We start from the raw sequence: 144,179 nt of genomic DNA, 5'->3' as shown, positions 1-144,179 counted from the left end.
CTTGCGCCTCGCTGCAGAAATGAGTTGCTGTTTTAGTGGCACGCTTGCGTCCTTTGTACCGTAAAGGATTAAAAGATATTTGGGGATCAATTTGTAGAGAAACAATGAAACTGGGGAAAGACCTGCACAGCGAAGTCTTTAGAACTTCGAGTGAAATTTATTTTTTATACAACTGCTTCCTTTTAGTGATCAACTTGGCCAAACTTCCTAGATCTTTGACCAATTGTAGCGAAACACTGATATTTATTCCCCCCCCCCCCCCCCCCGTTGTGTTCTGCAGGAAGGCTTCGTGGATTTCTTCCACATGGAAGACCCAGAGTCCAGCGTGAGGAACGCTTCGATGACCTTCGCTGGCCTTGCAGGTATCGACGCTGGCATCGTGCTGCTCATGAGATGAGGGGAGGGGGACTCCCTAAAGATACTGGACTATCGCTACCTGAATGTCTGTCCATTCAAAAAGACTTTGCTTCCAAGCCCCCTGTCAAAAAGTTAAACATGGCTGACGGGTGTGCGGTTTTGAAGAACGCAGACTCTGCCCCGGTGAAAGGGAGGAGGAGGGGCACAGACCAGGGGGTCCAGAGAGAGGGGTTCTCCAGGCACACCATTTTTAAAACTCAGTACAGTTTGGAGATCGCTGGAAGGAGTGGATTCCCAGATGCATGTTTTTTGTTTGTAATTTTGTGCTTTTGAAATGTTGCAGCTAAATTTGAGAGTGAATGTAACACCAGATTTGAGTGTTTCTATAGCTGCTCAGTGACATCACTGGTCTGGTTTCCCTGGTTTAAGGGGAGTGTTTTACGTTTTGGTTGGGGTGAGGGAGATCACACCTGTTTCCTTCACCTGTAATGCAGGCTGTGTCACAGGCTCACCTGGGAGGTGAAACACATTTTATTTTTGTAATAAATTTGAGAGATGTCATGTGTGTTTTTTTTTTTTTGTTTTTTGTTTTTTGTTTTTTGTAAATGTTACAAATACTTTTTGGGGCAACCCCCCCCCCCCCCCAAATCAGTCTGCTTTTTACAAAATGATTTCTGCAATTGAAAATTCATTTTATTGCAGTCGTTGGTAAATCTTACTTCACAGTTAGCCGTAATTGAAGTGTTTAAAATTCTCAAACATTTTGGAAATGGGTGTTTGTTTGTTCTACCGTTCCTGTTCTCTTAAATTTAAAATAGGGTAACGAATATCTAGCCACGTCTTAATTTAACACCCAGGATCATGATCATGTGTGTTGTGTTTTTTTTTTTTTTTTTTTTTGTATAACTCAATCGCTACAGTGTCAATTTTTGGCAAACAGCCTTAATTTTGTTTTTTCAAATCAGTTTCTTCAGTATTTTGATTGATAGCAAGTTAACTCCAATTTATATATGGAGGGGTGCCGATTTAGTTTCTCTTTCTTTGTCCAGCTAAAGAGTGTATTTTTTGTATTGTACACACAGATATATATGCTACAGAAACTGCCAGCTATCGATATGATCCTGTAATTTAGAGATTAGAAACTTGTGTTTCCTTCATAGCCCAACTATTAAACATTTGTCCCTGCGTAGCTCTCTGTGTATGCAAGAACAGACACTTAAATATTACTCCAACTGCAGAATTTCTAATCTCTGAATTAATGTTGTGAATTTTGTAGATTATATATTAAAAAAAATCTAAATTTAAAATGCGTTGGTGTTTTTTTTTGTTGCTATGGGAACGGGTCGGTAATCTTTGGCATGTTTTTAAAGGGATGCTCGATTGGGGGGGCCCCAATATATTAAGGGGTCACGGTGAGGAAGCCAGGGCAACACCATCCCCAGCTCTAGTCTTGTTGCAAATCCAGTGTTTAACTTTGTGTTAATTCTGTGCATTGATTTTAATAACTGTGAACAAATTCTGATCTAAACTACAACGATCCATTCCCAACAGCCTTGCACCTTCCTCCATCCCCTTCCTAATGGAATCTACATTTATTTTAAATTAACAGTTTGTGTGAACTCTAGAGTTCAGGAAATTGCCCCGTCATGACTCGTTTGTTTATTTTTTGGCAGGGGCGGGGTATTCTGCATTCTAAAAGCTGCATACCGCTCAACAGGTTTTTGCATCAGCCTGTAGAATGAACTTGTTTTGCTTCAGGAACTGGAATGAAACCTGTAATGTTAACATTGAATTGCACACTGCTTTGTAGTTTTTTCCACATAAAAAAAACTGCCAACAAATGCTTTCTAATAATTTGGTTTTCTTTGATTACATGATAAAATAAAAATATCTGCAGTATATTTTATATATATTATATATAATTACACAAATTGTCTGAATCGAAAAATTGTAGCTGATGCAAAACTTTTGCCCATAGCTGTAAATGGACAACGTGATACAGTCGTGCACACAGTGACTGAAGTAGATACGAGAAATTTAATTGCTATATATGTTTGAAGCTTGGGAGTTTCCTCCTCCATTTATAATATAAAAAAGGACTGGTATGCAGGCGTTAACGATGCAATTCTATAAGCCATCTATGCTACCTAAATAAATAAAGCGCTTTAACCTCAATTCTAAAATGTTTAGGGGATGCAAAACTGGAATTTAAATGGTGGGTTTGCATGCTCGCACGCCAGTGTCAATTGATGGTTTAGCAACATGGAACTAAACTCTCTCGGTCTTGTGTTGACTTCCTGGAGTTACAAAGTAAACGGAAAACTTCCTGTTGCCCAGGGGAAAGCCAATCAGAGCGAGCTGTCACCCGCCTTCCAATCGCCGAAAGAGTAGTTTCAGGAACCGCCCACCCCTCCAATAAGGCACGGAGTCGCGGGCCCAAGCTGCTTGCAGTGGGCGGGTTTTAATAGGAGACCGACAGCTACTACAAGCAATGGGGTTTTCTAGAGTCTAAGGAGCGTGGCCAATCAGATTCTGACAAACCGAGGCTAAAACTGAAATGTCTCAATTATGTCTTTGCTTTCCAAAGCGGTGGTTATCGTTTTACACAACGGTAACATTTTGGTGGTCAATAAATATCTATGGTGACGGACAAAAAAAATAGCCTAGTAGTTAGATCCAAGGAGTCTGAGTTTTGTAACCACTAGGGGTGGCCTTTAAAAAAACTCTTTTTAAGTGTTACTCGGCCGTGCGACCATGCAAAAGCTTCATTCAAAGGGCTGTAGTATCAGAGTAACAGTCTGTAACTGATTCCAGAGTTTTATGAACGATTCCTGCAAAGATTCTTTAAAAAAAAAAAAAAAACAACAAATGGTCGCAGAAAATGGACGAGCACGTGGACACAGTACATCGCCTGGGAAGGAAGGAGGAGAAGCGGACCCGCCAGGTGATCATCCAGTTTACTAAACGGCAACACAGAGATGGCATATGGAAGACGACCAAGGAGTCCCAGGTCTGCAAGGAGGCGGGTATCCGTTTCACTGAGGACTCGACCAGAGATGACAAACTGGCTGGGGAAGCCCTTTGGCCGCGCATTCAACAAGCAGGAAATGCAGCGGGGAAAAGGATACTGTCGTGGCCCTGTTGGATTCATAAAAGGTTGCCGCATTTATGCAAAGGAGTGACAGGTAGAGTCTAGTGTAGAGACATTTGAGGACTATTTACAAATAAAAGTGAACTGTATCATGTCCTCCCAATCCTTTGACTCTCAGGTTCCTCCGTCGTCCTCTCTGGATCTCTCCTTGAGCTCGTTGACTTCTGTACGTAAGGTAGATTCTTGTTTTTCCAGGGTAGAGACCTTCTGCTTACATTCCTTCACCTCTGCTGCGTTGAACTCCATTGCCTTGGATAAGATTGGCAATCAATACACAGTTCTGTGTCATCTGCGTATCTTTTTTTCTTGTTCAGACTATGTGCAGCCGCTCAGTCCCCCATCGTGCTGGAAGTCAGGTCTAAGGCTGTGTTCATGAATATATCACTGAACAAAAATAAACGCAACATGCAACAATTTCAAAGATTTTACTGATTTACAGTTCATATAAGGAAATCAGTCAATTGAAATAAATTCATTAGGCCCTAATCTATGGATTTCACGACTGGGAATACAGATATGCATCTTTTGGTCACAGATACCTTAAAAAAAAGGTAGGGGGGGCTCCCGAGTGGCGCATCCAGTAAAAGCACTTGCGTGGAGTGCAGGATGTGCCCTATAGTCTGGACGTCGCGGGTTCAAGTCCAGGCTATTCCACAGCCGACCGAGGAAGGGAGCTCCCAGGGGGCGGCGCTCGATTGGCCGAGCGCTGCCCGGGGGGGAGGGAGGGTTAGGTCGGCCAGGGTGTCCTCGGCTCACCGCGCACCAGCGACCCTTGCAGTCTGACCGAGCGACTGCGGGCTTGCCTGTAAGCTGCCACAGAGCTGCGTTGTCCTCCTACGCTGTAGCTCTGGGTGGCTGCACGGTGAGTCTGCAGAGTGTAAAGAAGTTTTGTTGAAGATCTGTGCAGAACTGCGTTAATCTGCGCTACAGGAACGCACCCAGTGTATGTCTCCGTGTCTCCGTGCCAGTTAACATGCTGGGAAAATGTCATGACTTGTTTACAGTCATGATTTATTTAAGGTGGTACGGTCTGGATTATAATTTTAGTTAGTTTTGGTTTATGTTTAGTTTATGTTTGAATACAAATGTAATACATTATACAAAAATCAAATACAACATAATATTATATAATAATAATAATATATTTCAATTTAAAATCAGTCATTCAGCCTATTTAAATGGAGAAAAGTAGTCACTGTGCTGTTTGGTATCATTGTGTGCACCACACTGAACATGGACCAGAGAAAGCAAAGGCGAGAGTTGTCTGAGGAGATCAGAAAGAAAATAATAGACAAGCATGGTAAAGGTAAAGGCTACAAGACCATCTACAAGCAGCTTGATGTTCCTGTGACAACAGTTGCAAATATTATTAAGAAGTTTAAGGTCCTTGGAACTGTAGCCAACCTCCCTGGGCGCGGCCGCAAGAGGAAAATCGACCCCAGATTGAAGAGAAGGATAGTGCGAATGGTAGAAAAAGAACCAAGGATAACTGCCAAAGAGATACAAGCTGAACTCCAAGGTGAAAGTACGTCAGTTTCTGATCGCACCATCCGTCGCTTTTTGAGCGAAAGTGGGCTCCATGGAAGAAGACCCAGGAGGACACCAGTTTTGAAAGAAAAACATAAAAAAGCCAGACTGGAATTTGCTAAAATGCACATTGACAAGCCACAATCCTTCTGGGAGAATGTCCTTTGGACAGATGAGTCAAAACTGGAGCTTTTTGGCAAGTCACATCAGCTCTATGTTCACAGACGAAAAAATGAAGCTTTCAAAGAAAAGAACACCATACCTACAGTGAAACATGGAGGAGGCTCGGTTATGTTTTGGGGCTGCTTTGCTGCACCTGGCACAGGGTGCCTTGAATCTGTGCAGGGCACAATGAAATCTCAAGACTACACAGTGTAACAATTTATTTATTTTTTTTGTTCCTGGGTAGTAAGTGTTATTTCCTAATTGCTTATGCCTGAAAAGTATAGAAAATGGCTATTATTCCCCACAAACTTTGCTTTTGTGACCAGGTAAGTAAAGTTGGAGTAACTTCTAGAACTTTCCAGTAATATAAATAGTAGTATAAATACAGGGGCCTTAAGCCCACCAGTTCAGTTTAGTTCCAGCTGCCTAAGTGGATACATATCTGCATTTTTCTGAGATGGCATCAAGAGGCTGCAAGCATCCGGCAGACGCATTTTGCTATGTCTGCGGCCAATTTATCAAGACAAGAGCGAAAAAGTACTCCGTGGAAGCATCTGCTAAGATGTGTGAGGCCTACAAGGCATATTTCGGCATGCCTGTTGGGGATCAAGACAAACCCTGGGCACCTCATTTCACCTGCGAGCACTGCAAAAAAACTCTGGAAGGTAAGATGGACAATTGTTGCTCGGAATTTTATGTTATAAAATTTGTTAAAATTTTTAAAATTGTAAAAGTTTTTAATTTTAAAATGTTTTACAGTTTTCAATGTTATTGAAAAAATATATCATATATGAAAAATGTTGCAAGAATCTCTTACACATTAGTCATGGGTGAAATAAATGTATTTTTGTAGGATGGTACAGAGGGGAAAAGAGAGCCATGAAGTTCACTATCCCAAGAATTTGGCGGGAACCCACTGCCCACTCAAGCAACTGCTACTTCTGCATGGTGGACCCTTCCAAACTTCGGACTGGCAAGAATGCACCTGCTATCACGTATCCGGACCTTCCTTCATCCATCGCCCCGGTGCCACACTGCCATGAGCTCCCCGTACCCACTCCTCCGGAGATAGAGCAGCCGTCTTTAGAAGAGAGCAGCAAGTCAGAGAGCGAGGAAGACGTTGTAGATCCAGATGACAATTTCAGAGGTGGAGCTGAGGAGAGAAACCTATACTACCCCAACCAAAAAGACCTCAACGACTTGATTAGAGATCTTGGTCTCACCAAGTCCAATGCCGAGCTTTTGACGTCTAGGCTCAAGCAGTGGAACTTGTTGGATGAAAGTGTGCAAGTCGCAGATCAGAGGAAGCGTCACCAACCTTTTTCCAGCTTCTTCACCTGCTTCTGCCACAATGTGACCAGTCTGTTCGAGGCAATCGGAATCGCCTGTAACCAGAATGAGTGGCGCCTCTTCATTGACAGCTCATCCAGGAGCCTCAAAGCCGTGCTGCTCCATAATGGTAACAAGTACCCGTCTCTTCCCCTGGCTCACTCGGTGCACCTCAAAGAGGATTACAACAGCATCAAGACCTTCCTGGACGCCTTGAAGTATGATGAGTACGGCTGGGAGGTCATACGAGACTTCAAAATGGTGGCATTCCTGATGGGTCTCCAAGGCGGTTTTAGTATAAATACATGTTAATTTGGATTCATATGTTGTTTTTTTCTGACTTTATGTGAACGAAAAGACACAAATTCGCCCGTTTTCTCATTGGAAATAGGTAAATTTCAAAATATCACTGTCCTGGTCACAAAAGCAAAGTTTGTGGGGAATAATAGCCATTTTCTATACTTTTGAGGCATAAGCAATTAGGAAATAACACTTACTACCCAGGAACAAAAATTGTGTTACATAGTGTAATTTTGTGTGTTATTTCTAAGCCAAAGATACACAGTCATTAACACTAGAAAACGCAAACCTGAAGGAAGACTTTGGAGGAGTTACTTTGCATAAAAATAATACAATTTATCTTGTTAAGCCCGGGTAACGAGCGCAAAAGGCCAGTTCTCGAGATTGCGGGATCACGTTTAAAAGAGCTGTATCTTTTACTTAGAGAGAATTTCCAGAGAAGCGGGATCTTTACAACACAGTGGCTGTTGTGTTCATGGTTGGCTTTGGGAATTCAAACTTTATCCATACCCTGGCTGAGGAGAACGGTTATCCTGTAAATTGAAGCCTAACCCAACTGAAAGTGTGCCTTTCTGATTCCTCATTTTGGATTATAAAATATTATTGTGAAACCTCCGTCTGTGAAAATAAAACTTGCATTTTATTATTATTATTTATTTCTTAGCAGACGCCCTTATCCAGGGCGACTTACAATTGTTACAAGATATCACATTATACAGATATCACATTATTTTTACATACAATTACCCATTTATACAGTTGGGTTTTTACTGGAACAATCTAGGTAAAGTACCTTGCTCAAGGGTACAACAGCAGTGTACCCCACTGGGGATTGAACCCACAACCCTCCGGTCAAGAGTCCAGAGCCCTAACCACTACTCCACACTGCTGCCCTATTCATCTACTCTTCGCATGGACTGGTGTCACTTAACAAAGAACGCGTGCATGCTTTTGGAATACAAAACAACAGAGTTTGTTATAGTATCTTCACATCAGAACACACAGTCCTCCTCATAGAGAAGTGCGGTATACTGCGTGCAGCCAACAGGGTTTGTATCTTCACATCAGAGCACGCAGTCCTCCTCGAGCACTGACACCAGCAGTATCATACCTGATAGCTCTAACCAAGGCAGTCAAGACTATAAAGTTATTAACATGTACGATTGTTTCTAAACTGTTTCCTAAACCCCACAGTAACTAATGGTTGGTAAATATAAAGAAATGACCCTTGCTCCCCCAGCAGCGACTGTCTTTGTTCTCAGCTCTGGAGACTCCTGAGTCTCTCCCACCTGCAGCATTGAACACCTGGGCAGGTTACTAACTGGGGATTGACTGGCAGGGCCAATACTCCTAGTAGGACAAACTGGTTTATAAACAATATGTAAGAGTAAATTAGACCTGTTATAAATGTATTGTGTAGCCATGCTACAGTCAGTAATTGTATTTGTAATAATAATAAGCGCTGGCATGTACTAGATTCAGAGTTTCTCATCAGTGCTTACCATGGGTATTGTTTTAAGATCACACCATGGAGAAATCGGCAAGTGGCTTCTGATTTATTTATTTATTTTATTTTATTTTTATTTATTTATTGTATTTATGTAGCGCTTTTTATACAAAGGTATCGCAAAGCACTGTACAGTACATCGCAGAAAAAAATACGGGGTCAGTAACTCCTGCAAATAACTAAGTGCTAATTCATTCAGGGCCTTGTAAGTTAACAGCAACATCTTAAAATCAATTCTATACTGCACATGGATCCAGTGTAAAAATAGGGGTAATATGTTCAGTTTTCCTGGTTTTAGTCAGAATTCTAGTGGATGTATTCTGAACAAGCTGCAAGCGGGATACTACATGTTTTGGGACTCCAGAAAAATGCAGTACAATAATCAATTCTAGATGAAACAGAGGCATGCATTAGTCTCTTGGAATCAGATACGGAAATAATTGGTCTAAGTTTGGCTGTATTTCTCAAATGGTAAAAAGATACTTTAGTAACTTCCTTAATATGAATCTGTGGCGGAGTGTCCCGCCCCTATATATATATATATATATATTTGTATTATTATTTGTATTGTTTGCGGCGAGGAAAAGCGCCGCATATTTGTTATTGTTTTTAGATTTTAAAAACCTTGCGAGGATGCGTGACTGATCAGCTAGTGATTGTTTAACTAGCTGACAGTCACGCATCCTTACTAAACTCGTGCAGACTGTGGCCGAGGGGTAATAAAATAATTAACAGCTAGTTAATCCCAGAATATAAAAGCCTCCAGCTGTCCACGCTAAAGCGGAGAGTGTACAGAGGAGAGTACGGGAGAGCGAGCAAGGAGAGCGGAAAACAACTGTCAAAAACAACTGCTATATTTAAATATACTTGTTTCTGTTTATTTGTTTGGCCAACGTGCCCTTTTGTTTTGTGGTGTTTTGTGTTTGTTTAAATCTTTTTGTTTGTTTGTTCGTTTAATAAAATAGCTGAGCGCCGTAGCGTTCAGTTCCACCACCGCCATTCCATCCATTGTTTGGTTTCTGTTACTTCCTGGTCCGTGACGTCACCACTCACACGCCACTCAACAGCACTCGCTCACAGAATCTCAAATGATAGATCAGGATCAAAGATTTCTAGTTTAAGTTTTGATGAGAGACTGCAAGGGTCGAGCTCATGTAATTCCACATTTCCTTTTAGTTGGTTCTGTGATCCCACTAGCATAACCTCTGTTTTATCTGAATTCAACATTAGAAAATTCTGTGACATTCAGTGCTTGATGTCTGTAAGGTAAGTAGCTAATAACACCCAGGCAGAAGAAATTCCTGGCTTTAGGGACAAATATAGCTGGGTATCATCAGCATAGCAATGGAAGTTCACGGTAGCATATATAATGAAAACAACAAGGGGCTAGAATGAAGCCCTGTGGAACACCACAGACAGCTTCCGATAATGCCGATTTTACCTCTTAATGGAGACAAACTGAAACCTATCAGAAAGATAATATTTGAACCAGGATAGGACAAGGCCAGACAGTCCCATTGTGCTTTCAAGACTTTCAGTAGGATGGAATGGTCTACAGCAGCGGTTCCCAAACTTTTAAGATCACACCATGGAGAAATGGGCAAGTGGCTTCAGATTTAGACCAGGTACTTTGAAATATTAGGACAAAAAGTATTGATTTCATATTAGACTGTAGCTACATGGTTTTTAAAGTTCATTTTTTTTTAATCTGGGTATTTCTATTTCAACAGCAAGCTAAAGATAGAGCTGCTCACAGCTGCTTTCCACTTGTCTTAAAGGGACAGCGCAGCTAACAGCTCTGAGAGAGCCGTTCCCTCAGGAGAGCTGGAATGGAATATTTCCCATGTGATGGATAGTGGCTCCTTCAGGGAAGCATTATTGAAATGAACTCCTGATGGGTTTATAAAAATCTCTGCTTCTCTCTCACAGGTGGATGTGTATCCAGTCCACTGAGGAGGATAGGAGGAGCTGGAGTCTCTGGAGGAGGATCCCTTCATTAAAGTGTTCCTGAGACATCTCTCTATAGAAATCCACATCAGACAAGTTATATATGTAATCATATAAGAGTTTTTATAGCAATGTATACTGTTTATATTCGCTTGGCATCAGGGGTGAAATTATTATTATTATTAGTTTATTTAGCAGACGCCTTTATCCAAGGCGACTTACAGAGACTAGGGTGTGTGAACTATGCATCGGCTGCAGAGTCACTTACAACAACGTCTCACCCGAAAGACGGAGCACAAGCAGGTGAAGTGATTTGCTCAGGGTCACACAATGAGTCAGTGGCTGTGGTGGGATTTGAACCGGGGACCTCCTGGTTACAAGCCCTTTTCTTTAACCACTGGACCACACAGCCACCACTCAGCCTATTCCTGAGAGCATCCAAGACAGGCCACCTCCGCCAAGGTCAATTTATCCAAATATCAAAGATAGACTCCCCTCTCTGCACTTACTCTTCTGTAACTAAGTTCATATCCATTAAAAAACCTTTCCGTTCCTTCGACCCCTCTTCATTGATTGTTCCAAAAGCATCATTACTAGACACTAGTTCTCTTCCCACCTCTCCGCTCTTGTCACCAGAGCAGGTCTTTCTCCCCAATTCTACACCACACACTCCTTCAGGATCGGCGCAGCCTCTTCAGCAGCCATCACCTGATGAAGACCATGGGGCGTTGGTCTTCTTCAGCAGTCAACTCCTACGTCCGATTGTTGCCATCCAATATTAAAGCAGCACACCAGTCTATAGCTATCATGCCTGGAGTGGGGGGGCCCTCTCCGCCAGAACCACCAGAGGTGTTCCCCTAATAAAAAAGGTAGTTTTCCTCTCCGCCGAGCAGATGGCCGACACATAGCTTGTTCCACTAATCATCTAATTTAGTTAGTTTGTTTGTCAATGTTCATCTCTTCTTACTTTTTATGTTATACATTGGCACGCAGTCTTCGCTTGTCTTCACAGGTGTGGGTTTAGAGGGGAGCCTGTGGTCCAACTCTCTTTGTCTGTTTTATCACGCACTGCATCACTCCTGCCCCTGTACCCACTTAACCACCTGTTCACAGTCAGTCATTGTTCAATGTATTTTGAGTAGTCAATAACTCAATAAGAACTCAAGAAGTTATTGTGCATTACATAGGTAAGTTATATGGCACCTCATTTGCTTTAGGTCATCAATACAGCTTATCTCATTTTCACGGATCTTTCCATTGATGTGACATGGACAATGATGTGAAAATAAAAGATGTTTATAACACGGAATTACTGTAGAAAGTACTATCTTCTCTTGATCAATAAAACAATGGAACAATCTCCTTGTTCAATCTATTTATTTGAATTGTGTATAATAGAATTTACAGTGTTAATACACTGGGCACAGCCTAGTTAAAAACTAATACAAAGAATATTAGTTACATCAGGGGTTTACAATCCTGTCCTGCTGTCTAGCAGTTTTTCTAGCTATATTTAAATCACTAACACTGTCTGATATAGGAAGAATAGTTAAATTAGTTCTATTAAGACAATAATTAGGATATTAAGTATTCAGGTGGAATGAAAACCTGCAGACACTGTGGCTATGTAGTAAAATATATGGTGTTGCTTTCGCTATATGCGAGCAAAGTCTTCTGTCTAATAGTCTTTTCGCACTGGCACACCCGAGCCAAGCCGGAATCTCAGTGTTGCTAACTTAGTGATTTTGTCACTAGATCTAGCGAAAAATGTCAAAGCGACTAGAAAGAAATCTAGCGACTTTCACTGCCGACCACAGTGATTTACATAGAAAGACGTCACCAAACTGTTTCATCACAAGCAGCTCAATACACCAGGCTTCTCATGTCATGAACTTCAGGTAGTACAGTACAGACCATAGATATCATAATAATGCATTATGGGATATCTATGGTACAGACTTGTAAGCACACAGTACAGGCAGGGACACACTTATTTTACTGAATTACAGCGGCCGCCACCTCCCATTACTGTCTAAAGGTTGTAATCTTATAAATCATTTTGAACATTTTTGAAACAGTATTTTTTAGCAACATTTTTGGTGACTTTAGAATGTTTAAACAGCGACATCTAGCAATTTTTTCCTTTTTTCTGGTGAATTTGCCTTCTGCTTTGTGCAGTTGGCAACACTGCAGATTTGTTTTGAGAATGGATCCTGAGGTCACAGTTCTTTTCTTTTTTGTTTTTATTTTTCACCTGTTTCTGAATGCAAATGAAAATTGATGACACACCGAATATGAAGAGGAGAAGAAATTTACTGAGAACTTTCGAAGCTCATGAGAGATGTTCCGAGCCAATACCACATGGCTTGTGAGGCTGATGTGTCATGGCTTGTGAGGCTGATGTGTCATGGTTTGTGAGGCTGATGTGTCATGGCTTGTGAGCCTGATGTGTCATGGCTTGTGAGGCTGATGTGTCATGGCTTGTGAGGCTGATGTGTCATGGCTTGTGAGGCTGATGTGTCATGGCTTGTGAGGCTGATGTGTCATGGCCTGGAGGCTGATGTGTCATGGCTTGTGAGCCTGATGTGTCATGGCTTGTGAGGCTGATGTGTCATGGCTTGGAGGCTGATGTGTCATGGCTTGTGAGGCTGATGTGTCATGGCTTGTGAAGCTGATGTGTCATGGCTTGTGAGGCTGATGTGTCATGGCCTGGAGGCTGATGTGTCATGGCTTGTGAGGCTGATGTGTCATGGCCTGTGAGGCTGATGTGTCATGGCTTGTGAGGCTGATGTGTCATGGCTTGTGAGGCTGATGTGTCATGGCTTGTGAGGCTGATGTGTCATGGCCTGTGAGGCTGATGTGTCATGGCTTGTGAGGCTGATGTGTCATGGCTTGTGAGGCTGATGTGTCATGGCTTGTGAGGCTGATGTGTCATGGCTTGTGAGGCTGATGTGTCATGGCTTGTGAGGCTGATGTGTCATGGCTTGTGAGGCTGATGTGTCATGGCTTGTGAGCCTGATGTGTCATGGCTTGTGAGGCTGATGTGTCATGGCCTGGAGGCTGATGTGTCATGGCTTTTGAGCCGTACCGTAAGGGCTCAGCTGGGCTTGGGTGTACCAGTGTGAAAAGGCTATTATAAGTGTCAGGTCAATACTAATTTAGAAGTAAATATGCCTAAGTATGATTATTATAACTGAATGATTTTTTTCATTGAAATTAATATTTGGTTAATGCAGGAGCTATTAAAATATAATTTAGTTTAGATGTATGTACATATAGGAGAGCAAACTCGCAAATAGGGGTGTGTAACTCAAATTCAGAAGCAGCCGTTCAAAAAACACCCCCGGCGACTATTCACAAATACTCCTGGCTGGCCCGGCATAGCCTGGAGGGGGCCCAGGATAGAGCCTAAAGCAAGGTCCTCCCAACCCCCCTTTATACATTATATTATGTACATACGATACTATAGAACCAAAACTGCATATTATATAATAATATAGTGGAAATACCTCATGCCACCTGATCTGGATGCCAACTCCATACTTTGGGGTATTCAGTTTTATAAATGTATGGGGCTGCAAACTGATCGAATCAATTCAATACATTGTAGGCACTGTCCTGACAGATAAGAATAATATACTGTATAAGTGAAATTCTATTGTTTTCTACAGTCTCTGGCAGTTCTAGAAGTGTCTACAATTTGTTTTTATTTTTGCGATCCTGCCCTTCAAACGCTGTCACAGTACTTAATACATATGTGGCACCCACACTGTAGGGCTATTGATTTGACTGCGTCATCCCTTAATTATACCAGCAGTAGGGGGAGCTCCGCGTTAACAGATCTCATATATTATGACCCCCACTTAAAGTCCCTTCCAATTAAATGAAAGAATAAAATAATGGAAAAACGTACATATAGTTTAAACCTTACCCCACTTAGGCAAAGTTAATGATATTTATTAAAATACAGAAATAGTTCAATAATAAAATGAATGCTTGCTTTGTAGTACATGTATCTTCTTTGCTAACTAACAGAAGTTGTTATATGCTACAGTAGGTCCAGCCTAATGGAAAGCAAGAGTACGCTTGGTAAAGCACAGGCACGTCAGGGCAGCCTCTCTCAGATACCGCTGCACCTGGAGAGAAAAGTGCTCAGAAAGAAGAAAAAAAGAAAATACAAAATAAGTGTTTCAAATCAAATAAACAAGAAATCCCCACCATAATAATAATAATACAATGCCAACAAATCTTAATTTTGCTCAAAAACCAAATGGTGAATAACTATAACAAAACACAAACACCAGGGGGCAGTGTGATCTGAGAGAGGCTGAATACAGACTTCCAAAGCTTTTGTTTAGATTTTTGTTAACAAACACAATACTGCAGATAGTTAATTAAGCTTTTGTTTTTACAGCAAAGGGTTGCACTCAGATTTGTTAGCAACAATATCTCTTATTGTATTACTTGTATTGTAACGCTTGAAATGTTTTTGCTTACGATTGTAAGTCGCCCTGGATAAGGGCGTCTGCTAAGAAATAAATAATAATAATAATAATAATAATAATAATAACAATATATTAAACGCTAGTACTGAGTACTATAGTTGAGTATTCAGTTTTCTTTTTAATAGCAACTGCAAGATTTAAACACAATTAACTAAAGCAAAACGCCTAGCCAGGTAACATGCAAAAGTTCCCTTGAATGTTAAATAGTGATTCCCCTTTAAGAAGGGTGACATCCCATGATCCTTTGTTTTTTTAAACAGGTAGAGGGGGAAGGGAAGGCAGGTTGTTGTCTCTCCATGTTGTGCTTGGGTGTGTATGAGTGTGCAGGTAGTGCATGGGTTCTGGATGTTGTTTTTGGAAACTAATTGGAAATGAACACTGTCAAACTAACCTGGTTTCCCTGGAGCAAGTTTCTATCTGGCAGCCTGTTGCAACAGTACTTTGCTGCCACCTAGTGATAGGAAAAGTGAAGCTTCCTGAACCACTGAACTCTCTGAACAATTTGCTTCATAAAAGATTCATTGGGCCGAATCACTTGAAGCGCTTCGTGCTCCACAGTGACATCTCCTGGTAGATCTGTGTCAATGATTATACTAAGAGTTAAACAGGCCGCTATATCCTGGTAGAAGACATTTGAAATAATATCTGTACTGTAGTCAATAGACCCTGTAAAAACATGCTTTTTTACAGTGTTACTTACAAAATAAAGTAATTGAATTTAAAATATCATACAGACACATTAGAAACGTGTCCATGGTTAAATAAAGTAAAAGGAGTTTACTAAGATGTGTGTCTCTGTGCAGCACCACACTATGTAGTTTATCATTTGCAGCTTTTCACAATTCAGTTGATTTGTTTGCTTCGTTTCAGACACTAAACCAAACCATCTCCATTTGTATCCGAACAGAAGAACAAGGTACTTGTTTGCTTCACATGAAGCAGTGGTCATTTGAATCACCTGAAGCAGTCAATCACTGAATCACGTGAATAATCCGAAGACTCAGTAAGCTCATGTGAAAGATTCAAAGCCTCATTGACACAATGAACCTAATAAATGGTTTGAAGCCCCAATGAGACACTGAAGCCTGTGAATGATTTGAAGCCTCACAGGCACTAACATTATTGAATCGCCTGAATCCCCTCTCGAAAACTAACAGGCATAGGCATAGCATTGGTTCATTAGTCGTGTCTCTCAGATGGCCAGATTAACATAGATTATTTTTAAGCATACAACAAACTTGAAGTGAACTGAACCACAAGCCAATTAAAGCCTATAAATCATAAAGAAAAAAAAGACATAAAACAGTAAAGTGTTTTTAAAGTGCATAAACACCACCCACACGTAATAAAGGGAAACAGTTAATTTTATTAACATTTCAGTAAAAACATTTAGATTGATATAGAAACAAAAACGTTTCTACGGTACATAAACCATATAGGAATTTATATTTTTACATTTATTTTGTTGGTGTATCACAATGAAATAATATGTAATTCATTCCAAACTTCTTTGACAAGGTTTTGAAAATGTTTTATTAACAATTCCTAAAACTTCTGGATTGTACAGTATTTTTTTTCAGATTTTTTATCAGGGCTACAGGCAATTGAGAATGAAGGGAAAGGGGGTAGAAGGGATTTAGTACAGGAGGTAATGTAGCTAGTGTCAGAATGTGTGTGTTTAGGGTTGGATGTGGTTTTTGTGTGGATTCCAGCACATACAGGAATAGAGAGGAATGAGAGGGCAGATGGGTTAACTAAAATAGCACTGATGAAATTGAATGTGGGTATGGATGTACATTATGGGTTAAATGAGTATTATAAAATAATTGAAAGAATTATAGTGAATGAATGGCAGAATATATGGAATAGGGAAAAAGGCGTGTAAATTATATGTCACAAAGTAAGGTCAGTATGCAGAAAGGATGGTATGGATGGAACAGACAGGAGGAGGTAAACTTAATAAGGATGTTTAAAGGGTATTCAACTTTGAATGAACATTTATATAAAGTTGGAGCGCATGAGAATGGGTTATGTATGGAATGTGGGGTAAAGGAAACTGAGGAGCATCTGATGGTTGAATGTGCTAGATATAGGGAAATGAGATTAGAGATAGGGGAAGACTTGAGGGCTTGTACTATTCAGAACAATTTATTTAGGGACGGTATAGGGGATGGAAATAGAGTAGATAGGGGCATTGTCAGGTATATAGGGAAATTCATAATTATTATTATTATTATTAGTTTATTTAGCAGACGCCTTTATCCAAGGCGACTTACAGAGACTAGGGTGTGTGAACTATGCATCAGCTGCAGATTCACTTACAACTACGTCTCACCCGAAAGACGAAGCACAAGGAGGTTAAGTGACTTGCTCAGGGTCACACAACGAGTCAGTGGCTGTGGTGGGATTTGAACCGGGGACCTCCTGTTTACAAGCCCTTTTCTTTAACCACTGGGCCACTCAGCCTCATAAGGAAAACAGGGAGATTTAATAATTCATAAAATGCAAGTGTTGGACTCATAATAACTGAAAGGGAAAAAAAAAACAACCAGTAAGTGGCTTCGATGGAAGCTTGCTGGCCATTAACAAAACAGAAGAAGAATAACTAATCAAGCCAGCAGGTGAAGGTGTGGCTCACTAACCAGAGGGGAGGGGCGACCCAAGGATAGTGGATCCTGAATAAAGAAAGGTTTGCCATATTATGCTCTGTTTTGTGTTTGTGTGTTGTCTGGCTATAGTAAAAATATGTTTAGTTATTGCTCCTTGACGGAGTTAGGTTTCATTTCATTTCCTTTGTTAATTAAAATAAAATACAGGTGGTGGACTGGTTAAAGCATGTATACTGTTGTTGTGTGTAGCTGTGTCCACAGGATTGTGCAAAGAGAGTCCAAACAGTGGCAAAGTACTATTAACAGAGAGGAAGATTAGGAAATACATTGATCAAGCATGTAGAGCTTTAAAAAAAATAGTGAAAATGGGCACTCATAGAGAGCAGCTTTGTGTAGCATTAGTCATGTGATCGTTCCTGAAAATGCAGAAAAACTACAGCATTCCACATAAATAGTTCAGCATTGTGGGTTGTTGCTGTGTCCCTCTGTAGGAAACAAGTCAAGATTAGAGCAGTTTGGTTATGTAGGATATTTTGTGATCACATAACTTATGCTACCGTGACCCTCACCAGGAGAAGCAGACCAATAATGGATGGATGGATGGATAACTTATGCTGAACAAAATCTGCTCTCCATGACCTGCCATCTTGAAGACGTCTCTGCTGTGGACTTCAAACTTTCAAAGTGTAAAAACTTGTCAGAATGTTAACAATGAAGGAAACAATTACAGGTGTCCAACTCCGGAGTGAATCTTAACCTGTATATTGTAGAGCACGGCAAATGTGAATGCATGCAGGGGTGAATCACCCCAGGGCTGCCCCGTGTCAACAGCCCAGGGTTGGATGGTGTAGTGTGAAAACAGCTTTAAGTCACCAGGAGCTAATTTCAAACCGGACTCCACACTCCCCTTCTCCAAGGCCAATTCTCAGAAAAGCAAGGTTTAAATAAAGGTCTCTGAAGTTCCCCATTGGCCTAGGCTGAAATTTTATTTTTATGCTTTCATTCCTGCTTTCTATAAAACTGCAAAAAACTCTTGTTTTTGCAAATGCATGCTGTTTATTTCCTTTCTTCACCATGTATCTTATATACAATGTTTCTCCCCTCAATGTAAATCTTACAAATTCACATTTACTATTATTTCTTTTATTTTTTTTTTAAACATGCCCAAAGGATAAGTGAAAGTTTCCACCGCGCAGCATTGCACACTGTTCAGTGCACAACATTGATGTTTTTGTGGTGCTTGAAAACAATTGTATCGGGTACTATCTTGTCCACACGTAACAGTGTTTCAGTGGCTTTGTTTCCATTAAGATATCGAAGTGAATAACGTCTTGCGCGCATTTGAAATTCGGCGAAATGCGCATAATCAACCTAAAATTGGGTTTCCATTCAAATCAATTTCTAGCGGATGAACTGGCCGACGTGATGATGTTGTGGGCGGAGCTAAATCAATTTGCATCGAAAATGGTAAAACGCTAGAAAAATAGTGTGACAGACCGTTTCCACTCTTCTACCTGATTTTCCTTTACAAATTCATCTGCAGTTATTATACGATGACGTACAACCTCTAGCGAATAACCCTAGTCCTATATATATTAAATACATGATTAAATAAATAATTAAAAACTACTGAAAGTAGTAGGGTCAAAATAGTAAAACAATCCAATTTAAAATCAATCTGCTCATACACTGGCTTTTTTTTATAAGCTATCAAGTAAAACAAAAACTCTTCTAAATAAAACACGAATTAATGTTTCTCTTTATATGTGCGTCATTGTTGTTTTTTAATCAAAACATATTCGGGACTATTTTCTTAGAACACCGTCACTCAGTGGAAAGGAACTCTTGGAGCGTATTTCAGGTTGGGATCTGTCACGTTTGAGCTGCTTTTTGGAATAAAGGAAGGAAAACAGGAGGACACTGGATTACGTGAACTCCTAGTGTTATTGGTTCGTGCAGTGACCTACAGTCAGAGAAAACAGCAGGTAGCTAAAATAGTCCAGAATAACCACACAGACTATTCAAAGGTTTATGAATAAGAGTAAAATACTTCTCTGTTTTATTAATTGAATTGAGTGATATATAAATCTACTACAAATTGATTAGCTTAATTAAGACAATCCAGGTAGTCTGGTGTCTTTTAGCCAATTGCAAGTATTCCAACACTATTTAAGCAACATATAAGTATGATTACATTACATTTTTGTATATGAATACATTGTTACAAATATGGTTAGTCTAAAGTACCCACTACAAGCATACAATAATATCACATCACTCAGACTTAAAAATCAAACTGAAAACCTATTTTTATAGAAAAGAAAAAAAAAACACTGTATAAATGGGTAATTGTATGTAAAAAATATTGTGATACCTTGTAATATCCTGGATGCTAAGCAGTGTGTCCCCCCTCAGGTCAAGAGCCCTAACCACTACTCTACACTGCGGCCCAAAATAAATCCTGTTTATACATTCAGTTGCTGTATTATTATTATCATTAACAATATGGTTTAAAACAAATATAAAAATACGTGTATTATACAGCAGGTACCAATGCTGTATTTAGTCTACTTACTCAAATATACTGTAGCAGGGTGAAGAAAAAAATAAGAGGTCAACAATCTGTAACACTTCTTGAAACTGATGAAACATGTAAGTAAAAATACTTTTCATAAACTTTGATACTAGAGCTTCTACTCTAGTATAATAGCCACCTAACTGACTGAAAACCCCGTTTGCGTGATTACAGTGTTAGTATGCGTTTGTGTGACTCGTCCACTTTCCATTTGGCAGGTTCGTTACTGAAGGTAAGGACAGCAGGATGAGGGTTATGAGTGGGACTGGACGGTGGTCTCGGAGGCGAATCTAGTTTACTTTTTGCCCCCAGGCCTAGTTCTTCTTCAGCAACGTCGTCGTCAGCACTGTTTTTCACAGTTAAATTGGTAAGATGCACTGTTGCTGTCGTTGCTGCATGATTTAAACTCAACATTAGATAATTTGGGTATTTTACTAAGCAAACGCGACAAACGCTATGGAAAATGGTTAACCGCAACTTTTTACTCGCATGACAAGCTCGCTCGGTAGAGGTGGTTTTAGTCTTTACTCGCAATGACATTTTATTTGACATTATGCATGAAAAACTGTAGAGAGCGTATTTCAAGTCCAAGCGTCTTTTTTAGCATCCAAGTGACGTGAATTGGTTTGATGCGCGTGCTCCTAACACTTGTTACGCGGAATCTCCTGTTAAGTAGCAAAGGTCGTCCGCTGCGTGACCTACTTTAAAATGCGTCTGCTCCAAAACATAATTACGATATTTAAAGTACAGCGCACTGAAATTGCTTTTTAAATACAGTAATTGAATAAAGCACATTTATAATAACATTTAAACTAAAACACTACAGGGAAACTCATTATTATTATTATTATTATTATTATTATTATTATTATTATTATTATTATTATTATTATTATTATTATTATTAAAACACTACGGGGAAACTCATTATTATTATTATTATTATTAAAACACTACGGGGAAACTCATTATTATTATTATTATTATTATTATTATTATTATTATTATTATTATTATTATTATTATTATTATTATTATTAAAACACTACGGGGAAACTCATTATTATTATTATTAGTATTAGTAGTAGTAGTAGTCGTAGTAGTAGTAATAGTAGGTTAGTTGTTAGTATACACAGCAACGCTCTATTGATTAAATCATAATACAGAAAATAAGTGTCATTTCTTATTATTATGCTCCAACATCTTCAATACTATACTGTAAAAACAGCACAGTAGCACACCAACTAAAAGATACCTTAACAAAATACAACTTGAGTTAATTTCAGAAATTAATAGTTGCTTAATATGGTGTGTAGAGGTGCCTCTGAAATGTAATAAATGGGGAATTAACACTGGCCCTATAACAAATACCTATTAATACTAATAATGATTTTAACAATACAGCCAGCATATTTATGTTGGTAGCATGGATGTATATCCATTCTTGCAAGAACACAACTAAATGTTTGTTGTTAGTTTTGTGAAAAGTAAGTATGTAACTGGATCAAGGTTCATTTCTATTTTGTAAGTGCATACTCGGTACAATGTATACTTGCTAGAGTAGCGAGCGAGTTAAAAAAAGTGTATGGAAAATCATCTAGCGTATCATCTATGGGATACTGAATATTTCACAACACCTGGTTAGTATGTGTGCCTCTGGGCTATGGCAGGGGTTCTCAGGCCTGGTGCTGGAGTATCACTGTGTCTGCTGTGTTTTGCTCCGACCGAGCTCTCAGTTACTTAAAGGGGAACCCGGCAGTACATACCAAATTAAAGATAAACTATCTCACATTGCTGTCCAGCTGAATTTGGTTATTGTATAATAATCATATCCTCCAAAAACATCTGCATAATGCCACACTGCCAAGTCCAAAATCACTCTTCTGGAGCATCCCTCCTGAGCCAGGAGACTTGTGTTCTGAGCAGTGAAGCGTACACATTTGCTTTAAAACTTCTGTGCGGAAACAAGTCTTTGCTGTGTTAGTGGTTGTGAAAAAGAAAAAAAAGGATATTGTGGGTTGATTGACAGCATTTCCCACCACTCAGTTCAATGGATTGTCACTGACATTAATTCTCTGTATATATTTCAAGCTGCCAAGTGTTTAACCTGTAGTATTTTGTATTTAATCATATCCTGATGTAACTATCACTATTTAATCATATCCTGATGTAACTATCACTATTATCTGCTGTATTATTGAATTGTGGTTTGTCACACTTGAACAAAAGTTATTGTATTTCTTGCTCTTATTGTATTACTTGTATTGTAACACTTGAAATGTATTTGCTTACGATTGTAAGTCGCCCTGGATAAGGGCGTCTGCTAAGAAATAAATAATAATAATAATAATAATAATAATAATAATAATAATAATAATAATAATAATAATAAGCTCAGTATTTGAAAAAAATGCCACATTTTAAAAATGCTAACAGCAGTATAATACAAACCTGAATGTACTAATATATCGCACCAACAATGCACAGCAAAAAAGTAAGCACCCTGTAGATTTGTCAAAATAATTTAACAGTTAGCAGTAACGGAAGCCGTCAGCCATTCTAGAATATATTAAAAAAATTCAAATGAAAAGATTTAAAGAAAAAGGGTAGGTCCCCAACGGTTATGGAATATTTTAAATTCATTCTGGAATGGTTAATGCCTGTCATTGATAAACAGGCTGCTTTCTTGAAGTGAACTGTTAGGTTATGTTATTTGACAAATCTACAGGGTTTTGATTTTTCAAAACTGTCGTGGATAACTTGAATGGATTTGGATTAGGATTCACAAACTCTTTACCGTATTGAATTAAATTGACTATTGTTATTGCCAGCTACACATATGATTATTATACAATAACCAAATTCAGCTGGACAGCAAGGTGTGATAGTTCATCTTTAATTTGGTATATACTGCCGGGTTCCCCTTTAATTCATGTTTAATTTTACTTTTTTTTTAATTGTGTAGCTTTTAAAAAGTTGGAGAATTCAAGTTCCTTTCTTTTATACTTAACTTGAAATCTCCAACTGTTTAAAATAGCTAAAAAGCTCTGACTAGGCAAATTATTAGTTCAATTGAGGGTTCAATTAAGTAATTGAGACCTCAGTTGGATCAAAAACCGGCAGGGCAGGCAGGGGTACTCCAGGACCCGGGTTAAGAACCACTGGGCTACTACATTCTTTTTCACAAATTATTCCTACGATGCACATATGAAACAATTCATTAATTGGTGTAGTTTAAATTAAAGTCGGTTTCAGAAGTCTAGGGAAAATGGTTGCGATTATCAGATAAATAGCAAACATCATGCCAACTCTGAACACAAGACTGACAGTCACAAGAGCTGACGCCTACGCATAACTACAATGAGATCATAATTTCATAACTCAATCATAACTAAAAAAAATTCCACCGACTATGGTTTGGCTTTAGACCCAAGTATTCTACTGAATACTGGATAAAGGAGGTGTGGTTGGGCCTTTTTGGACCTAAAGAAGACATTTGACAGTTAATCACCACGTTCTCCTCTCTGAATTACAGAAATGTAATTTTTTAGACCTGGCATTAAGATGGATTGAGTCTTATCTAAAGGATAATCTGAAGGATGGTGTGTTTTAATTAACAATGTTAAATCTCATTTTAGAGAATGTGTAGCTGGAATCCCCCAGGGGTCTGTGATGGGACCTTTACTTTTTAGTTTATATATTAATGATCTTCCTGAGGTGTGCCCAGGTGCAGGTTTGCAGATGTAAGCTGATGATACAGTTATATATGAATCAGCAAAAACCAGCTTCTAAACTATTATATGAAGAAAATATCAGATTGGCTTAATTGCTCGTGTTTGACACTAAACGTTAGTATTTGTTTCTCTAAAGTAACTTTAATGTTTAAATTGAAGGAGAAGTTATTGAGGAAGTCCCAGAAGTTAAATCCTTATGACTTATTATTGATTCACACTTGAAATTTGATTAGCAAATTTTCAACATATCAGATCTAATTTAACAACTAATGCTTCTAAAGTATTCATGCAGTCATATATCTTATTGTATACTTCCTGGTCCCAAGCAGGTAAATCTGTAATTAATCCAATATGATGTCTTTATAATCAAGATCTAAAAGTTATGGATAAAAAACCTGGGAGATACCATCATTGTAATGCTTTGACTAAGTACCAACTGCTGAGTTTTGATAATTTTGTCAAATTTTCGTTTGCTAGATTGGTATTTAAGACTTTGCATGTCTTGGGTGCTCCATCATTGCAAGAATTTGTGAAAAAGCTTTCTGAGGTTAACAGTAGAAGGGATGCTGTATGTGGGAACTGTAAAGTAGAAAAGCATAGAACAACATTTGCCCAAACGGCTCTATCAGTAAGAGGCATCACATTTTGGAATTAATTTCCCACAGAAATTAAGGTTTTAAAAGATTTTAAAATATTCTGTATAAACTCAAGACCTGGCTGAAAAATAACCAATTATGCAGTCATTAGTTTATTTGGGATGTTTATCAATTTGAATTGTGAATTGGTTACTTAAGTTGTGGAAGTTGAATTATTATTTGATAACATGAATTGCTAATTGTTTTATATGAAGTATTTGAGATTAGTTGTGTATATTGGTGACATGTATTTATTATATGATTTTAGTTTGTATTGGATTAGTTGTTATTAATGGCTACTAATGGTCATCAATGTCTTCCTGGGGACTGTCAATGAAAATGATCCTTCTGGATAAATTGAAAATACAATGCATCTTGTGCCAGGTAACTGTCATGTCATTATTATATGTGTCCCTAATAAAAAAAATTAAAAAAAACTACAATCATTAGATCATATTGATCCAGTTACTGCCATCACAAATAGCAACGAGAGACATATTTATGCACAAAAGCCACAGCATATGTTGTATGTCTGTGTTTCTGCGGCATTCCAAAGACAAGATCCCTGTTCCTCGTTATTTGGTTTCTCCAGCAGGCTGGCATCCTTTTTTATTACTATTTATGTCCTTCAAACTCCTTCAGTTTAATTTCGATCTCATTCAGGCCCTGCACTGTGTCATTCAGATTGTTCTCCATCTCCTTCAGTTCACTATTTGCCTCTATCAGTATCTGTGCTGTGGCTTTCAGATTTTTATTTGTCTTCTCCAGTCTAGGCACTGTGGCAACCAGATTCTGCTTCAGTTTCTGCAGTGTGACATCCAGATTGCTCCCTGTCTCCACCAGTATCTCCTTTGTCAACTTCATTTTCTGCACATGTTTCATTGTTTTGTCAAGTTCTTTCTGTTTCGCCGTCACATTTTCCAGTTTCTTCTTTGTATCCTTCACAGTGCTGAGTTTCTTCTTTGCATTTTTCAGTAAGTCCTCAATCTCCTTCTTCATTTTCATCTCCATCTCTTTCAGTTCCCTCTCCATGCCGTCCAGTTTATTATTTATGTCCTTCAGTTCTTTACCTGTGTCATTCAGATAACACACAATGGCATTCAGAGTGCTCTCTGCCTCCTTCAGGCACCACTCTGTCTCCTTCACTTCATTATTTGTCTCCACCAGTATATGCAGTGTGCCATTCAGTTTGTTCTTTGCCTTCTCCAGTCTTTTCACTTTGGCTTCCAGATTTTTCTCTGCCTCATTCAGTCTATCCAGATAGTTATCTGTTTCCTCAAGTTTCTGCAAAGTGACATCCAGATTGCTCCTTGAGTCCTCCAGTTTCCACACTCTGGCATTGAGATCCTTCATTGAAGGTTTTAGATTGTTTTCTGACACCTGCAGATTCGGCACTGTGAGATTCAGATCCTGTTTTACCACCTTCATTCTGTCCTTTGTCTTGTGCAGATTATTCTTTGTCTCATCCAGTTTCTTTAATGTATCCTTCACAGTGCTGAGTTTCTTCTTTGCATTGTTCAGTAAGTCCTCAATCTCCTTCTTCATTTTCATCTCCATCTCTTTCAGTTCCCTCTCCATGCCGTCCAGTTTCTTATTTATGTCCTTCAGTTCTTTACCTGTGTCATTCAGATAACACACGATGGCATTCAGAGTGCTCTCTGCCTCCTTCAGGCACCACTCTGTCTCCTTCACTTCATTAATTGTCTCCACCAGTATCTGCAGTGTGCCATTCAGTTTGTTCTTTGCCTTCCCCAGTCTATTCACTTTGGCTTCCAGATTTGTCTCTGCCTCATTCAGTCTAACCAGATAGTTATCTGTTTCCTCAAGTTTCTGCAAAGTGGCATCCAGAATGCTCATTGAATCCTTCAGTTTCTGCACTCTGGCATTCAGATCCTTCATTGAGGGTTTTGCCACCATTCTCTCCTTTGTCTGATTCAGTTTCTTCTTTGTTTCGTCCATTTTCTTCTTTGTGTTGCCAAGTTTCTCCTTTGTTTCCTTGAGTTCCTTGAGTTTGACCACACTCTTCTTCAGTATGTTGTCAATCTCATTCTTCAGTTGGTCCTCTTTCTCCCCCAGTTCCTTCTCCATCTCCTTCAGTTTCTTCTCATCCTTCATCCAACTGTTGAGTCAAACACACACACACACACACACACACACACACACACACACACACACACACACACACACACACACACACACACACACACACACACACACACATCAGTAATCATTATTAAAGACATGTTGCTCTTAATTAAAAAATAAAAACTACCTTGAGAAGTGAAATCTCCTTCTGCATGGTCCTGCTGGTAAACCTGCATTTGAGTCATAGGCACTGACTTCGTGGGGGCCCCTTCCAGAATTTAAAAAAGGGGGCTTAGCTCCCCCTAGGTTTTGGGACGTGCCATCAGTGCATGCTTATACTGAAAGGCACTCATTTTCTGTATTTTCTCTGCAGCAGTGAGTCCAATCATAAGTTAGCTGAGGCAGGACATAAGCAATTCTGTTTCAGTTTTTCAGTTGAAGGTCCTGTGTAAGTTTAACCAATAGCAAACTCAGTATAAACTGATATAGAAGAGACAGGCTGGTAGACAGTGCATATAAACTGATATAGAAGAGACAGGCTGGTAGACAGTGCATATAAACTGATATAGAAGAGACAGGCTGCGGGACTGTGCATATAAACTGATATAGAAGAGACAGGCTGGTAGACAGTGCATATAAACTGATATAGAAGAGACAGGCTGGTAGACAGTGCATATAAACTGATATAGAAGAGACAGACTGGTAGACAGTGCATATAAACTGATATAGAAGAGACAGGCTGCGGGACTGTGCATATAAACTGATATAGAAGAGACAGGCTGGTAGACAGTGCATATAAACTGATATAGAAGAGACAGGCTGGTAGACAGAGCATATAAACTGATATAGAAGAGACAGGCTGGTAGACAGTGCATATAAACTGATATAGAAGAGACAGGCTGTGGGACTGTGCATATAAACTGATATAGAAGAGACAGGCTGGACTGTGCATATAAACTGATATAGAAGAGACAGGCTGCAGGACTGTGCCTATAAACTGATATAGAAGAGACAGGCTGGTAGACAGTGCATATAAACTGATATAGAAGAGACAGGCTGTGGGACTGTGCATATAAACTGATATAGAATAAGAGACAGGCTGGTAGACAGTGCATATAAACTGATATAGAAGAGACAGGCTGGTAGACAGTGCATATAAACTGATATAGAATAAGAGACAGGCTGGTAGACTGTGCATATAAACTGATATAGAAGAGACAGGCTGCGGGGCTGTGCATATAAACTGATATAGAAGAGACAGGCTGGTAGGCAGTGCATATAAACTGATATAGAAGAGACAGGCTGGTAGACAGTGCATATAAACTGATATAGAAGAGACAGGCTGGTAGACAGTGCATATAAACTGATATAGAAGAGACAGGCTGCGGGACTGTGCATATAAACTGATATAGAAGAGACAGGCTGGACTGTGCATATAAACTGATATAGAAGAGACAGGCTGGTAGACAGTGCATATAAACTGATATAGAAGAGACAGGCTGCGGGACTGTGCATATAAACTGATATAGAAGAGACAGGCTGGACTGTGCATATAAACTGATATAGAAGAGACAGGCTGGTAGACTGTGCATATAAACTGATATAGAAGAAGAGACAGGCTGCGGGGCTGTGCATATAAACTGATATAGAAGAGACAGGCTGCGGGACTGTGCATATAAACTGATATAGAAGAAGAGACATGCTGGTAGCTGTGCATATAAACTGATATAGAAGAGACATGCTGGTAGCTGTGCATATAAACTGATATAGAAGAGACAGGCTGCGGGACTGTGCATATAAACTGATATAGAAGAAGAGACATGCTGGTAGCTGTGCATATAAACTGATATAGAAGAGACAGGCTGGTAGACTGTGCATATAAACTGATATAGAAGAGACATGCTGGTAGCTGTGCATATAAACTGATATAGAAGAGACAGGCTGCGGGGCTGTGCATATAAACTGATATAGAAGAGACATGCTGGTAGCTGTGCATATAAACTGATATAGAAGAGACAGGCTGTGGGACTGTGCATATAAACTGATATAGAAGAGACAGGCTGTGGGACTGTGCATATAAACTGATATAGAAGAGTCAGGCTGCGGGGCTGTGCATATAAACTGATATAGAAGAGACAGGCTGGTAGACAGTGCATATAAACTGATATAGAAGAGACAGGCTGGTAGACAGTGCATATAAACTGATATAGAAGAGACAGACTGGTAGACAGTGCATATAAACTGATATAGAAGAGACAGGCTGCGGGACTGTGCATATAAACTGATATAGAAGAGACAGGCTGGTAGACAGTGCATATAAACTGATATAGAAGAGACAGGCTGGTAGACAGAGCATATAAACTGATATAGAAGAGACAGGCTGGTAGACAGTGCATATAAACTGATATAGAAGAGACAGGCTGTGGGACTGTGCATATAAACTGATATAGAAGAGACAGGCTGCGGGACTGTGCATATAAACTGATATAGAAGAGACAGGCTGGTAGACAGTGCATATAAACTGATATAGAAGAGACAGGCTGGTAGACAGTGCATATAAACTGATATAGAAGAGACAGACTGGTAGACAGTGCATATAAACTGATATAGAAGAGACAGGCTGCGGGACTGTGCATATAAACTGATATAGAAGAGACAGACTGGTAGACAGTGCATATAAACTGATATAGAAGAGACAGGCTGGTAGACAGAGCATATAAACTGATATAGAAGAGACAGGCTGGTAGACAGTGCATATAAACTGATATAGAAGAGACAGGCTGTGGGACTGTGCATATAAACTGATATAGAAGAGACAGGCTGGACTGTGCATATAAACTGATATAGAAGAGACAGGCTGCAGGACTGTGCCTATAAACTGATATAGAAGAGACAGGCTGGTAGACAGTGCATATAAACTGATATAGAAGAGACAGGCTGTGGGACTGTGCATATAAACTGATATAGAATAAGAGACAGGCTGGTAGACAGTGCATATAAACTGATATAGAAGAGACAGGCTGGTAGACAGTGCATATAAACTGATATAGAATAAGAGACAGGCTGGTAGACTGTGCATATAAACTGATATAGAAGAGACAGGCTGCGGGGCTGTGCATATAAACTGATATAGAAGAGACAGGCTGGTAGGCAGTGCATATAAACTGATATAGAAGAGACAGGCTGGTAGACAGTGCATATAAACTGATATAGAAGAGACAGGCTGGTAGACAGTGCATATAAACTGATATAGAAGAGACAGGCTGCGGGACTGTGCATATAAACTGATATAGAAGAGACAGGCTGGACTGTGCATATAAACTGATATAGAAGAGACAGGCTGGTAGACAGTGCATATAAACTGATATAGAAGAGACAGGCTGCGGGACTGTGCATATAAACTGATATAGAAGAGACAGGCTGGACTGTGCATATAAACTGATATAGAAGAGACAGGCTGGTAGACTGTGCATATAAACTGATATAGAAGAAGAGACAGGCTGCGGGGCTGTGCATATAAACTGATATAGAAGAGACAGGCTGCGGGACTGTGCATATAAACTGATATAGAAGAAGAGACATGCTGGTAGCTGTGCATATAAACTGATATAGAAGAGACATGCTGGTAGCTGTGCATATAAACTGATATAGAAGAGACAGGCTGCGGGACTGTGCATATAAACTGATATAGAAGAAGAGACATGCTGGTAGCTGTGCATATAAACTGATATAGAAGAGACAGGCTGGTAGACTGTGCATATAAACTGATATAGAAGAGACATGCTGGTAGCTGTGCATATAAACTGATATAGAAGAGACAGGCTGCGGGGCTGTGCATATAAACTGATATAGAAGAGACATGCTGGTAGCTGTGCATATAAACTGATATAGAAGAGACAGGCTGTGGGACTGTGCATATAAACTGATATAGAAGAGACAGGCTGTGGGACTGTGCATATAAACTGATATAGAAGAGTCAGGCTGCGGGGCTGTGCATATAAACTGATATAGAAGAGACAGGCTGGTAGACAGTGCATATAAACTGATATAGAAGAGACAGGCTGGTAGACTGTGCATATAAACTGATATAGAAGAGACATGCTGGTAGCTGTGCATATAAACTGATATAGAAGAGACAGGCTGTGGGACTGTGCATATAAACTGATATAGAAGAGACAGGCTGTGGGACAGTGCATATAAACTGATATAGAAGAGACAGGCTGGTAGACAGTGCATATAAACTGATATAGAAGAGACAGGCTGGTAGACAGTGCATATAAACTGATATAGAAGAGACATGCTGGTAGCTGTGCATATAAACTGATATAGAAGAGACATGCTGGTAGCTGTGCATATAAACTGATATAGAAGAGACAGGCTGGTAGACAGTGCATATAAACTGATATAGAATAAGAGACAGGCTGGTAGACTGTGCATATAAACTGATATAGAAGAGACAGGCTGCGGGGCTGTGCATATAAACTGATATAGAAGAGACAGGCTGGTAGGCAGTGCATATAAACTGATATAGAAGAGACAGGCTGGTAGACAGTGCATATAAACTGATATAGAAGAGACAGGCTGGTAGACAGTGCATATAAACTGATATAGAAGAGACAGGCTGCGGGACTGTGCATATAAACTGATATAGAAGAGACAGGCTGGACTGTGCATATAAACTGATATAGAAGAGACAGGCTGGTAGACAGTGCATATAAACTGATATAGAAGAGACAGGCTGCGGGACTGTGCATATAAACTGATATAGAAGAGACAGGCTGGACTGTGCATATAAACTGATATAGAAGAGACAGGCTGGTAGACTGTGCATATAAACTGATATAGAAGAAGAGACAGGCTGCGGGGTTGTGCATATAAACTGATATAGAAGAGACAGGCTGCGGGACTGTGCATATAAACTGATATAGAAGAAGAGACATGCTGGTAGCTGTGCATATAAACTGATATAGAAGAGACATGCTGGTAGCTGTGCATATAAACTGATATAGAAGAGACAGGCTGCGGGACTGTGCATATAAACTGATATAGAAGAAGAGACATGCTGGTAGCTGTGCATATAAACTGATATAGAAGAGACAGGCTGGTAGACTGTGCATATAAACTGATATAGAAGAGACATGCTGGTAGCTGTGCATATAAACTGATATAGAAGAGACAGGCTGCGGGGCTGTGCATATAAACTGATATAGAAGAGACATGCTGGTAGCTGTGCATATAAACTGATATAGAAGAGACAGGCTGTGGGACTGTGCATATAAACTGATATAGAAGAGACAGGCTGTGGGACTGTGCATATAAACTGATATAGAAGAGTCAGGCTGCGGGGCTGTGCATATAAACTGATATAGAAGAGACAGGCTGGTAGACAGTGCATATAAACTGATATAGAAGAGACAGGCTGGTAGACAGTGCATATAAACTGATATAGAAGAGACAGACTGGTAGACAGTGCATATAAACTGATATAGAAGAGACAGGCTGCGGGACTGTGCATATAAACTGATATAGAAGAGACAGGCTGGTAGACAGTGCATATAAACTGATATAGAAGAGACAGGCTGGTAGACAGAGCATATAAACTGATATAGAAGAGACAGGCTGGTAGACAGTGCATATAAACTGATATAGAAGAGACAGGCTGTGGGACTGTGCATATAAACTGATATAGAAGAGACAGGCTGCGGGACTGTGCATATAAACTGATATAGAAGAGACAGGCTGGTAGACAGTGCATATAAACTGATATAGAAGAGACAGGCTGGTAGACAGTGCATATAAACTGATATAGAAGAGACAGACTGGTAGACAGTGCATATAAACTGATATAGAAGAGACAGGCTGCGGGACTGTGCATATAAACTGATATAGAAGAGACAGGCTGGTAGACAGTGCATATAAACTGATATAGAAGAGACAGGCTGGTAGACAGAGCATATAAACTGATATAGAAGAGACAGGCTGGTAGACAGTGCATATAAACTGATATAGAAGAGACAGGCTGTGGGACTGTGCATATAAACTGATATAGAAGAGACAGGCTGGACTGTGCATATAAACTGATATAGAAGAGACAGGCTGCAGGACTGTGCCTATAAACTGATATAGAAGAGACAGGCTGGTAGACAGTGCATATAAACTGATATAGAAGAGACAGGCTGTGGGACTGTGCATATAAACTGATATAGAATAAGAGACAGGCTGGTAGACAGTGCATATAAACTGATATAGAAGAGACAGGCTGGTAGACAGTGCATATAAACTGATATAGAATAAGAGACAGGCTGGTAGACTGTGCATATAAACTGATATAGAAGAGACAGGCTGCGGGGCTGTGCATATAAACTGATATAGAAGAGACAGGCTGGTAGGCAGTGCATATAAACTGATATAGAAGAGACAGGCTGGTAGACAGTGCATATAAACTGATATAGAAGAGACAGGCTGCGGGACTGTGCATATAAACTGATATAGAAGAGACAGGCTGGACTGTGCATATAAACTGATATAGAAGAGACAGGCTGGTAGACAGTGCATATAAACTGATATAGAAGAGACAGGCTGCGGGACTGTGCATATAAACTGATATAGAAGAGACAGGCTGGACTGTGCATATAAACTGATATAGAAGAGACAGGCTGGTAGACTGTGCATATAAACTGATATAGAAGAAGAGACAGGCTGCGGGGCTGTGCATATAAACTGATATAGAAGAGACAGGCTGCGGGACTGTGCATATAAACTGATATAGAAGAAGAGACATGCTGGTAGCTGTGCATATAAACTGATATAGAAGAGACATGCTGGTAGCTGTGCATATAAACTGATATAGAAGAGACAGGCTGCGGGACTGTGCATATAAACTGATATAGAAGAAGAGACATGCTGGTAGCTGTGCATATAAACTGATATAGAAGAGACAGGCTGGTAGACTGTGCATATAAACTGATATAGAAGAGACATGCTGGTAGCTGTGCATATAAACTGATATAGAAGAGACAGGCTGCGGGGCTGTGCATATAAACTGATATAGAAGAGACATGCTGGTAGCTGTGCATATAAACTGATATAGAAGAGACAGGCTGTGGGACTGTGCATATAAACTGATATAGAAGAGACAGGCTGTGGGACTGTGCATATAAACTGATATAGAAGAGTCAGGCTGCGGGGCTGTGCATATAAACTGATATAGAAGAGACAGGCTGGTAGACAGTGCATATAAACTGATATAGAAGAGACAGGCTGGTAGACTGTGCATATAAACTGATATAGAAGAGACATGCTGGTAGCTGTGCATATAAACTGATATAGAAGAGACAGGCTGTGGGACTGTGCATATAAACTGATATAGAAGAGACAGGCTGTGGGACAGTGCATATAAACTGATATAGAAGAGACAGGCTGGTAGACAGTGCATATAAACTGATATAGAAGAGACAGGCTGGTAGACAGTGCATATAAACTGATATAGAAGAGACATGCTGGTAGCTGTGCATATAAACTGATATAGAAGAGACATGCTGGTAGCTGTGCATATAAACTGATATAGAAGAGACAGGCTGGTAGACAGTGCATATAAACTGATATAGAAGAAGAGACATGCTGGTAGCTGTGCATATAAACTGATATAGAAGAGACAGGCTGGTAGACAGTGCATATAAACTGATATAGAAGAGACAGGCTGGTAGACAGTGCATATAAACTGATATAGAAGAGACAGACTGGTAGACAGTGCATATAAACTGATATAGAAGAGACAGGCTGCGGGACTGTGCATATAAACTGATATAGAAGAGACAGGCTGGTAGACAGAGCATATAAACTGATATAGAAGAGACAGGCTGGTAGACAGTGCATATAAACTGATATAGAAGAGACAGGCTGCGGGACTGTGCATATAAACTGATATAGAAGAGACAGGCTGGACTGTGCATATAAACTGATATAGAAGAGACAGGCTGTAGGACTGTGCATATAAACTGATATAGAAGAGACAGGCTGGTAGCTGTGCATATAAACTGATATAGAAGAGACAGGCTGGTAGACAGTGCATATAAACTGATATAGAAGAGACAGGCTGTGGGACTGTGCATATAAACTGATATAGAATAAGAGACAGGCTGGTAGACAGTGCATATAAACTGGTATAGAAGAGACAGGCTGGTAGACAGTGCATATAAACTGATATAGAATAAGAGACAGGCTGGTAGACTGTGCATATAAACTGATATAGAAGAGACAGGCTGCGGGGCTGTGCATATAAACTGATATAGAAGAGACAGGCTGGTAGGCAGTGCATATAAACTGATATAGAAGAGACAGGCTGGTAGACAGTGCATATAAACTGATATAGAAGAGACAGGCTGGTAGACAGTGCATATAAACTGATATAGAAGAGACAGGCTGCGGGACTGTGCATATAAACTGATATAGAAGAGACAGGCTGGACTGTGCATATAAACTGATATAGAAGAGACAGGCTGGTAGACAGTGCATATAAACTGATATAGAAGAGACAGGCTGCGGGGCTGTGCATATAAACTGATATAGAAGAAGAGACATGCTGGTAGCTGTGCATATAAACTGATATAGAAGAGACAGGCTGGTAGACAGTGCATATAAACTGATATAGAAGAGACAGGCTGCGGGACTGTGCATATAAACTGATATAGAAGAAGAGACATGCTGGTAGCTGTGCATATAAACTGATATAGAAGAGACAGGCTGGTAGGCAGTGCATATAAACTGATATAGAAGAGACAGGCTGGTAGACAGTGCATATAAACTGATATAGAAGAGACAGGCTGCGGGACTGTGCATATAAACTGATATAGAAGAAGAGACATGCTGGTAGCTGTGCATATAAACTGATATAGAAGAGACAGGCTGGTAGGCAGTGCATATAAACTGATATAGAAGAAGAGACATGCTGGTAGGCAGTGCATATAAACTGATATAGAAGAGACAGGCTGGTAGACTGTGCATATAAACTGATATAGAAGAAGAGACATGCTGGTAGCTGTGCATATAAACTGATATAGAATAAACAAAGAGACCTGATTTTTATCTTATTTAATGGCTCAGTCAGTTTGTAATCCAGTTTCTTGTTGAGAAGCTTAGCTCCGCCCATGGATAGGCCTGCGGCAGTTGCTTCAACCACGGCTCTAGCTGCTTTTCCGGCTGAGGCTCCATATTGTTTTTCCACATAGTATTCGACTGCGCTTCCAGCTGCTCCTGCTGCTACACCTATGACAATCCCTGAGATTGCGCCTGCTATTAAGTTTGGGCCATTGATTACGATAGTGTTGACTGTGTTTGTAAATAGGTCTGGTATAATTTCGGTTAATTCTTCAATAACGATTCCGCATGCACCTTCAATTGCACCTGTCCATGCACCCTCTTTTATTGATGCTCCAACATTTTCAGATTTCCTGTAGAGAAAAGAGTTATCAGATCAATCAAACACTTCCTTGGATGTATGTATATATATATATATATATATATATATATATATATATATATATATATATATATATATATATATATATATATATATATATGAATCAGTGCTTGGAAATTCTGGCCTGTGATTGATTCAGAGGTGAGCATATATATATATATATATATATATATATATATATATATATATATATATATATATATTACAGTGGCTCTCAAGTATTCACCCCCCTTGGACTTTTCTACATTTTATTGTGTTACAACATGGAATCAAAATTGATTTAATTAGGAGTTTTTGCCACAGATCAACACAAAAAAAGTCCATAATGTCAAAGTGAAAAATAAAATCTACAAATTGTTCTAAATTAATTACAGATATAAAACAGAAAATAATTGATTGCATAAGTATTCACCCCCTTTGCTATGACACACCTAAATAAGCTCCAGTGCAACCAATTGTCTTTAGAAGTCACATAATTAGTTGAATGGAGTCCACCTGTGTGCAATTAAGGTGTTTCACATGATTTCAGGTTAAATACACCTGTCTCTGGGAGGTACCAGGGTTGGTTAGTACATTTCCTAACAAAAACTACATCATGAAGACGAAGGAACATTCAAAGCAAATCAGGAATAAGGTTCTTCAAAAGCACCAATCAGGGGTAGGATATAGGAACATTTCCAAGGCATTGAATATCCCCCGGAGCACAGTAAAGTCCATTATTAAGAAATGGCCTTTATGGGAGAGTGGCAAAAAGAAAGCCATTGTTGAGAAAAACTCACATCAAATCTCAACTAGAGTTTGCCAGAAGGCATGTGGGAGACTCTGAGACCAAGTGGAAGAAGATTCTATGGTCTGATGAGACCAAAATAGAGCTTTTTGGCCTCAACGCTAAGCGCTATGTTTGGCGCAAGCCTAACACCGCACATCATCCTGAGAACACCATCCCTACCGTGAAGCATGGTGGTGGCAGCATCATGCTATGGGGATGCTTCTCTGCATCAGGGCCTAGAAAGCTCGTGAAGATAGAGGGCAAAATGGATGCAGCAAAGTACAGAGAAATCCTGGGGGAAAACCTGCTGAAGTCTGCAAGAGACCTGGGACTTGGGAGAAGATTCATCTTCCAGCAGGACAATGACCCCAAACATACAGCCAAAACCACACTGGAGTGGCTTAAAAACAAAAAGGTCAATGTTCTGGAGTGGCCCAGTCAAAGCCCGGACCTCAATCCAATTGAGAATATGTGGAAAGAGTTGAAAATTGCTGTTCACCAAAGGTCCCTGTCGCAGGTGATGCTGAACTAGTTATTCCATATAGTAAAACATTAGACTCCATTGCATGGAGGATCTCAGTAAGCTACAGTAAATGGTTCATCAAATGAAACAGATTCAGATATATTAAGTTTGCTACTGTTGATGTGAAAAAAAAACAGTAATTGGATACCAGAAAATATGAATAACAGTGAGTTTTGGCCTCCTTCAGTGTTCTGGATGGAAGGTGTACCTCGCAAAGTGACTCTGTGCGAACAAAAGGAAATATAAAGAAATAATATTTACAGCTAAACGTGTCCAAGTATCTTATAGGAATGAAGTCAGGCCATGGAAATCCACACCTGTGATGGAGAAACATTGGATCAAGGGACTTCTTGTGGAAACAACTAAGAGCGAAACCTGGTACAGAAGCTGAATCCTGCTGGGAACGCTGGGATATGCAGGACATGGACTAGGCAATTTCAAATATGGAATGTATTATAAAACGAAGTGTCAAAGATATTAGGAAGGATAAAGAAAGAGTATCCTTGTACCACTAGTAGGTGGCTCTCTTGCTCCATGAAATAGGTCAGTCTACATATGGTTCTAATTAAACATTTGGCTATCTGAGAATTTTTAATATATATATATATATATATATATATATATATATATATATATATATATATATAATGAACAATTTACCACTTGTATATCTTATCTTCAGAAAGCATGACGCTTGATAAAAAGTACCATTCCGGCAAAAAGTGAACGTTAATAACACCGTCAAATTTATGTTTTCCAAAAACAAGATAAGAAAAGAATTCTATACAACAATAAATTAACATTAAAACTGAACAGCCAAGGTCTTAAGAAAAGAAATCCTGTCTCGGCTGGATTTTGTATGAACAAAGAGAAGGGTCACGCCTAGTTGAATGCAGTTATACTGGCATATATTTGGATTTAAATCCTAAAAGGGATTCACCAAAATAATATTATAGCAATTGATAAACAGAGGTAAATTAATTGAAAGATTATCTTATAATGAAACAGGTTCAGTGCTAATTGACACTGTTTATAGTTCATAACAGTTATTTCATAAGATTAATAATATGTTGTAAGTATTTGCTATAATGAGAAAACATATTATTTAAAACTGACAAGTATTATTGCTTGTTCACGACTTTGCTGTAGTGATAAGAAGATTAAAACCTGGAGCAGTATTCGATTTACTTAAATGGGAAAATGGTACAAGTTTATTCTTCTTTCTATTGAACAATAAGACTTCTAGACATTATGATATCCATTGAATTATAGAAGTTAAAAGGTGTTGTGTTATGTTTTTGTGTTAAGTTTGTAATAATATACTATAATGTACCTTGTTATTAATCCACTATACTATTGTCTAATGATGGTAGATGGATTCCTTATAATGTGGTGATTTGAAACTGCTGCAGTGAAAACAGGGCCTCTCTTCTTATCTAGAAAGAGGGAATGTCCTTGGGTTCCACTTCAGCAGAGCTGCAAGCCTCATGTAGATGGAGTGTTAAGGTTTATGGAATTAGTGGTTTAGCACAGATAAGAATATATCTTGAAATAATATGCAAAAATTATGGCTTAACAGACCTTTATAGGTCATAAATCTAAAAAGCGTTTGCACAGACTCTGACCTTGGAAAAAAACAAGAGACTGTGGAAACTGCTAGCAGTAGCATATTCCCAGAGAGGTACAGGTCAGAGCCTGGTCAGTGCATCTCTTAATGGATAAATAATTGTTATGAAAACTATTACCACTTAAACTTAGTGAAACTAAATGACTTGAATATTGTATGAGACAAACTTGTGTCAAATACTCTGTTAGACAATGGTATATGGAATCAAAACTGACTCATTAACAACATTTTGAAACAATATGAAGTTAAAAGAAACACATACCTTTAATTTAGCATAATATAATCACTTAGAAGATGATGTCACATATTAAGAACATCTCTCATATATAACACATATAAAATTAGTGTTTTGCATGCACTAGTGTTTTTATATTATATTATAAACCAAGATCCTGGGAACCTTGGGTCACTTAACTTTTCAGATAAAGGAGGGGCTCGGAGGAAAGCAAAGAAATGAGATCATAGGTTTGGAGTTAGACAAGAAATGAGATATTGAATTTATTGAGTACATGACACCTATTAATTCTGAAAAGTTAGTCCGGATCTTTTGAAAACTATTATTTGTAAAATGGATAAGCACTGTCCCACCTGATTAATGATTGGATTTAATTGAGGCGTTCCATGTATTCCAATGAGACGAAAAACCTATTTAACTCCAGAGTAATTTCAATGGAGTACCACACTCATCCCAGACAGGGCAAGGTGGTCCATCTTTTGCAGACCGACACAGTTGAGCTGATTGAATTCAGTTTCATTTGCCTGGTGAAGACAGCCATATCCTTTTACGATTTATATTAAAGGGTAAGCATTAAGCAATTATTATTATTATTTTATCTCACATGTATTGCATGTATTGCCATAAGGGACTCACACTATGTTTTAGAAATAAGAGAGAGTTTTGTTGAATGTGCTGAAATAGACCATTGGGTACTTTAGGTGACGTGTTCTTGGCCTGCTTGTCGACCTTGATTAACACATATATACATGTATTAAAGTGTTAACGTTGATATCTGTTAAGACACTGGACTGCCCAGTGTGTCTTTCAGCTGGGGATACGACGTAGCCTGTAGCTACTCTATCCAATATTTAACCGTTAATAAACCGAACGAGTACTGATCATACTCCGATTCGTAAAAACACTTTAGATACATGAGTCTGTCAATTTCTTGAGTTCTATATTAGTCATCTGGATATACTGCGGGTCCAGAGCACGAACTATATCCCACTAGGAGTAATAACATCTCTGTCCTCCTAACGTCTCCCCTGAGGTAAGAGTGTATGCTGAGCAGTTCATAGGAGTACGTAAAGAAATCCGACCACGCGGATTTCGTGACATCCCCATCCAACTTGACGGAGCTTGAGCAATTGGGCAAAAATTGCAGTGTCCAGATGTGCAAAGCTGGTAGAGACTTATCCATATAGACTCATGGCTGTAATTGCTGCCAAAGGTGCCTCTACCAAATATTGACTCAAGGGGGTGAATACTTATGCAATCAATTATTTTCTGTTTTGTATTCGTAATTAATTTAGAACAATTTGTAGATTTTATTTTTCACTTTGACATTATGGACTTTTTTGTGTTGATCAGTGGCAAAAACTCCTAATTAAATCCATTTTGATTCCATGTTGTAACACAATAAAATGTGGAAAAGTCCAAGGGGGGTGAATACTTTTGAAAGTCACTGTATATCTCCAATAGAAGTGTGGAGTAGTGGTTAGGGCTTTGGACTCTTGACCGGAGGGTCGTGGGTTCAATCCCAAGTGGGGGACACTGCTGCTGTACCCTTGAGCAAGGTACTTTACCTAGATTGCTCCAGTAAAAACCCAACTGTATAAATGGGTAATTATGTGTAAAAAATAATGTAATTGTTTGTTTTTTTAAAAAAAGTGATATCTTGTAACAGTTGTAAGTCTCCCTGGATAAGGGTCTCTGCTAAGAAATAAATAATAATAATGCATGTCATTTAGGCGGGACGTTGCCCAGCAGCACTGGGAAATGTATTTATTATTATTTTTGTAATAGGGTTTATTTGTTAATGGGAAAAGGGTAAAGTCAACGTGAATTGATTAACCATTTCCACAGTTTTTCCGGTGTTTATTGACTATCCACCGATTTCATTTTTGTTTTGTATTGGGTTTGATCGGTTAAAACTGAAAATCAGAAGCCCTAAACATATTTAATATACATTAGTAGCAACACCTGGTAAGAGCAACCGCCTCTTACAAGCATCATTTCCCTGGAAACACCTTCCTTACCCAGGGCCGCCGAGAGCCGTCATGGGCCCCGGGGAAGGATTGGTATGTCCCGCTGCCCTTTATCAGAGAATTAAAAAAAAATAATAACAAATGTATTAACACCAGGAGCTAGTTCACTGCGCTCAATTAAGCAGGTGATTTGATAAATTTAAGTAATTTAGAGGTTGTTTGGAACAAAAAAAAATGACCAGTTTCCATAATTGAACGTTATTTGCTTAATTGATGAACAACTTCCATGTGTTCCCAGTCTTTAGAAACGGGTGATTTAGGGAGACCTACAGAACTTACTGGATCGGACCAGGACCAGGACCAGGGTTGGAGACCCCTGAGCTACATGCTACCCAGCCAATATGCTTATAACAAAAAAAAAAAGTGACTGATACAATACCTTACCCGATTTGCTCATTTTTGTACAAATGGATTATTTGGCCTGCAATAGGCTATACAGTCGGCTATATGCAGTATAGTTACTCCTAGTTATTATTACCTGTGAATTTCTTGCAATACCCCATGGCACCTAGTCTGAATACCAACTCCATTCTTAGTTGTACTCACAGTTTCATTCATGTAGGGGCTGCAGACTGATCTAATCAATTCAATGCATCGCAGGCACTGTCCTATCGTATAAATACCCCTATGAAAATGAAATATATTTTAAAATATTTTGTTGTGTTTTTCCAGCCCGAGTAGGCGGGCTGAAACAAGCCGGTGTAAGCATCTCAACAGCAGGGCACAGCATAGCGGTGTCCCGATGGATGAATCGCGCTTGTATTATTGTTTTATTTCTAAACTGCAAGGCAGTGAAATAAAACCACACATACACGCACACAACAGCAAAACTGTGAGAGTAATACAGCAGACACCACGGCAATGCGGGTGAACTGGAATATTTAAGCGCACCGAGAGCGCGGTCTGAGGCAAACCATCAGAGTCAACTCCACAGTGGGGTGCGGCAGAGCCAGGGTCCGGTGAAGGATCATGCGTCTCTTTTTATTTTTATCTATTTATTAATTAATTAATTTATTTTTTAAACTGCAATAGCAGAGTTAAACACAAAACAGCGAGCTTAAAACAGACTGCAATCACAATGTAGGCTGTTAAACAGAAAAAAGAGAAAACACAGGTAGTAGCTGGACAGGGGTGTCTAGCCTGGACTATGTGCAGTCACACGACCGGGGCAGCGCGTAGCCTACAGCGGAGTGGAGCACCGTCTACAGGTAGAGGGCAATGAGGCACCGCGTGCACCGAGCACCTGAGGGTGCTATGCGCACTGATGTACTAGACACCTGCCTACCGAGCACTGTGCGCACAGAGTACCGTAAGCACTACATGCACCGTGTACTGTGCATCACCATGAGCTCTTGCACTAGCTCTGTAGCAGTGGGCATCACCGTGCTCACCGTGTACCGTTCAGCACCATGAGCTCTTGCACTAGCTCTGTAGCAGTGGGCACCACTGTGCGCACCGTGTACTGTGCAGCACCATGAGCTCTTGCACTAGCTCTGTAGCAGTGGGCATCAGCGTGCTCACTGTGTACCGTGCAGCACCATGATCTCTTGCACTAGCTCTGTAGCAGTGGGAATCAGCGTGCTCACTGTGTACCGTGCAGCACCACGAGCTCTTGCACTAGCTCTGTAGCAGTGGGCATCACCGTGCTCACTGTGTACCGTGCAGCACCATGAGCTCTTGCACTAGCTCTGTAGCAGTGGGCATCACCGTGCTCACTGTGTACCGTGCAGCACCATGAGCTCTTGCACTAGCTCTGTAGCAGTGGGCACCATTGTGCGCACCGTGTACGGTGCAGCAGCCGCAGCCACATCAGCCATTCAGCTGGGTCTGCTTCACATGCGCCCACTACAAGTGTGGCTCAATGCGACAGACACCGTCGGCTGACTGTGTGTCACGCGTGCTCGGCAGCCCTACTCTGGTGGAGGACGACCTCTCACCTGCACGAAGGTGTGTGAATAGGAGTAGTGTTAAACCACCAAGGGGTGACGACAGACACCTCCAACTTGGGTTGGGGAGTGGTCTGGGAAGGCAGAGGAGTACATGGATCCTGGCCGGACCGCTGGACATCCCTGCACATAAACATGCTGGAGTTGCAAGCGGTATCCCTTGCTCTCCACCACTTTCTCCCAGTGCTGAGCGGTACACATGTGTTGATCCGGACAGACAACACAACAGTGGTGGCGTATGTTAACCACCAGGGTACTCCCTCCCTAGGTGGTCCACTCGGCGTAGACGCCCTAGCGCACGAATGGCCCAAAGCATTTTTGTATGCTTTCCCGCCTATACCGCTGCTCCTGGCTTTTCTCTCACCGCACACCAGCGACTCCTGTGTGGCAGGGCGCCTATGAGCTGCCTGTGTTGTAACCAGAACTGCGTTTCCTCCGACGCGACAGGTCTGGTTGGCTTCACTGTCGACTTGCAGAGTGAAAGAAAGTGGGCGGCCTGACAGCACACATTTCAGAGGACACATGCGCTTGTCTTTGCCTCTCCTGAGTTACGGCGGGGGTCGCAACGGTGAGTCTGGGTCTTAAAAATTCTAAATTGGGGAGAAAGTGGGGTAAAATAATTGTTGATTCCAAATTAAAAACGAAATAAAAAAAATAGTCCTTCACGGACAAAAGTCGTTGGGGCTTAATAGCACCTGTGACCTGTCCATTATTAATAGCAACTGTCGTCCAGTAAGTGGCTATGGACGAAATCTGTTTATGTACTCCAGTTTTCTACAAACGACAGCCATTTATGAATAGACCCGACTGACTCATAACTTATGAGGTGATCAGGAGGGACATGTAGAAACATAACGAAAATTGAAATCTGCTCATTCTCTACTGGAAATCTAAGCTCTCTGGTATTTGTTAAATAAAAAAAACAAACCTCTGTTTTGTCAACCCCTCCGCCTGGTTTTTCTTCACCTTTTCACTCTTCATCTCTTTCCTGTGTTTCACCCTCATCTTTTTATCCTGTTCCTTTACTTCCTTCTCCAGTTCCTCCTCCATCTCCTTCCCCAGTTCATTCTTCATATTCTCCAGTTCCTGCCCTATCTTCTTCAGTTTCTCTTCCATCTTCTTCAGTTCATCCATCAGCTTGTTCATCACTTCTTCTCCTATCTTCCTTATTTTATCCTCCTGGCTGTGCATCTGTTTTGGAGAAGAAACACACCCTTAGAAATAATCATCAGTCAAGACACTATGCTGTTAATGAAAAACAAAAAAAACCTACATCCTGATTTTGTCAGACCGCCAAGGTGAACCCATATGCAAGTTTCCCATGGCAGTACCCTGGGAAATCATGGTGAACAACAAGCTGAAATTATAGTGTAGTTATTAAATTAAGGTAAAATATGGTAAATCAGGTTAAGTAAGAAAATATCTCCAAACAAACTCTTACTTGTGTGTGTGAAAACGTGCACTTTGACCACGGTCCCTGAGCGGCGCACATTGGCTGCATTGAGGGTTGCTTAGAAGATGTGCTTGTACCACAGGTAATTTGTATTAATAAGTTTATGAACTTCAAAAGTTACTTTCATTAAAACATTTTATAGATGTGTGAAGAATACATTGATTGTTCTGTGAGCAAAATAAAATTGTGTTTGTTTTGTTTACAGATTACCAGAGTCGTACTCATTCATACATGGGGTTTCCATGCGGGTCAATTTACACGTGAAGTGGTGATGCGCGTGCACGTTTGGGAGAATTACTCGTGTAAATCAGGTTTGTGTCCGAAAAAAACAGCCAAAGAGAGAGATAGGGTAAATCTCATTTACTCGTGTAAATGATGAAAGACACGGGAAAACCACGCCCAGTTTCACATGGAAACCCGCATTTCACGTGTAAATGTTAATGAGCGTGTTTATCCTGAACTATAAATATTGTAAGGGATCAGGTCAGTTGTTACTGTGGATTCCAAGACGGCAGAAAGTAGTGGCTGATGGGTGATTTTATGGTTAGCAGTGGAGTAGTTCACCTTAATGATAATGCGGGCGGTCTTTTTTTATCATTGTTTTTTGCTGTGTCTGGTCTGTCATGTTGTATATATCTTGTGGGTTTACAGTTCTGTATAAAAACCACTTACCATGAACTGCATTATGCATTTGTTATAGTATTAAAGCAGCTGTTTGAGAATACCCTTGCTGTAAAAACTATGCTAAAGTTAAACGTTTCAATTGGACAGCAGAGATCTGAGGAGGCTCGTGCTGTCAGAGATGCTCTCCTTTCTTTTGAGTTGTGTTGGATTTACTGCTGTGTTAAATATTAATGATGCAAACAAATAAAACACAATCAATACCTTCACTTGCAACTTTATTTGGTCAGTTCTGAGAGGGCATCAACAACTTGGATGTTGTTGCGCTGTTTTGGGCGATCGAGCTGGCTCATGACATCCAGTTCACAAACGATATTTATTAATGTGGAGGGCAGACGCGTGTTGTCTTTGGACATAGCTGGGATCAAAAAAAGGACGGGAATTAATTCAGTTAAGCAGCTCACTTGCTCTTTGTGTTTAACTTTAGCATAGTTTTTACAGCAAGGGTATTCTCAAACAGCTGCTTTAATACTATAACAAATGCATAATGCAGTTCATGGTAAGTGGTTTTATACAGAACTGTAAACCCACAAGAGATATACAACATGACAGACCAGACACAGCAAAAAACAATGATAAAAAAAGACCGCCCGCATTATCATTAAGGTGAACTACTCCACTGCTAACCATAAAATCACCCATCAGCCACTACTTTCTGCCGTCTTGGAATCCACAGTAACAACTGACCTGATCCCTTACAATATTTATAGTTCAGGATAAACACGCTCATTAACATTTACACGTGAAATGCGGGTTTCCATGCGAAACTGGGTGTGGATTTTCCTGTTTGTTTCATCATTTACACGAGTAAATGAGATTTACCCTATCTCTCTCTTTGGCCGTTTTTTTCAGCCACAAACCTGATTTACACGAGTAATTCTCCCAAACGTGTACGCGCATCGCCACTTCATGTGAAAATTGACCCGCATGGAAACCCCATGATTCACAGTTGCCACAGTCTGCTTGTTTTGGGCCTGATTTGGGCTTGTTGTGAAAGGCAGTGTCAATTTTTTTTTCTCATGAAAACCTTCCCCTTCTGTCTTACAGCAAGCCACTGATTCCTGAGCACCTCATTTTGTTGTTGACAAGCGTTTGTGCAGGATACAGCAGGCAGTGGTAATTTTGGGAACACATTAATGCACTTCAGTCCGTTTCATCAGTATCTGCCACCTCCCTTTTAAGTGCCCACTACCCATATACAGTGCCTATAGTAAATATTCACCCCCCTTGGATGTTTTCACAGTTTGTTGTGTTACAACCTGAAATCTTGATGCATTTAAATGGGATTTTTTTTTCCTTTGATTTACACAGCCTACTCAGCATTTACAATGCTTTTTATTCTGTTCCTTTACTTCCTTCTCCAGTTCCTCCTCCATCTCCATCCCCAGTTCATTCTTCATTTTCTCCAGTTCCTGCCCTATCTTCTTCAGTTTCTCTTCCATCTTCTTCTTCAGTTCATCCATCAGCTTGTTCATCACTTCTCCTATCTTCCTTATTTTATCCTCCTGGCTGTGCATCTGTTTTGGAGAAGAAACACACCCTTAGAAATAATCATCAGTCAAGACACTATGCTGTTAATGAAAAACAAAAAAAACCTACATCCTGATTTTGTCAGACCGCCAAGGTGAACCCATATGCAAGTTTCCCATGGCAGTACCCTGGGAAATCATGGTGAACAACAAGCTGAAATTATAGTGTAGTTATTAAATTAAGGTAAAATATGGTAAATCAGGTTAAGTAAGAAAATATCTCCAAACGAACTCTTACTTGTGTGTGTGAAAACGTGCACTTTGACCACGGTCCCTGAGCGGCGCACATTGGCTGCATTGAGGGTTGCTTAGAAGATGTGCTTGCACCACAGGTAATTTGTATTAATAAGTTTATGAACTTCAAAAGTTACTTTCATTAAAACATTTTATAGATGTGTGAAGAATACATTGATTGTTTTGTGAGCAAAATAAAATTGTGTTTGTTTTGTTTACAGATTACCAGAGTCGTACTCATTCATACATGGGGTTTCCATGCGGGTCAATTTACACGTGAAGTGGCGATGCGCGTGCACGTTTGGGAGAATTACTCGTGTAAATCAGGTTTGTGTCCGAAAAAAACGGCCAAAGAGAGAGATAGGGTAAATCTCATTTACTCGTGTAAATGATGAAACAAACAGGAAAATCCACACCCAGTTTCGCATGGAAACCCGCATTTCATGTGTAAATGTTAATGAGCGTGTTTATCCTGAACTATAAATATTGTAAGGGATCAGGTCAGTTGTTACTGTGGATTCCAAGATGGCAGAAAGTAGTGGCTGATGGGTGATTTTATGGTTAGCAGTGGAGTAGTTCACCTTAATGATAATGCGGGCGGTCTTTTTTTATCATTGTTTTTTGCTGTGTCTGGTCTGTCATGTTGTATATCTCTTGTGGGTTTACAGTTCTGTATAAAACCACTTACCATGAACTGCATTATGCATTTGTTATAGTATTAAAGCAGCTGTTTGAGAATACCCTTGCTGTAAAAACTATGCTAAAGTTAAACACGAAGAGCAAGTGAGCTGCTTAACTGAATTAATTCCCATCCTTTTTTTGATCCCAGCTATGTCCAAAGACAACACGCGTCTGCCCTCCACATTAATAAATATAGTTTGTGAACTGGATGTCATGAGCCAGCTCGATCGCCCAAAACAGCGCAACAACATCCAAGTTGTTGATGCCCTCTCAGAACTGACCAAATAAAGTTGCAAGTGAAGGTATTGATTGCGTTTTATTTGTTTGCATCATTAATATTTAACACAGCAGTAAATCCAACACAACTTAAAAGAAAGGAGAGCATCTCTGACAGCACAAACCTCCTCAGATCTCTGCTGTCCAATTGAAACTGGCGGCTGAGGTAACATTCATGCAAATTAATGGGAAAGGTGGGGGTTGATATGTAAATTAGCTATGCGTAAAGTACTCGTGCTGTTTTTGAAGATTACTCGTGAAATTTTGTGAAAATGTGGTTTCCATACGCAGAGAACTGGTACACGAGTGAATCTAAGTTGCTGTAATAAAGCAAAATACCTTGTGCCTAGTTGGTTAATAATGTGTTTTACTGCTCTTGAACAAATTGTTTTTCAAATGTCAGGTGGGTTGGCTTGTCATTAGTATTGAATCCAGTTTCTCTGAGGTAAAAAATTAACTCTGAGGTATAAAATGAATCTGCCAACACAGGTATTGCAGATCACCATGGCTGAAAACCAGCAGAAACGTTATATATATATATATATATATATATATATATATATATATATCCCTTACCTGTCCAGACGACTGACAGCTGCTGAGGAAGCATTCAATAGCACGCTTGAGCAAATACGGGTAGTGGGCACTTGAAAGGGAGGTGGCAGATACTGATGAAACAAACTGAAGTGCATTAATCAGTGGCTACCTGTGAGACAGAGGGGGAAGGTTACAGTCTCACGAGAAAAAAAAGTGCCACTGCCTATCACAACAAGCCAAAAAAAAAGTGCAACCCATGTTAGAGTATGGGGGTGTTTATGCAAATTACAACCCGCGATTTATTATATTATATTATAAGCGGACTTGGCAGCTGTGAAGGTTACCTCAGCCGCCAGTTTCAATTGGACAGCAGAGATCTGAGGAGGTTTGTGCTGTCAGAGATGCTCTCCTTTCTTTTAAGTTGTGTTGGATTTACTGCTGTGTTAAATATTAATGATGCAAACAAATAAAACGCAATCAATACCTTCACTTGCAACTTTATTTGGTCAGTTCTGAGAGGGCATCAACAACTTGGATGTTGTTGCGCTGTTTTGGGCGATCGAGCTGGCTCATGACATCCAGTTCACAAACGATATTTATTAATGTGGAGGGCAGACGCGTGTTGTCTTTGGACATAGCTGGGATCAAAAAAAGGACGGGAATTAATTCAGTTAAGCAGCTCACTTGCTCTTTGTGTTTAACTTTAGCATAGTTTTTACAGCAAGGGTATTCTCAAACAGCTGCTTTAATACTATAACAAATGCATAATGCAGTTCATGGTAAGTGGTTTTATACAGAACTGTAAACCCACAAGATATATACAACATGACAGACCAGACACAGCAAAAAACAATAATAAAAAAAGACTGCCCGCATTATCATTAAGGTGAACTACTCCACTGCTAACCATAAAATCACCCATCAGCCACTACTTTCTGCCGTCTTGGAATCCACAGTAACAACTGACCTGATCCCTTACAATATTTATAGTTAAGGATAAACACGCTCATTAACATTTACACGTGAAATGCGGGTTTCCATGCGAAACTGGGCGTGGTTTTCCCGTGTCTTTCATCATTTACACGAGTAAATGAGATTTACCCTATCTCTCTCTTTGGCCGTTTTTTTCGGACACAAACCTGATTTACACGAGTAATTCTCCCAAACGTGTACACGCATCGCCACTTCATGTGAAAATTGACCCGCATGGAAACCCCATGATTCACAGTTGCCACAGTCTGCTTGTTTTGGGCCTGATTTGGGCTTGTTGTGAAAGGCAGTGTCAATTTTTTTTCTCATGAAAACCTTCCCCTTCTGTCTCACAGGTAGCCACTGATTCCTGAGCACCTCATTTTGTTGTTGACAGGAGTTTGTGCAGGATACAGCAGGCAGTGGTAATTTTGGGAACACATTAATGCACTTCAGTCCGTTTCATCAGTATCTGCCACCTCCCTTTTAAGTGCCCACTACCCATATACAGTGCCTATAGTAAGTATTCATCCCCCTTGGATGTTTTCACAGTTTGTTGTGTTACAACCTGAAATCTTGATGCATTTAAATGGGATTTTTTTTTTCCTTTGATTTACACAACCTACTCAGCATTTACAATGTGTGAAAAAATGGGGGGGGGGGGGTGTGAAAAAACAAATCAATTAAAATAAAAGCCTGAAAAGTCTTCATTAGATAAGTATTCAACCCCTTTGCTATGACACTCCTAAATAAGCTCAGGTGCAACCAATTGCCTTCAGAATTCACACAATATGTTAAATAGAGTCCATCTGTATGCAATAAAAGTGGTTCACATAATTTCAGATTAAATACACCTGTCTCTGTAAGGTCCCCCAGTTGGGTAGTGCATTCAAAGCAAAGATACTACCATGAAGACCAAGAACCTTTCAAAACAACTCCGGGATAAAGTTGTGGAAAGGCACAGATCAGGGGAGGGGTATAAAAAGATTTCAAAGGCATTGAATATCTCTTGGAGCACAGTCAAGTCGATCATTAAGAAGTGGAAGGTATACGGCACCACCCAGAATCTGCTTAGAGCAGGCAGTCCTCCCAAACTGAGCAACCGGGTAAGAAGGGCATTGGTCAGAGAAGCCAGCAAGAGGCCAATGACAAATCTGAAAGACCTACAGTGTTCCATGACTGAGATGGAAGAAACTGTCCATGTGTCAACAATAGCTCAGGTACTCCACAACTCTGGCCTGTATGGAAGAGTGGCAAGAATGAAGCCATTTCTGAAAAAAAGCCCATGTAAAATCCTGCTTGGAATTTGCAAAAAGGCATGTGGAAGATTCTGAAAAGATGTGTTAAAAGATTCTGTGGTCTGATGAAACAAAAATTGAACTATTTGGCCTAAATGCAAAGTGTTATGTCTGGCGCAAACCCAACACAGCACATGACCCAGGTAACACCATCCCTACTGTGAAGCATGGTGGTGGCAGCATCATGCTATGGGGATGCGTTTCATCGGCAGGGACTGGGAAGCTTGTCGGGGTAGAGGGCAAAATGGATGGAGCTAAATACAGGCAAATCCTTTAGGATAGCCTGCTTCAGTCTGCAAAAGACCTAAGACTGGGATGGAGATTCACCTTTCAGCAGGACAATGACCCTAAGCACACAGCCAAGGTGACACTGGAGTGGCTTAAAAACAAGAAAGTGAATGTCCTAGAATGGCCCAGTCAAAGCCCGGACTTGAATCCGATTGAGAATCTGTGGCAAGACTTGAAGATTGCTGTCCACCAACAATCCCCATCCAACTTGACAGAGCTTGAACAATTTTGCTAAGAAGAATGGGCGAATATTGCATGATCCAGATGTGCGAACCTGGTAGAGACTTTCCCCAAAAGACTCACATCTGTAATTGCTGCCAATGGTGGTTCTACCAAGTATTGACTCAGGGGGTGAATTCTAATCTAACCAAGACATTTCAGTTTTTTTTATTTTTCATTAACTGTTTCACAATAGAAATTCTCTTGCCTCTTCAAAGTGTTGAATAGGTTTGTAAATCAAAGGAAAAAAAATCCCAATTAAATGCATGAAGATTTCAGGTTGTAACACAACAAACTGACCAATATATATATAAGGTCAGTTTCATTTTGGTCAGTTTCATTTGTACCTCCAAGTTTATTTTTAATTAATGAGTCGTAAGATAAATTAGTTGAACAATATTCACTACTAATGACATTTGAAAAACAATTTGGGCAAGAGCAGTAAAACACATTATTAACTAACCAGGCGCAAGGTATTTTGCTTATTACAGCAGCTTAGATTTACTAATTTACATATCAACCTCCACCTTTGCCATTCATTTACATGACGTCGGGTGAAAAGCCCGGTTTACTCGAGTAAAATAAACTGAGCGAATGGAAACCCAAAAAAGCATTTTACACAACACATTTTCTCGCGTAAATGTCACGAAAACTTGCATGGATAGTACACTAAACCAGACTATTTTGGCACAAGTATAAATGCAATATATTACTTATTTTGTATGGGTTATGAGGCTTGTATTTAATATTCAGTGCTTTTACGTTTTAATACTATATTTATTTATTTATTTATTTATAATTTATAAAGCGCCTTTGACCAAGGCGCTTTACAATTATTAAACTAAAAGGTACAATCAAGAGAAATGGCTGAAGGAAGAAGGTACGTTTATTGAGCAAGGGTGAGGAAGTAGAGAGTGGTGCTACAGTGAGAACAGAGGCTAGGGCAGGGTTGGGCAAGCAAGCAGGGTCCTGACCAGGGGGTTAGGGGCGAGGGCACGCAATGGGATGGACTAGGGTGAAAAAATGTGTTTTAAGGGAGGAGCGAAAACTGCATAGTGTAGGTGACTGTTTTATATGGAGTGGGAGTTTATTCCAATGAAGGGGAGCCAGGAGGGAGAAGGAACAGAAACAGGATCGGGCACAGGGCGAGGGTGGGACCGAGAGGGACAACAGAGTTTGAGAGCGTAAGGGACGGGGGGGAGCATAGTAAGTGATAAGTGCAGCCAGGTAGGGTGGGGCGAGACCATGGAGGGATTTATAGACTAGAATAAGGAATTTAAATAAGCAGCGATAGTAAACAGGGAGCCAGTGTAGCTGAAGGAGAAGACGGGAGGTATGAGAGGAGTGGGGGAGGTTGAATATGATACGGGCAGAGGCGTTTTGAATTTGCTGTAGTGGTGTGAAGGCGTAGGAGGGAAGGCCAAGGAGGAGGGAGTTGCAGTATTACAGCAGGTGAAGAAGAGAGCATGAACCAGGAGTTTAGCGGCAGAGAAAGAGATGGAGGGGCGTATTTTGTGGATGTTAAATAGGTGGAATTGGCAGGTTCGTGTAGTGGCCGAGATATGATCAGCAAGGGAAAGGATAGCGTCAAAGATGATGCCGAGGTTGCGAGCAGAATTAACCGGAATGAGGGACAGGGGAGGAAATGAAATGGTGGGGATGGGAGGAGGAGAAGAAGGGGAGGGAAAGAAAAGGATTTCAGTTTTTGATGGGTTGATGAGGAGGTAATGGCGTGCCATCCGAGATTGGATAGCAGTCAGGCAAGCAGTTATACGGACGGAAAGGTCAGGGGTGAAGGAAGGGAAGGAAAAGAAAATCTGGGTGTCGTCAGCAAAGAAATGGTGGGGGAAGTTAAATGAAGAGATTAGAGCTTCAAGAGGTGAGGTGTACAGAGAGAATAACAAGGGTCCGAGGACAGAGCCCTGGGGAACACCAACAGTCAGAGGGGAGGGGGGAGAGGTGAGGCTGTTGAAAGCAACAGCAGAAGTGCGGGAGGACAGGTATGAGTGCAGCCAGCTAAGGGGTGTTCCAGAAATGCCGAGGTTGGAAAGAATGGAGAGGAGGATGGGGTGATCGACTGTGTCAAAGGCAGAGGAAAGATCAAGGAGAATGAGAATTGAAGAGAGGCCAGCATGGGAGGAGTTGGCCAGATGATTCTGGACAGTGAAGAGGGCAGTCTCTGTGGAATGGGAAGGATGGAAACCAGATTGGAATCGGGGGTAGAGGGAGTTGGTGGGTATGTATTGTGATAGGCGTACGTGAACTAGACAATCAAGGAGTTTTGAAAAATATGGAAGGAGAGAGATTGGGCAGTAGTTGGCAGGGCAAGAAAGGTATATGGTATAGTAATAATAATAATAATAATAATAATAATAATAATAATAATAATAATAATAATAATAAACAACTTTATTTTGTATAGCACCCTTAAAAGCAATCATCTCAGAGCGCGGTAAGCTGCTGTGTATGTCCATATTAATTAGTCTTGGTAAAACTTGATATATCTACCACAGTAACTGGTATAAACTGGTATAGCAAGCACATGTTAAACTAATGGTATTGATGCCATGGTAACAGAACATGGTAAACGGGGTATTTATACCATACTAATCCTATGGTATAAATCCTATGGTATACAGGGGTGGCCAATTCATATCGCCTAACGCCCGGGACAATAAGATTTGTATTGTAGGATGGACAACAAGTTTTGCTGTTATACTTTGCCCATCAGACAAGTAGTTTTTATTTATGTATTTATTTATTTTTCCTGTGCTCGTTCTGTTGCTAGAAAGGCACTCTGGGTGTATTATTCTAGCATTTTGTCCCTTGGATAACAATATTTTTGTTTTTTAGAAATTGGCCACCCCTGCTATATATAAAGGCTACTCTGTTTTATTTATTTATTATTATTATTTTTTTGTTACCATAGTAAACTTGCATAAGGGAAGAACTTCAGAGATCCAGAGATATTTTCAAGAGTTTAAGTAGAAAAGGAGATGCTTGAACAAGAAATAACAAAGCATAATTAAATAGTTCTAGTCCTTGGTTTAAATAATTTATATAACCATAGATTTATAATATTTGTATATCCAATACTGCTCCCTTTTGTCACTTTCATCAGCCATATATAATGTATTGATAAGCCATATTTATAATGTATTGGTAAAAGCCACAGCACCCTCTAGTGATCTAACAGTCTAGATCAGGGGTTTTCAAACTGGGACGCCCTCAGAGGGTCTTATCTACAGGAACAACTACCCTTCCTGCTTTCTGGTAATTATGTAGGCTATCATATCCTGTTGTTACAACAAGCGCCAGTGCTTATTCCACTGGTGAGTTTAATATTTTTCATATCGTTGTAAAAAAAAAACTAGGATCAGTGTTATTGCCAAAAGAAATGGGGGGGGGGACCTAAAGAGATATGCAAGATTGAGGTTATAGCTAAGTTATTAAACTTATTACTCTAACTTCATTGAAGCTAATAAAAATAATCCTAGATTTCTTTTTGCTACAATTGATACATTAATTAATCCTTAATTAATCCTCCAAATAGTTCCACCCTTGATACTGGTTTCATTCCTCGCTCTATGACTTCTTAAATCACTACACATTAGAAATCAGATTCTACAAACATAGTCTATTCAGGAGGCTTGTTGCACAGTATTACATATTAGTGCCTCTAAGGCTACTATGGAGGTCTTTCCTTTGATTACCCTTCAAGGGCTGACAGCTCTGATTCAGCACATGAGAACTACAGCATGCTCTCTACACCCCATTCCTGCAAAACTATTAAAAAATGCTCTTGGAGTTATTATTACCCACATTTTAAAAATTATAAGCAGTTATCTTTATTCTGGTATTGTTCCCTCAGCACGTAAGGTAGCTGTATTAAAGCCAATGCTCAAGAAACACAACTTGGATCAACTTGGATCCAGTCTTCCATTCTTAGACAAGGTTTTATTCTTAGACAAGGGTTGTTGCATTTTGAGTACTAAGCTTTTTGACTCTAAATGGTGTATCTGAGAAATTTCATTCCGGATTTCGTGCTGCATATAGTACAGAGACAGCCCTTGTCAGAGTTTTGAATGATCTGCTGATAAGCACTGACTGGCTTTCCATCAGTTCTAATTCTTCTTGATCTAAGTGCTGCTTTTGACTCCGTAGACCACTCCATCTTATTCAATCGGCTCAAATATTTAGCGGGACTTTCTGGCCTTATCCTGGTTTCAATCTTACCTATCTGATAGGTATCAATTTGACTCTATTGGGGAGGAAATTGACCAAAGTTGATTGCAGTGTTCCAGAAGGTTCAATTCTGGGTCCATTGCTATTTTCATTATATATGTTAACACTGGGTGATATCGTCAGGAAACATGGTGTGAACTTCCATTGCTATGCGGATGACACCCAGCTGTATTTGTCTTTAAAACCTGGTGATACTTTTGTCAGGTGTTATTTGCTGCTTGCCTTGCTGATATCAAGTGCTGGATGTCTCAAAACTTCCTAATGTTGAATTCAGATAAAACAGAGGTTATGTTTGTAGGCTCCTACATATTTAATTGGCTATAAATCCTACCTATTTATAGCCAATTAAAATATGTAGGATTTATTTGACCCTCGCAGTCTTTTATCAAATCCTAAAACTAAAATAAAAAATGTTGGGTTATTTTTGCTCCTGATTTATCTTTTGAGTCTCATATTAGGGAAGTTTCTAAAGTATCCTTCTATCACTTGAGAAACATTGCCAAACTGAGACCTATTATTTTATCTGATGCTGAGAGACTAACACATGCCTTTGTTTCTTCCAGAATTGATTACTGTAATGCACTCCTCTCTGGCATCCCAAAACGTGAGGTGTCCCGCCTACAGCTTGTTCAGAATACCGCTGCTAGAATTTTGACTAAAACCAAAAAAATCAGCATGTCACCCCCGTTTTAGCCTCCTTGCACTAGCTCCCTGTTCAATATAGAATTGATTTTAAAATCTTATTTTTGACCTATAAAGCCTTGAATGGAGCAGCACCTAGCTATCTGCAGGAGCTGCTGACCGCGTATCTCCCAAATCACACTCTTAGATCACAGGAAGCGGGGCTGCTCGTTGTCCCCAGGGTCAATAAAATCAATACAGGAGGTAGGGCTTTTTCTTTTAGAGCCCCTAAACTATGGATTGCTCTACCTCCATGTGTTAGGGAAGCTGGGTATTTTTAAATCTAAACTTAAACATTTTTATAAAATGGCATCTTTATCTTAGTGGTTTTAATGCAACATAATTGCTAGCTTTTAATGATTTTTTGTTATTATAGCTACTTGTATATTTTGTGTTTTATTGTATTTGTATGTAATTATGTACAGTGTCTTGCGATACTTCGGTATGAAAAGCGCCATATAAATGAAATAAATAACAGATGATAGTGCTACGAAACGAAAGCCAGCCACTGAAACGGATAAAGTCAATACAGAGAAATGAAAAGTCAGTGAGCTCGGATTCTCTGGGCTGACTCTGCTAAAGAAAGTACCGTTGGTTCGAGACTTGAAGCCGAGGACAACCTCAAAGTGTCCGTTTTAAAAATCTCCCCACAAATTGATAAACTGTTTTTATTTTAACCTTAAAGTTAATTTAACTAAAGTTATGTTGAGGTCTCTGTTCGGTTTACAAGTGGGGGGCGGGGTGGGTGTTACCCCCACACACACCCCAATATAAACCCCTGGGTCCGGCAACATATCTGGTTATTTAAAAAATAGAGAGAGAAAAAAGGAAATAAAAATCATGCAAAGAGCTGTAATGATGGTTCCTGTTGATACGCTCTTGAGAAGGAGCAGGCATTTGGTTGTGAGATTTGAGATTTGTCTGTCGCAATACGCAATAAAAAAAGATTTTTAACGCCCGGCCAAATGCGTTTATTTATTTTCCCAAAGATCGCTGCACTTGACCGCTTGATGTTTCTGAACAGTATTTCGTGGAACAAAAGGAGAATGTACACTTTGTAATCTAGTTATTTTTATTTCATTTATTTATATCTATTATTATTTGTGAAAGCCTGACTTCTCCATTTTTTACTTTCACTTTATAAAGACAAGAGGCATTGTTCAAAACTCTAGAGGAAACGCCTTAATAATAATATTCCTCTTCATCCTTCTAAAATATGTGTCGATTTATTGAAAAGCAAACACTATATTGTTTCATATAAAATATACATATTTTATACATGCATGTATGTATATTAGCAGCGTGTGCTTTCAGTATAATGTTATTCACACACACGAAATAAAGGCGTAACCAAAAACATAGAAAGCCGTTATATCTACAGGAGTTGTAGGTACAGAATTATATAGAGTATATTTAAGATACACAGTTAAGACTTTCTAAACCATCTATCTATCTATCTATCTATCTATCTATCTATCTATCTATCTATCTATCTATCTATCTATCTATCTATCTATCTATCTATCTGCATTGGAGAGCGCACAACAAAGTTAAACTACTTAACAGTCACAAACTTTTCCACGACAAAACAATTCCCTTCCCTTAATATAACAATTACTGCATCGCCTGCTGCGCTTAAAAACAGAAACATATCATGTTAAAAACTCACCGTCAAGCCGTTCAGTTCCAGGGATCTCTCTTCTAATAGGACTGAAGCTTTAAGGCCGCTGTTCAATAAAGGCGAGGTCAGAGAGGAGACTGAAGTTAGTTTCTTATTCCGCCAGATTCTTATTTACCAGCTTCTTATTCAAATCACAGCTTCTTAGTTATGGGAGGCGGTTCATTTAAAAAATGGCAAACTAAACATGTAGCAAAAAAGATATATCATATAGCAAAAACTATATAACAAAATGGATATTACACACACTGACACACACTCACACACACACACACACACACACACGCACACACACACACGCTCACACACACACTCACACACACACACACACACACACACACACACACTCACACACACACACACACGCACACACACACACAGACACACACACACACTCACACACACGCACACACACACGCACACACACACTCACACACACACAGACACACACTCACACACAGACACACACACACAAACTCACACACCCACCCACACACACACACGCACACACACGCTCACACACACACTCACACACACACACACACACACACACACACACACACACACACACTCACACACACACTCACACACACTCACACTCACACACACACACACACACGCGCACACACACGCGCACACACACGCGCACACACACACGCACACACACTCACACACGCGCACACACACGCGCACACACACGCGCACACACACGCACACACACAGACACACACACACACACACACACTCACACACACGCACACACACACACACACACACACACACAGACACACACACACACAGACACACACACACACTGTGGGAACTGAAACACTGTCATGAATCGGGAATTGGAATTTAGAAGTGGGAATCGGGGGCAGATACAAATAAAGAGAATGGCTGCTTAACTGTGTGTTATATAAATGTACAGTACTTGAAATAAAATAAAAGTTATGAATTCGTTTTTTGCTCTATCTTTCTGCCCCCTTGGGTAGCTGAGCTGATTGCACACTATGTTGAATTGTACCGTAATAACTGCAATAGCAACGCAATGTCACACTAGCTGTGTTATTATAAAAACACCTTTCCTTAAATGCACACTGCGCAGGTTCAACACCATATCTTCACCTCTTGACTTTGGTATATCTTGTTTGCTATATGTTTTATACGTTTTGCTAAATGTTATATCTTTTTTCCTATATGTTATATCCATTTTGCTATATGATATATAGTTTTGTTATATATCTTTTTTTTGCTACATGACATTTTTTTTAATTGAATGGCCTCCCATACTTTATACCTTGTTTTTATTCTCTACCTTAAAATTACTATAAACAAATATATTGTTGTGTAACAAAGTAATCATGCATCATAACGAAATGTATTCAGTTTGTTTATTTTGCAACTTTTGTAGTGGTTTTGCAATATTATACATTGCACCAAACCAGAAAGATATCAGTAGAATTTGTATAGCCCTATAAAGTGATTTTCATGAAAAAAAAAAACACATACGTTTTCAGGTTTCCCTTCCCAAATAAAAGGTATAAAAGGTATAGTCATCCATTACAGTTATATATATATATAGCAACAAATAGACAAAACAAACACTCATGATACAGATACACTAAACACAGGTCCTTCCGGGCCACTTTTCAGAAACCAAAACAAAGGAACAGATAACATCGCTTCAACCCCTATTTATACCATCACTCATGACCCCTTGGTAAACAATTGCAGCAGCTCCTCCAATCCGCAGCTGCCACATCGTTTCCCTTCCGGGTTGATGAGTTAGTATACCGAAGCGCCGTCTCTTTTCTACGTGACCGACTTCCTTTTAACCCTCGGAACGAAGTGTCAGGCCAAGTAGTTCAGGGTACTCTGTTCCCGTTACTTAGCGCCCTCACAGGTCGGGAGGGTAATTTACCACCAAAAATCATAGTTGTAGTCTTACCTGGCTTACCTGCAATTTCCTGGATCTGTCACTCAAACACTGCTCTTTCAGTCACAAGTAGCTGTTGCTATAGACTTTGTGCGAGGATTGATGATCATTACAAGGAAGTTGTATAATGTTAAATTCTGCTGCAAATTGGTAGCTTTTCAAAACAGAGCTTTGGCTTTAAGGACGCCTGCTGGTGGAATATGTGTATTCCATTTGCATTTGACTGGAATGTACCAACCTATCGCCTAAGAAAAGGGGTTCGTTTATAACAAAGTACTGACGTGACTATCATGTTAACTGTTTTACAGTGTTTAACTAACGAAAGCAAGCTTATAAAATGCTCCTTTCTATATATATAGGTTAATTGAAGGGTAATAATTTAGTTTTAAAGGAGAGAAGATGCAAGAGAAGAATATATGTTCTAATCTAATCCAAGCTACGTTCCCTCTCAGACTTTCATTTAGTTAGTCACTGTGGCTAAAGCAAATTGACATTTTTTAGCCACACTGGAAAAACTTAAGCCACTTAACAATACTGTAAACAAGTTAAACATACTGTTTCTCAAGGCAAAAAGACGTATTTTATTTGAAAACACGTAGATATTTAAATGCCAGACCCTACCCTTTACAATATACATAAACAGCATATTTAAAGTGCACTATAACTCTGATTCCCATTTAATAAATGCCAAACTTAGTCCCACATGAAAAAACAACATTACAGATTTCCTAAATTCTGAATAGGTTTGCAGAGATATTCACGAAATGCATAATCCTTTAAATTATTTTGACTGATGCGGTTTTCTTTCCACTGCAGGACAGTGCTAGTGTATGTGTGGCGGAGTGTCCCGCCCCTATATATATATATATATATATATATATATATATATATATATATATATATATATATATATATATGCACTATTTTGATATGTGTATTGTTTGCAGTGTGGATAAAAGCGCCACGTCTTTCGTTATTGTTTTAGATTTTAGAAACGTCGTGAGGATTCGTGACTGATCAACTACTGATTATTTAGCTAGCTGACAGTCACGCATCCTTACTAAATGCGTGCAGACGAGTTAATTCATTGATTAATTGTTGCTAATCGGGAGATGGTCACTGTATATAAACCTGCAGCTCTCTACCCTTGGAGAGAGAGAGAGAGAGAGAGAGAGAGAGAGAGAGAGAGAGAGAGAGAGAGAGAGAGAGAGAGAGAGAGCCATGAAGAGAGTGGCAGAGAGAGCCTCGCTGGAGTTCCCCGACTCCAGAGTGGTGATCTCCACACTGCTACCACGAGCCGACACCCCCCCACACATCATCGAGGCCATCAACACAGAGCTAGCCAGGGGCTGTGCCACCCTGCCCAATGTGCACCTGGCACACCATCCTGCTGTGGGCCCCTGGCACCTGTACGACAAGGTGCACCTCAACAAGAAGGGGGTAGGGGTATTTGCCAGGACCCTGAAGGATGCAGCCCTCGGCCGTGGCCCAACCAGCCCCCGTCTCAACACCCCCAGCAGAGCCCAGCGGAGCAAGAAACCCCCAGGTGCCACAGCACAACCCTCCGCGCCCCACACCCTCCATGCAGCACCCCCCCAGCCCCCACGCACCTGGCCCGCCTCCCCCAGGCCTCCTCCTGCCAGGCCCAATGCCCCCCAGCAGCAGCTCAGCTACGCCGCAGCCCTGGCCCAGCCGCCCCCCCACGCCACCAATGAGCTGGGTGAGATCAGGCAGCTCCTCAGCATGCTGTGCTCCAGACTGCTGAACTGAGCTCCACTGCACCCGGGAACAGCACTGCCTGTATGTATACATCGGGATAGCTCGATACACATTGAATATATACATGAAAACTAAAAGTAATAAATAAACAGGTAAATAAATTATATATATATATATATGTATATATATATATAATGTATATATGTGTGTATGTGTGTGTGTATGTACACGCGCATGCATATATATAGTGTTAAAAAAAAAAAAACCGCTGTGCATACATATCTATAGATATGTATATATCTCTATGTATGTATGTATATATGTATGTGTGTGTATGTATACGGTATATATATGTATGTGTGTACTTATACACAGTATAGATAAGTACCAAAATCTATTTTTGTGTTGCTGTTTGCATTGTATTTCACTAGAATTAATAAGTATAAAAACAAACAAAAATATATATATATAAATAAAAATAAACATGAGATCTTTTTCAGTGAGTTGTTGGAACATACAGGGTTTGTATTCCTCGGCTTTCGGGCTGAAGAGCACAGACCCTGAGTTTATTAAAAATGTAAATAACTTAGATGTTCTCATTTTGTTAGAGATGGTGGTGCCGCACAGACGTGATCACTCACTGCCCCTCAGGCTACAGGGAGGTAATAGTGCCCTCTATCAAACTGAGTACTGTCCGGCGCGGCAGGGACTCAGGGGGGATTATAGTGTGGTACAGAGGGGAGCTCGCCAACTACATCAGCCCAGTCAAACAGGGCCAAACACACACATGGCTCAAAATTAACAAGGGACTAGCCCAGTGTGAAAATGATATTTACCTGTGTGCAACATACACGCCCCCTTCTGAATCCCCCTATTATAATGAAGAGTATTTTAACACCCTCCACACAGAGATCAGCTACTTCCAGGTCCAGGGGAATGTGCTGCTCTGTGGGGATTTCAACGCCAGGACAGGCTCAGAGCCTGACTGTATAAACTCCCAGGGTAACAGCCATGTATTTGGACAGACCCCTCTGTACCTCTCACCTACTACAATCCAGAGAAACAACCCTGACCCTGTCGTAAACAAGAACGGGAGAGAGTTAGTGCATCTCTGTCAAGCCCTGGGTCTGTACATCGTTAATGGCAGGATCAGAGGGGACTCTTTAGGGAGGTTCACGTTTTGCTCAGCTCTTGGGACAAGCGTAGTCGACTATGCCATCACTGACATGGACCCCTCCTCTCTTAATGCATTCACTGTCAGGCAACAAACCCCTCTATCGGACCACAATCAAATCACTGTGTTCCTGAAAAGGACAGGTCAGTCTAGCACCGCACAGACACAGCCCAGTAAGCTGTACAATCTGAATCAAACATACAGATGGGCTTCAAATAGTGCAGAGGAATTTAACAAGGCAATCAGTTCTACTAAAATAACTAACCTCATGAACACTTTCCTCAACACACAATACCAACCAAATGTGTCAGGACTAAATCTGGCAGTTAAAGACATCAATAAGATATTTGAGAATGCAGCCACAATGGCAAATCTTAAAAAGAACAAAAAGAAAATACAGCAGAAACAAAAACACAAACAAAGCTGGTTTGATGATGAGTGTAAATCTATTCGAACAAACCTAAGAAAATTAAACCCAAAAAACCCAGATTTACGCCGGAGGTACTGTGAGACCCTCAAATACTACAAACACACCCTGACACAGAAAAAACAAAAACACACAAACAAAACCCTCACTGACATAGAACAAGCTGTCGACAAAAACCAGTTCTGGGAAATGTGGAACAATTTAAACTCAACAAAAAAACAAGAACTGACAATACAAAATGGAACAACCTGGAAAAATTATTTTGAAAACCTAAAGATATCCCTGAAAAAGATCTAACAGATACACAAAATGAAACTAGAGAAAAACTTAACCAAAATCCAATTGATGCTCCAATCACCCCACAAGAATTAACAAAGAAGCTCCAGGCACTTAAACCTGGAAAAGCCTGCGGCCCTGACAGCATCTGTACTGAGATGCTAAAACACAGCAGCCCTAAATTACAGGAGGCAATGCTTAAATTGTTCAACATGGTACTAAGTACTGGTTACTTCCCTGACATCTGGAACCAAGGGCTTATATCCCCAATTCACAAGAGTGGAGACAAATTCGACCCCAACAACTACCGGGGCATCTGTGTGAGCAGTAACCTGGGGAAGGTGTTCTGCAGTATCATTAACGCCCGGATACTGGCCTTCCTTACCGAACACAATGTCCTGAGTAAGAGTCAGATTGGATTCCTACCAAACCATCGCACAACTGACCATATTTACACCCTGTACACCCTAATTGATAAACATGTACACCAAAAAAGTAAAGGCAAAATTTTCGCCTGCTTCATTGACTTTAAAAAAGCCTTTGATTCAATTTGGCATGAAGGTTTATATTATAGAATTCTTCAAAGTGGTGTAGGGGGTAAAGTCTATGATATAATAAAATCAGTGTACACAGAAAACAAATGTGCAGTCAAAATTGGCAACAAAAGGACAGATTTCTTCACTCAGGGGCGGGGGGTGAGGCAGGGCTGCAGTCTGAGTCCAACACTGTTCAATATTTACATCAATGAGTTAGCAACAATGTTGGAACGGTCTGCAGCCCCTGGCCTCACATTACATGACACTGAAGTCAAGTTCCTGCTCTACGCAGATGACCTGGTCCTGCTGTCACCCACAGAGCAGGGGCTGCAGCAGAGCCTGGCACTGCTGGAGCAGTACTGTCAGTCCTGGGCCCTGGCAGTAAACCTCAAAAAGACCAATATAATGATTTTTCAAAAAAAGGCCAGATCTCAGGGAAACAGATATCACTTTACACTCGGCAACACCACCCTAGAGCACAGCACCAGCTACACTTACCTGGGTCTGACCATCAGTGCGTCAGGCAGTTTTAACCTGGCAGTGAATGCACTAAAAGCAAAAGCACTCAGAGCTTTTTATGCCATCAAAAGGAGATTCTATAAAATCAATATACCTGTCAAAATCTGGCTAAAATTAATTGACAGTGTTATCCAGCCCATTGCGCTGTATGGAAGTGAGGTATGGGGACCACTCAGTCAACAAGACTACACTAAATGGGACAAACACCCAATCGAGACCCTGCATGCTGAACTATACAAGAATACACTGCAGGTGCAAAGAAATACACCAAACCACGCATGCAGGGCAGAATTAGGCCGATATCCAGCTCTTATTAATATAAAGAAAAGAGCACTCAAATTCTGGTTGCACATTGAAAAAAGTGAACCTGACTCACTCCAGTACAAGGCCCTCCAGACCCAAGAGCAGAGCCCTGAAAAGAGTCCCCTATGCCAGCTGGCTTTGAAGCTCATCACACTGACCCCCTCCAATACTAACTCCAACCAGCTTCAGGTCAGCACTGCTTACCAGCCCCCAATCAGAGTAAACCAAATTATAAAACAAACCAAAAACTCCTATCTGGAACACTGGGACACAGAAATAAAATCCCAAAATAAACTTGATTGCTATCGGGCCCTAAAAAGAAACTACAGCCTAGCAGAGTATCTCTCCACTGTCAGAGATACAAAGCAGAGACAGATCCTGACCAAGTACAGGCTCAGTGACCACAGCCTGGCCATAGAGACAGGCAGACACAGGCAGACCTGGCTGCCCAGAGAAGATCGGCTCTGTGGTCACTGCGAGACAGGAGAGGTGGAAACTGAGATGCACTTTCTCCTACACTGTATAAAATACAGCCATATCAGAGAATCATTCTTCATTAAAATACAAGAAAAATATCCTCTTTTCAGACAAATGGCAGACTCAGAGAAACTTGCTGTCCTCCTAGGGGAGGGACACACAGCTCCACTGGCTGCCAAATATGTAGCCACCTGCCACAACCTGAGGGGCACGCAGTGACGGCACAATTTAATAGTTTCAATATTATTATTTCAATATTTCAATTTCTGTATTATTATTATTTATCTTCTATGTTATTTATTATTATTTTGTTACCATTGTTCCTTGTTTGTATATATATGCATCTGTTCATAATATGTATGTATTTGCTTTGGCAACACTGTGGAAAATAAGTCATGCCAATAAAGCACTTTGAATTGAATTGAATTGAATTGAGAGAGAGAGAGAGAGAGAGAATGAATGAAACTTAAAAACAACTGCTAAACCTTAGTTGTTTATTTGTTTGGCCCGTGTGCCTTTTTGTCTGTTTGTTTAAACATTTTGTTTTATTAATTAATAAAACGCTGAGCACTGTTGCGTTCAGCTTCAACTGCCCATTCATGTTTATGTGTCGTTCCTTCCTGGTCCGTGACATCATCGCAGCAACATCTCGGCCACATATGGTGACCTGCGTGGGACAAACAACGCCTCCAGGAGCCGGGCCAGGAACAGCAAAGGGCGTTGTTTTCGAATAGTATTTTTGTGTTTGGAGGGGGAAAAAAAATCTAAGTGCTGCTTTTGACTCCGTAGACCACTCCATCTTATTAAATCGGCTCAAATACTTAGCGGGACTTTCTGGCCTTATCCTGGTTTCAATCTTACCTATCTGATAGGTATCAATTTGACTCTATTGGGGAGGAAAAACCAGCATTGACCAAAGTTGATTGCAGTGTTCCAGAAGGTTCAATTCTGGGTCCATTGCTATTTTCATTATATATGTTAACACTGGGTGATATCGTCAGGAAACATGGTGTGAACTTCCACTGCTATGTGGATGACACCCAGCTGTATCTGTCTTTAAAACCTGGTGATACTTCTGTCAGGTGGTATTTGCTGCTTGCCTTGCTGATATCAAGTGCTGGATGTCTCAAAACTTCCTAATGTTGAATTCAGATAAAACAGAGGTTATGTTTGTAGGCTCCTACATATTTAATTGGCTATAAATCCTACCTATTTATAGCCAATTAAAATATGTAGGATTTATTTGACCCTCGCAGTCTTTTATCAAATCCTAAAACTAAAATAAAAAATGTTGGGTTATTTTTGCTCCTGATTTATCTTTTGAGTCTCATATTAGGGACGTTTCTAAAGTATCCTTCTATCACTTGAGAAACAGCCAAACTGAGACCTATTATTTGATCTGATGCTGAGAGACTAACACACGCCTTTGTTTCTTCCAGAATTGATTACTGTAATGCACTCCTCTCTGGCATCCCAAAACGTGAGGTGTCCCGCCTACAGCTTGTTCAGAATACCTCTGCTAGAATTTTGACTAAAACCAAAAAAAATGAGCATATCACCCCCGTTTTAGCCTCCTTGCACTAACTCCCTGTTCAATATAGAATTGATTTTAAAATCTTATTTTTGACCTATAAAGCACCTAGCTATCTGCAGGAGCTGCTGACCGCGTATCTCCCAAATCACACTCTTAGATCACAGGAAGCGGGGCTGCTCGTTGTCCCCAGGGTCAATAAAATCAATACAGGAGGTAGGGCTTTTTCTTTTAGAGCCCCTAAACTATGGATTGCTCTACCTCCATGTGTTAGGGAAGCTGGGTATTTTTAAATCTAAACTTAAACATTTTTATAAAATGGCATCTTTATCTTAGTGGTTTTAATGCAGCATAATTGCTAGCTTTTAATGATTTTTTGTTATTATAGCTACTTGTATATTTTGTGTTTTATTGTATTTGGATGTAATTATCTACAGTGTCTTGCGATACTTCGGTATGAAAGGCGCTATATAAATGAAATAAATAACAGATGGTAGTGCTACGAAACGAAAGACAGCCACTGAAACGGATAAAGTCAATACAGAGAAATGAAAACTCAGTGAGCTCGGATTCTCTGGGCTGACTCTGCTAAAGAAAGTACCGTTGGTTTGAGACTTGAAGCCAACCTCAGACTGTCCGTTTTAAAAATCTCCCCACAAATTGATAAACTGTTTTTATTTTAACCTTAAAGTTAATTTAACTAAAGTTATGTTGAGGTCTCTGTTCGGTTTACAAGTGGGGGGCGGGGTGGGTGTTACTCCCACACACACCCCAATTTAAACCCCTGGGTCCGGCAACATATCTGGTTATTTAAAAAATAGAGAGAGAAAAAAGGAAATAAAAATCATGCAAAGAGCTGTAATGATGGTTCCTGTTGATACGCTCTTGAGAAGGAGCAGGCATTTGGTTGTAAGATTTGAGATTTGTCTGTCGCAATACGCAATAAAAAAAGATTTTTAACGCCCGGCCAAATGCGTTTATTTATTTTCCCAAAGATCGCTGCACTTGACCGCTTGATGTTTCTGAACAGTATTTCGTGGAACAAAAGGAGAATGTACACTTTGTAATCTAGTTATTTTCATTTCATTTATTTATATCTATTATTATTTGTGAAAGCCTGACTTCTCTATTTTTTACTTTCACTTTATAAAGACAAGAGGCATTGTTCAAAACTCTAGAGGAAACGCCTTAATAATAATATTCCTCTTCATCCTTCTAAAATATGTGTCGATTTATTGAAAAGCAAACACTATATTGTTTCATATAAAATATACATATTTTTATACCTGCATGTATGTATATTAGCAGCGTGTGCTTTCAGTATAATGTTATTCACACACACGAAATAAAGGCGTAACCAAAAACATATAGAAAGCCGTTATATCTACAGGAGTTGTAGGTACAGAATTAAATAGAGTATATTTAAGATACACAGTTAAGACTTTCTAAACCATCTCATCTTATCTATCTATCTATCTATCTATCTATCTATCTATCTATCTATCTATCTATCTATCTATCTGCATTGGAGAGCGCACATCAAAGTTAAACTACTTAACAGTCACAAACTTTTCCACATGACAAAACTATTCCCTTCCCTTAATATAACAATTACTGCATCGCCTGCTGCGCTGAAAAACAGAAACATATCATGTGAAAAACTCACCGTGAAGCCGTTCAGTTCCAGGGATCTCTCTTCTAATAGGACTGAAGCTTTAACGCCGCTGTTCAATAAAGGCGAGGTCAGAGAGGAGACTGAAGTTAGTTTCTTATTCCGCCAGATTCTTATTTACCAGCTTCTTATTCAAATCACAGCTTCTTATTTATGGGAGGCGGTTCATTTAAAAAATGGCAAACTAAACATGTAACAAAATGGATATTACACACACTGACACACACTCACATACACACACACAGACACACAAACTCACACACACACACAAACGCACACACACACACAAACGCACACACACGCGCGCACACACGCACACACACACAAGCACACACACACACTCACACACACACTCACACACACACAGACACACACACTCACACGCACACACACACTCACACACACACAGACACACACACACTCACACACTCACAGACACACACACACACACACACACTCACACACACTCACACACACACACACACACACACTGTGGGAACTGAAACACTGTCACGAATCGGGAATTGGAATTTAGAAGTGGGAATCGGGGGCAGATACAAATAAAGAGAATGGCTGCTTAACTGCGGTATGCTCAACTAGCCACTGAAGCGGAACAGCGAGGATGGAGAGTTCGGGTTTACCCAGTGGAGGTAGGTTGTCGAGGATTTGTGGCACACTCTACAACCCGGTTTCTCAGAGACGTCGGATTCAGTGGCCAAGAGTTGCGTCGCACAGTGAAGAACTTATCTGAAGCAGCAGAGAGGAGCAGCAACTGGCTGTGGTTGAGACGGAAAGATTCTGGCTGGGGACAGGTAAGTAAGCTGGGCTGAGTTGAGTGGGGGACGGAGGGGGGTGATGCTGGGACGCCAGAATCACCGTCGAGCCCTCTTGAGGTGTCGTGGGCTAGTCGACGAAACACTGAGGATGGAAGGTGCCCACTTGAAAACCCCAGAGATGTACCCTACTTAGCTCAATCCAGACAGTTGTCATGCTGATGCGCTGGTGAGGCCGCACTTTGGTTGATCCCCGGAGCCAGCATCGCAGCCGTTGTGTGTGCTGATGCGCCAGGGAGGCAAAATAAGCTGATCCCTGGAGCCAGCATTACACTTCAGCCATTAACACCAGACAGAAGGATATCTACATCATCATATGGAAGGAAACGTAAATGGATGGAGACACATATGGATCACATTAGTTTACTGTAAAGCTACATCTTAGTTGGTGCTTATCTTGGCGAGAGCCGAGTTCAAATCAGCATGAAGTTTTAACATCTACTCTCTTGTAATGGAAATCATGAAGATCTGGATACGTCCAGTGACTGCTGTGAATAGTGCAGCTGGCAACAAGGGAAAGACCTTGTGACAGCCTGGAGAGACAGCTGACAGGAGGAAAGAGACCCCATTGGGGCTGGTAAGGGTTAGCTACCCTTGTCGGCAGTATCCAGCTCTGTGTTTACAGGATGCTGGAGACACCCGCCCAAGGCTTCTAAGAAATTAAAGAGAAAAATACCCCTAGAGTCTGCGAGAGCGGGGTCAGAAGATGACTCAACGTTGGACAACACGGTTAACGACTTAGGAACGGAAACGGATATGAGTATGGAGAGTACTTCACAAAAGACTAGTTCAAGATCTGCAGTTAGCAAAGACATGGAACTCCAGGTTTGTGTCTGCGGCTGGAGCAAGGCGACAACGGTCAGGGGTTTGAAGATTCATCAAGGGAGAATGAAATGCTTGAGGGAGAAGGGACAAGGGCCTCGCATTGATCAGTACTTCTTACGAAGTCAGTCAAGTCAGTCGAATGAAATCCAGCGACAGGAAGCAAACCACAGTTCGCAGGATATCAGCACCCCTGTCATAGATGTGAGGAGGACTTGCATGGACACAGTTAGTGATGAACCTAATGATCCTTGTGAACCCGGTCAGACAAACCAGCATAAGAGAGAAAAGAACCTCAACGGGCACAAGCCTGGAGTTAAATGGCCAAGAGCTTGTGAGAAAACTGCATGGGACACAGTAGACACAGATCTCTGCGTTGCATTGGAAAGATTAAGTGGAACAGTTGAAAAGAAGCTGGATAAATTTGGGGACATCATCTACGCATATGGAAGTGAGAGGTTTGGAGTTGAAAAAAGAAAGGAAAAAGTACAAACTATTCCTGGAAAGTCTAGACGGCAGCAGGAGATTGAACGCTTAGTTAGAGAAAGGAGACAGCTGAGGAAGCAATGGAGAAGAGCAGAACAAAGTCAGAAGGAGGGACTCAATCTCTTACAAAGGGTCATAAAAGATAAGCTTGCAACATTGTGCAGAGCTGAGCGCCTACGGAAACGCTACAAAAAGAAGGAGCGTGCGAGAGCTAACTTTTATAAAGACCCATTCAAATTTGTAAAGAAGTTATTCACCAGTGAGAAGAATGGCACACTAAAAGCATCTAAGGTTGAGCTGGAGAGATATTTGGAGGAAACACATACAGATTCAAAAAGGCAGGAGCCTATGTCAATTCCGTCAGACATCCCACCTATCAATCCACCAGAATACCAAATGGAGGACTGTGCACCTAAGTGGAAGGAAATAGAGCAAGCTGTGAAAAAAGCAAGGGCTTCATCATCTCCAGGGCCTAATGGAGTTCCGTACAGAGTGTACAAGAGTGCTTCAGAGTTCTACTAATTCTGTGGAAATTGATGAAAGTGGCATGGGAAAAACAGGTCGTACCAAGAGCATGGCGCCGAGCAGGTGGAGTCTTTATACCTAAAGAAAAAGATTCTACAAGCATCAGTCAGTTTCGTCCCATTTCCCTATTAAACGTAGAAGGCAAGATTTTCTTCAGCATTATTGCTCAGAGATTGTCAACATACCTATTAAAGAACTGCTTCATTGACACTTCAATACAAAAAGCAGACATTCCAGGTTTCCCAGGATGCTTAGAACATATCAATGTGATCTGGCAACAAATTCAATCAGCTAAAAAGGAGAGGAAGGAGCTCCGTGTGACATTCCTGGATTTGGCTAATGCATATGGTTCAGTGCCACATGAACTTCTTTGGGCAGCATTTGATTTTTTCAGTGTACCGATGACAATAACAAATTTAGTGAAAGCCTACTTTGGAGATTTGCAATTTAGTTTTTCAACTTCAGAATTCAGCACTACATGGCAATGCCTAGAGGTTGGAATAATGGCAGGATGCATCATTTCTCCTCTGGCTTTTACCATGGCAATGGAAGTAATCATTAGGGCATCAAAATGGGTAGTGGGAGGAGAGCGCTTGGCTTCTGGAATGCGACTACCACCAATTCGAGCATACATGGATGACATGACAACCATGACTACAACAGTAGCCTGCACTAATCGGTTATTGGGCAAATTAACCAATAACATTGAATGGGCACGAATGCAATTCAAGCCCACTAAATCAAGGAGCATCTCTATAATTAAAGGTAATGTAGTAGATAAAACATTCTTCATTAATGGTGAGGCAATACCAACAGTGTCTGAGAAGCCAGTGAAGAGTCTTGGGAGATGGTACGATGGGGATCTAAAGGACACAGTTCGTGTGGGGACGGTTTACTTGGCGCCATGACCAGGTGCTGCGATGTTTGGCCTTAGCATCGGAAGACAAGCGTAACATGACCAATAAGTTGCCACCTGTTCCATCAAAACATTACATACAAAAGACAACATTCCTCCACCCAGGAGAGCAACCACCAAAAAAATGTGTTAAAACCAATCCTCGCCCAGGACAACTGGAAGCTGCTAGAGACTGGAAAATGCTGGCTGATGTTGGTCAACGGCTTATTTTTCCACCTGAGATTGCCACCACTAACCTTCGACCAGATATTGTCTTGTGGTCTGGATCAGCACGCCTTGCTCACCTGGTAGAGTTAACAGTACCATGGGAGAATGCTGTAGATGAGGCGTATGAGAGGAAGAAACTGCGGTATGCTCAACTAGCCACTGAAGCGGAACAGCGAGGATGGAGAGTCCGGGTTTACCCAGCGGAGGTAGGTTGTCGAGGATTTGTGGCACACTCTACAACCCGGTTTCTCAGAGACGTCGGATTCAGTGGCCAAGAGTTGCGTCGCACAGTGAAGAACTTATCTGAAGCAGCAGAGAGGAGCAGCAACTGACTGTGGTTGAGACGGAAAGATTCTGGCTGGGGATCTCAAGCACAATAGAAAGAAAGAAACGCTGATGTACAGGTAAGTAAGCTGGGCTGAGTTGAGTGGGGGACGGAGGGGGGTGATGCTGGGATGCCAGAATCACCGTCGTGCCCTCTTGAGGTGTCGTGGGTTAGTCGACGAAACACTGAGGATAGAAGGTGCCCACTTGAAGACCCCAGAGATGCACCCCACTTAGCTCAGTCCAGACGGTTGTCATGCTGATGCGCTGGGGAGACCGCACTGTGGTTGATCCCCGGAGCCAGCATTGCAGCCGTTGTGTGTGCTGATGCGCCAGGGAGGCAAAATAAGCTGATCCCTGGAGCCAGCATTACACTTCAGCCATTAATACCAGACAGAAGGATATCTACATCATCATATGGAAGGAAGCACAAATGGATGGAGATGCAGATGGATCACATTAGTTTACTGTAAAGCTACGTCTTAGTTGGTGCTTATCTTGACGAGAGCCGAGTTCAAATCAGCATGAAGTTTTAACATCTACTCTCGTGTAATGGAAATCATGCTGAATGCTGAATCTCTCTTGATGGTCCTTTTTTGTTTCGTGAATGCATCCACCTCTGTAGGTTCTAGTTTTTCAGTCATATCCAATTTATGTAGTTCCAGGATTTTCTTTTGCTTTACATGTCCAGGTAATGTTTTCTGAGCTGGACTGATGTGGTCTGTGCTTCAGTACAAAAAATCACAACCATGTTTTTTTAACAATTTCAGTGTTAGTGCAATATCCATACTATTCTGAAGTACTGCGCAACAGTATGTTGCATACTGCACTAGGCCAATATCTTTTGACCTCCTAATGAAAGCGTCATGCACAGCTTTTATGCAGTGTGCTGCACAGATGTGCACAACTGTTATCTCTTTCAGCACTCGATTTTCCGTTGTCCCTTTAACAATATTAATTATTGCCATAGCAAGGTAATGATGCATGTGTTCTCAATTGAATGCCAACAAAACACTCTGGCCCAACTGTAGTCTGTTTGAATCCGATGAATCTGTAGCGATGTTATGTTCTTTAGGCGCAAGTTCAACTGGGACAAAAAATGTGAAATTGATGGCACTGTATGGTCATTCGTTAAAAGTTCAGCTACAGGAACTGGTTTTGTAAAAGTTTCACTGTTCAGGCTTGGCAATACTAGTGCGTAAAATAAAACTTGCTTTGATTGACCTGAGAAGGGCTATGTTAGCTACACTGTGTTAACATTTGTAAGTAGCAAAAGAACATACAAGTTCAACCAACAGTGGCTGAAAGATTTTCCTGGCTTAAGTTTGACAATGTTACAAAGAATACATGTTTTGCACATTTTGTCAGGATGCAGGTGAACTGATGGCAGGCAAGACTACATTCTTAACAGCGAGCCAGGAGTTCAAACATGAAAATATATTAAACACAGTGCTTCAAAACGGCCAGACCATCCTTCAACCATAACAGGCAAGTAGCACATTCTGAGGAAGATGCTACCAGGCAGGTAAAAATCATTTAAGTTAGGGGGACAAAAAGTTGTCCATTATAATTCTGTTGATGCAAAAGTATTGAACTGCACGTTATGTAAGAAAGGAAGGGAAAACAGATTTGTAGATATCCAACAATAAATCTGAGCAAAACAGTTTGTTTTTTTGTGTGTGCCTGTGACAGAAATATGAGTTCTGGTTGTAAATCTCTCTCCCGACCTGTGAGGGCGCGAAGTAGCGAAAGGGAAAGGCTTTGGACGGGCTGGCCTGACAGTTCTTTTCCCGGGCCAGGGAAGAAGGCGAGACTCCGTTGCAGGAACGTATTGACCTGGAAGGTAAACGAGGTAGCAGCTGCAGGCAATAGAGTCAGCTGCAATCGTTTACCAAGGGGTCATGCATGATCGCATGGCCGGAGAATTGTTAATCTTTTCCTTCACTTGGGTTTAAGAGATATGAGGAACTGGAAGGACCGGGAGATTTCCTAAAATAAAAATAGAGTTTGTGAGTGTTTTGTCTGTTTAGTAACTGTCTGTGTTTTTGTTATATAGAGCTAGATGGCTAAAACATGAATCTGGAGCTGTCGCCAAGGGCCAGCACTAAACTGGATCAACACTGCGCTACAGTCACGATTAACATTGTTATCACCACTTGTTCACAAGTATAGCACGTATTATATTGTACTTCACCACAAGCACTGAGAGCACTCACTTTGGACCTGTGATCCTGTGTGTGTCTAATTGTGTGTGTTTTGTATCGTGTTTATTGTTTGCGGGACTGCAACACTTTTTATTACTGTGCAATACACATTGTTGTGTATTGCCAGCTCATTATTATTTGCTGGTTGCATTTTGTTTTATATTTCATAAACATTTACATATTTTTCAAATTAACGACAAACAAAAAAGCATTATGTACAAACAGAGCTCTTTATGAACATTATTGGTAAAAAAAAAAATCCTCCGATCTATTATAAGTGTATGAAGGATATAGAGTACACAATTTACAAAAGCTATACTAAGAACATAAGAACGAGAGGAGGCCATTCAGCCCATCTTGCTCATTTGGTTGTTAGTAGCTTATTGATCCCAGAATCTCATCAAGCAGCTTCTTGAAGGATCCCAGGGTGTCAGCTTCAACAACATTACTGGGGAGTTGGTTCCAGACCCTCGCAATTCTCTGTGTAAAAAAAGTGCCTCCTATTTTCTGTTCTGAATGCCCCTTTAATCTCCATTTGTGACCTTTTTTGTCACAAATGTAACAAGTTTGCTTACTATACCAGTGGAGTGCCGTGACAAAATGGACTGGGGTAGCAGAGTCGTCGCATCCTCCTCCCCTCCCCCCGACCCCCCGACCCCCCGACCCCCCTACCTTTTAAGTGGCAGCTACCTGTAAGCCACAGATACCTTTCATAATTTGAATTCTGAAAGTGCCGAGTATATCCTTTCCCTTCCTGTGTCAGCGCTGGGATCTGTGGTGTATATTTCCCTTTTTTAACAATCTCCAATTTTTCAGAGAAAGCAGTGTGGAGTAGTGGTTAGGGCTCTGGACTCTTGACCGGAGGGTTGTGGGTTCAATCCCCAGTGGGGGACACTGCTGTTGTACCCTTGAGCAAGGTACTTTACCTAGATTGCTCCAGTAAAAACCCAACTGTATAAATGGGTAATTGTATGTAAAATAATGTGATATCTGTATAATGTGAAATAATGTATAATGTGATATCTTGTAACAGTTGTAAGTCGCCCTGGATAAGGGCGTCTGCTAAGAAATACTGCAACTCCCTCCTGGCTGGCCTCCCTGCGTCCGCCACCCGTCCGCTCCAGCTCATCCAGAACTCTGCTGCTCGCCTGGTGTTCTCTCTACCTCGCTTCGCCCACGCTACTCCACTACTCCGCTCGCTCCACTGGCTCCCGATCACCGCTCGCATCCAGTTCAAGACTCTTGTACTAGCCTACAGATGCCTTGATCAGACTGCACCCAGCTACCTCCAGACCCTCATCTCTCCCTACACCCCCACTCGACCTCTCCGCTCCGCCTGCACTAGAAGACTGGCTCTACCTCCGCTACGCTCCCCTGCCTGCCGAGCCCGCTCCTTCTCCACCCTTGCTCCGCAGTGGTGGAACGACCTTCCTACAGATGTCAGGACTGCCCAGTCCCTGACCACATTCCGGCGCCTCCTTAAGACTCACCTCTTCAAACAGCACCTGTAGAACTCCTCTGTTGTATCCTGGGACACTATCACCCTTCATTTAAATATGCTTTATTTTGCTCTTATCTGCCCCCTATTTTACTGCATTTAATCCTGTACCTCAGAATATTGTAATCTGCCAAGTGTTTAATCTGTAGTATTTTGTACTTAATCATATCCTGATGTAACTATCACTATTTAATCATATCCTGATGTAACTTTCACTATTATCTGCTGTATTATTGAATTGTGATTTGTCACACTTGAGAATTATTGTATTTCTTGTTCTTATTGTATGACTTATATTGTAACACTTGAATGTATTTGTATTTGCTTGCGATTGTAAGTCGCCCTGGATAAGGGCGTCTGCTAAGAAATAAATAATAATAATAATAATAAAATAAATAAGAAAGTTCTCCTTGAAAAAGGATTTGTAACCAAATCGACTATGTCTCAGTTTTCTCACATTTTTTATTTTAGTGTAAAATAAAATTCAACATAATTAGATGTTGTAAAGGTATTTGTATTTATCAATGTATGTTTAGAAGTAATATCGTGTGATATCCAGCTCTCCTCCTAACTGCAGTGCTAACCAAGGAATATTCATGTTTTGGGGTTGCTCACTAATGATTGGTCAGCTATCAGAGCTTTGACTTTCCCATTGGTTGCTAAAGCAGGGCCTTCAAGTGAGGCAGAGAATAGCCTGGGAGATTTATGGCCAGCCTCTGCTCACTCCTGATTGGTCGCCTGTCAAAAAAAAAAAAAAGACATTCTTCGACTCGCCTATTGATTAAACTCACTCAACACCTTCAACTGAAACGGAGAATACCCTCAACTGTTTTTTTTCTAGCGTCTGGTCGTTGTTTTAGACTTATGCGGGGGAAGTGCAGATCTCTTACTGGCTGATCACATCCCCTTCAGGAAACCCCTAGACTCTTAAAAAACCTCTAGTAAACCCTGTAAGTCATCTTGGATAAAGGCGTCAGACAAATGAACAAATAATAATTAGAGTAGTATGTTTCATAGTATAAGCAAGCACACTGTACGCGAGTGAGTGAGGCAACGTAATGTCATTTGACTGATGGTTTACTTGGCACACACTGGTCAGCAGAGAATACCTTGAAGGTCCTGCCGGTATACCACCGATATCAGAATCTAAATCATTAATAATTGTAAGCATGAATCAAAATATCCTACTGCTCACACCATCTTTCACACTACGGTTGCTGAAGTCCCATCAAATTACGCTGTCTTATTTCAAGCAACCAGAGCTTGTTTGTGATTGGCCAACACACATATTTCTAGTATGCTTATTTCAGGAGGTTTTATTGGTTAATCACATGTGTGGCTGATCTGTAAAATAAACATTCCAGGCAATTTCAAAAAAAGCAACGGCTGAGCTCTTTAAAAAAAGCACTGAAATGTTCTGTTACACTGAAGCGATTGTTTAAATTATTAACCAAGAATTAAAAATGAAATTGCTTGATATTGTTTCAAAAGTGTATGAAATGTCACTATATAACACATTGCCTGCTCTGAGCATTAGTGCAATTGTCGTCTTTACTAAATGCCTTCTCTCTGGAGATAGGGGGCTGTCTTTACTCTCAATGTATTTGAGTTGTGCAGATCTACCAAGAGATGGCACTGAAGAGCACGAAGCGCTTCGTGTGCTTCGGCTCAGTGAATCTTTTTGCGAACCAAACGATTCTGAGGGTTCAGTGGTTCAGGAGGCTTCACTTTTCCCGTCACTACACTCCTTTTATAAGGCTAGCCTTATAAAAGTGTCCCATAACAAAGTGTGATAAAGCATAGGGAAGCATTGTAAAGCACAGAGAAGTGTGGTAAAGCATATTAAAAACAAACCATTTTAAAACTAACCTTTACAGAAGATTTTAATAGTTAAAATACAGCAAAGTGTAATTTAGCAGTGAAAGCATGGCAAAACATAGGCAAGCATTGTAAAGCAAAGAGGTTTCATAAAGCATATTAATAAACATGTCAAATCAGGGTAAACTAAAAATATTACATGCATAGTATAACCATGGTAAAAGAATAGTAAATCTGCAATAATACCATGGTAAACTTTTATAAGGGAGGGAAGAGAACCACACAATTCATAGTTTCATGGGACTGTCCACTAATAATAATAATAATAATGATTACAACACTAATAACAATGAGGATTATAATCATGTAAGAACACTAACATGAGATTACACAACACCTTTTCCAAAAGGATTATTCTACCGTGTAAATGAAAATCACAAAATATGATGGTATATAAAAGATGAATAAGTAAAACAAAAGCTTACAGAGAGCTGTGTGCGCCATGGCTGTGCTTTTACACTGCAAGATACACGACAGCAAGACTCCTCATTCCTCAAACCATTCGAATCAGCGCTTTAGTGAAAGACAGCTCTCTGCCTACAATATATAACACTGTATAGTAAATAAGCAAATAAGCAAATAAGGAAAATGAGCTTAATAAAAACTGTTAAAATGTCACGTCTTGCTCTTTAAAAGCATGTTGAGCTGCATCACGCTGTGGATCTGCTGGTTTGTAACTCTGAGCTGCATCACTCTGTAGATCTGCTGGTTTGTAACTCTGAGCTGCATCACTCTGTAGATCTGCTGGTTTGTAACTCTGAGCTGCATCACTCTGTAGATCTGCTGGTTTGTAACTCTGAGCTGCATCACTCTGTAGATCTGCTGGTTTGTAACTCTGAGCTGCATCACGCTGTGGATCTGCTGGTTTGTAACTCTGAGCTGCATCACTCTGTAGATCTGCTGGTTTGTAACTCTGAGCAGCATCACTCTGTGGATCTGCTGGTTTGTAACTCTGTAACACAACTCAAACAAGCCCAGTATTGTGGTGGTGTTCATTCCAACCTGTCGACCCAGTCCCTTTACTTTGTATCTTTGCAAAACTGGTTTCGAGCTCACAAAAGAGGTAGAGTCTTTCCACCTCAATGCTGATCAATGCCATCGTTCTCAATGACTGTGCAGCGGGTTGCTGGTGCTTTGCTGATCAATGCCATCGTTCTCAATGACTGTGCAGCAGGCTGGTTGCTGGTACTTTGCTGATCAATGCCTTTGTTCTTAGTTTATTCTCTGCTTCTGACCAGCAGCTGAGCGAATGCAGCCAGGGAGGAGATATCCAAGCTGAGCAAAATCAAACGGAACGGGCATCAATCAAACCTGTTGCTTTCTTACGGGTCTTTGTGGATAGCTCCGATATCCCAATCCCAACTCAGCTGGTCAGAATCCACTCCTAAACAGAGTGGTGAAAGCTGCTGTGTAATTAACAAGGTGTCCCAATGAAGAACCAGTCAGATACTCTAGAAGGGGAGGGATTTATTACAGTATGCTGTGAGTCCTGAAATAAACATTGAAAAGTAGCGAGCTCAGTTGTAATAAACGTCCTGCAGTGCTGCCGGGATTATCCAGTTGAAGTTCAGCCAGCCTGAGGGCCGGGTCAGTAGAGCGTGTGGGCGTGGTGAGCCCCGTCATCATCCAATCAGGCAGAGGGGAGGGTCCAGGAGGGCTTTTGAATCCAGGGGGTGGGACAGGAAGCTGCTTATCAGGGCCGAGGAGAGAGAGAGAGAGAGAGAGAGAGAGAGAGAGAGAGAGAGAGAGAGAGAGAGAGAGAGAGAGAGAGAGAGAGAGAATGAACTGTTACTATCACACTGAAATACTGCTCTTTCTTCAATGGTGCAACTACAGTATTAAACCAGGATCTTTGTGTATCTCCTCTATCAGCAGGGTGCAGGATCTCTGTGCATCTCCTCTATCAGCAGTGTACAAGATCTCTGTATCTCCTCTATCAGCAGTGTACAGGATCTCTGTGTATCTATATCAGCAGTGTGCAGGATCTCTGTGTATCTATATCAGCAGTGTGCAGGATCTCTGTATCTATATCAGCAGTGTACAGGATCTCTGTGTATCTATATCAGCAGTGTACAGGATCTCTGTGTATCTCCTCTATCAGCAGTGTACAAGATCTCTGTGTATCTATATCAGCAGTGTACAGGATCTCTGTGTATCTCCTCTATCAGCAGTGTACAAGATCTCTGTGTATCTATATCAGCAGTGTACAGGATCTCTGTGTATCTCCTCTATCAGCAGTGTACAGGATCTCTGTGTATCTCCTCTATCAGCAGTGTGCAGGATCTCTGTGTATCTATATCAGCAGTGTACAGGATCTCTGTGTATCTCCTCTATCAGCAGGGTGCAGGATCTCTGTGTATCTATATCAGCAGTGTACAGGATCTCTGTGTATCTCCTCTATCAGCAGTGTACAAGATCTCTGTGTATCTCCTCTATCAGCAGTGAACATGATCTCTGTGTATCTCCTCTATCAGCAGTGAACATGATCTCTGTGTATCTCCTCTATCAGCAGTGTACATGATCTCTGTGTATCTATATCAGCAGGGTGCAGGATCTCTGTGTATCTATATCAGCAGTGTGTAGGATGGATCTCTGTGTATCTATATCAGCAGTGTACATGATCTGTGTATCTCCTCTATCAGCAGTGTGCAGGATCTCTGTGTATCTATATCAGCAGTGTACAGGATCTCTGTGTATCTATATCAGCAGTGTACAGGATATCTGTGTATCTATATCAGCAGTGTGCAGGATCTCTGTGTATCTATATCAGCAGTGTGCAGGATCTCTGTGTATCTCCTCTATCAGCAGTGTGCAGGATCTCTGTGTATCTCCTCTATCAGCAGTGTACAGGATCTCTGTGTATCTATATCAGCAGTGTACAGGATCTCTGTGTATCTATATCAGCAGTGTACAGGATCTCTGTGTATCTATATCAGCAGTGTACAGGATCTCTGTGTATCTATATCAGCAGTGTGCAGGATTTCTGTGTATCTATATCAGCAGTGTACAGGATCTCTGTGTATCTATATCAGCAGTGTGCAGGATCTCTGTGTATCTCCTCTATCAGCAGTGTGCAGGATCTCTGTGTATCTCCTCTATCAGCAGTGTACAGGATCTCTGTGTATCTATATCAGCAGTGTACAGGATCTCTGTGTATCTATATCAGCAGGGTGCAGGATCTCTGTGTATCTATATCAGCAGTGTACATGATCTGTGTATCTCCTCTATCAGCAGTGTACAGGATCTCTGTGTATCTATATCAGCAGTGTACAGGATATCTGTGTATCTATATCAGCAGTGTGCAGGATCTCTGTGTATCTATATCAGCAGGGTGCAGGATCTCTGTGTATCTATATCAGCAGTGTGCAGGATCTCTGTGTATCTCCTCTATCAGCAGTGTACATGATCTCTGTGTATCTCCTCTATCAGCAGTGTACATGATCTCTGTGTATCTCCTCTATCAGCAGTGTACAGGATCTCTGTGTATCTATATCAGCAGTGTGCAGGATCTCTGTGTATCTCCTCTATCAGCAGTGTGCAGGATCTCTGTGTATCTCCTCTATCAGCAGTGTACAGGATCTCTGTGTATCTATATCAGCAGTGTACAGGATCTCTGTGTATCTATATCAGCAGTGTACAGGATCTCTGTGTATCTATATCAGCAGTGTGCAGGATTTCTGTGTATCTATATCAGTAGTGTACAAGATCTCTGTGTATCTATATCAGTAGTGTACAAGATCTCTGTGTATCTATATCAGCAGGGTGCAGGATCTCTGTGTATCTCCTCTATCAGCAGGGTGCTGGATGGATCTCTGTGTATCTATATCAGCAGTGTACAGGATCTCTGTATCTATATCAGTAGTGTACAAGATCTCTGTGTATCTATATCAGCAGTGTACAGGATCTCTGTGTATCTCCTCTATCAGCAGTGTACAAGATCTCTGTGTATCTCCTCTATCAGCAGTGTACAGGATCTCTGTGTATCTCCTCTATCAGCAGTGTACAGGATCTCTGTGTATCTCCTCTATCAGCAGTGTACAAGATCTCTGTGTATCTCCTCTATCAGCAGTGTACAGGATCTCTGTGTATCTCCTCTATCAGCAGTGTACAGGATCTCTGTGTATCTCCTCTATCAGCAGGGTGCCGGATGGATCTCTGTGTATCTATATCAGCAGTGTACAGGATCTCTGTGTATCTATATCAGCAGGGTGCAGGATCTCTGTGTATCTATATCAGCAGTGTACAGGATCTCTGTGTATCTATATCAGCAGGGTGCAGGATCTCTGTGTATCTCCTCTATCAGCAGGGTGCTGGATGGATCTCTGTGTATCTATATCAGCAGTGTACAGGATCTCTGTATCTATATCAGTAGTGTACAAGATCTCTGTGTATCTATATCAGCAGTGTACAGGATCTCTGTGTATCTCCTCTATCAGCAGTGTACAAGATCTCTGTGTATCTCCTCTATCAGCAGTGTACAGGATCTCTGTGTATCTCCTCTATCAGCAGTGTACAGGATCTCTGTGTATCTCCTCTATCAGCAGTGTACAGGATCTCTGTGTATCTCCTCTATCAGCAGGGTGCCGGATGGATCTCTGTGTATCTATATCAGCAGTGTACAGGATCTCTGTGTATCTATATCAGCAGGGTGCAGGATCTCTGTGTATCTATATCAGCAGTGTACAGGATCTCTGTGTATCTATATCAGTAGTGTGCAGGATCTCTGTGTATCTCCTCTATCAGCAGTGAACATGATCTCTGTGTATCTCCTCTATCAGCAGGGTGCAGGATGGATCTCTGTGTATCTATATCAGCAGTGTGCAGGATTTCTGTGTATCTATATCAGTAGTGTACAAGATCTCTGTGTATCTATATCAGCAGTGTGCAGGATCTCCTTGTATCTCCTCTATCAGGAGGGTGCAGGATCTCTGTGTATCTATATCAGTAGTGTGCAGGATCTCTGTGTATCTCCTCTATCAGCAGTGTACAGGATCTCTGTGTATCTATATCAGTAGTGTGCAGGATCTCTGTGTATTTCCTCTATCAGCAGTGAACATGATCTCTGTGTATCTCCTCTATCAGCAGGGTGCAGGATGGATCTCTGTGTATCTATATCAGCAGTGTGCAGGATTTCTGTGTATCTATATCAGTAGTGTACAAGATCTCTGTGTATCTATATCAGCAGTGTGCAGGATCTCCTTGTATCTCCTCTATCAGGAGGGTGCAGGATCTCTGTGTATCTATATCAGTAGTGTGCAGGATCTCTGTGTATCTCCTCTATCAGCAGTGTACAGGATCTCTGTGTATCTATATCAGTAGTGTGCAGGATCTCTGTGTATCTCCTCTATCAGCAGTGAACATGATCTCTGTGTATCTCCTCTATCAGCAGGGTGCAGGATGGATCTCTGTGTATCTATATCAGCAGTGTGCAGGATTTCTGTGTATCTATATCAGCAGTGTACAGGATCTCTGTGTATCTATATCAGCAGGGTGCAGGATCTCTGTGTATCTATATCAGCAGTGTGCAGGATCTCTGTGTATCTCCTCTATCAGCAGGGTGCAGGATCTCTGTGTAAATGACCTCTCCTACTCACCCACAGGGCGACGCTCAGCTGCACTTCCTCACTGTCCTGCTACTCCAGGGCACTAAGCTTCGGGAGGGGACAGTCATCCAAGTCCAGAGCGCTGGGGGACAGAGAGAGAATGAGAGTCACTACACTGAAACAGACAATGTCAGTCTCTGTGGAGTCTGTGTGGAGGTTGGTGGCGAGTACCGTTTTTCTTGGCTGTGTGCAGTGCTCGAATTACAGGGGGGGCCAGGCCCCCTTGCTTTTTTTTTTTTTTTTTTTTTTTTAACGGCCCCTCACTTTGTTTTGTTCGAAGGCGCCAGGGGGGGCGTGTTTTGGTTCCCTTCATTTTTTTGGCAACATAAGCAAGACAGTTAACGCCACTGAATTACCTGTACCTTTAAATATTTGCAGGCGGGCGTGGTAGAACGGAACACGCTTTCTGCAGTGTACAGGGACATCCTCTTACAATCAAACTGCCGTTTCTGCAGTGTACAGGGACATCCTCTTACAATCAGACTGCTGTTTCTGCAGTGTACAGGGACATCCTCTTACAATCAAACTGCTGTTTCTGCAGTGTACAGGGACATCCTCTTACAATCAGACTGCTGTTTCTGCAGTGTACAGGGACATCCTCTTGCAATCAAACTGCTGTTTCTGCAGTGTACAGGGACATCCTCTTACAATCAAACTGCTGTTTCTGCAGTGTACAGGGACATCCTCTTACAATCAGACTGCTGTTTCTGCAGTGTACAGGGACATCCTCTTACAATCAGACTGCTGTTTCTGCAGGGTACAGGGACATCCTCTTACAATCAAACTGCTGTTTCTGCAGGGTACAGGGACATCCTCTTACAATCAGACTGCTGTTTCTGCAGTGTACAGGGACATCCTCTTACAATCAGACTGCTGTTTCTGCAGGGTACAGGGACATCCTCTTACAATCAAACTGCTGTTTCTGCAGGGTACAGGGACATCCTCTTACAATCAGACTGCTGTTTCTGCAGTGTACAGGGACATCCTCTTACAATCAGACTGCTGTTTCTGCAGTGTACAGGGACATCCTCTTACAATCAAACTGCTGTTTCTGCAGTGTACAGGGACATCCTCTTACAATCAAACTGCTGTTTCTGCAGGGTACAGGGACATCCTCTTACAATCAAACTGCTGTTTCTGCAGGGTACAGGGACATCCTCTTACAATCAAACTGCTGTTTCTGCAGGGTACAGGGACATCCTCTTACAATCAAACTGCTGTTTCTGCCGCACGCAGTATGAATGACTGGAGATGTAACCAATCAAACTGCACTGTGAATGGAAATGCATGCAGCAAGAGACTGTACAAGTGAGCAGGAGTTTTAATTTCTTGTGAAGAGTCGTGATTAAACCACATCAAGTGATAAAAACTACTACCTACTTGTAAATAATTAACAATTACAGCGACTAACATCACACCCAATGCTTGTTTCGTCATTCATTTTCATGTATACTTGGGTAAAACCGGTTACTCCACTGGAAACCTGCTACTAGATTATCGCCCGATCAACACATCGTCAGCGTCCAATTGACCTGAGAAGGATTTTTGCAGAAATTGAGTCGTTTGAGGTGGATTTCTCAAATATAAGCATGTTTACACGGTTGTCTTCTTAAAAGTAAAGCAGAAGTAAAAACTAACTGAAGCACTTCATCTTCTATTTCTCCTGTTGTCATGAATATTATTGCTCCTGTATTCATAATCTAGAGCTGTTGCTGCTGCATTTTGTAACGTGTGTAGGGGTGCTGTGTTAATGTGTTTAAATGCATGCTTGTCTTGATAAGTAGTGCTCCCCTATTAATAATTACTGTTTGAGCCGCTGCTGTATGTATGGGGTGCTTTGTTAATAGTTTGTGATCACTTAGTTTTGTTTGTCAGTTAGTTATTATAGTTTATGAACATACCCTTGCCTATTTGCTTGTCTCTTACTTATTCTGCATGCTACAAGGATGGAAATAAGACTCTCCTTGGCTCAAACTGCAGTGCAATGAGTCTTATTTCAATTATGCAGATTTATTCTGGTTCCGGTATTATAAAACACACGTGTTGAAATTATTAGCACTGTAATACATTGGGGTAAAAAAAAAGAGAGTCTGGAAGGAACAGTACAAAAAAAAAAAAAAAAAAGCAGTCGCTGGTGCGCGGTGAGCCGAGGACACCCTGGCCGACCTAACCCTCCCTCCCCCCGGGGCGACGCTCGGCCAATTGAGCGCCGCCCCCTGGGAGCTCCCGTCCTCGGTCGACAAAGGAATAGCCTGGACTCGATCTCGCGACGTCCAGACTTTAGAGCACATCCTGCACTCCACGTGGAGCACCTTTACTGGATGCGCCACTCGGGAGCCCCTAATTAGACTAATTTGAGATTAAAAGTTTCGTTGAATTTTCAGGAGAAGACTCCACCCTTTATCAAAGTTAGGCTTCATTATTCTAGCGAGTGAAAGTAACAGCATCTTATGGTAGCGACTGTAGATAAAACTAGTGTGAAAATAACAGCGTTCTTATAACTGCTACTGTTATAAGATTTCATACCAGTGTGTCTCAGTGATATTAATTTGTTTGAGATTTTTAAGGACCTCTGATCAACAGAACTAGGCTTTTATTTTATATTTCATTTCTCCCAGTCTAGTTTTTTTTTTTTTCTTTGTCTTTTTCATTGTACATCATGAGTTGGATCTGATATGACCAAGTCATATAACAGGTCAGTTATACAAGCTAAAAAAAATGATATATTAATTTAAGACAATGGTAATTAGTAATACAATATTTACTGCGTTGACTCGCTTTCTTTCCTTAAAGTAAAAACGCAAGCATAAATAAATCAAACATATTGTGATTACATACTGGAGTTCGTATATGCTTGTGAAGTCTGTGAACATTGATTGGCTCACATTTTAGGGCCCCCCTACTTACTGTCCCATAATTCGAACACTGGCTGTGTGTGTGTGTGTGTGTGTGTGTGTGTGTGAAATGGGGGGTGAATACCGTTTCTTGGCGGTGCCGCTGCGGGGGGGGTCTGGCTCCAGGTTCGGGGTCAGGAAGGCGAGCTGGAAGTCATCGTCCATCGAGATGTAGGGGGCCAGCATGTCCAGATCGAGACCTTCATACTCCTGAAACAGAAACACACTCATCACTACACTGAGACACACACTGTCACTACACTAAGACACTGCACTGAAACACAGAGACAGACACCTCTCTGTGGGTAGCTGCTGTAGTTCTATATAGCATTATTATTATTATTATTTCTTAGCAGACACCCTTATCCAGGGTGACTTACAAATTGTTACAAGATATCACATTATTTTTACATACAGTTACCAATTTATACAGTTGGGTTTTTACTGGAGCAATCTAGGTAAAAGTACCTTGCTCAAGGGTACAGCAGCAGTGTCCCCCACCTGGGATTGAACCTACGACCATCCGGTCAAGAGTCCAGAGCCCTAACCACTACTCCACACTGCTGCCCACAGCTAGGCTCTGCCCAGCACACAGCAGGCACTCGATTACAACTTTATATATAGACACCATGTTGGGTAGCTGCTGTAGTTCTGTCCAGGGTTTCAGTGTTATACAGCGCGGTTCCGCCAGCATTGCTCTGTGTAGAGTACATTCCAGCTAGATAAGATCTTTATTCTATACAGGGCTTCACAGTGTTGAAGGGTTAAAAGGAACATCATTGCTGGTTCTGTGTAGAAGGCACTGATTATACACCCTGTTTTCGGGAACAGAAGCTGCAAGTTAAGATAAAATGTATCTGTTCTCTCAGAGGAACATTCTGTGGGAAATGCATCCTGTTATATTGAAATAGTTTGTGGTCTGACCGTATCAGGCATTACTCCCTGAGTGAATGCAGGGCCACGAGGGGGAAAGAGAATGACCTCAGATGTAGCAGAACCCATTTGCTTTAAGAAGAACATAAGAAAGTTTACAAACGAGAGGAGGCCATTCGGCCCATCTTGCTCGTTTGGTTGTTAGTAGCTTATTAATCCCAGAATCTCATCAAGCAGCTTCTTGAAGGATCCCTGGGTGTCAGCTTCAACAACATTACTGGGGAGTTGGTTCCAGACCCTCACAATTCTCTGTGTAAAAAAGTGCCTCCTATTTTCTGTTCTGAATGCCCCTTTATCTAATCTCCATTTGTGACCCCTGGTCCTTGTTTCTTTTTTCAGGTCAAAAAAGTCCTCTGGGTCGACATTGTCTATACCTTTTAGGATTTTGAATGCTTATACATATTAGAACTGTGTGTTAAAATGCACAGCTACAGTAACCGTGGATATTGTTTTGATAAAATGTAATTTGACTATTAACATGCGCCATGGTTCAAGACTTGTCATTGATTTTTAATAATTCATATTAATACTATTAATTAATAAACAAGGCTTAGGATATTTGATATTGGCTAATTATGAATAATACCACAAGGCTACAGTGTGGTCCTGTCAGCATTGCCCGGTGTACAGTACAGCACAGCGAGGCTCTGCCCAGCACACAGCAGGCAATGCCAGCGCATTAGATCTCACAACTGTATACAGACACCATGTTGTGCAGCTGCTGTAGTTCTATGCAGGGTTCACACAGTGTTATTCAGTGCTAGCTCTGTGTGGGACTAACACATTACCTGGGTCGTGGACGGAGCCTCATCCTCCTTCCTCGCAGCGAATAATTTCTCAACCTTGTCCATATCGAAAGAGAGGCTGTCACTCTGAGAGGGGAGGGGAGAAAAGGGGAGGGGAGTAGGGTTAGCAGTTATATTAACAAAATAGAACAATTAGTCCAGTTTACTCCCATTCAACACATCCAAATGCCTCCCACAAAAACGCCTCCTACAAAATCGGCTTTCCCATCTAAAGCCTTTTAATAAAGATTTTAACAGGACCATGTGAAATACATTTTAACTGCATCACAGTGGGAGCACAGACACCCAACAGCTCAAACTAGAGGAGCCTGGTCAGTGAGTGAGCCTGGAGCCTGGACCCCAACACAACACTGAATCAGAAACACTGCAGGAAACCCAACGATTCAGAGACAGACTCTCAGAGTCTCAGTGTCTTCAGTGTAAATTCAATGACTGACGTTTACACTGGAAGTCTTTAGAAATACTGAAATGTAATAAATTCAAAAGGCAAATGTTTTGACTAGAAGTAATCTATTTCAATCTCTTTCAGAACTGAAAAATCTTTGTCATTGAATTGATGAGGCATCTCAGTGTTTCTAAAGGTATAGAAAGCTTCCCTACATGTGGGGGCTCCAAAGCAAGTTTATTATTCATATATTTCAATGGCCAGCTTGCAGCAGTCTGTGTGACATCACAAAGAATCCAGAGTTCTCCACAGCAAGGTTTAATCTGTAGAACAAGAATCAATGACTCATGAACTCCCTCTCCCTCTCCCCATCTCTCTCTGTGATTAACTTTAACTCCTCTCCCCTCTCCCCTCTCTCTCTGTGATTAACTTTAACTCCTCTCCCCTCTCCCCTCTCCCCATCTCTCTCTGTGATTAACTTTAACTCCTCTCCCCTCTCTCTCTGTGATTAACTTTAACTCCTCTCCCCTCTCCCCTCTCCCCATCTCTCTCTGTGATTAACTTTAACTCCTCTCCCCTCTCTCTCTGTGATTAACTTTAACTCCTCTCCCCTCTCCCCATCTCTCTCTGTGATTAACTTTAACTCCTCTCCCCTCTCTCTCTGTGATTAACTTTAACTCCTCTCCCCTCTCCCCTCTCCCCATCTCTCTCTGTGATTAACTTTAACTCCTCTCCCCTCTCCCCTCTCCCCTCTCCCCTCTCCCCATCTCTCTCTGTGATTAACTTTAACTCCTCTCCCCTCTCCCCTCTCTCTCTGTGATTAACTTTAACTCCTCTCCCCTCTCCCCTCTCCCCATCTCTCTCTGTGATTAACTTTAACTCCTCTCCCCTCTCCCCTCTCCCCTCTCTCTCTGTGATTAACTTTAACTCCCTCTCCCCTCTCCCCTCTCCCCTCTCTGGTTAGCGCTTCGTTAGCATGTTCAGTGCACATGGACTCACTGGTGCGAGGGAGGGACTGGTCTCCATGGCGACAGGATCGAAGATGGGGGCGAGGAGCTTCCGCAGTTCTGGGGTGCAGAGCTCCTGGGGGGCCGCAGGGGGGGAGGGGCCCCGAGCAGGCAGGAAAGAGAACATCTTCAGCTCAGCAGAGTCTGGAGAGAGAGAGAGAGAGAGTTTTTTATGAATACAAAAAGAGCCTCTCTGGTCATTGCAGTTAAATAGTTAATATTCACCTAACCCCAATGGAACTGCACTGAGAAAATCATACAATACAGCAGGGCAGGGGCAGAGTGTATTCTGTACCTGTGAGTGGTTCCACGCTGTCCCCTGCGGAGGGCGCTAGCTGGGTCAGCTCCTCTGGGCTCTCCTTCAGTTTGAGGAACAGCTCCGCACTCGTCTCCATAACAACACTGTCAGGCTCAGACTTGGACTTGGGGGTCAGGGGTCGCTCCATCTGCTCAACTGAGAACACGATCCCCGAGTCCTGCACCCCACTGAGAGAGACAGGGACTGGTAAAAACCCAAACTCACAGTTCACATGCAAAGATACAGAGACACACAGACACAAACACAACGACACAGAGACACAGACAAAAACACAACGACACACAGACACAGACACAAACACAACGACACACAGACACAAACACAACGACACACAGACACAAACACAACTACACACAGAGACACACAGACAAAAACACAACGACACAAACACAACGACACACAGACACAAACACAACTACACACAGAGACACACAGACAAAAACACAACGACACACAGACACAAACACAACGACACACAGAGACACACAGACAAAAACACAACGACACACAGACACAAACACAACGACACACAGAGACACAGACAAAAACACAACGACACAGACAAAAACACAACGACACACAGACAAAAACACAACGACACACAAACACAACGACACACAGACACAAACACAACGACACAGAGACACAGACAAAAACACAACGACACACAGACACAGACACAAACACAACGACACACAGACACAAACACAACGACACACAGACACACAGACAAAAACACAACGACACACAGACACACAGACACAAACACAACTACACACAGAGACACACAGACAAAAACACAACGACACACAGACACAAACACAACGACACACAGAGACACAGACAAAAACACAACGACACAGACAAAAACACAACGACACACAGACAAAAACACAACGACACACAGACACAAACACAACGACACACAGACACAAACACAACGACACACAGACACAAACACAGACAAAAACACAACGACACACAGACACAAACACAACGACACACAGAGACACAGACAAAAACACAACGACACAGACACAAACACAACGACACACAGAGACACAGACAAAAACACAACGACACAGACACAAACACAACGACACACAGACACAAACACAACGACACACAGACAAAAACACGACACACAGACAAAAACACAACGACACACAAACACAACGACACACAGACACAAACACAACGACACACAGACACAAACACAACGACACAGACACAAACACAACTACACACAGAGACACACAGACAAAAACACAACGACACACAGACACAAACACAACTACACACAGAGACACAGACAAAAACACAACGACACACAGACACAAACACAACGACACACAGACACAAACACAATGACACACAGACACAAACACAATGACACACAGACACAAACACAATGACACACAGACACAAACACAATGACACACAGATACACTAACAGGTTCAGAGGTGAGGGGTCACTACCTGAGGATGAAGTTGATGCACACCACGGCCTCGGGCAGGGTGCTCTTGTTGCTGTAGAGGACGGTGGCCTGAGTCTCGGCCCACACGAAGCCGCCATGCTTGACCAGGAAGCGATAGTGACCGGTGCAGACCTGCCCCTTCGACAGCACTGTGGGGGGAAGAGGACAGGTCAGGTCAGGCATGGAAACAAGAACCATGTGGGCTACTTTTATTTGCTTTCTTTTCTATGTTGATTTCTTTATTTTTCTTTCACTCCCTTCCTCTCTCCACTCCATCCCCCCTTTCACTCTCATTCCTCTCGGCTTGCTACACACAGTTCACTCTCCCTCCTCTCTGCTTGCTGCACACAGTACTCTCCCTCCTCTCTCTCGTTCTGCACACAGTACACTCTCCCTCCTCTCTCTCGTTCTGCACAGTACACCCTCCTCTCTCTCGTCCCTCTCGGCTTGCTACACACAGTACACTCTCCCTCCTCTCTCATTCTGCACACAGTACACTCTCCCTCCTCTCTCTCGTTCTGCACAGTACACTCTCCCTCCTCCCTCTCATTCTGCACACAGTACACTCTCCCTCCTCTCTCGTTCTGCACAGTACACTCTCCCTCCTCTCTCTCATTCTGCACACAGTACACTCTCCCTCCTCTCTCTGCTTACTGCACACAGTACACTCTCCCTCCTCTCTCATTCTGAACACAGTACACTCTCCCTCCTCTCTCGTTCTGCACACAGTACACTCTCCCTCCTCTCTCTGCTTACTGCACAGTACACTCTCCCTCCTCTCTCATTCTGCACACAGTACTCTCCCTCCTCTCTCTCGTTCTGCACAGTACACTCTCCCTCCTCTCTCTCGTTCTGCACAGTACACTCTCCCTCCTCTCTCTCGTTCTGCACAGTACACTCTACCTCCTCTCTCTCGTTCTGCACAGTACACTCTCCCTCCTCTCTCTCGTTCTGCACAGTACACCCTCCTCTCTCTCGTTCCCTCTGCTTGCTGCACACAGTACTCTCCCTCCTCTCTCGTTTTGCACACAGTTCACTCTCCCTCCTCTCTCTTGTTCTGTACAAAGTTCACTCTCCCTCCTCTCTCTTGTTCTGTACAAAGTTCACTCTCCCTCCTCTCTCGTTCTGCACAGTACACTCTCCCTCCTCTGCTTGCTGCACACAGTACATTCCCCCTCCTCTCTCTCGTTCTGCACACAGTACACTCCCCCTCCTCTCTCTCGTTCTGCACACAGTACACTCTCCCTCCTCTCTCTCGTTCTGCACACAGTACACTCCCCCTCCTCTCTCTCGTTCTGCACACAGTACACTCCTCCTCCTCTCTCTCGTTCTGCACACAGTACACTCTCCCTCCTCTCTCGTGTTCTGTACAAAGTTCACTCTCCCTCCTCTCTCGTGTTCTGTACAAAGTTCACTCTCCCTCCTCTCTCTTGTTCTGTACAAAGTTCACTCTCCCTCCTCTCTCTCGTTCTGCACACAGTACACTCTCCCTCCTCCAGTTGTGCAGTTTTGAAAATAATCTATCTTTCAGCAAACATGGATTTCCATTTTAAAAATAGGATATCAGATACTACACTGGGTTAAATAAATCTCTGTTTGCAAGCCATGCTTTCAGGCTGCACTTGCACTTCCTGGGTTGTTTTTTCTCAGTGTCTTAAATGCAAGTTTGATACCCACTGCATTGGGAGCTTTCTGCTAATACATCAATGAGATCTCTCATGAGTCCTGAATGACATGAACTCACACTATACTGGACAATCTACAACAAAACATTCAGGGGAAAAACACTTATTTACATTTCAATGAAGCTCAAATACAGACAGACTGAGACAGACAGGCAGGCAGGCAGGCAGGCAGACAGACAGAGACAGACAGACAGACAGCTAGAGAGGCAGACAGAGAGAGACAGGGACAAGCACCATCAAAGTGATTGGAGCTGTTTTTAATGAAGGTTTGTTATCAAACTAACATGCCAGTGTGTTTGATTGTTTATTAATGGACCCCAACACCACCACCACCACCACTCACAGATCTGCAGGCTCTTAGTCACATGATCAGTGTCGAGGGCATGGTGGTACTCGTAGGCGGAGTGGCCAATCAGATCCTCAGGACTGTATCCTAGCAACTCAGTGACCCTGCGGAGAAACATGGAGAAGCCAGGTCAGGAGAAAGGAGATAGAAGGAAGAGGGGAGGGCAGAGGAGAGCTGAGTTCACCTCTCGTCACACTGAGTCAAGGGGGAGGGGAAGCGGTATTGGAGTTGGGGTTAGGGGTTGTGGTTCAGCTCACCTCTCGTCACACTGAGTGAAGCACAGGTCCATGCTGTGCCGGCTCAGGAAGGCGCTCCTGTCCAGGGGGAAGTCGATGTGTGAGGGGTCGGGGATGGGCTCACACAGCACAGTGAGGCAGGTGAGGGGGGGCTCCGCAGAGCTGTACGTGTGGATGTGTCCCGAACACTGAAGCACCTGGAGAGAGAGAGAGAGAGACAGAGAGAGAGGGAGTGAGAGCAAGAGAAAGAGAAAGAGAGAGAGAGAGAGAGACACACACACAGAGACAGAGAGATAGAGAGAGGAGTGAGTTATTTGTTTTGATAGACAGACGGGGGGGTATTTTTAACCCTTCAACAGTGTTTCATAACTTGGCCTTCTGTTTTTCTGTGCTTATTAATTTAATTTTTCTGTGTTAAGCTTTGCATATACTGTATGAAATTATTCTTTTTGGTTACTTTCCTAAATTCTGGGCTGTTTTTCTGTCACAATATGTGTAAAAACTGGACAGTACCTACACGCTTATACCTTCTTTCCTTTGCTGTCTTTCACAACACTATCCTCATGGTTATAGGCACGTTGTGTGCCTGTGACCATGGCACATTTGGCACCACTGGCACATTTTTGTGTTTCTAAGTATTTTTGTTTATATTTCACCACAGTTTGCAATTGTTTTAAATTCCACAAGCATGTAAATCCTCCCTATCTAACGGCAATATAGCTTTAAATCTCACGAGCAAGAACAATCCTCCGTTTCTAACTGTAATCTCGTTTTAAATCTCGCAAGCACGTGCATTCATCCAATAGAAATGCAGGAAGTTGCTGCCACTCAGTAGCTGGGATGGGTTTAAAGTATTCAGAATGAACCAATGATAAATACAATCTGGTACTGGTTTTATGGTCACTCTTAGTGGGGTCAGTACTTTGCATCCTGCTCATCTGATAGCTGAGAGTGCCCTCTGCTGGTCAGAGACAGGCGCAGTGTAGGGTTAGGGGTCAGTGTGAGGTTAAGGGTCAGGGGTGTCAGTACCTTCCATGCTGCTGATTTGCTGCTGAGGGTGCGCCCCCTGCTGGTCAGGGTGCTCTTCATCCTCAGGAAGAAACTCCTCTCAGTGTGAACATCCTGGGACTGCTTCTTACCAACACCTGCCAATACACAGAGACCTGTCAATACATACAGAGACACACACAGAGTCAATACATACACACACCTGTCAATGCATATACACAGACACCTGTCATTACATACACACAGACCTGTCAACACACATACAGATCTGTCAATGCACACAGACACACACAAAGCTGTCAATACATAACCCTGTCAATACACACACAGACCCTAACCCTAACCCTCACAGTGTTCCCCCCACCCTCCCCTCCGATCCCCTCTCTCACGCTGTCTGGGTGTCAGGATGTCTCTCAACTCCTCCTGGTCACAGGGGTGGATGAAATCAAACACTCTCTGCCCAACCAGGTCCAGCTGCAATACAAACACAACACAGCACTGTGAGACGCAATACAATACAACACAACACAGAGACGCAATACAACACAGCACTATGAGACAATACAATACAACACAAAACTGAGACTCAATACAACACAGCACTGTGAGACGCAATACAATACAACACAACACAACACAGACGCAATACAACACAGCACTATGAGACAATACAATACAACACAAAACTGAGACTCAATACAATACAACACAAAACTGTAAGACTCAATACAATACAACAGCACTGTGAGACAATACAACACAAAACTGTAAGACTCAATACAACACAAAACAATACAATACAACATTGAGATGCAATACAACACAGCACTGAGACAACAGAAAACTGTGAGACTCAATACAATATAACACAACACAACACTGAGGCTCAATACAACACAGCACTGTGAGATGCAATACAACACAGCACTGAGACACAAAACAATACAACACAACACAACACTGAGATTCAATACAACACTGTCCCAAATTCAAGCCTCTCCTTCACATTAAACCGTTTGCTTTGTGATAAAGGGGACGGCATCTAAAAAGTATGCACACCACTGGTGTGCTGGTCAGTGTATTGCATTGCTCTGCGGTGCCCCGGTGTGCTGGTCAGTGTATTGCATTGCTCTGCGGTGCCCCGGTGTGCTGGTCAGTGTATTGCATTGCTCTGCGGTGCCCCGGTGTGCTGGTTAGTGTATTGCATTGCTCTGCGGTGCCCCGGTATGCTGGTCAGTGTATTGTATTGCTCTGCGGTGCCCCGGTGTGCTGGTCAGTGTATTGCATTGCTCTGCGGTGCCCCAGTGTGCTGGTTAGTGTATTGCATTGCTCTGCGGTGCCCCGGTGTGCTGGTCAGTGTATTGTATTGCTCTGCGGTGCCCCGGTGTGCTGGTCAGTGTATTGTATTGCTCTGCGGTGCCCCGATGTGCTGGTCAGTGTATTGTATTGCTCACCTGTGGCACCCCGGTGTGCTGGTCAGTGTATTGTATTGTATTGCTCTGCGGTGCCCCGGTGTGCTGGTCAGTGTATTGCATTGTATTGCTCTGCGGTGCCCCGGTGTGCTGGTCAGTGTATTGCATTGTATTGCTCTGCGGTGCCCCGGTGTGCTGGTCAGTGTATTGCATTGCATTGCTCTGCGGTGCCCCGGTGTGCTGGTCAGTGTATTGTATTGCTCTGCGGTGCCCCGGTGTGCTGGTCAGTGTATTGCATTGCTCTGCGGTGCCCCGGTGTGCTGGTCAGTGTATTGCATTGTATTGCTCTGCGGTGCCCCAGTGTGCTGGTCAGTGTATTGTATTGCTCACCTGTGGCACCCCGGTGTGCTGGTCAGTGTATTGTATTGTATTGCTCTGCGGTGCCCCGGTGTGCTGGTCAGTGTATTGCATTGTATTGCTCTGCGGTGCCCCGGTGTGCTGGTCAGTGTATTGCATTGTATTGCTCTGCGGTGCCCCGGTGTGCTGGTCAGTGTATTGCATTGCATTGCTCTGCGGTGCCCCGGTGTGCTGGTCAGTGTATTGTATTGCTCTGCGGTGCCCCGGTGTGCTGGTCAGTGTATTGCATTGCTCTGCGGTGCCCCGGTGTGCTGGTCAGTGTATTGCATTGTATTGCTCTGCGGTGCCCCAGTGTGCTGGTCAGTGTATTGCATTGTATTGCTCTGCGGTGCCCCAGTGTGCTGGTCAGTGTATTGCATTGTATTGCTCTGCGGTGCCCCGGTGTGCTGGTCAGTGTATTGTATTGCTCTGCGGTGCCCCGGTGTGCTGGTCAGTGTATTGCATTGCTCTGCGGTGCCCCGGTGTGCTGGTCAGTGTATTGCATTGCTCTGCGGTGCCCCGGTGTGCTGGTCAGTGTATTGCATTGCTCTGCGGTGCCCCGGTGTGCTGGTCAGTGTATTGTATTGCTCACCTGCGGCACCCCGATGTGCTGGCTCACGTTCTCGGAGAGGTACACCACGTCCCCCTCTGCCGACAGCACCATCACGAAACCTGGCAGTGCGCGCAGGAAGTACCCATCAGTCTCCTCCTCTGACTCCGCCCCCAGCTCCTCTGCACCAAACAGACAAGACACAGGTCAGCAGAAACAAACGGATTCCCTTTACCCATGGTCCCCCTGAGCAAGAGTGTGCGGGAGGGCGTGTCTGTGTGTCTCTCTCTCAGTACTGGCAGTGCAAGCGGAGTGCTAGTGTGTGTCTCAGCCTCTGTGTGTAAGAGCTCCCTGCAGCTGCTACACGCACAGATAGCCGAGAGGCAGTGTGTCAGTGTGTGTGTGTCTCAGTGTAGTGATGTGTCCAAGTGTGTGTCAGTGGCAGTTTCCTTGAGTCTCTCTCTCTCTGTGTGTCACAGCTGTGTGAGAGCAGGCTCGGGGTGTATGTATCTCTCTGAGCAGGGTGTGTCTGTCAGTGTGTCTCTCTCACGGCTCCCCCTACCTGCTGAGAGGAGGTGCTGCACACGCAGGTAGCTCAGGGTCAGCCTTATGATGGCAGCCTTGTCGAGGTGTGATGTCACAGTGCGGGGGAGGGGCAGGGTGCGCGCCAGTTGGTAGAACACCTCCGTCTCCTGACTGCGGCGCGAGCGAGCAGCATCGCGGGAACGCACTTTCCGCAGCTCCAAGCTGGGCCTGCGGGGGCGACAGAGAGCAGACACACAGCGAGGCTTAGACACAGGAGCAGAGACACAGCGAGGCTTAGACACAGTGGGCCCCATTTTCAAAAGAGATGCGACAGCACAGCGGGGCTTAAACGTTTTTTTTTGGGGGGGTCTTGCGTCAGTACAAGGTTTCGTAGGAACTTTGGGGGCGTCCCCTGCTTGTTTGGACACACATCTCAGTTTAACTGTAATTTTCAATCAGTAGAATAATCGTATGTCGCAGTGTTGCGTCTCTTTGACTCGAGTGTGCTTTGAGTTGTTCTAAATGAGTTGCAGTTGTTCCAATGAGCCGTAAAAGTTTACTTTTATTTTTATTAAGAATAGCCAGGTTTGTGTGAAATGTGTTAATGAGGGGAACACAATTGTGTTAAGTTTATAATTAATGACAGCATATGTGATTTTGACACAATCTGTACTTAAACACAAACTTAAGCATGGCTAGAGCTATATGGAATTGTGAAACAGACATGGCATTACGCCTTCTACAGCTTTGAATGCTTGAGGAAATACACTGGCTTGATAAACCCGTCCTTCGGGTGAGGCTTTTAATCCAGGTCCTATTGTAAGTGACTCTGCAGCAGCAGTTGTGATGCATAGTTCACTTTATTAACTACTGTTTGCCATGCCTTCTTATTTTCTGCTTTACAATGTTTTGTACGAGAGCCTTTTCCAAATAATGCTGATTCATTCGGTATTACTTTTTCCAAAATGATGTGCGTCGCTTCCTCTTAAGTTTGCTTTTCTTTAAGGAAACCCGTTTGAGCCATTGTTTTTCTTTCAAACTTTTCCAGCGCAGCCTTCGGCGAGCGGGCGTGTTTGTGCTCATTTACTGTGCAGAGTCGCAGGCTTACGACTTCACATTTTCCTGTTGAAAATTGCATTTTCAGAACTGGTCGTAGGTCAGTCACAGCGCAGGCTGCGTTGCATCTGCACTTAGCATAAAACTAGCCCTGTACGAAAATGACCCCCCAGTGTTTCTTTCAAAACTGCACATTTGAGACCTATGCAGTGAATGGAGGTGCAAAGAATAGAATTGTATTGTTAGCCAGAATCACTGCAAAGTCTATGATTTGTAAAACTGGTTCTGTTCTGTAAATCTCTTGACAGCACTGAACACCGCTGTACTGTACCAGCTAGTCAAGGAAACAAAAACAAAACCAGCCTGGGTATAATGGAAGGGGAAAGTCCTCTCAGATCGAATGGTCTGGAAGTGTTAAATACAAATGCAGAAGTGAAAATAAGGCAGGTTTGAAAACCACTGCAAGCTCCCCACACAGAGATGCTTAATTAAAACAGAATACCACAGTCGTCTAATTTATAAAGCATCCTTCATGCGCAAACATCCAGAACGCTTTACAAACATACGCAGCAAGCCAAAAGAGCTCCAAACTGCTCGCTAGTGACAGGTCAGATCAAAGATTTAAAAAACACTGACAGACTCAGCATTCAGGATACAATTTGGAACAGAGTTCCAAAGTGAAGGAGCTTGAGAACTAAAATCCTCACATCACAGGGTTTGTGACGGAGTTCACAAGAGACCATCACTGGCAGATCTCCAAGTACAAGAGGTTTGTAGGGAGCTGACAGGCAGGGCCCGAACCACGAACAGCCTTGCAAGCGAGGTATTTAATGAATGTGTAACAAAAACAAATACACTACAACAGGACAAAAGACATTTTTATTTCAAAATAACAGTTTCCATTTGAAAATAATATATATTTAAGTGATAAGAGCTTCAAGAGAAGAGAGGAGAAAATAGTTAGAAAGAAAGAAAGAAAGAAAGTTAATCGAGTTCACTGTGGCTCCTGGCTGTCTGATAAACAGCTGAACAACACTGGACTGTGATTGGCCAAGAGCAACCCTGGCAGCGGTGAGGGAAGGGCCTCCCAGACAACTGCCAAGTCAGCATGGAGGGGGGCCGAGAGAGATAGAGAGAGACACAGACAGACAGACAGACAGAATGGGACACACCAGGAGAGTCTTTCACAGCTGCTTGCCAAACATTGGTGTACGCATGTCTGCATTACAGCAGTTATATTGGACCGATTTAGGTATTCAAAATATTTAGCTAACAAAAAACCAAAGTCAAACTCCTAAATAAACTCAAAAGTACAAAATGTGCTTGCTACCCCCTTTCCTGGACTGAGCGTTCACAGCGTCTCCTTATTGAAACGACAAACCTTATTGTGACGCTTCAAACCCGTCGTGTCTTATTAATTTTACTTCGAAGATCCGTCCTAAACACTTTCTCAATTAAGTGTGTTGATTTGCCTCATTGTAACACTGGTGAATAAATATGTCAGCGAGCAACGATAATTTAGCCTTCGCTACTTCAAAAAAAAAAATGCAGTAAACCGCCTAAGCAATTGCTACATTTAATTGTGCAACAGTAAATATCAAATTTAAATATTTCCTAAAATGGATATGACTTGAACTGATTCCATTCCCTACCTATTCCTGGTTCGCATCCAGTAAATTGATATATTTACAGTTCAGCCTTTTAACCCGACTTACAAACAGAATTGTCCATCGACTGTATTTAGTTATTTTAGCAACGTTGCCTTTTATCATTCTTACTCGTCCCGTTTTTTTCAATGTTACATTTACATTTTTCCTGTTATTATTATCGTTATTTTTGTAATTTGTAGTAGGCTAATTCCTGATACAATACGTCTGTTCTAACCGCCATGGAAAGCGATATTAAATACATTTTAAAAGTAGGCTATTCTAAACAAACTTTCACAGCAACATGCTTCAACTAATCGGGTCTTCGGTTGCTCGATTGCATTTCATTCTTATCCGGCTAGAATCGAATCTGTCGTCTTGGCTGCAAAACTGTTAAACTGTGTTTGTTGGTTCTCCTGAGAAATGATAAAATAATTCTAACCGAAAGAAAACCTCTCAAATGATTAATCAGAAATGGCTTTACGAATCTCGGTTTTTGAAAAAGAAAAAAAAAAAAAAGATAAATCACTTTGAAAAAGTCCAAGAAAAAAATTCGGTTAGAAAACACGAAAACTCAAAACCAGCACATTGATGAATAGAGTCCAGCATGTGCAGCGTAACCCGATCCGGATAAACAAGCCTTTCAACTCCCACCTCCCTCCCTCCCTCTCTCTCTCTCTCACACACACACACACACACACACACGGGACAGAATGTTCTCAAAACTCGAAACACGGCGTCCTGAACACAGACTGAAAACAATATGCGCGCTCCCGCGGGCAGGCGCGGGCACCCGCACCGCTTTAAAATGCAGGACTACAGACCAAAACATTTAAAAAAAGCACACACACATACATACATACATACATACATATATATATATATATATTATATATATATATATATATATTAATGTATTTAAATATTAAGCCAAAAAGAATAACAGTCTATAAAAACGGAAGTGTTATAAGGTACAGATTGTACAATGCAGACCAGCTGGCTGCTGTAGACACATGGATTACATTATTATTAATAGCACACAGAGCCCTGCACAGCGAGTTCCCATTCATATCGCCAGACAGCGACGCGGCACGTACGCTCGTTTGTGTTTGTTGTGCAAATATCTAGCAATTTTCGAGCCTGCCAACTCGTGTATGTGGTTTGTTTAACACGACTTCATACCCCACCCCCCATTCAACGCGAATAAATTATACTTTTTTCAACCCTGATTATAATCTGCAAATAACAGAAAATGTTTTAAAACTGACGTCTTAATTCTTAGAGGTTTGACGCCACGTGCTCTCACTAATAATTATTAATTTAGGGCATCGTACAATAACCAGCATGTCATGAAATATCCAGGGAAAAACACACTGCGTGAAATGGGACATCAACACAGTTGAAGAAATTAAACACACAACATAACTTACCACACAGATATATGTTTTGTTATGTTTTAAATAGATAGTCATATTCATGTTATTTACCTGAATGTCCTTAACTAACAGTTAATACGATTAAGAATGCTTCCCATATTGTGTTTTAAAAACATTCTCGGGTGTGTTGCGAGTGATCTGTGACGTTCTTTCTAAATTAATTCCATTATTGTTCTTTGTTCAGAGCAAGAGGGCGCGGCACTGTTCTATAAACTTTAAAAGATGATTGGGGGGAGAGAGAGAGAGAGAGAGACGCACAAATCGCGCTGCTGAAGGGCCATTGCACCCCAGGTTTGTAGACTATAAACAACAACAACAACAACACCAACACCACAAAAAATATTCTAATAAAACCCTGGTCTGAACAGGGGCGCTGGAACTTGGGGTGCTGGGAGTGCGGCAGCACCCCTTAGCTTTGCATGGCTTTCATCATATACAAGGGTTACAGTTTTGTTCAATGGCTTTCAGCGCCCCCACTTTAAAAATAGTTCCAGCGCCTCTGGGTCCGAATGCGGCCCTGTTTGAGTTTAACCCTCCTCTGAATACAAATGAAAGTACATTAAAGCACTCTTCGCGGTTTAGAGTGCGTTTGCTGTAGCATTCTCCGGTACTCCGCCGCGGTTTCTTCTACTCCACTGCTTTAGTTCAGCGCTGCAAACAACTTTCTAAACTTTCAAAGGGGTGCAATGGCACGCACACGGTCGCATAGTATCACATTCTGCGGCTAACGCGAGCCAGCAGCCTCAGCACAGCTCCGTGCACGCATAATATTAAACCCGTATCAATTAGAACTGAGACGTAGCGTCTTTGCTAATGTTACTTCATTCAAATCAATCAGTGACCATTTCTGCATTGCCCGATGCTCGTGAATATAAACTCGCAACGTGTCTGTGGCGCTGAGGGCAACATGTTTACACTCCACAGACAGACAGACAGACAGACAGACGGGAGACATGTTGAGACGAGAGTGTTATTGAAATACAATATACTTTGCTAGTCTGTCTCACACTGTCTGCTACAGTAATACACTTACCCCCTAACACCCAACTCTAACCAGCATCCAGCATGCAGCTTTGCACTGCACTGCACTGCTCGGTCTCTTTGTTCACTAGCTTTCTTCCCGACTCTTACCTTTTTCCTCTAGGTTCAGTCTCCATGATCTCTTGATTCAATATACTTTCCTTCTCTCCAGTAATGCAGTTTACTCTTGTTTTTTACGCATGCGTGTTAGCTCAAGCACTCAGCTTGCGTTACCACTTCCACGCCCCCTTCGAACCGCAGATGTTTTGTTACCGTATAACTCCGCAAATACGCGTAGAGAGTTTATACAGTGGGCACAGCATGAGCGTGCACAGAGTACTGTGGTTATTCCACGAGGGAAGAAAAAGATTTTCGATGCTACATCTCTCCACGCGTGTTGTATAAACGTTGGCCCTTATCAGAGTGTGCCATAGTAAAAAAATATTGCAAAGCGTAATAAAGCACAGTGAAAGCATGGCTAAGCATTGCAAACCACAGATATGTATGATAACCCGTATTAAAAATACACCATGGTAAACTAACCCTTATAATAGTGTCCCAAAGTAATAGCAGAGAAAAGTGTAATAAAGCACGTTGAAAGCATGGGTACACTAAAGCATAGGTAAGCACCATAAAGCACAGAGTATAACAATGGGAAAAGCATGGGCCAAAATGTTAGGCTACTTACCGTAACCCTGGTTCCCTGAAAGAGAAGACGACCACCAATGACATTATGTATGGGATATGCCTGCCCATTGGATAGGTATCGCTGAGCTCTCTATACCAGAGCTGCCGATAGGCCCCTTCCTGGGATGATGCCCTTGGTCCCGCCCACCGAGGGGATAAAGCTGTCATCCCGAGGAAGCCATTTCTCTTTTTCCGTCGAACCCGTGAGGGAGACCGATGCGACCTCGCGGTTGGCGGTCGTCTTCTCTTTTCAATTCGAAGACGACCACCAATGACATTACGTATGGGATAATGTATACCAGAGCCGTCGCGAGGGAGAAGGAACGACAGCAAATGAAGGATGCACAAGCACTGTCTAACCCAGAGGTTAGCGGTGTGAACTTACACCATCAAGGACCCTTGTGCCTACAGAAGGCAAGGCAGGGTCTACCACATTAATACGGTAAAATCTGGAGAAGGTAAGCGGCATAGCCCAGCTAGCCAAAATACAAATATCAAACATCGAGGCACCTCTGAAGATGTAGCCAACCCTCTAGTGAAGTGTACGGCTACCCTACCAGGTGGGGGCAAGCCATCACTATTATACGCAGTCGAGACTGTATCCACAATCCAGTGTGACAGACGCTGCTTAGAGAGGGGCTGTCCTAGGGTCTGTGTCCCGTGACAGACGAAGAGCTGGTCAGATTGACGCAGAGCTCTTGTCCTATGCACGTAGCATCTCAATGCCCGCACTGGGCAGAAGAAATTCAATCTCTCATCCTCTGTTGAAGCAAACGGGGGTGGATGGAAGGACTCCAGTTCCACAGACTGATTAATGTGGAAGGCTGTGATCTCCTTGGGGAGGAAAGCAGGGTTGGTGCACAGAGACACCCTGCTGCCATCCTCCCAAATATGCATACAGGAGCTGTACACAGACAGCGGCTGCAGCTCACTGACCCGCTTAGCGGAGGTGATAGCCAAGAGGAAGGCTGTCTTCATAGACAGGTACTTCAACTCTATGGAGTGTATGGGCTCGAACAGGGCCTTCGTGAGCCTCCAGTACAACATTGAGGCTCCATTGGGGGAGAACAGTCCTCCTAGGAGGGCGTAAACGCCAGCCAGACACCAAGCTTGGAAATATCTCCACTTATAGGTGAACATTTATTGAAAGTGAGTCGAAGGGGTCAGAGTTCAAGTATATTTTCCTCTAGAGGAATTATCACTTTTTGACCTCACTACTGTGGTATTATGCCTTTTTTTCAAATGGCTCAGGATGCAAATATAGCCTTCATCCATGTATTATATATATAATATACTTTTTTTCTTTTTTGGCGTGTGTTTAGCTTTCTTAATATAGATGTTATGATTTAATATATATTTCTTGCAATGATTACTCTTTTTTTCCATTTCTGTACACTGCAGTTACACCTCATGTCAAGCAAGTTGCTGTGCTACCAGTGTCCACAAGGGGGAGTTGTTAAAGAATGAGCAGAAGCAGCTGTAACGCCGGGCAGTTTGGCTTGATGTTAATACGCCAGTATAGAGCAGACGCAGATTGAAGGTACAGGCACAGAGTACGTGTGTTTTAGTAACGCAATGCCTCAGACCAGACAGCCTAGTTCCACAGTTCCATTCTATAACACACAGGTCACAGTCGGGTGCCTCTATTATTTAGCCTGCTGGTTAAGTCACGTCACTCCAGATACATCTAATGCACGTCTACACGGCCCCCCATCCTCCTCTCAACTGAGAGATATTTGTTAGTAAAGGATCATTGGAAAATGATGGATGCTGGAGCAAGCAGCAGCATTCTTTAATTATTTATGAGCCCGCCCTGCTGTACCTTTACTCAGTCACTAAAGCCAAGAAGAAAACAGAGAGACTGGTGATCACATTATTGCTGCTGCACTAGGGGAGACGTGAGTGAAGACTTTACAATCCTAAAAGGAGCTGACATAGTTAACCCATTACTGTGAACACAGCACAGAAACCAGGACCACAGGACACAGTGTGGAAGTGAAGTGGAGACAGATTAGGACAGAGGGAAGGAGACACTTCTTCACACAAAGAGTGGTGAGGGGATGGAATGGGCTGCCTAGTCATGCTGTTGAAGGAGACACTTCTTCACACAGAGAGTGGTGAGGGGATGGAATGGGCTGCCTAGTCATGTTGTTGAAGGAGACACTTCTTCACACAGAGAGTGGTGAGGGGATGGAATGGGCTGCCTAGTCATGTTGTTGAAGGAGACGCTTCTTCACACAGAGAGTGGTGAGGGGATGGAATGGGCTGCCTAGTCATGTTGTTGAAGGAGACACTTCTTCACGCAGAGAGTGGTGAGGGGATGGAATGGGCTGCCTAGTCATGTTGTTGAAGGAGACACTTCTTCACACAGAGAGTGGTGAGGGGATGGAATGGGCTGCCTAGTCATGTTGTTGAAGGATACACTTCTTCACACAGAGAGTGGTGAGGGGATGGAATGGGCTGCCTAGTCATGTTGTTGAAGGAGACACTTCTTCACACAGAGAGTGGTGAGGGGGTGGCATGGGTTATCCAGTCATGCTGAATCACTGGGGTCCTTTAAGACAAGACTTGACAAAGTTTAGAGATCAACCAGGAACCTTCTTATGTATTCCTGTTGAAAGTGTTCTGGTGCCTTCATTTGATTGTGAAGTCCATTGTATTCACGATTGTTTCATCAATAATAATAATTAGTGAAACTAAATTCCTCTAATACTGGAGACTAGGGTTGAAAGACTACCAATTTGACAGAGTCCAGTATATTGGGTTTTAAATTGTGGAATGGATCGTCACTATTTAAAGAAACATGAATAAATCATGTATTTGATAATGTCTGGGTCTCTATTTGTGAACATACTGTTTCATACCACTGTGCTGTGTGTGCAATATATTTTTTAAAAACTGCTTGTGTTTTTTTTAGTTTATTTGTGTTTTTAAATGTCATTTACATGATAACACTATGTAACACAATTTTTGTTCCTGGGTAGTAAGTGTTATTTCCTAATTGCTTATGCCTCAAAAGTATAGAAAATGGCTATTATTCCCCACAAACTTTGCTTTTGTGACCAGGACAGTGATATTTTGAAATTTACCTATTTCCAATGAGAAAACGGGCGAATTTGTGTCTTTTCGTTCACATAAAGTCAGAAAAAAACAACATATGAATCCAAATTAACATGTATTTATACTGAAGTAATACAAAAATGACTACAAAAGATTTAGAAGTGAGTAGTTTTTCGAGATTTACAATTATACTGTAAATCATTTTCACGAATCAGCCCCCAAATGTAGTCTCCCATCATGTTCTCGTTATACTGTCCTTGGTAGCGGCGTTCAAAGTCCAGTATATCCTGGTGGAAGCGCTCGCCTTGCTCCTCCGAGTACGCTCCCATGTTCTCCTTGAATTTATCAAGATGAGCATCAAGGATATGGACTTTGAGGGACATCCTACAGCCCATTGTGCCGTAGTTCTTCACCAACCAGCTCCACATAGTTTTCGGCCTTGTGATATTAAATACATTTTAAAAGTAGGCTATTCTAAACAAACTTTCACAGCAACATGCTTCAACTAATCGGGTCTTCGGTTGCTCGATTGCATTTCATTCTTATCCGGCTAGAATCGAATCTGTCGTCATGGCTGCAAAACTGTTAAACTGTGTTGTCAAGTAAAAAAATATTGCAAAGCGTAATAAAGCACAGTGAAAGCATGGCTAAGCATTGCAAAGCACAGATATGTATGATAACCCGTATTAAAAATACACCATGGTAAACTAACCCTTATAATAGTGTCCCAAAGTAATAGCAGAGAAAAGTGTAATAAAGCACGTTGAAAGCATGGGTACACTAAAGCATAGGTAAGCACCATAAAGCACAGAGTATAACAATGGGAAAAGCATGGGCCAAAATGTTAGGCTACTTACCGTAACCCTGGTTCCCTGAAAGAGAAGACGACCACCAATGACATTATGTATGGGATATGCCTGCCCATTGGATAGGTATCGCTGAGCTCTCTATACCAGAGCTGCCGATAGGCCCCTTCCTGGGATGATGCCCTTGGTCCCGCCCACCGAGGGGATAAAGCTGTCATCCCGAGGAAGCCATTTCTCTTTTTCCGTCGAACCCGTGAGGGAGACCGATGCGACCTCGCGGTTGGCGGTCGTCTTCTCTTTTCAATTCGAAGACGACCACCAATGACATTACGTATGGGATAATGTATACCAGAGCAGTCGCGAGGGAGAAGGAACGACAGCAAATGAAGGACGCACAAGCACTGTCTAACCCAGAGGTTAGCGGTGTGAACTTACACCCTCAAGGACCCTTGTGCCTACAGAAGGCAAGACAGGGTCTACCACATTAATACGGTAAAACCTGGAGAAGGTAAGCGGCATAGCCCAGCTAGCCAAAATACAAATATCAAACATCGAGGCACCTCTGAAGATGTAGCCAACCCTCTAGTGAAGTGTGCGGCTACCCTACCAGGTGGGGGCAAGCCAGCACTATTATACGCAGTCGAGACTGTATCCACAATCCAGTGTGACAGACGCTGCTTAGAGAGGGGCTGTCCTAGGTTCCATGTCCCGTGACAGACGAAGAGCTGGTCAGATTGACGCAGAGCTCTTGTCCTATGCACGTAGCATCTCAATGCCTGCACTGGGCAGAAGAAATTCAATCTCTCATCCTCTGTTGAAGCAAACGGGGGTGGATGGAAGGACTCCAGTTCCACAGACTGATTAATGTGGAAGGCTGTGATCACCTTGGGGAGGAAAGCAGGGTTGGTGCACAGAGACACCCTGCTGCCATCCTCCCAAATATGCATACAGGAGCTGTACACAGACAGCGGCTGCAGCTCACTGACCCGCTTAGCGGAGGTGATAGCCAAGAGGAAGGCTGTCTTCATAGACAGGTACTTCAACTCTATGGAGTGTATGGGCTCGAACAGGGCCTTCGTGAGCCTCCAGTACAACATTGAGGCTCCATTGGGGGAGAACAGTCCTCCTAGGAGGGCGTAAACGCCAGCCAGACACCAAGCTTGGAAATATCTCCACTTATAGGTGAACATTTATTGAAAGTGAGTCGAAGGGGTCAGAGTTCAAGTATATTTTCCTCTAGAGGAATTATCACTTTTTGACCTCACTACTGTGGTATTATGCCTTTTTTTCAAATGGCTCAGGATGCAAATATAGCCTTCATCCATGTATTATATATATAATATACTTTTTTTCTTTTTTGGCGTGTGTTTAGCTTTCTTAATATAGATGTTATGATTTAATATATATTTCTTGCAATGATTACTCTTTTTTTCCATTTCTGTACACTGCAGTTACACCTCATGTCAAGCAAGTTGCTGTGCTACCAGTGTCCACAAGGGGGAGTTGTTAAAGAATGAGTAGAAGCAGCTGTAACGCCGGGCAGTTTGGCTTGATGTTAATACGCCAGTATAGAGCAGACGCAGATTGAAGGTACAGGCACAGAGTACGTGTGTTTTAGTAACGCAGTGCCTCAGACCAGACAGCCTAGTTCCACAGTTCCATTCTATAACACACAGGTCACAGTCGGGTGCCTCTATTATTTAGCCTGCTGGTTAAGTCACGTCACTCCAGATACATCTAATGCACGTCTACACGGCCCCCCATCCTCCTCTCAACTGAGAGATATTTGTTAGTAAAGGATCATTGGAAAATGATGGATGCTGGAGCAAGCAGCAGCATTCTTTAATTATTTATGAGCCCGCCCTGTTGTACCTTTACTCAGTCACTAAAGCCAAGAAGAAAACAGAGAGACTGGTGATCACATTATTGCTGCTGCACTAGGGGAGACGTGAGTGAAGACTTTACAATCCTAAACGGAGTTGACATAGTTAACCCATTACTGTGAACACAGCACAGAAACCAGGACCACAGGACACAGTGTGGAAGTGAAGTGGAGACAGATTAGGACAGAGGGAAGGAGACACTTCTTCACACAGAGAGTGGTGAGGGGATGGGATGGGCTGCCTAGTCATGTTGTTGAAGGAGACACTTCTTCACACAGAGAGTGATGAGGGGGTGGAATGGGCTGCCTAGTCATGTTGTTGAAGGAGACGCTTCTTCACACAGAGAGTGATGAGGGGATGGAATGGGCGGCCTAGTCATGTTGTTGAAGGAGACACTTCTTCACACAGAGAGTGGTGAGGGGATGGAATGGGCTGCCTAGTCATGCTGTTGAAGGAGACACTTCTTCACACAGAGAGTGGTGAGGGGATGGAATGGGCTGCCTAGTCATGTTGTTGAAGGAGACACTTCTTCACACAGAGAGTGGTGAGGGGATGGAATGGGCTGCCTAGTCATGTTGTTGAAGGAGACGCTTCTTCACGCAGAGAGTGGTGAGGGGATGGAATGGGCTGCCTAGTCATGTTGTTGAAGGAGACACTTCTTCACGCAGAGAGTGGTGAGGGGATGGAATGGGCTGCCTAGTCATGTTGTTGAAGGAGACACTTCTTCACACAGAGAGTGGTGAGGGGATGGAATGGGCTGCCTAGTCATGTTGTTGAAGGAGACACTTCTTCACACAGAGAGTGGTGAGGGGATGGAATGGGCTGCCTAGTCATGTTGTTGAAGGAGACACTTCTTCACACAGAGTGGTGAGGGGATGGAATGGGCTGCCTAGTCATGTTGTTGAAGGAGACACTTCTTCACACAGAGAGTGGTGAGGGGATGGAAGGGGCTGCCTAGTCATGTTGTTGAAGGAGACGCTTCTTCACACAGAGAGTGGTGAGGGGATGGAATGGGCTGCCTAGTCATGTTGTTGAAGGAGACACTTCTTCACACAGAGAGTGGTGAGGGGATGGAATGGGCTGCCTAGTCATGTTGTTGAAGGAGACACTTCTTCACACAGTGGTGAGGGGATGGAATGGGCTGCCTTGTCATGTTGTTGAAGGAGACACTTCTTCACACAGAGAGTGGTGAGGGGATGGAATGGGCTGCCTAGTCATGCTGTTGAAGGAGACACTTCTTCACACAGAGAGTGGTGAGGGGATGGAATGGGCTGCCTAGTCATGTTGTTGAAGGAGACACTTCTTCACACAGAGAGTGGTGGGGGGGATGGAATGGGCTGCCTAGTCATGTTGTTGAAGGAGACGCTTCTTCACACAGAGAGTGGTGAGGGGATGGAATGGGCTGCCTAGTCATGTTGTTGAAGGAGACACTTCTTCACACAGAGAGTGGTGAGGGGATGGAAGGGGCTGCCTAGTCATGTTGTTGAAGGAGACACTTCTTCACACAGAGAGTGGTGAGGGGATGGAATGGGCTGCCTAGTCATGTTGTTGAAGGAGACACTTCTTCACACAGTGGTGAGGGGATGGAATGGGCTGCCTTGTCATGTTGTTGAAGGAGACACTTCTTCACACAGAGAGTGGTGAGGGGATGGAATGGGCTGCCTAGTCATGCTGTTGAAGGAGACACTTCTTCACACAGAGAGTGGTGAGGGGATGGAATGGGCTGCCTAGTCATGTTGTTGAAGGAGACACTTCTTCACACAGAGAGTGGTGGGGGGGATGGAATGGGCTGCCTAGTCATGTTGTTGAAGGAGACGCTTCTTCACACAGAGAGTGGTGAGGGGATGGAATGGGCTGCCTAGTCATGTTGTTGAAGGAGACACTTCTTCACACAGAGAGTGGTGAGGGGATGGAAGGGGCTGCCTAGTCATGTTGTTGAAGGAGACACTTCTTCACACAGAGAGTGGTGGGGGGGATGGAATGGGCTGCCTAGTCATGTTGTTGAAGGAGACTCTTCTTCACACAGAGAGTGGTGAGGGGATGGAATGGGCTGCCTAGTCATGTTGTTGAAGGAGACACTTCTTCACACAGTGGTGAGGGGATGGAATGGGCTGCCTTGTCATGTTGTTGAAGGAGACACTTCTTCACACAGAGAGTGGTGAGGGGATGGAATGGGCTGCCTAGTCATGCTGTTGAAGGAGACACTTCTTCACACAGAGAGTGGTGAGGGGATGGAATGGGCTGCCTAGTCATGTTGTTGAAGGAGACACTTCTTCACACAGAGAGTGGTGGGGGGGATGGAATGGGCTGCCTAGTCATGTTGTTGAAGGAGACGCTTCTTCACACAGAGAGTGGTGAGGGGATGGAATGGGCTGCCTAGTCATGTTGTTGAAGGAGACACTTCTTCACACAGAGAGTGGTGAGGGGATGGAATGGGCTGCCTAGTCATGTTGTTGAAGGAGACACTTCTTCACACAGTGGTGAGGGGATGGAATGGGCTGCCTTGTCATGTTGTTGAAGGAGACACTTCTTCACACAGAGAGTGGTGAGGGGATGGAATGGGCTGCCTAGTCATGCTGTTGAAGGAGACACTTCTTCACACAGAGAGTGGTGAGGGGATGGAATGGGCTGCCTAGTCATGTTGTTGAAGGAGACACTTCTTCACACAGAGAGTGGTGGGGGGGATGGAATGGGCTGCCTAGTCATGTTGTTGAAGGAGACGCTTCTTCACACAGAGAGTGGTGAGGGGATGGAATGGGCTGCCTAGTCATGTTGTTGAAGGAGACACTTCTTCACACAGAGAGTGGTGAGGGGATGGAAGGGGCTGCCTAGTCATGTTGTTGAAGGAGACACTTCTTCACACAGAGAGTGGTGGGGGGGATGGAATGGGCTGCCTAGTCATGTTGTTGAAGGAGACTCTTCTTCACACAGAGAGTGGTGAGGGGATGGAATGGGCTGCCTAGTCATGTTGTTGAAGGAGACACTTCTTCACACAGAGAGTGGTGAGGGGATGGAAGGGGCTGCCTAGTCATGTTGTTGAAGGAGACACTTCTTCACACAGAGAGTGGTGAGGGGATGGAATGGGCTGCCTAGTCATGTTGTTGAAGGAGACACTTCTTCACACAGAGAGTGGTGAGGGGGTGGCATGGGTTATCCAGTCATGCTGAATCACTGGGGTCCTTTAAGACAAGACTTTTTTTTTTTTTTTTTTTTTTTTTTTATAAATTTAGTCTTCGCCAATTATTTTTACCCCGATTTTCACCCCAATTTAGCATGCCCAATTATTATCTGTATCCCCGGCTCACCGCTCGCAACCCCCCCGCCGACTCGGGAAACGGAGCCTGGAACATGCGTCCTCCGAAACGTGCTCCTTCCAAGCCGTCATTTTTCGCACTGCAGATCCACAGCAATGCCACCAGACCTATAGTGCCGGAGGACAACACAGATCTGGCGGCTCCGCTGCAGAGCCACAGGCGCCCTATCGGCCAGAGGGGTCGCTGATGCGCGGTGAGCCGTGGATTCCCCTGCCGACCTAAGCCCTCCCTACCCGGGCAGCGCTCAGCCAATTGTGCGCCGCCCCCTAGGAACTCTCGGTCACGGTCAGCTGTGACATAGCCTGGATTCGAACCAGCGATCTCCAGGCTATAGGGCACATCCTGCCAGGAGCGCCTTTACTGGATGCAACACTCGGGAGCAACTTAAGACAAGACTTGACAAAGTTTAGAGATCAACCAGGAACCTTCTTATGTATTCCTGTTGAAAGTGTTCAGGTGCCTTCATTTGATTGTGAAGTCCATTGTATTCACGATTGTTTAATCAATAATAATAATTAGTGAAACTAAATTCCTCTAATACTGGAGACTAGGGTTGAAAGACTACCAATTTGACAGAGTCCAGTATATTGGGTTTTAAATTGTGGAATGGATCGTCACTATTTAAAGAAACATGAATAAATCATGTATTTGATAATGTCTGGGTCTCTATTTGTGAACATACTGTTTCATACCACTGTGCTGTGTGTGCAATATGTTTTTTAAAAACTGCTTGTTTTTTTTTAGTTTATTTGTGTTTTTAAATGTCATTTACATGATAACACTATGTAACACAATTTTTGTTCCTGGGTAGTAAGTGTTATTTCCTAATTGCTTATGCCTCAAAAGTATAGAAAATGGCTATTATTCCCCACAAACTTTGCTTTTGTGACCAGGACAGTGATATTTTGAAATTTACCTATTTCCAATGAGAAAACGGGCGAATTTGTGTCTTTTCGTTCACATAAAGTCAGAAAAAAACAACATATGAATCCAAATTAACATGTATTTATACTGAAGTAATACAAAAATGACTACAAAAGATTTAGAAGTGAGTAGTTTTTCGAGATTTACGATTATACTGTAAATCACTTTCACGAATCAGCCCCCAAATGTAGTCTCCCATCATGTTCTCATTATACTGTCCTTGGTAGCGGCGTTCAAAGTCCAGTATATCCTGGTGGAAGCGCTCGCCTTGCTCCTCCGAGTACGCTCCCATATTCTCCTTGAATTTATCAAGATAAGCATCAAGGATATGGATTTTGAGGGACATCCTACAGCCCATTGTGCCGTAGTTCTTCACCAGAGTCTCAACCAGCTCCACATAGTTTTCGGCCTTGTGATTGCCCAGAAAGCCCCGAACCACTGCGACAAAGCTGTTCCAAGCCGCTTTCTCCTTACTAGTGAGCTTCTTGGGGAATTCATTGCACTCCAGGATCTTCTTTATCTGTGGTCCGACGAAGACACCGGCTTTGACCTTTGCCTCAGACAGCTTAGGGAAGAAGTCTTGAAGGTACTTGAAGGCTGCCGACTCCTTATCTAGAGCTCTGACAAATTGTTTCATAAGGCCCAATTTGATGTGCAGTGGTGGCATCAGCACCTTCCGGGGGTCGACCAGTGGCTCCCACTTGACGTTGTTCCTCCCCACAGAGAACTCGGTCCGCTGTGGCCAGTCCCGCCTGTGGTAGTGCGCCTTGGTGTCCCTGCTGTCCCAAAAGCAAAGATAGCAGGGAAACTTGGTAAAACCGCCTTGGAGACCCATCAGGAATGCCACCATTTTGAAGTCTCCTATGACCTTGATGCCATCTCAGAAAAATGCAGATATGTATCCACTTAGGCAGCTGGAACTAAACTGAACTGGTGGGCTTAAGGTCCCTGTATTTGTACTACTATTTATATTACTGGAAAGTTCTAGAAAGTTCTAGAAGTTACTCCAAATTTACTCAGCACTGAATCTATCTGGAATGTTCTGGAAAATAGGTAAATTTCAAAATATCACTGTCCTGGTCACAAAAGCAAAGTTTGTGGGGAATAATAGCCATTTTCTATACTTTTGAGGCATAAGCAATTAGGAAATAACACTTACTACCCAGGAACCAAAAAAAAAAAAAAAAATCTGTTACACGGTGTAATGGACTCCATGTGAAACCGCACGCTTCCCAATTACTTCCCATTGCAATTCAAGCAGCTGAATACAATTACAATACACGATGCGGGGCTGTCTACATGGCGTTAACAGAACAGAGTGACGTTTAGTTGACTCCCAGTTTCTCAGTGGACTGTCACTGTGCTAGAGGTGACTGTGACAGGTGTTAGCACCAGGGATGGGAGACACCTTTATTTACTGAATAAACACACACAAGCAGCACAGAGGAATCTAAAGCAAGTCCCGGCAGGGTGTTTTCATCGTTGTTTTATTATCGTTCTCCACAGCACACTGGATGGTCAATGAGTTGTTTTTTTTTTACAAACAAACACACACTTTTATGCCCCTGATTGATTCTGGATACGTCTCTATAGGTTTTCCTCATCCTCAGTTCTGACAAAGAGAGGTTCTTTAAGATATGTTAGCATTTCAACAGATCCTGCCCTGCCCAGGACTGTAAAAAAACACACAGCAAACCCTGTCTAATCCAGCCCCTCTACAGACCAATCACACCCCTATTGAAATGAACGGAATGATCCACTCTACAATCCGGAACCTGGCTATTCTAGAATCCGGCATGATTCCAGAACACCGGCTCATTTCTACTTTCATTTTGTTTAGGTACAGTATTAGATTTTCCAGTACCTCTGTAAACTGCACATATTATATATAATCCGGCACAATTCTCCGGTCCCAAGCGATGCTGGTAGGCTGTACTGCACATGTATTATAAGGTATAACTGGGGCTTGAACTTTGCAGTTTTTATTTTCCAAATCTCTACCTCCCTTTAAATGTTAATTAGTCGTTGTTAAGCTGTCTCTGCATCGTAATAAAGAGACAACTACTAATTAAAGACTGGGGTTAAGATATTTCTTTTCTTTGCTATAAATCAAGAAGATTTTAAATGCTGGACTTGCTATATCAGTGTACACTCTGTACTGGGTATTTTATGCTGAATAGAAAATATGTTGGGACAACTTTGTTAAACGAGTAAAAATAACAAAAGCAGTGTGGAGTAGTGGTTAGGGCTCTGGACTCTTGACCGGCAGGTTGGGGGTTCAATCCCACGTGGGGGACACTGCTGCTGTACCCTTGAGCAAGGTACTTTACCTAGATTGCTCCAGTAAAAACTGTATAAATGGGTAATTGTATATAAAAATATTGTGTTATCTGTATAATGTGATATCTTGTAACAATTGTAAGTCGCCCTGGATAAGGGCGTCTGCTAAGAAATAAATAATAACAATAAACTGGGTGACTGCAAGAATGAAATGAGGATCAGCGATGAGCAATTAACCTAATTTGTCACGTCTGTTTGAAATAAAACTTAAGCAAAACAGAATGAGTGTTCTGATGCTGGTACTCCTAATCGCTTTTAAGAATTTATCAGCAGGTATTAAACAAATATGTTAATTATTGTGTTGATTTCAATGTTTTAAAAAGCGATTGGAAGAATATTTTGGCAGTGAAGATGTCAGCGCCCAGGATGAGAGGAAAATTGGCTTCCAGTCGGCTTTTAAAGAACTCAGTTAATTACCATTGATTGGTGCGCAGTTGTAAACAGAGGGAAGGACAGCTTTTCTTGTTTTGAAATGAACACGTTAATGAATGGATTTGTTTAGTATTGGACACTAAATACTTCTTAAAGGCAATTCCGAGTGTCAGCACCCTCTACTAACAATGTAACAGGAGATCATCTTTGAATAAACGCTTTGACTAGAAAAAAACTTTGTGAAAACGTTTGTAAAATGAAGTGTTTCCTTCTTCGTTCCAGCTCCTTCATCCTGTGAGCGCTGTGTGGCCGTGCCCCCCGTCAGCACCCCCTAGGAGAGGCGGGTGGCGAGGGAGCTCCTCGTCTGAGCTGGGGTACCCCCCCCCCCTCCCAGGGGAGCCCAGCGGGTACGCCCCTCTCTCACACCCCTCCCTGCAAGACAGAGAGACGAGGATCAAGAAACACACTGAACACACCAGCCATACCACACGGACAGAGCAGGAGAAGGTACTTTTAATAAGTAATCTGTTATTCTTACAAATTGTTAGTTACATTGACTTATTACTTTGAAAAACATGTTACAGTTACAGTTACAAATAGCTACTTCTCAGGCACAGTTTACATTTTAAAGAGTTTTTTTTTGTTTGTTTGGTCAGACTGCAGCTCGTAATATTCTTTGCAGATCCAGCTATCGAACCCCCTCGTTCCCTCCTCTAGCAAGATGCTGTTCAAGTGACATGTAAGGTTTGACTTGTACTGCTGAAGCGCTTTCTGGTTTCATGCATTAGCCGTCGCCCTTTTTTTAAAATGTAACTAAAACTACGTTATTATGTCACAAATGTAACGCATTACCACATTCCGTTACTAGAACCATTACAGTTACAAGGTCCTAAAAAATGTAATGAGATTACAGTAATGCGATTACAGTAATGAGTTACATGTAATGAGATTACAGTAATGCGATTACAGTAATGAGTTACATGTAATGAGATTACAGTAATGAGATTACAGTAATGAGTTACATGTAATGAGATTACAGTAATGAGTTACATGTAATGAGATTACAGTAATGAGATTACAGTAATGAGTTACATGTAATGAGATTACAGTAATGAGTTACATGTAATGAGATTACAGTAATGAGTTACATGTAATGAGATTACAGTAATGCGATTACAGTAATGAGTTACATGTAATGAGATTACAGTAATGAGATTACAGTAATGAGTTACATGTAATGAGATTACAGTAATGAGTTACATGTAATGAGATTACAGTAATGAGATTACAGTAATGAGTTACATGTAATGAGATTACAGTAATGAGATTACAGTAATGAGTTACATGTAATGAGATTACAGTAATGAGTTACATGTAATGAGATTACAGTAATGCGATTACAGTAATGAGTTACATGTAATGAGATTACAGTAATGAGTTACATGTAATGAGATTACAGTAATGAGTTACATGTAATGAGTTACATGTAATGAGTAACATGTAATGAGTTACATGTAATGAGATTACAGTAATGAGTTACATGTAATGAGATTACAGTAATGAGATTACAGTAATGAGTTACATGTAATGAGATTACAGTAATGAGTTACATGTAATGAGATTACAGTAATGATATTACAGTAATGAGTTACATGTAATGAGATTACAGTAATGAGTTACATGTAATGAGATTACAGTAATGTGATTACAGTAATGAGTTACATGTAATGAGATTACAGTAATGAGATTACAGTAATGAGTTACATGTAATGAGATTACAGTAATGAGTTACATGTAATGAGATTACAGTAATGCGATTACAGTAATGAGTTACATGTAATGAGATTACAGTAATGAGTTACATGTAATGAGATTACAGTAATGAGTTACATGTAATGAGTTACATGTAATGAGTAACATGTAATGAGTTACATGTAATGAGATTACAGTAATGAGTTACATGTAATGAGATTACAGTAATGAGATTACAGTAATGAGTTACATGTAATGAGATTACAGTAATGAGTTACATGTAATGAGATTACAGTAATGCGATTACAGTAATGAGTTACATGTAATGCGATTACAGTAATGAGTTACATGTAATGAGATTACAGTAATGAGTTACATGTAATGAGATTACAGTAATGAGATTACAGTAATGAGTTACATGTAATGAGATTACAGTAATGAGTTACTCCCAAACACTGCTTATTGAGTTTCTACTGCTTTACCATGCTTACACTGTGATTTTACTATGGGACTCTTCTATAAGGGTGATGTCAAGGGCTTTACAAGAAGCAAAGTCATTATCTTCAACTGTGAAGTCAAGTAAATGACGTCACAATCGGTCACCTATCCTGACGCTGTTCTCTTGAGTAACCTTTCCCCTCTCTTCAATGAGAACCACAATGGACTGAAGAAAGATTGTTCAAGAATAGAAAACTAATACTTTTAACTGGACAGTTACAGACTGTGAGCATCTGTGTATAGTGTATATGAACAGCGAGATCGACAGACATACAGACAGACATGCAGACAGTGTGCCTCAATATAACGTCTGCTATACTTCTGTGTGTGTTCTGTGTGTGTTCTGTGTGTGTTCTGTGTGTGTTCTCTGTCATTCTCCAGTGGAACTAGTCCAACAAAACAAAAACAACCCCCACCCCGAGAGCTGAATTCCTGAAGTGATGCAGTTTGAAAAGTGACCACTAGGAGGTGCAGCAGGGCTCCTCACCTGCCCCTGTCAGTGTCGCACTCTCTCTTTATTAAGGCTCCTCACCTGCCCCTGTCAGTGTCCCGCTCTCTCTGTTAGGGCTCCTCACCTGCCCCTGTCAGTGTCCCGCTCTCTCTGTTAGGGCTCCTCACCTGTCTCTGCCTTCGGCAGCCCGGTCTCTCTGCCGCCGGTTCTTGAACCAGTTGCTGACCTGTGTGGCGGTCAGCCCCGTGACTCCGGCCAGCTCGCGCTTCTCTCTCGGGGAGGGGTAGGGGTTCAGAGAGTAGCACTCCCTCAGGACACTGCGTGATCTCTCCTGGGAGGGAGGGAGGGAGGGGGAAGGGAAGGGAAGGGAGGAAGGTGAGAGGGAGTAGGGGAGAGAGGGAGGGGAAAGAAGGAGAGGGAGAGAGGGAGCAGGTGAGAGATAACCATAATAATAATAATAATAATAATAATAATAATAATAATAATAACTGTATTATATAGATAGAATTTATATACGCTGGAGGTTCAAAGTATAGTATCCAAGACTACAGCTATGGACAAAAGTTTAGCATCACTCTTCAGAATTAACAAATTGTGCTTCATAAAGTTGAATGAAACCTGTTGAATAATGTTACGTTAACACATTGAATTGCATACCACTTTAAACTTAACGAAAACCTGACAAAAACGAAAAAATGTGGTATTTCAAAATCTAACATGAAATACCGTTAGGATCATGGCTTTTGGTAGACTTTTACAATATAATTTAGTAGTTTCTTTGACTGCATGATGTTAAATAAAATATCTAAATTATGTTCATACAGTTGTTTTTATAATTATTATTATGGCTCAATCCTAAAATTCTAGGTGATGCAACACTTTTGTCCAGAGCTGTATTATTGACACCAGGGCTGTAGTGAGTAAGGGGTGTGGTAGCACAGGACACACATGCCCGCCCCATCGTGGTGCTAGGCTGCACAGCAGTTTGCATGTATTTGCATTTTGACATGTTCAGTCTGGGCTCGGCTCGCTCTCTCTCATATGGTTTGCTAATCAGGGGCTTGTGATCGGCAGCTGTTTTAGAAACTCTGTTAAACAATCTCACAAAACCAGTTTCAGTGTGCAGCATTGCTCAGGGCTGGGGATCACTAGACAGTCCTGCCAGCGCAGTGCTGTGATCCAGAGCAGCAGACACACACACAGCCGACTCATATTCAATACACAGGCGGGTATCAGACACACAGGCGACTCGTATTCAACACACAGGCGGGTATCAGACACACAGGCGACTCGTATTCAACAAACAGGCGGGTATCAGAAACACAGGCGGGTATCAGACACACAGCCGTCTCGTATTCAACACACAGGCGGGTATCAGACACACAGACGGGTATCAGACACACAGACGGGTATCAGACACACAGGCGACTCGTATTCAACACACAGGCGGGTATCAGACACACAGGTGACTCGTATTCAACACACAGACGGGCATCAGACACACAAGTGACTCGTATTCAACACACGGACGGGTATCAGACACACAGGCGGGTATCAGACACACAGGCGACTCGTATTCATCACACAGGCGGGTATCAGACACACAGGCGACTTGTATTCAACACACAGGCGGGTATCAGACACACAGGCGGGCATCAGACACACAAGTGACTTGTATTCAACACACAGGCGGGTATCAGACACACAAGCGACTCGTATTCGACACACAGGCGGGCATCAGACACACAAGTGACTTGTATTCAACACACAGGCGGGTATCAGACACACAAGCGACTCGTATTCAACACACAGGCGGGTATCAGACACACAGGCATCTCGTATTCAACACACAGACGGGTATCAGACACACAGGCGGGTATCAGACACACAGGCGATTCGTATTCAACACACAGGCGGGTATCAGACACACAGGCGGGTATCAGACACACAGGCGACTCGTATTCAACACACAGGCGGGTATCAGACACACAGGCGACTCGTATTCAACACACAGGCGGGTATCAGACACACAGGCGACTCGTATTCAACACACAAGCGGGTATCAGACACACAGACGGGTATCAGACACACAGACGGGTATCAGACACACAGACGACTCGTATTCAACACACAAGCGGGTATCAGACACACAGGCGACTCGTATTCAACACACAAGCGGGTATCAGACACACAGACGGGTATCAGACACACAGACGGGTATCAGACACACAGACGACTCGTATTCAACACACAAGCGGGTATCAGACACACAGGCGACTCGTATTCAACACACAGGCGGGTATCAGACACACAGGCGGGTATCAGACACACAGACGGGTATCAGACACACAGACGGGTATCAGACACACAGACGACTCGTATTCAACACACAGGCGGGTATCAGACACACAGGCATCTCGTATTCAACACACAGACGGGTATCAGACACACAGGCGGGTATCAGACACACAGACGGGTATCAGACACACAGACGACTCGTATTCAACACACAGGCGGGTATCAGACACACAGGCATCTCGTATTCAACACACAGACGGGTATCAGACACACAGGCGGGTATCAGACACACAGACGACTCGTATTCAACACACAGACGGGTATCAGACACACAGGCAGGTATCAGACACACAGGCGACTCGTATTCAACACACAGGCGGGTATCAGACACACAGGCGACTCGTATTCAACACACAGACGGGTATCAGACACACAAGCGGGTATCAGACACACAGACGGGTATCAGACACACAGACGACTCGTATTCAACACACAGGCGGGTATCAGACACACAGGCGACTCGTATTCAACACACAGGCGGGTATCAGACACACAGACGGGTATCAGACACACAGACGGGTATCAGACACACAGGCGGGTATCAGACACACAGGCGACTCGTATTCAACACACAGGCGGGTATCAGACACACAGGCGACTCGTATTCAACACACAGGCGGGTATCAGACACACAGACGGGTATCAGACACACAGGCGACTCGTATTCAACACACAGGCGGGTATCAGACACACAGACGGGTATCAAACACACAGACGGGTATCAGACACACAGACGGGTATCAGACACACAGGCGACTCGTATTCAACACACAGGCGGGTATCAGACACACAGGCGACTCGTATTCAACACACAGGCGGGTATCAGACACACAGACGGGTATCAGACACACAGACGGGTATCAGACACACAGACGACTCGTATTCAACACACAGGCGGGTATCAGACACACATGCGTCTCGTATTCAACACACAGGCGGGTATCAGACACACAGGCGACTCGTATTCCACACACAGGCAACTCGTATTCATCACACAGCCGACTCGTATTCAACACACAGGCAAGTAGTATTCATCACACAGGCGAGTATCAGACACATAGGCGACTCATATTCCACACACAGGCGACTCGTATTCAACACACAGGCGGGTATCAGACACACAGGCGGGTATCAGACACACAGACGGGTATCAGACACACAGCCGACTCGTATTCAACACACAGGCGGGTATCAGACACACAGGCGACTCGTATTCAACACAGAACTGTGGGACTTATTCCCTGAATGTGATAATAATACATGAACGTGTATTAGAAATGTAACTGGATTCATTAATGAAACTGTGTGTCTCGGGACTCTGCCTGAAAACAGAATCAAGACGGGACTCTGCCTGAAAACGGACACAAGAAGAGGAAGCAAGCTGTAAGCGAGTCAATGACCACAAGCAACGAGACTGAGGCCCGGCTGGAGGACTGCCATAAAACTTAAATTTCAGTTTCACTTTCCTTTCATGCTACTAAATTAATTAATTGTAACACATTCACATAGAATTGAACTGTTAATTATTTAGTTTGCACACTGAGTGTGAAATAACTTTTAGTGAAACTTGATGAAGTAACTATAAGTAATCTACCTCATATTGTTGTATGAAGAATTTCTTTAAAAGTAAACTTGACATATCCTTAATCTATACAGCATTAATAAGCTTAATGTGATATATTCTAAGATTGTCTGCATCATCTCAGTCGAGGCTGTGTGCTTGTATGTGGGCGTGTGTGTGTGAGCAAGCTACAAGCTACGTCACAGCCTGCTCGAGCTGCAGCTTGTGTGTGAGGAGACAGACGGTGTCATATTTCAATTGCCTGCTAGCCAGCATGAGTGCAGTGAGAGTTTTTTGACTTGGATTTCTGCTTACAGCCTAAGAGATTTACTTTCTGACTTTTCTGATTTCTGTTTAATATTTGTGTACTTAATAAAATACTATTGTTGATTAAACATTCACTATGTGTGTTCATAGTAAATCCTCGATCTTTGTAACACGTCAATTAAATACTATTAATAACTGAACTAATCAACCCAGATAAACATTAAATGATCAATTATTGAATTGTTCCTACACAGCCGACTCATATTCAACACACAGGCGGATATCAGACAACACCAGAGACCCTGAAGACACGCTTTTATATTTAGTGTTATATTGAATAATAAATGAAGACAACACCAGTCATTAGTTAGAAACTGGAGAGATAGAGAAGAAGCCGAGAAAAAGAGATACAGTGCCTTGCGAAAGTATTCGGCCCCCTTGAACTTTGCGACCTTTTGCCACATTTCAGGCTTCAAACATAAAGATATGAAACTGTAATTTTTTGTGAAGAATCAACAACAAGTGGGACACAATCATGAAGTGGAACGAAATTTATTGGATATTTCAAACTTTTTTAACAAATAAAAAACTGAAAAATTGGCCGTGCAAAATTATTCAGCCCCCTTAAGTTAATACTTTGTAGCGCCACCTTTTGCTGCGATTGCAGCTGTAAGTCGCTTGGGGTATGTCTCTATCAGTTTTGCACATTGAGAGACTGAAATTTTTGCCCATTCCTCCTTGCAAAACAGCTCGAGCTCAGTGAGGTTGGATGGAGAGCATTTGTGAACAGCAGTTTTCAGTTCTTTCCACAGATTCTTGATTGGATTCAGGTCTGGACTTTGACTTGGCCATTCTAACACCTGGATATGTTTATTTGTGAACCATTCCATTGTAGATTTTGCTTTATGTTTTGGATCATTGTCTTGTTGGAAGACAAATCTCCGTCCCAGTCTCAGGTCTTTTGCAGACTCCATCAGGTTTTCTTCCAGAATGGTCCTGTATTTGGCTCCATCCATCTTCCCATCAATTTTAACCATCTTCCCTGTCCCTGCTGAAGAAAAGCAGGCCCAAACCATGATGCTGCCACCACCATGTTTGACAGTGGGGATGGTGTGTTCAGGGTGATGAGCTGTGTTGCTTTTACGCCAAACATAACGTTTTGCATTGTTGCCAAAAAGTTCGATTTTGGTTTCATCTGACCAGAGCACCTTCTTCCACATGTTTGGTGTGTCTCCCAGGTGGCTTGTGGCAAACTGTAAACGACACTTTTTATGGATATCTTTAAGAAATGGCTTTCTTCTTGCCACTCTTCCATAAAGGCCAGATTTGTGCAGTATACGACTGATTGTTGTCCTATGGACAGAGTCTCCCACCTCAGCTGTAGATCTCTGCAGTTCATCCAGAGTGATCATGGGCCTCTTGGCTGCATCTCTGATCAGTCTTCTCCTTGTATGAGCTGAAAGTTTAGAGGGACGGCCAGGTCTTGGTAGATTTGCAGTGGTCTGATACTCCTTCCATTTCAATATTATCGCTTGCACAGTGCTCCTTGGGATGTTTAAAGCTTGGGAAATCTTTTTGTATCCAAATCCGGCTTTAAACTTCTCCACAACAGTATCTCGGACCTGCCTGGTGTGTTCCTTGTTCTTCATGATGCTCTCTGCGCTTTAAACGGACCTCTGAGACTATCACAGTGCAGGTGCATTTATACGGAGACTTGATTACACACAGGTGGATTCTATTTATCATCATTAGTCATTTAGGTCAACATTGGACCATTCAGAGATCCTCACTGAACTTCTGGAGAGAGTTTGCTGCACTGAAAGTAAAGGGGCTGAATAATTTTGCACGCCCAATTTTTCAGTTTTTTATTTGTTAAAAAAGTTTGAAATATCCAATAAATTTCGTTCCACTTCATGATTGTGTCCCACTTGTTGTTGATTCTTCACAAAAAATTACAGTTTCATATCTTTATGTTTGAAGCCTGAAATGTGGCAAAAGGTCGCAAAGTTCAAGGGGGCCGAATACTTTCGCAAGGCACTGTAGAAAAGAAGGGAGGAGTGTATGTATGAGACAGTGGGACAGAGATATAGAGGGAGAAAAAGAGAGGAGTGTATATATGAGACAGGAAGAGTGATAGAATGATAGAGAAAGGGACGGGGAGAAAGAGAGGGAACAGGGAGAGAGTGTGATAGAGAAAGGGATAGAGTGTGAGAGTGATAGAAAGTGTGAGAGTGAGCCGGTACCTTGAAGCAGTAGCTGGTCTCCTCCCCGTCCCAGATGGTGAGGGGCAGGGGGTGCTTCCTGCGCACGCGGTACTTGCCGACGGCCCCCAGGGGTCGGCCCCTCAGCCTCTCTGCCTGCAGGTAGTGCGCTCGGAACCACAGCTGCTGCAGGGCGGGGTGGCTGTGGGGGGAGAAGGGCCGACTCTGCAGCAGACGGTACAGCTCCCCGAACTCCGCGCAGTGAAACGCCAGCAGAGCCCGCGCCTTCAGCACGCTCTCATCATGCTGCAGCCAATCACAGGCCGGCAGGGAGCACAGGAAGTGCCCCAGCTGCTCCATACTGCCCCCTCTCTGCAGCACCTCGCACACGCAGACCACCTGCTCCAGAGTGAATGGCGGGGGGGACATTGCGGGCTCCAGGGTACGAGGGGGGGGGGGGCTGTTTGGTTTCTTCTGTTTCTTCTTTGATCCACAGAGTCCAGGGTTAGCTTGTTTGTTTTCTGCTTGTAGCTCATAGACTCCAGGAACCAAATTGTTTTTTTTATTTAAATTATATTAAAATATATTTATTTACAGGTGTGTTCTTTCAAGAGTGATCCACAGAGTTCAGTGCAGCTCACACAGAATCCAAGATCCACATTATCTCCTCTCCTCTTTTCCAGCTCTGCTGCTTCAGAGTAGCAAACAGGACAACAACATCCAGAAAGAGAGTCTGAGTCTGACACGTTGTTTGAGTGGCTCAGTAAAAAAGGTAGTTTTGAACTGTAGTTGACTGCTTGAAAAAGCTGAGGTAAGACTGCAGCTCAGAGTCCCAGAGACAAGGAGAGAAACAAGCCTGATCTGACCCGATCAAACCTGCTTGCCCTTCTGAACTGGAACTGTGAGGTACAGACAGGCAGGCACACATTGAGAGAAAGACATAGAGACAGACTGGCAGGCAGTCAGGTATAGCAGGCCTCAGGCATAGTGTCCCGGGCCTCCTCCCTCGTTCCTGGTTTCTGGTTCAGACCCGTCACTCGTCTTCGGTTCTTGCTCACTGATCTCCTCACCTGCCTTCCCTGCCGGCTGTTTATTGGATCTCTGGCGAGCGGGAGGGTGACCCCGGGGTCTGGTTTCACCCCCCGGGTAACCTGATCCAGTGAGGAGGGGGGGGGGGCATTCTCCCTGTCCCAGCGCTCCACTCCAGACTCTGTTATGCAAAGCTGGATTTGACTGTGAAGTCACAGCATTGTCAGTCCATTCAACACCCTGCCTTCTTCTCTCACTCCTCCTCTATCAGTCAAATCCAGCTTTGCATAACAGCGCCTGCAGTGAGCCTGGAGTGGAGCTTTGTTTGTTTTTTGTTGTCGGGTGCTTGGTGCGATAATAGCATTTGCAAATCCTCAGATTAGATTTTATTTGCAGTTGGGGGATCTTACACTATCCCCCTCACTCCTCTCTCATACTATCCCCCCCTCTCATTCTCCCTTCATAGTGAAATGAGGTCCACAGAAAAGCAGCTTAATCAATTTAAGGTCAACTGGACAGTCACTGATATCGGTGAGATCACACAGATAAATGGATCGGTCTTGTGTCAAGAGATAAACATCTCAATATGGTAACATCTAATTGAAATATTCTCACACTCTCAGCAAATCAGCAATCAGTCCAAGTGTGTTGGTTTGTAGAGGTACACACACACAAGCACACAGACAGACACGCACACATACAGACAGACACAAAGACAGGCAAGGCTGTGTCTGGTCATTTTTAAATTTTTATTATAATAATACAGTAAAATGGTTTAGAAAAATAAAACAACCTTTGAGTACAAAAATGGAAGACATAAAAATATTCACATTGCCCCTCTTTCCCTTTGTTCAGAAACAGAAGCTGGCCGGCTGATCTTTGGTATCATGGTGCTGTCGGGGTGGGGGGTGGGGGGGGGTTGGGGAGTGCAGCAAAGCATAAAAACAGACAGACAGGCACAGCTCTATATGCAGAGAGAGAGAGAGAGTGAGAGAGAGGAATCATACACCTGAACACACCCTGCGGGTCTCAGTCCCGGGCCCCTCTCTCTCTCCCCCTCCAGATCGGAACCCAGGCCTGCAGAGGAAAGTGAAAGGCAGAAATGAGAGGCTGGTGAATTAGCCTGCTGTCTGTCCGCACCACCTCGCCCCCCAGATTGGATCCCAGGCTTCCAGAGGAAGGTGAAAGGAAGGAGTGAGAAGCCGTGAACTGAAACCCATGTTTTCATGTACAGATCTGAGACAGAGCGTTAGCTACGGCAGTCTAATAATGCTGCATTCGAGACACTGGCTTCACGTTTCAATATATACTGCTCACAAAAATCAAAGACGGTACACGTGGGGGTAACAGGCGTCTTCCCAGGGTGCACCAGAGGTGTCTGTAGGGTTTAGGTCGGGGGTCATCGAAGGCCAAAGTAAATGATTGATTTGGTGCTGCTGAAAGAAATCAGTCTGGCGCTGTCATCCATGAAGATGAAGCCTCGTCAATGCCGCTGTGCAAATGGGACTACTGGTAACGCATCGTGTTGTCAAGGTAGGCCTGTCCCGAGACTCCCCCTCCTTTCGTGGTGATCCCAGCCCACACTATAACCACCCCTCCTCCATACCTATCATGAGGTACCACGTTGCAGTGAGCGTGAAGCTCCCCACTGCAACGCAAACACGTGTCCTCCCATCTTTGAAGTCAAGATGAAACTTTGATTCATCAGATCACAAGGCACTGGCCCAATTTGACCCCAGATGGTTACGGCATCATTGAAGTGGAGCCTGATGGTGGTGGTTCATCAAAGGAAAAGGATACATACCATGGCTCTGTCGGTGATTTATGACTGTCTGGATAGATACATTGGAGCCAGCATCTTGACAGAGTTGTGGCATTTCTAGTGTGATGTCTCAGACCTGAATTGATGAGTCTTCTATCTTGTCTGCCATTGGTCACTTTTGGCCGCCCATTTAGAGGTTTATTGGCTGTCCGACCAGTCTGTCTGTACTTCATCCACAATTTGCTGACCACAGCGCAATGATCTGCAGGTACCATGCACAGAGAAACTGCAGTTCTGCCTCAGGTGCCTCCATTGAACCGTGATCGGGGGCAGGTGTGCCCATCATGGTTGGCAGGGCAACGGCCTTGGAGCAGGGGCAATACACAAACTGTTTCATTTGAATATTTGACATTCCAAGAATATGCTTAACTTTTTGTGAGCAGTATATTTTACATTTGAGCTTGGGAGTTTTATTATTTTGGGGGGCGGGTGTGGTTAGTCATTTCCCTTAAGAGAGCACACATGAGATGAACTTGAACCCGCTATGGGGGTGGGGGTTCCTAATACAGTGGCCGACGTGTTGCAAGACCATGACCCTCTCCTTCATCTCAGCAGAACATCAAGGTTACATATAAATGCTGCTGTCTGTCTGCCCCTTACAGGAGCACTGGCGAAGGCTTTCACATCCGCTCCGCCTCTTACCGTCTGCAACACAGCTTGCTTTTTTTTTTTTTATATATTATTGCTCTCGATTAAACATAAAATCCAGGGCTACGGATTATCAATCAAATTGATCCCCATTTTCTCCCCAATATAATATGTAAATAAAACAAAGTAGTGAATTCCAGGGATCTGTGGATTTGAAAGCCTTGGTCCAGCCTCTGTTTGAAATTAATTCGTTTGACCCCCAACTCCTCCTGCTCCTCCTCCTCCTCATCCTCCTTTCTTTATAGAAACGTAACAGAGAGTAAACAGTGCACCCCACTTCATGGGACAGGGGGTGTGGAAGGCACTGATATTTACAGGAATATTCAGTTTCACTTACAAACAGAAACAAAATAACAACAATAATAATAACAACAATAATAATAATAATTTGAATACAAAAATCCCTAGAAAGTTAGTTGGAAGTGTCTTTGCATAGAGTGCTGTTGCTATTTACAGGTAGTGTTTGCTCCTCTCTAGTGCTATTGTAGTAAACGTGTGGACAGCTGAGAGACGGGCAGGATAAAGGAGAGCAGAGTTAAATCACTGGGTCAATTGCAACAGACTAAAAGAGTCCCCCAGCTGCGTATTAAAATGTTTCTCAATTGCAACAAACCCAAAGTAACCGCTGCTGCCCTCTAGGATACTAAAGGCCACGCGGGCGACTTTTGTCGACGGCAAAAAGGAGGACAGATGTTATCGGTTTATCGCTTGGTGTGACCACCCTGGTCAACACCCCCGCGACGTCGGTCCCACTTTAGGACGATGTTCTATTTTTCAGGCGACACGAGGGCAACATTTTCAAACCAGCCAATCAAATTTGATAGTTGTGTCACATGACATAGACAGCGTAAGTCAGCCAGACAGCGGATATGGTACATTCCGATTGCTGCATTTCATCCAATTAATTATATGTAGGCTTATACATTGGCTATTTATGTCGTTTAATTGGGATACAGTATTTTCAAATGATGAAGGGATATTGCTTTTCAGAGCAAGACAGGTTTGCGTAGCACAGTGCAGTGAGTACTTGATTAAGCTGTGACTTGCGTGAACCACATTGAACTCTTGAAGGAGTCTCCCCCTGTGGTTTCTCAGGCTGCTGTTGCAAAGAAAGTTTGTGTGTCAACATCACAGGTGCGATTCATTTTGTTTAGGAAAAAAAAAAAATAACAGATTTGTATTTTAAATTATGTATTTAACATTTAATCATAATGCAATGTGATTTCATGCTTTTCATTAAGAATCAAAAAAAGTGTTTCTAAGGTTGTCCTCTCGTTTAACTGGGACAGCCGCTTATTCGGGAGATTTTTCCTTCTCCGGAGGCGTCCCGACTGTACAGTGTGTGTGTGGATAAGCGAATGTTAATGTCCACGATTACAATAACACATTGAAGCTATGAATACAATTCTACAATAATAAAATCTGTGTACCATATTTTTTAAATGTTTTATTTTAAGCTAATTTGCTTTGTATGCAGCATGGCTGTCATTCCTATATCAACTCCAAACCATAACATCTTTCCTTTTAACAGCAAACGAAGTGGAGAAAATTGAAAAAAAAAAACTCAGGTCTGTCTTCCTGCTCTTGTTTAGGATAATGATACCGATATATTTATCATATAGACCTACTAACTAAATAATTCTACTAATGTACACATTTTTATTTAATTAAGAAGGAACTACATAATGTAATTAGTACATTTTTATATCGTAGTCTCCCTTCGCAGCATGATTATGTCTCGTGTCAAAAGCGTGCATTATGATTGGGTTGCATTGCGTTGTTCAGCCTCTTACACAGATGTACTTAATGTGCTGCTGTATCTCCCTCTCTGGAAAGGCTTCATTAAACCTGCTTACAGGTGGACTCCACACAGCATGCGCTGCCTGCAGAATCGCTGTGGAATCCTTTCAGCCGTCCTCCACAGTTTTAATAAAATCTTTTACACTCTATGAAATAAAGGTTTTATTCCATTGTATAATTTTGCACACGACTACTGGCCACGACGATATACTGAGAATTTAAGCTTTTATAGGCTATACCAGAAACATGTAATTAACATTTCCGATTCGATTTACAGATTTGGTCCTATAAACCAATGCGTTTGTTTTGTGTGTGAATTAAATAATGAGAACTAATACAAGTTTTGTTTATCCTCCAACGCAGCTTCATTCATTTTGGTGGTGTTTTAAGAAAATTAGATTACACGTGTGAATTTGGTTTAAGAAAATGGGAAAATATTCTCCTTAGTATTTACTTTCGTGGGTAAGCAGTGTGGAGTAGTGGTTAGGGCTCTGGACTCTTGACCGGAGGGTCATGGGTTCAATCCCCGGTGGAGGACACTGCTGTTGTACCCTTGAGCAAGGAACTTTACCTAGATTGCTCCAGTAAAAACCCAACTGTATAAATGGGTAATTGTATGTAAAAATAATGTGATATCTTGTAACAATTGTAAGTTGCCCTGGATAAGGGCGTCTGCTAAGAAATAAATAATAATAATAATAATAATAATAATAATAAATACATTTCCGTACATCATTTTCTTAAGTTCAAAAAATGTAAATTAAAAAACAATAATTAAGTTTCTTAAAAAAAATAAAAACATGTCGATCTTGTAACGAAAACTAACACACTCTTAAAATATGATTAGGGCTTCTGTTTTTCGGGTTTTATTAATTGTATTTTTCGGTGCTTATTTTTTAGCTATTTTCGAGTTTTATGTCGTTTTTTTGGAGGGCTTTCGTTTTTGATATCCTGTATGAAATTAGTGTTTTCGATTACTTTCCAAAATGATTGAGTGTTTTTTTTTTCTGTCAAATTATGTATAGTAGTAAATCGACAGTACTTGCACACTTAAATTGTACCTTCTTTCCACAATGAAATCCCTATGGTCACGGGCACATTCTTCTGGGGTTTTTGTGTGTAGGCATTTTTGTACATTTCTCCACAATTCTGTTTGAAATCCTCCGTGTCTTAACTGTAATACAGCTTGAAACCCTGTTAATAAGCCTCCATCCTGATTGTAATCTCGTTTTAAATCTCGCAAGCAGAGTCTCCAATAGAATTGTAGGAATGTGCTGTCACTCAGTAGTTGGGGTGGGTTTAAAGTATTGAGAACGAATCAATGATAGATACAAGTCAGGAAGGCGGGACATTGCCCAGCAGCACTGGGAAATGTATTTATTATTATTTTTGTTGTAGGTTTTCTTTTTTAATGAGAATAGCGTAAAGTCAACATGAATTGATTAACCATTTCCACAGTTTTTATGGTGCTTTCCTGTGCTGTTTATTGGTTATCCACCGATTTCATTTTTGTTTTGTATCGGGGGTGTTTTATCGGTTAAAACTGAAAACCAGAAGCCCTAAATATAATTAGCTGGAACCAATCACTCAGATCTTGAGCCCACCCCCCTTCAGTTCCTGTTTGGTAGCACACTACAATAAAGAGCTTAACCCTGAGCTCCGTACCATAGCTGGGGATCAGCTCGTCCCCAACTTTGTTCCCCATCTTTTTTCATTGCAATTGGTACTAAGTTAGTAAGCAGCTGGGGATGATCCTGAGATGGTACCATATTAGCTAGTCCGCAACTTAGTATGCAGGTCCGTACTAAATCTCCAAGTTTGTTGCAATTGACCCACTGTGACTAAGAACTGAACTGTGAAAATACACGGAGGACAAAAACACACACACAGGGACATGGACACAGACACACACGCACACGTTGTCTTCTTCTCTAATGTAATTTGCGTAACAGACTCCATGGTTAGTCGACAAACGCTTTGCACCTGACAGCAGCCACACACACGGACAGACACAAAGACAAGTAGACAGAGATTCCTTTAAATGGGAGATTCAATCAAACAATGCAGCGAGACCGTGTCCCGCTGCACACTTGTCGTGAGTAAAATGAATCGGAAATGTCCCAACCCAGTCCCTCCCATTGACCTTGTGGGACAGTATGCTAGCTGTCTTGCTTGCTCATTAAAATCTCTTGCGTGAATCTGAAGAAGGGTCGAGTATCTGTTCAGGGACATCAACATATTTTACGAGCAAGAAAAGCTCTGAGTAGTAGTGGGGGAGTACAGCGAGTACCCAGTGTTAATCTGGACTGGGTTAAACCCTGGGTTGTCACAGGTGGGGTCTGTAGTGCTAATCCCATATTATCCAATGTTAATCCGGACCATAATCCTATTGTGTAAAACGACCTCTTTAGTTCATATCTATTGAAAGGGACCTTTATCAATGGAGACTGTCCTTTCTAGTGTGGTGACAGCGCTCGCTCATATTCACTGCCCATCCGGATAGACAACGACTCCTCTCCAGTTTATGCTTCCTTGTCCTTTTCAAGGTTTTTCTAATCTCAGATTATCCACTCTAAATCCATACATGATAAATCATTTTTATTTTATATACCAGGTCCCTTTCAAAGAGGTTTTGCTAATCTCATATACTCGCTGTTAATCCAGATTGAAATCCCATCGCGATGCGGACTAGATTACAACCCATATCTGCAGAGATGGAGACTGTAGTGAAACAGGCTTTTCTAATCTCAGATCATCTAATACTAATCTCATAATCGTATTGTGTAAAGAAACATTTTTCATTTATACTCCTATGATCCTTTTCAATGGAGGCTGTCCTTTATAGTGTGGTGGCAGCTCCTACTCTGCTCAGCTCCCCGCTGTCCAGTTTATATGTCCAAGTCCTTTTGGAAGGGACTGTAGTGAAAAGGTTTTACTCACTTGAGATGCACACAGTAAATCCATGTTGAAATCCCATGATAGAGAGTCCTCTTTGGATTGTTACCCAGGTCTGCAGAGATGGAGACTAGTGAAGCAGGTTTTGCTAATATCAGATTAAACGCTGTAAATCAGGATTCAAATCCGTACATGATGAATCCTCTTCAGTTCGCATGCCCAGATCCCTTTCACTAGTCATGTATAGTGTTGTGGCTAGTGCTGCATAAACCGACTGTTGGATTATTGAGATCGAGTTCCACAGGTGAGGGTCGCTGCTGTTGATCGGGCAATTTACCATTTCAAGTGAAACAAGTGAAGAAACAACTGCTTGGGTTTGTATGGATTTCTGTTCTCCACAGAGTAAGAAAAGCAGCGATCACCACAAACCCAAGCAGCTGTTTCTTCCCTCTGAATGGCATGAGCCCGATCGACACCCGTGACCCTCACCTAACTGTCAGCACCTGATTTCATTGGCGAGCTTCATCCTATTAATCGGTTTGTGCAGCACTAGTGCTGGCCGCTCTCGTTCATCTCAGATACTCACACTTAATCTGGATTACAATCCCATCACCGTAGAGACGTTTCTTTAGTTCACATACCCAGGTCTGCCTGGAGTTTATCCAATGTTAATCCGGACTGCAATCCCATTGAGAACAGTAACTGTGAAGAACTCGCCAATCTCCTGACGAAGGAATATCTGTTCAGTCCCCACCCCAGGGGCCCTCTCAATGGAAACTGCACTTCAAAGAGCCGGCTAATCCCAGATACAGTCCAGTCTGGGTGGAGACGCCTCCCTCCTACAGCCCCAGATCCACGTCGACAGGGACAGGCTGCAGCTGAGTCAGCACCTTGGCATCGCACTCCATGTCTTCAGGCTCCTCTGCACCCCCGCCGCCCGCCCTGCCCCCCAGGAGCAGATCCTCCCCCCCGGCCAGGCTCAGCAGACCCCTGGGCTCTCCCTCACCCTCACCCAAGTGATCCCCCTTCCTCAGCTCCAACAGAGCAGCAGCACCAGGCTGGGAGGAGGGGGGAGAGCTGGGCAGGCTCCAGACTACCTGGGGGAGCTGGGAGGAGGGTGAAGAGCTGGGCAGGCTCCAAACTACCTGGGGAAGCTGGGAGGAGGGTGAAGAGCTGGGCAGGCTCCACACTACCTGGGGGAGCTGGGAGGAGGGGGGAGAGCTGGGCAGGCTCCACACTACCTGGGGGAGCTGAGAGTTCGAGACTGGGAGGTGGTGGTGGTGGTGGTGGCTGCTGGTGCTTACTGGGGTGAGGGGAGCTCCCAGTCCAGCGGCAGGGCTGGGAGGGGGGAGCGTGGAGGGAGCTCCGGCAGGGTACAGGCTGGCAGAGTTTATGAAGGTGACGGAGCTGTCTGTCTGAAACGCCGAGACAGAGGAGGTGGGGCTGGAGTAAGAGGAAGAGGGAGTCAGAGAGATCACCCCAGATACCGGGGCTGGGCTCGTGGAGAGGACCGGGGTGAGGAGCAGACCCCCGGAGCTGGGCTCCTGTTTGAGGGGCAGGGTGGGGGAGGGGAGCAGCATGCCAGCGGGGAAGGTGGCAGTCAGGATGAGCCTGCCAGGCTGGAAGGACACGCCCGTCAGGAAGGTGCTGCCCCCTGCTGGATTACTCAAGAGGAGGTTACCTGGAACAGCAAGGGAGAGGAGACAGGCTAACGTGCAGGCCAGCGCCTTCACCAGGGGTATGAAACTAAACTGAGTCAAGCAGACCAGCGTTTGGGCTCTAGTAGGGGTGCTAAATTCTGTTTAATTTAATAAACATTTAAACTTTTAAAAATATATAGTGTAAACTTTAAAATAAAAACATGCCCCCCTCGATGTGCAGTCTCGACAGCAGGAGAAAACCGGAAGTCGGACATCTTGGGGGAAGTGCGTTATCTGCAAGGGCTCTGAGCATTTTAAAATATATAGCTTTCTATAAATTACAGCATAGATGTCTACAAATAGGTATTTTACATCTGCTTTTCAACTCCCCTTAAATGCAGTTGATACATGTTAATCCATTCGTGTATCTCAGTCACAACTGAAAAACATGTTAATAGTAAAATTGGTTTCATTTACAATTTTTTTCAGTGAAACCACTAAATGGGCTTTTAAATCGTAAGTCTTACTTTTTCATTTAAATGCCAAAGCGACTACTCTTCATTAATCTAACTGCAATTACTCGTCAGGTGGATTGTAATAGTGTGTCCAGCAAAACGCCTTATTGTTCATTCTAGCTTTAATAATGATTAGTCACTTATTAACATGTTGTGATATCGTATGTACGTGAAAAATGAAGGCTTGGTCTATTTAAAAGCCCACTAAATTGTTTGACAGAAAAAAAAATAACTAAATTAAATCAAATAAATTACTAAATTAAGCCCTATATATAAATAAATGTATATAAACAGTGAAGCAATATTAAATATTAGCATCGGCGGTACTATAATGGTCTGTTTTGATTAGAGGGCGAGCATTAATGACATTATTATAGAAATGTTATGCAGTCTAATTATTGGTTAGGGCCTTCATCGGTGTTATTGAGATTATAGTCAAGCAGACAAAACAGGGACGGAGGAAGGAGGGAAGGGAGACTCACCTTGAGCCCCAGAGGGCAGCTGGAACAGGCCTGGGTTAATGAGCTGCACCCCAGCAGAGGCTCCACCGGGTAACTGGAGAGGACTGGGAGTGCTGGAAGCGCTGGCCAGGATCTGCAGAGTGCCAGTAGGAGAGGAGAGAGAGACAGCCTGGGAACAGGGCACCACCTGGGGCAGGAAGAGGGGAGTAGAGGGGGAGGTGGAGGAGGAGAGAGGGGGCAGGGAGAGGGCAGTAGAGGGGGAGGAGAGAGGGGGCAGGGAGAGGGCAGTAGAGTGTGAGGTGGAGGAGGAGAGGGGGGTAGAGGGGGTGGAGGAGAAGAGAGTGGGCAGGGAGAGGGGAACAATCTGCGAGGGGGTCTGTGGCAGTGTCTGGAGGGTGTGGATGGTCTGGGGGGGTCCTAGGAGGGGAGTGGGGGGGGCTTCCTGCTCACCCTGGAGCCCCGCAGTGAGATGGAAGCTCTGGGGCTGGGCGAGGAGTGCAGGGCTGACTGGGGCTGCCGGGACAATCTGGGGGCAGGGGGAGAGGGAGGAGGATGAGGTGGGGATCTGGGAGATGGGGATGCCCTGGATTGAGGGGACTACCTGCGGGAGGGACAGCAGGCCATGGGGGTTCACCTGAGAGGGCAGCGGCACTACCTGGCTAGACTGGGGGAGCTGGGCGGAGGGACAGGGGGCCAGAGGTTTGAGCTCCCCAGCTGGGCTGTGGAAGGTAGGGGTGACAGTCAGGGTGCTGGGAGGGGAGGGGGAGGAGGAGGAGGAGCAGGAGGTGGGGGTGGGGCTCTGCATGCCCGTCTGTAGCACTTCTGTCTTGGGGTGTCCCCCATTCTGGAGGCCCGCGGGGCTGTGCTCCCTGAAGAAGGCAGAAGGCAAGCCCTTGCCCTCCCCGGCGGTGAGCAGGAGCGTGGGCAGGGGAGGCTCTGCCTCAGGCTGCCTGGCTCTGTTCAGCAGCAGGGGGTTGTCGACGGGGCTGAGGGTGAGAGTCTGCCCCTCCGCCAGGGCCAGCCCGTTGATGATCACACCCCCCGGACCCCCGTTCAGCACAAGCGGCTGGGCCCCGGGCCCCAGGAGGCCCCCGTTCAGCAGGATGTGGCCCGCGCTGGCTTGGAGCACTGGGAGTGTTGGGATCTCCTCCGCCCCCCGGCTGGACTCGTCCTCTGTACTGGGATTGCCGTCCGATTCGCTGCAGAGAGAGAGGGAGGGATTTAAAACAGGCCCCAATGCATGTTATCAGTTAATATGCACTGTCCACTCTGTCTCTACTACCAGTTAATATGCACTGTCCACTCTGTCTCTACTACCAGTTAATATGCACTGTCCACTCTGTCTCTACTACCAGTTAATATGCACTGTCCACTCTGTCTCTACTACCAGTTAATATGCACTGTCCACTCTGTCTCTACTACCAGTTAATATGCACTGTCCACTCTGTCTCTACTACCAGTTAATATGCACTGTCCCCTCTGTCTCTACTACCAGTTAATATGCACTGTCCCCTCTGTCTCTACTACCAGTTAATATGCACTGTCCCCTCTGTCTCTACTACCAGTTAATATGCACTGTCCCCTCTGTCTCTACTACCAGTTAATATGCACTGTCCCCTCTGTCTCTACTACCAGTTAATATGCACTGTCCACTCTGTCTCTACTACCAGTTAATATGCACTGTCCCCTCTGTCTCTACTACCAGTTAATATGCACTGTCCCCTCTGTCTCTTCTACCAGTTAATATGCACTGTCCCCTCTGTCTCTACTACCAGTTAATATGCACTGTCCCCTCTGTCTCTACTACCAGTTAATATGCACTGTCCCCTCTGTCTCTACTACCAGTTAATATGCACTGTCCCCTCTGTCTCTACTACCAGTTAATATGCACTGTCCACTCTGTCTCTACTACCAGTTAATATGCACTGTCCCCTCTGTCTCTACTACCAGTTAATATGCACTGTCCCCTCTGTCTCTTCTACCAGTTAATATGCACTGTCCCCTCTGTCTCTACTACCAGTTAATATGCACTGTCCCCTCTGTCTCTTCTACCAGTTAATATGCACTGTCCCCTCTGTCTCTTCTACCAGTTAACATTAGGGGTGCACCAATCGGTAGCCTATCGGCACGGCACCGATATAAGGGGAAAAAACACAATCAGCTATCTGCAGTTATTTTAGGCGATAATGTACACCGATATTCATGCTTGAATTTCGTGTGACCAAAATCCAATAAATACGTTTCAAAATAGCTGTGTGTGGTTTTTTTTTTGTTGTTTTTTATTTTTATATCTGAAGACAACAATAGGATAGCGAGTTGTGTGCAGAACAGACTTGATGTTACATTAAATCCAGCAATGATTATTCTAATGTTAAAAAAAAGGTTGAATCCTAAATAACACTGATAGTTTAAGTTGTTATTATTAGTAGTAGTAGTTTAGAGTACATGTAGCCTATACAGTTACCAGACTAACATTCACCCTACGTAATGCTTTCTAGTTGGTTTCAGGCTGACAAAACTGTAATAAATATAGGGGTATTTATTGTTCATAAGAAAATAGTATTAACCAGGCAAATTATTGTTCAAATGCAGCATCGATGAGCGGTTAGTTACAAAACTGCCTCTGCGATGTCTCTGCTCCGTCTCTCTCTCTCTCTTTGGTCCTCCTCCATAGCTCTCTTGATCAAATCCTTAAATGTAAACAGTTTCACTGAAAAGCACTTTTTTAAAACCAAGACTACAATCTCCCTAACTTCCAAGGCGTTGTGGGCTCTCTAAACGTTACGTGGGAATTACCTTTTGTAATTTTTGTTTATCTTGCTCTGTTTGTTTATCTTAATCTGCATTGCTTGTGGGTGTATTAGTCGACATTTTGAAGCTGGAATTGATTACTGTACCGTCTTGTTTAGTAACAAATTAAAAATCTGACTGAATTTTGTAAGCGGATATTTTCATGATAAAGTGAACAATTGAAGTTGCGCTGCATTTTTAATCAGTGTATGCTTACAATAAGAATTTAACGAACGTTGTTGTGGTTGACATTGCGTAGGCTATTTTTTTTTCTACTGTACAGTACAGGTCGAAGTTTTAATATGCAATGTTTGACAGCAAGTGGCTATAAAAAATGTCACATTATATATTTTTTCTACAGAAGTGTTTTTACAAGTACACATGCAAAGTGTTATTTTGTGTGACTGTTGTAAAACAAATGTATAAATTGCTGTCAAGCACACAATATAATACTACGGTATTCTTTGTACTCATTTTCTGAAGTAAATGCAACAAGTAAACAATACCTGTTTGTTTTTGTCACAAATACAAGTAAACGACATCTGTTATAATTGTTTAACATTTATAATTATAAAACCATTTAAATACGGGGCAGCAGTGTGGAGTAGTGGTTAGGGCTCTGGACTCTTGACCGGGGGGTCATGGGTTCAATCCCCGGTGGAGGACACTGCTGCTGTACCCTTGAGCAAGGTACTTTACCTAGATTGCTCCAGTAAAAACCCAATTGTATAAATGGGTAATTGTATGTAAAAATAATGTGATATCTTGTAAGTCGCCCTGGATAAGGGCGTCTGCTAAGAAATAAATTATTTTTTTATTTATTTTAAATACAGGCCCTGTGTATGGTTCTAGTACAGTTTACCTGCACTGTCTATTTATTATCGGTATCGGCAAAGAAAATCTTATCAGTGCAGCCCTAGTTAACATTTCAAGGTGACCCTGTCTCGTCTCAATTAACATGTCCATACTCCGTTAACATACTCCGTTAACTCTCACCAATATGAATTTCATGGGACCAGCAATAAAATGTGTCTTATCATTAATTCTTATTATCAGGGTTCTAAGCCTAATGCTTACTGTCAGGTTTTATTGAAGTTACAGTAACACTGAAATCAAATTTCAATGACACTACAATAAAAAGTATTATACATTTAAAAACAGTTTGCTGTTCTTAGCCTGTATTATTGTACTCTACTTTTTCATAACGGTTGGTAAAGTGTTTGTGGGAATATTGAGATCTTTCTTTAGCTATTTACAAGAAGCAGCTGCTAAACTTGGCCGGGAACATTCGAAAAATTTTTTTTTTTAATTATTATTATTATTATTATTATTATTATTATTATTATTATTATTATTATTATTATTATTGTCTCAAATCGTAAAATTCTAGGTGATGCAAAACTTCTGGCCACAGTTGTATTACACTCTGGGCAGAAGAGAATTCCAGTGTGAATTTAACAATGACTTGCACTTTAGGGGAAAAAAATGTGTAATGTTCATTTCAGACCACAACTGATATCCACAATTATTAAATCACACACACACACTTTTGCATGAAACTAACAAATATATTTTAGAGAGGGCAGTATTACTTGTATTGTAACACTTAAATGCATTCCAACACATTTGCTTACGATTGTAAGTCGCCCTGGGCAAGGGCGTCTGCTAAGAAATAAATAAATAAATAAATAAATAAATAATAATAATAATAATAATAATAATAATAATAATAATAATAATAATAATAATTGAATCCAGCTAATACATAAAATGTATTTGTATTATATTAATAGCATCATTCTTATTATTAATAGTAATCATATTAGCAATATTGGCATGTTTAATAGCACTATTATTATTATGAACAATAATAACAGCATCAGTCTTATTATTAATAGCAGTATTAGTATTATTAGTAGCCGTAGTAGGATGGCAATAAGACTCTTGTTGCATCTACATTTTTTACTATGAGTTTGATTAGTGTGTAACAACTCATACTGAAACCAGGAATGGATCAAAATGCTATGCAATTGGAGTCTTATTCCCATCGCTATAATATATTTAATACCATCATTATCATTAAACTACAAGTTATGTCCCCTTTAAATCGAAACAATCCACCAGCTGTGCAGTGCACTCGGCAGCGGCTCAAAACGAGTCACCCTCCCTCCCCACGTCCCCTCCAGCCGGTGGCGCGGTGTCAGCTTTCTCGACCCGGCTCGCCCCGTTCACAAGTTGACGAGAGAAACATGACCGGACCGGGAGTGTCGGCTCACATTTCACAACATCAGGACACGTTTGCTCTCAGTACAACAACACAGCCTTGCGACGCATCCGCGGTAACATGAAGAGGACATGCAGGCAGCGTGGCTATCCTACCAGGCAAACACAACGTGTTTATACACACGGGAGTGGGCTGGATTTACTCGCGAAACGTATGGAAGAAACTCGTGTTTTTGAAACGGAGAGGGTCTTTTTGATATTTTTTTTTTAATAAGAGAAGGATAACTATCCAACCTGCTCTGCTTTTAATAATACTAATGATAAGAATCGTGTTTATTTTAAAACAGGCTACAAGAATCGTTCGACTTTCTGTTGTGGCGCCTCCATTTAAACTGCCGCTGGCTTGTGTTGTTAATTGTAAACAGCAGTGTACACACGCTTCAAACATTCCTCCTAACTTCAGATTTTTTATTTTGTGTACTATTTCCTAGTAGTTTTATTGTATTCCATATAATGTTCGTTGCAGTCCGTTTCTTTTAATAAAGGCTCTTACACACGGTGTTAAATGCATGCCAATGTTGCATTTTATTATTTGTATTTTTAAATACAAATGCCATTGTTGTGGGTTGTGTTTTGCATCGCTGCTGTGCATCGATCGGTTTGTTAATTTCAAAGTGTAGTATTTAAGAGAGGGGGTGCGCGACCTACCCTCCTCCCTCTCTCTCTCTCCTTGTTTCTCTCCTTACCTTTTGCTGGTGGCCCCCGAGGGCGTGCGGTCCCGCTGCCGCCGGTTCTTGAACCAGTTGCTGACCTGCGTGAGGGACAGCCCGGTGACTCTGGCCAGGTTGCGCTTCTCGTCCGGGGTCGGGTACCTGTTGCTCTTGTAGCAATCCTTGAGCGCGTTGCGGGACCTCTCCTTGAAGCAGTACACCGTCTCCTCGCCGTCCCAGATGGTTTTGGGCAGGGGGTACTTCTTGCGGAGACGGTACTTGTCCACGGCGCCCAGGGACCGGCCCCGGGACCTTTCTGCCTCCTTGTAGCGGGCTCGCAGGAACAGGTCCTGGAGAAACGCGTGGTTGGCCGCCTGGAAGGGGTGGCTTTCCAGGAGCGCGTACAGCTCCTTGAACTCCTCCTGGTGGAAAGCCACCAGCGCCCGGGCCTTGAGCAGAGTCTCGTTGCCACGTAGCAGCTCCTCGGAGAGGGGGACGGCGGAGAGGAACCGGCCCAGGCGCTCCACATTGCCCGCTTGCAGCAGCGCCTCGCAGACGCACGAAACCTGCTCCGCGGAGAAACTCAGCCCGGAGGAGCTCTGCAGAGTCTGCAGCAGCCGCTCCGAGGCCTCGTCCAGCGACCCCGCCGCCTCGTCTGGGGGGCTCCCGGGGTCCGCGGCGGCTGCCTCGGCTGAAGGACTCTCTTTCTGGGCTGCAGGCTCCAAAGGAAAGGAAGCCATTTTCAGCCTAAGTTTTTTTTTTTTCTTTTTTTCCTAAGTTCCTCCCCTCCCAGCTTGTGAATGCCTGTGTGTTTTTGAAGTGACTGAAACGTCACGCCCATAGTTTGCAAACTTTACAAACTCGTTTCTCCGCAGAGCGCCGCAATTACTGCTTGGGCGAGAAAAGTTTGTGAGATAGCAAACAACGGCGTGACGCAGACACTGGCGGCTTTAAGGTTGACCTCGCTTGTGTCTGCGATTATTTGGGGTATAATCTTAATCGCTTTGTAAACCTTTATATATTTATTTTTGTGCAGCACCGCAACAATCGGCCTGCATTCGCCATTCCCTTCCCGATCATCTCCCATTCTTTAATCAAGTTTGGATAATAAAAACAAAACTAACACGAACCGTGATTACGAAAAAAATATCTCTCTCCACAACACGAACTTAAAACAAGTTGTTGTTGTTGTTATTATTATTATTATTATTATTATTATTATTATTATTATTAAAACCCCGAATGTAGTTTATTTGCACTGCATCACAGGACGTATAGTGTACAGTAGCCTACCAGTTCACTGCTGGTGTGAGGTACTCTGTACGGAGCTCTAATTTATAGAATAAAGAAACATTTTTTTTCACTGTAAATACACCATCGCTGGTTACATACATTAAACATAGCGTGTTGCCTAAAAGCAGTATTTGTCAATATCTACATTAAATTATATATATATATATATATATATATATATATATATATATATATATATATATATATATATATATATATATATTGATCTATAAACGAAAATGTGTTTTTGTATGTATGCAAAAGCTTTAAATAATTTAAAAAATAATTTATTTCAGAACGTTTCTAACAAAAGCCATTCAGAGATAAACATTATATTCATGGCAACAGACCCCTACTGGAAAAAAGAAATCCTGATATTACTATTAGTTACGTTCATACGCATGAACGTGACTAATATTTCTTTCATATAAGTCTCCTTGCTACGTCACCACCTTCAGTGTGCAGTGCCTGCCTGTGCCGTTTAATGTCAACAGCCGCCATATTTATCATAATTACAACAAGCCCTGTAAAGAGCGCAATAATAGCAACATTCAAAATAAAGATATGGACAACTAGAAAAAACGAGGGTCACACCAATAACATAATAATAATTTAAACAAATCTTTTTAAAAGAGCAAGAAAATAAAAATATAAGAAGAAAAACACTTACTGAGATAAACTTCACAAAGTCGTATTTGCGTTCAGTGGGAGGAGTGAGAATTTCACCAGATACTTGAAAACGACCTGGCCAAACACCTTTCGAATTTCATCTTGTCAGTTTTTAATTTTCCAGTTTCCTGCGCAGACATAACTATGAATGCAGCATTTTCCAGAGCAGCCGTCGTGGTTTATACGAAAAGAAACTACCACAGCCAAACAAAAACAGCTTAATAAAGACGGTAAGAAACATAACATAGTAATATGGGTTAGAATATTATACACTAACTCTGCGTGGTAATATATTCTGACCCATATGTTATTATATATATATATATATATATATATATATATATATATATATATATATATATATATATATATATTGCAGTGTATACAGAATTCCTCTGGTCCT

The 144,179-nt window shown here is 42.4% G+C and overlaps 5 protein-coding genes across 6 annotated transcripts in view; 1 reads left to right on the top strand and 4 right to left on the bottom strand.

Annotated features, from left to right (window-relative positions):
* LOC117414353 (induced myeloid leukemia cell differentiation protein Mcl-1-like) overlaps window positions 1-624 on the top strand; it is a 5,469-nt gene extending 4,845 nt beyond the window's left edge. Inside the window, exon 4 of the mRNA XM_059004533.1 lies at window positions 281-624. Within this exon, the coding sequence (XP_058860516.1) occupies window positions 281-397 (117 nt within the window). The 3' untranslated portion in view covers window positions 398-624. The remainder of the gene's footprint in view (window positions 1-280) is intronic.
* An 18,423-nt stretch (window positions 625-19,047) lies between these two features.
* Window positions 19,048-57,915, bottom strand: LOC117435372 (myosin-11-like). The gene is made up of 5 exons (XM_034058471.3): window positions 57,795-57,915; window positions 46,521-46,685; window positions 43,963-44,225; window positions 35,501-35,875; window positions 19,048-26,460 (listed from the first exon to the last, which is right to left on the bottom strand). Exons 2-5 carry the CDS (start codon window positions 46,683-46,685, stop codon window positions 24,957-24,959), a joined length of 2,307 nt encoding a protein of 768 aa, XP_033914362.3. The 5' UTR covers window positions 57,795-57,915; the 3' UTR covers window positions 19,048-24,956.
* A 20,129-nt stretch (window positions 57,916-78,044) lies between these two features.
* On the bottom strand, window positions 78,045-103,059 carry hif1al (hypoxia inducible factor 1 subunit alpha, like). Of its 2 annotated transcripts, none has more exons than XM_059004648.1 (14): window positions 102,919-103,059; window positions 97,687-97,877; window positions 97,167-97,306; window positions 95,156-95,240; window positions 94,788-94,921; window positions 93,780-93,955; window positions 93,520-93,626; window positions 91,493-91,640; window positions 89,990-90,180; window positions 89,687-89,838; window positions 88,285-88,368; window positions 86,649-86,773; window positions 83,661-83,751; window positions 78,045-79,752 (listed from the first exon to the last, which is right to left on the bottom strand). In XM_059004648.1, exons 1-13 carry the CDS (start codon window positions 102,942-102,944, stop codon window positions 83,700-83,702), a joined length of 1,611 nt encoding a protein of 536 aa, XP_058860631.1. In that variant the 5' UTR covers window positions 102,945-103,059; the 3' UTR covers window positions 78,045-79,752; window positions 83,661-83,699. The 2 variants fall into 2 exon arrangements, with proteins under 2 accessions (XP_058860631.1, XP_058860632.1); XM_059004649.1 differs by having other exon boundaries at window positions 94,788-94,903.
* Window positions 103,060-114,951: 11,892 nt separating this feature from the next.
* On the bottom strand, window positions 114,952-126,509 carry LOC117397690 (homeobox protein six1-like). Its single transcript, XM_033996481.3, has 3 exons — window positions 125,324-126,509; window positions 119,062-119,225; window positions 114,952-116,625 (listed from the first exon to the last, which is right to left on the bottom strand). The coding sequence occupies exons 1-3, from the start codon at window positions 125,708-125,710 to the stop codon at window positions 116,481-116,483; spliced, it is 696 nt and encodes a 231-aa protein (XP_033852372.3). The 5' UTR covers window positions 125,711-126,509; the 3' UTR covers window positions 114,952-116,480.
* A 536-nt stretch (window positions 126,510-127,045) lies between these two features.
* On the bottom strand, window positions 127,046-142,963 carry LOC117394928 (homeobox protein SIX5). The gene is made up of 3 exons (XM_033993693.3): window positions 141,851-142,963; window positions 136,113-137,290; window positions 127,046-135,156 (listed from the first exon to the last, which is right to left on the bottom strand). The coding sequence occupies exons 1-3, from the start codon at window positions 142,552-142,554 to the stop codon at window positions 134,315-134,317; spliced, it is 2,724 nt and encodes a 907-aa protein (XP_033849584.3). The 5' UTR covers window positions 142,555-142,963; the 3' UTR covers window positions 127,046-134,314.
* Window positions 142,964-144,179: the final 1,216 nt, after the last annotated feature.

This window comes from Acipenser ruthenus, chromosome 30, assembly GCF_902713425.1.
Source record: "Acipenser ruthenus chromosome 30, fAciRut3.2 maternal haplotype, whole genome shotgun sequence".
NCBI lineage: Eukaryota > Metazoa > Chordata > Actinopteri > Acipenseriformes > Acipenseridae > Acipenser > Acipenser ruthenus.
The sequence above is the reverse complement of the archived record's forward strand: the minus strand, read 5'-3'. Positions and strand labels throughout refer to the sequence as shown.

Coding starts and splice junctions, on each gene's coding strand:
- LOC117435372 (XM_034058471.3), bottom strand. CDS start 46,685: ATGCACAGCCAGGAGGATAAAATAAGGAAGATAGGAGAAGTGATGAAC. Junction 35,876..43,962: donor GAGGGGTTGACAAAACAGAG/GTTTGTTTTTTT, acceptor TTTTCTCTACAG/GAAATCTGAAAATGTTGGAG. Junction 26,461..35,500: donor TTAAATAAGATAAAAATCAG/GTCTCTTTGTTT, acceptor TTGACTCAACAG/TTGGATGAAGGATGAGAAGA.
- hif1al (XM_059004648.1), bottom strand. CDS start 102,944: ATGGAGACTGAACCTAGAGGAAAAAG. Junction 91,641..93,519: donor GACTAAGAGCCTGCAGATCT/GTGAGTGGTGGT, acceptor TTCCCCCCACAG/TGCTGTCGAAGGGGCAGGTC. Junction 83,752..86,648: donor AGCGGCACCGCCAAGAAACG/GTATTCACCCCC, acceptor TCTGTCCCCCAG/CGCTCTGGACTTGGATGACT.
- LOC117397690 (XM_033996481.3), bottom strand. CDS start 125,710: ATGTCCCCCCCGCCATTCACTCTGGAGCAGGTGGTCTGCGTGTGCGAG. Junction 119,226..125,323: donor AGACCAGCTACTGCTTCAAG/GTACCGGCTCAC, acceptor CCTCCCTCCCAG/GAGAGATCACGCAGTGTCCT. Junction 116,626..119,061: donor GCTGCCGAAGGCAGAGACAG/GTGAGGAGCCCT, acceptor TCTGTCTTGCAG/GGAGGGGTGTGAGAGAGGGG.
- LOC117394928 (XM_033993693.3), bottom strand. CDS start 142,554: ATGGCTTCCTTTCCTTTGGAGCCTGCAGCCCAGAAAGAGAGTCCTTCA. Junction 137,291..141,850: donor TCGGGGGCCACCAGCAAAAG/GTAAGGAGAGAA, acceptor CTCTCTCTGCAG/CGAATCGGACGGCAATCCCA. Junction 135,157..136,112: donor GCTGCCCTCTGGGGCTCAAG/GTGAGTCTCCCT, acceptor TTGCTGTTCCAG/GTAACCTCCTCTTGAGTAAT.